The sequence below is a fragment of the Anoplopoma fimbria genome, chromosome 24, assembly GCF_027596085.1.
Source record: "Anoplopoma fimbria isolate UVic2021 breed Golden Eagle Sablefish chromosome 24, Afim_UVic_2022, whole genome shotgun sequence".
Lineage (NCBI taxonomy): Eukaryota > Metazoa > Chordata > Actinopteri > Perciformes > Anoplopomatidae > Anoplopoma > Anoplopoma fimbria.
The window spans coordinates 9,557,771-9,679,320 of record NC_072472.1 but is presented as its reverse complement, the minus strand read 5'-3'; the positions used below and the strand labels follow the sequence as shown (position 1 = coordinate 9,679,320).

At 39.2% G+C, this 121,550-nt stretch overlaps 2 protein-coding genes across 2 annotated transcripts; one reads left to right on the top strand and one right to left on the bottom strand.

Moving 5' to 3' along the window:
• Positions 1 to 2,915: 2,915 nt before the first annotated feature.
• Positions 2,916 to 85,558, bottom strand: LOC129113473 (rho GTPase-activating protein 26-like). The gene is made up of 24 exons (XM_054625789.1): positions 84,984 to 85,558; positions 48,270 to 48,365; positions 46,139 to 46,200; positions 45,630 to 45,701; positions 41,269 to 41,370; positions 41,038 to 41,148; positions 39,503 to 39,607; positions 38,693 to 38,822; positions 38,021 to 38,121; positions 36,599 to 36,693; positions 34,511 to 34,589; positions 33,495 to 33,531; positions 33,155 to 33,220; positions 32,175 to 32,249; positions 31,973 to 32,057; positions 31,011 to 31,069; positions 23,660 to 23,765; positions 22,088 to 22,247; positions 20,157 to 20,301; positions 19,260 to 19,440; positions 8,224 to 8,259; positions 7,983 to 8,093; positions 7,317 to 7,408; positions 2,916 to 4,973 (listed from the first exon to the last, which is right to left on the bottom strand). Exons 1-24 carry the CDS (start codon positions 85,135 to 85,137, stop codon positions 4,885 to 4,887), a joined length of 2,349 nt encoding a protein of 782 aa, XP_054481764.1. The 5' UTR covers positions 85,138 to 85,558; the 3' UTR covers positions 2,916 to 4,884.
• Positions 85,559 to 92,375: 6,817 nt separating this feature from the next.
• Positions 92,376 to 96,777, top strand: LOC129113674 (putative fibroblast growth factor 1). The gene is made up of 4 exons (XM_054626099.1): positions 92,376 to 92,480; positions 93,935 to 94,151; positions 94,713 to 94,816; positions 95,289 to 96,777. The coding sequence occupies exons 1-4, from the start codon at positions 92,439 to 92,441 to the stop codon at positions 95,472 to 95,474; spliced, it is 549 nt and encodes a 182-aa protein (XP_054482074.1). The 5' UTR covers positions 92,376 to 92,438; the 3' UTR covers positions 95,475 to 96,777.
• The last annotated feature ends 24,773 nt before the right edge of the window (positions 96,778 to 121,550 follow it).

Sequence of the window (121,550 nt, the reverse complement as noted above, 5' to 3'; positions counted from 1 at the left end):
CATGTAAAGGCCTTTCGAAAGGGAGACGGAGAGCCATAGAAATACACTTCAAATCAGGAAATAGATAAACTCTTAACAAATATCAATGTTTTTGGAGATTGATCTATTGTTAAAAAAAAAATAAAAAAAATGGAAAAAAAGACAATATTTTCTGCAATTTAGAATAAATCAGCTTGATCCACTTTGATATTAATAATTTTACCCAATCCTTTTTGTACATTGAGCAAGTCAAGAAAGTAAATATTTTTTTTCCGTTGGTTTGTGTTTGATAAAGGTAGACGTGTTGAATACAATAGGAAGTGTTAAACATGTTTGTCTTGTGAAGTAAATGTAAATTCTACGAGTCAATGGGAATGTCAATATGAATGCTCACTGTGTTTTAAAGTTATAAGGAAAGGAGGGAGAGGGAAGGATGGAAGGTGAGACAGACTGGAGGAGGTTTTTGAGTTATATAAGAGTGACCAAAGCAGAGGAGGAAAAAAAAGATTTACAAATAGAAAGAAGTATTCAAGCAGTTACATTTTAAGTAGCACTTATTATCCAACTTCTAGTACTTCATCTTTTTTTGAAAAGTATCTTTTGTAAATGTCCAGGCTTTGGATCCCATGTATATTGCTGTGAGGATTTACTGGTCACTTTAAAATAGAAAACTCAACAAAAAAAAAGTTGAACCTCCATGTGAAAGTAAATCTACCAGAGCCTGATGGAATTGCACTACCCTCATACTGGTTGATAAAGTCTATTTTGTATAAAATACATGCAAATATTATCTTTAAAGATTAAGGGCAGATCATGTTTCACTGGTACATATGGCTATGGCTTTCATTGAAGTCTGTTTTGTTCGTATTTCAGTTATGTAATTGTAATCCAATGTAAAAACAAACAAAAAATATAAAATGTTTGTTAAAAAAACAATAGTTTGTTTTACTTCTGTATTACACCTCTTCTGTAGTCAGTGTCGATATTTTCACCTATTTGATTAAATGTTGAATTAAGTTATCTGTGTTGTTCTTTGGCATTGGATTTGACATTGTGTTGGTAACAACTGAGATGATGTTTCTGTCATCACTGGTTGAAAGTGAAGATTCAGAAGAAATGATTTCTCTTTAGTTCAAATACCTTATACAATAAAGTTTCCCGTTTTTCAATGCTCACCTCAAGTGGTTTTATTTTTCTCTCAGATTTCAGTTGTTAAAAATAACATGGAAATGCTGAGGAGTATATGTACTGAAAATTAAGAACGGAACATCTAAAAAATTATTTTGGGAAATATGCTTTTTGACATGCTGAGCATTTTAGTATTTCATAAAAAAATGTCATTAAAGTCATTGAATAGTTTGCCATAGTATGTCATTATGTAATATTATAGATTTCCATAAATATGTCATAAAAGTCAAAATGTGCCTTCAATTTCTTACAAAAACTCCTAGTATAGTATGGCTTAAAGAATATGCTAAATAAGTCATAGCTTTGAATGTCAGAAGAATGTCATCACACACTTTGTGCGTTGTATAATTATAAAAAAAAAAAAACGACATAGGATAGCATGCTATAAAGGCAATTTCAGTTAAGTCGTGACTAAAAATGAAATAAATATGTCATAGTATAGTTGTGTCAAAAATAAACATATTAAAAGTCATACTAGAGTAAGTAGTTAAAATATGTCATTAAAAAGTATTAGTCTAGTCATATAGTATAACATGAACATTTCCAAATAAAGTCATAAAGATGTCATGTTAGAATATCTCATAAAATATTTCATAAAAAGTCAGAATAAAGTATTCCATAAAAAAATGTCATAGTATAATAGGCCATAAAAAGTTACCTTAAAAGTTCATAAAATGTCAAAGTATAGTATGTCATCAAATCTGATAAACGGGATAGTATAGTATGTCATTAAAAATGTTCTAAAAAATTATACACTAGTCTGTCATGTAAATGTAATAAAAGCTCTTATTATAGTATGTCATACAAATTCATAAAATATAAAATATTGTTTAAATAATCACAAAAAAGTCATTGTATGGTATGACATGAAAAAAAATCATAGTATAGTAAATTGTTAAAAAGATATTGTATAGAAGTACATTAAAAAGTCATAGTATAGTTTGATAGCATTGTATGTCAAATAAAGTAAAAATAAAAGTATGTCTAAAAAAGTTTTAAAGTAGTTAATAGTAGTAGTAATGGTAATAGTAGTTTAATAGTTAGGTGAGCTGAAAAAAGTCTAATTTGTTGGGGAAAGAAACAATATAGTATGTTGAAAAAAGTCATATTTTAGTATGGCTGAAAAAGTCATAGTATAGCATGTCGAAAAAGTCATAGTATAGATCGGTGAAAAAGTTGTAGTTTTGTATGTCGCAAAAACTAATACATAGCATGTCGAAAAAAAGTCATGAAAAAGTCATATTATAGTATGTCAAAAAAAGTTGTAGAATTGTTTGTCGAAAAAAAATCATACTATAGCATGTCGTAAAAAGTCATAGTATAGTATGTGGAAAAAAGTCATAGTATAGTATGTTTCTAGTGACATATTTGTGTCCTTAAAGGGCTGTGAGGGGCAAGTAAGCTTGGGGATTTTGTGATTATTTGCAGGTTATGCAAGATAGCTTATAAAGCAAAGTTCACCATTATCAAGACAGTTTACGATTTGTCAATCCCATGAATTTGTGTGCGGAACCACTTGTAAGTTGCACTGCATGGCACAAATTTACTTTGCAGCTGCTAGTTAATCCGTTTATCGCTTTGATTCCATAAAAAATGTCAGTGTTGTAGATGCTGGTTTGACTTATTCAACACTGCTGTCGCATTACAATACAAAGGAAACACTGCAATATGTGTGAATACAGCCAAAGTATAGATATTCAGGCACTTCATTCGAAAAAAAACCCATCAAAAACCCAGCTGCAGCTGTTGAACATTACTCTTTATTCTTCACAATCTTGTCAATTCACCAAAACATCTGAAAGAATATTTAAGGCTTTAGATAGACTTAAATGATACAAAAATCTGGGCAACAAAGACAAAATTAAGAAATTAATTTAGTATGCTAAAAATACAAAATATAAAATTTCATAATTAAAAACAAACATTTTACCTTATCAAATGCTGTGTATGTATTTACAATGACAACAAACACCTCAAAATGAATACAGTTCAAGATTGAGTCTTTAAGAAACTCTCATAAATAAGAAGTTCAGATATGAACAAAGTAGTCTCATTTCACATTTAAGTTTTTTTTTTTTACCCTCCCATTTTATTTTCCTGTTGAAATGCTAAAACAGTCTTTCAATTCTCTGGCCCAAATATTTGATGCAGATGTTCACCAAGTGGTTTAAGGGGAAATTTCAGCTTCAATTAATGAAATGAAAACTTGCATTGGAGCCCCAAAGCAGACCAGCGTGTATATTCATATGAGCAATTCTGAAAAAATGTTTTCTATTTTCTTTAAATGCCTGAGCTTCTCTGCAAACCACATCTGGATTTCCTTTCCTTATTCATGGGTGTTACAAATGTCAATGTCAGAGAATTACATTATAAGCATTGTCTTGCGATTCTACAAAAAAAAAAGACCCTTATGTTGGGTCATGACTTACATTTCTTTTTGTATTTTAGTTTGTTTGCTTACTCCATGCTGTTGAAGATTAAATAATCAACTGTGAAGCAACTGATTTAATCTGCATGATGGTTTAAATATGATCAATCATATGTATTTCTGAAAAAATGTTTCAAAAACAACGTCAACTGTTTGGTTCACAGGTGCTCTGTGGTGGGAATAATACAACATCCTGAAATGGTGAAAACATGACTCATCACTTTATAAGATACTGGATCCAATTATTTTCAATTTAAAAAAAATATCAAAGCTAGGGAAGAAGTGCGAGTACCTCACAGCTGGCCTTGTTCTAACCAGCAGGAATCAGTTGTTACTCCTACACTGCCTTGTAAACCACTGATCTGCTTGTGGAGCTTGTATGAAAATGTTCACATTGTTTGTTAGGGATCTGAAGGGAGAGAGGCATAATGAATAAAGATAAACACAACGCTGTCCTTTTGGCGAACTGTTTTCAGGGCAACCGCATCCTGTGATGACCTGCCCCGGGGCTCCTGCAGCTGAACTAGAGCTCTGGAACATTAGCCAGGTTGAGTCTTGTCCTAGGGGAATTACCGGACCGCCACAGCAAGCGCTCACAAACACATTTAAAGCCGTACAACCAAAACCCAGTCATTTAAATCGGCTTTTAAAAGCTCAGCCTCAATGGGATTAGCAATCATTCTAACAGCGCACAGTGAGGAGGTGAATCAGCGTAGCAAGTCCAAACTTAGAGGCCACTTGCCATTTAACCTGTTCCCTGTCATCATCTCCACATGAAGCTTTTTCTATTTCTGGCTGATAAAAAGAGGAGGTTCTGAAGCAATGGCAGTGCAGTTTGAAGTAATAAACCAAGGGCGGAAAGCCTTGCATCTCAAAAATATCAACTCATTTATACATGTGACTTTTCCCCATCATGTGATTGACCCCCACCCTTTCCTCTCACACACATTCCAGGTTTATTACCACATCATTTTCACCAGCAATTGGGAAATCTTCCACACTAACCTAATAAAATCTGGAACCATAGTGGGACTCATCATTTTCTTCTTCTTTTTTTTCCAGTGCAATTCATGGGTCTCTCCTTCGGTCCTGCATCATATCCAGTCCATATGGTTCTGCTTGATCCAGTTTCATTTTCCAGTCTAGTTAAGACACGAGAAGCCTCATCGACAACTGTCCATACTTTAATAATATACTATCTAATAGTTGGTTCAGTCTTGTGCAGTCAAATCTATAGTCCAGTTTGGTCAACTCAAGCCCGGAATCATCAAGTCTTTCTTGGCCCTGAACTATAAAAACTCCACATAGTTTTCTGGTATCAATCCCGTTCGACCGTCCAGAGTCCCTTCCAGCCAACCGGGCTCCCTGGAGGCATGAACTGGAGAAAGAAATAGCAACATTGATGTTGTTTAAACATCTCAAGAATGAAGAAATAAAAATATCCAGAAATATGTAGGAAGAAAACACATGTACACAAGCCCATGCACAGGTAGTGTGAGAGAGAAAGAGTGGAGGAATGGGGGTTAGGAGACAGACGACAATGACTGAAAACAGGGCAGTCAACAATTTCACATGTTCCTCATTATCTAAGTGATTCATATCTAAACATTTTAAGCGGACATCTCTGGCAGTAACAACCCAAGTGAGGAGAAAAAAAGTGCCTGAATGAAAGAAAGACGTCACCACCAGACATGGGTGTTTCCGACATTATCAACCATTTTCATCAACTGCAGATGAGGGTGAGAGCTAGCTACTGTAAGTACTGACATGTCATTTTGTATACCAAAAAACTAACTGATTATGTTTATGATTTATTAGAATCTGTGGTTTGCTATTGAGGAGTCTACTGAATTAATTAAATCATATTAAAATTGTTAGGTTACTGCATGTACTGCTTGTCCCCTCAAATCTCTTTTTGAATTAAGTTATAGTGCATCATTTGATGGTGTTACAGCAACACTGATTTAGATGTTTATCAGAAAACCGATGATTTATACCATTGTGTGTAGCCTATGTAATGCAGTGCCAATTAAACCCTGGACAGTCTAATCTAAATAAGCTGCTTGGGTTTAATGCTCTTTTGTTTTGAATTCAAAAGAATATATGCTATGTTATGTGTATTTATAGAACAAAAATTCTACGGTCTACGTACCGAAACGTCGTGACTAAAATACATTTATACGCAAGTGAAGAAGCCAGTGTGCGGGAGTTTTTGTTCTATATTGTCTACCTAAGGTATTCTCCTACGCACCTGTCGTCCTACTGGAGTGCAAAAGTTTTGCTCTTTTTATGTTATGTGTATTTGACATTCCTTAAACCAGTATTTACTGGGCTTTTTTGGCCACTTGGGGTAAGAGTAAGAAGCTGTAAACATCAACAGCATTGACATATTACGGCCTTATAAAGTTGATATGGCCAACATAAGCAACTGCATTTTCACACATCCACAAGGTGTTGATTCAGTTGGAGTTGTGTTTTGGCCACCTGACAAATATAAGTCTTATTTCAAACTCTTTTTGAAGTCATTTTGTGCATCAAAGTATGAATCAATACTGTGGTAATATTCTGTATTAAAGCTGAGATACACAGATTAATAAATTGTATTTAAAAAGTATTCTTATGACTGCTATAAAAGCTCTTATGACACCGGGTGCCAGATCTGTGGGGTCAGCCGTCCTTGGTTAGACATCAGCAGACTGGGGGGTTGAGATACCACTCTGGGGATTACATGTCCCCAAGGTCACATTGACCGAAAGGGCTCCGATGACATTGGTCTGCACTACAATAAAGTCTTAGCGTAGCTAACTCTATTTAGGGTCTGGGGGTACGAGAGACCACGTGTCCATTTGCATGACTAAAAGGGTGCCGCTCTACCATTCCTAAGACAGTGTTTCTGTTTCCTGCAGGACTTTAAAACGTACCACAACAATTAAGTTCCGTGTTGTTCTGCCTGATGACGAATGAAGTACAACCTAAGTGGTTTTATCCTTAAATTAATGTGAGATTAATGTGATTTATAGTTTTGAGCTTGAGGTTGGAGAGGCTGAAATTAGACTGGAGAGGACCTTGAGACTGACTGTATCGAGATTCCTATGCAGAAAGAAAGAAAAAAAAAGAGAGAGGAAGACATTGAAAAATAAAAATCGTATTTTTCAATAATTTCCTGTATCCTTTGTGCATGTAGGGTTACTTTAAAAAATAAAATAAAATGCTTTGCACATAAGTGCATTCGGTAAACTCCAGTCAGCCTTATTATCATTTGGAGCAGTGTATAATAACAGCAAGTGCACATCCAAGTGCATTTTAAAGCAAAAAAAACAAACTTACAGAAACAAACGGAAAAATATATAACACCCTATGATTCAGGCTCCAAATAGGTAACTGCAAAGTGCCAACTAAAAAGCTTGTTTGTGGAACTCCAGTTCATCTTCCTCTTTCCTTCAACACGAATACCCCACTTTACTAAAAGGAAAATTTCTGTTAATCACCTTCTTTAAAGGAACCTTTTCTTTTCATTGTAAAATGGTAGTCAAAGAAAATCCAGTTCCAGTTTTAAATTTTGGGGCAACTCATTTTCAACACCAACCAAAACACCACAGCTGAACGAGGTCTAACAAACTCCGAATCTGACTTTTTGTTTTGACAGTATAGTCTCTTTTCAAATACAAACCCACTGTCATTTCTTTTTTCTTACTGCTGTCAAGTCCAGAGCCTGACTCACCATTTTCAAAGATGGTCCCAGCGATGAACGACAGCTCAGAGTTATGCTCTGCCTTGCAGGCATACAGTGCTCGAGCCTTCCTTCCTACAATACTGGAGACAATCAAAGAGTGAGAGTGAGACAGTAGGTTCTGGGCTGATTTAGGCAGAAAAAAAGACAGTTTTCAGTTTGAAACAATGCTTAATTTAGAGACCTGACATCACACACAGGTAAATTACTTTATGCAAACTGTATTATAGGTACTAAGTAGTTGTGTATTCACAAATTATAAAAGATGGCTGTATTTGAAGCAGCATACTATTCTAGCTGTTTGTACTGATTTGGCCAGAATGTAGCATCTAGTATGCAGTATGCAAAACAAAAGCAAAATCAAATCTATCTGGCCTACTGTATCCTTACAATGCAGAGCCCCCGATCACCACAGTCTATGGCAACAGTAGTCAAATACGGCAAAAAAAAAAGTATGCTATTTCATCACAAATTCATCTCTGAGAATTTAAGAGGGGAAAAATCAACTGTGTCGATTTTGAATATTTTTTTACGAAAATTGATCACACACCTTTGCTGCTGAGAAAGAGTTTTCCGGTACAAAGACGGTCTATTATTGCTTCCCTGTGATTAGTGACAGGCTGTGATTAAATCATCACGCAAACAATGTGGACCAACCTGACAGGGGAGGAGTCACTGGAGGCGGAGGATGTAGGCTGCGGACTTGACGGTGCTGAGAACATCGGCCAGGAGGGAGAGCGTGGTGAGGTGGGGCTCGGAGACATTGCACTTCAAGACACAAAGCACAAAAGTCATGCAATATTAATATTATTGGCAGTGTTATACAGATTTTAAAAAAGGTATTATTAACAGCTGCTACCAGTGTGACATTCTCTAATTAAAGATGTATTTTTCTTACCAGGTTGATATGCTGCCACGACTCTTTGGGTTCAGCCTGGAAACACAAGATGAAATATAAACCAAGATGAAGTTTCCATCCAAATGAGTGAGCCATAAGGTTAAGTACTAAATAGTTCTAGACTTGTAAAAACAAAGGAAAGCAATTTTAACCAACCTGATATAAATTTAGACATTATGTTTCAAGAGAGATTATGTTACTTAGGAGTTTTCCCTTCTCACTGTCCTCTCACAGAGGTCTAGTTGCGTTAGCTTTCCAGCACACAAGGAAAAACTGGCAAGTCAGTAAAGAAGACCTCCCAGCATACCTGGCAAAAAAAAGGTTAAAATAAAACCCAAATAATTTAGCTGCGAGGAGAAACTGACTCCTTAATAGCACTCAATTGATGATGTTAGCCTCTTAATGGGCTCCAGTCGTGACTAAAATAACAACCTTAAATGAAGGCTAATAGCCGTGATGAAGAAAAACATTACATTCTGGTGAGCTTCCAGAGCCAAAACAAATGAAGGGTTTAGCTTTTTCTTCACTGTGGATACATATGGCCCCAACATGATTCTATATATGAACTAATTGCTGCATTGTAAAATCTGTAGACAGTGGGGATAAACATTTAACGTTGAAATCAAAAGGACGAACATGGTTAAGGACAAATTTATTATTATTAAATCTAGCTACTGTAAATTACACTTAGTTGTAGTAGGACTCTTTCCAAGCTTAGGGGATAGTGTGCATCTACAGTAACTTAATCTAATTTCCAGACGACATGATGGTGTGAATTATAATTCATGCTTCTATCTAACCAGGGTGCGTGCCTTCATCAATCCATATGTCATTGCATCCATCTAATCTCAAACTGCAAGATCTCATCCCTTCACACACTCCCACACACACACCATGTTGATCATTCAAGTCTCCAGTCTCACATCACAGGGTGCCAATAAGGATAAATGATGGTCTAGAGTGAGAGAAGGTGAAAGACACAGAAAGAGAGGCTTGTTGAAGGTTGGAGAGAGGAAACAGAGAGAGGTGTAGTAAAAGAAAGAGGGCAAAGAAGAGATAGATCAGATTCTGTAAAGGCAAGACTGGGTTTTTGCAAAAAGCTCATCGATAACTTTCCTTGTTTGAATGTTTTAAATATTATGTAGCCATTGCAGAAAAAAAAGAATTGAGCTAAATATTACTTTATTCTTGCCAGTGTCAGATCGCCCCCTATACTGTTGTTTTTGCAGCACATTTGTGAGTCAGGGCATTAGTGGGGTTTTTTTTTTCCTCTTATCAACCACTGACATAACATCAACTCATTCACAGTGGGGCCCTTTCTATAGCATAGACTTTTGCTTTTTTAATGACGTGAAATGTTGTTGCCATAGTGACACTGTTAGATCCTAAAGCCAGATAATCACGGTCAGTCTCTCTTTAGGAACAAACGCATGGTCCACTTCAATAACCACAGTTAATGCTACAACACGTTCAATAACACTAAGAGGAGAAGTGATGAATGCATATGCTGCAAGGAGCCGTCTGATGATGCCAACACTGCACTCTTGCAGATAATAAAGATCATCTCTGCAGTGGCATCACATGTCATCAAGTGACAAATATAGACCGAGTGACGGATTTGAGGTGGAAAGTTCATTCTTGACCTTGGAAATGGCATAACTGTTTCACCACACGGCCCATTCATTGACTGTTTTGGGGTTTTCCAAAGTATCACACAGATGATAGGTTACTTTGCTCCTAGAGCATTGTGTGACTCTTGGAAAGACTATCAACATTATAAACTTAATAACTGTAAAATGAAAAATTCTCAACGAGAACATTACATTCTGGTGAGCTTCCAGAGTCAAAACAAATAAAGGACTTAGCTGACTTCACTGTGGATACACGAGGAGGCAACATTGGTTGCGGTACCTGGTCAATATATGAACTTATTGCTGCAATGTAAAGTCTGAAGACAGCGGTGACACACATGTTACATCAAAGCGACAGGACTACTTCTAGGGTTACAGAAAAAATAAATATTATCTATCTACTGCGATTGCACATAATCCTAGTGAGACTCTTTCCAAACTCAGGAAATAGTGTGTATCTAAAGTTATCTTATCTATATCCAAATTGTCAGATGACATCATGATGTTAACTATAATTCATCCTTCTATCTAACCAAGCTGTGTGCCTTAATCAATGTATTGTCATCCAATCCATCTAATGTTATGCTTCAAGATGCTGAAACACGCACACACACCATGCTGACCATATTTCATAGTATCAACTTAAAGAAAAACCTCCGACTTAAAGAATAACCCAGCAAAAAGGCTGAGTTCCTTATTTATTCATTAAACTGTCAGTTTGAGTGACTGTCTCAAGGATCCACATTCGCTCTCCATTGTCACTCACTGCTTGCCTGTCAGTGTGCTTTGTCTCATCTATCTCCCTCAAACCCATTCATCTTCTCTCCCCCCTTCAAGCAGGGCCGTTAGAGGAGATGAGGAGGGATGATTTCCAGCTGACAATCATGATTTGATTGAATGTATAAATTAATAGTGTTTTCTGACCAAGTTTTCCTCTTTTTCAGATAGAACTCTGCCGATAACGTCCACAAATTATAATAACAAGAAAAATCAAGGGGTTTCAGGTAAATACACTGTCCCCATTGAACTCGCACCACATTTAACAGACCTCTTAACTCTCCACACTCCTCCCTAACAGGCCATCAATTCACTGTGCTACACCAAACACACTTACCGGCACTATCAAAGTCACACAGTTCCATTTCATTAAAAGCAAAATCATGTGAAAGCTGCCAACAACAACAGCTTGTATCTGAAACGTATGGACAATCCATGTAAGAAATAATAAACTTTTTTCAAGCCTTGATACTAAAAAAACTATGAAAAAAGGCAAACAATGTATTTGCCGACAATATGTATGTGTCTGTGATAAGTGCTGACAAAAACACATAAGAAAAAAATTTAAAGTTGCTCACAACAGCATGCAATAAGTGTGGTTCTGTTGCTCACATCTCTTTTTACAGTGACAAATGGCATGTCCTTTTAAGGTAACAAATACAGTTTGGGTTTATAACCTTGGGAAGATCCCTTCAGACGGAATGTATCATCTGCTGCTTAGAAGGCTGTTCGCAAAATAAATCTGCATGACTTGCAAATATCAAGTTTGGGCTCCAAAAAAAACACAAGGGTGCAAACAGCCCTCCAAAATATTTCAATAACGAGCATCATAAATTGTATTTTCTACAGTTGTCAAAGAGGCATCATTCAGGCCAACAGTATCTCTATGTTCTCAAAATGAAAGCAAGATGCTGTGAATTACAGCAATAGAGAGGAAAGGCAAGATGTTACACAAGTTAGGTTTGTTGATACACTGTGCTGCTTCTTTCCTCAGTGTGTACTCCTATCTATATGAATGATGAAATGAATATAATGCATCATGACTTTATGCCACTTTAAAGCGCTGACACAGTCTCAGCTTTCCACAGTTCACCAAAATCATTTCCAAAACAATTTTTGGAAATGTATTTTCTCTGACAGAAATATCCTTTCAATTAAACAATTGATTTAAGTCCAGCACCAGCTTTTTTTTTATTACTAATATCAACATTTTCAAGCCTTCCCATTACTTGTAAGTATCTAATGTGCAAAATCTTGAGTTTCATCGACGGCAGCTTAACGTTAATTGGGGAAAAAAATGAAAAGTGGAGAAACTGGAACAAACAGATGATTGAAACTGGTAGTTCTGTTTAAAACATAAATGCAGAATGGCAAAGTGGTGACACAAGCGTTTATATGAGAATTAACAGTAGTTTTATAGGGTTACTAACTTGATGATTAATTTATCATTTATCAGTTATTATTAGTTATTATGTATTTGGAGTTTTTATCTTCATCATCACCCAAACAGATGAGGTTGTAACTCATAGCCACACTTGTGACTGTGCAACTTGAGATGGTGGTCGGCATTGCAGGATCTCATGACAGATTAATTATTTTTGCAGCATTGCAGACATGAGAGCAAGCAGCTGTAGAACGTAGAACAGAAAATGTCAGAGGAAGTCTATTCAGAACCTTCTCTCATCTTGATGCCTCTGGCAAAAAATGTAAAAAATGTCCAGAGTTATTAGGGTTGCCACTTCAAAACACAAGTTAAATCCCTCATGAGAGACTACAGTAAGTGTTCAGTGTAATATCTGAAGATCATGAGAGAGAGAGAGAGAGAGAGAGAGAGAGAGAGAGAGAGAGAGAGAGAGAGAGAGAGAGAGATTATTATGTCTGTATTGTGCTGAAGGCAAAAAAGGGAACAAATAAACGAGAGAAAATATCAAGAAACAACTCAACAGTATAAGCAGCTGAGCAGAGTCATGTGACCTGGTGACCGGCACTGCATTTGTGTTTGTAAGCAGGTGTTATACTGTGGGGAGGAAATATTTATTTGAGAGGTTTTTCTTCAAACTTATTTAAGCTTCTCACCCTTGGAGTGCATGTGTGGTTGTATTCCCAGGGCTCTGCAGGCTCGCACATACCGCCTGCAGGGTGCAGACCACGGCTGGCTCATTGACTGCAGTTTTTTAGGCTGCTGGATTCAGGATATAGCCTGCTATGGATGGATTCTGGATGACATACCAACTAACATTTCATCACTTCTCTGGAGTCAATGAGCATGATCTTACAGGATTAGTGCTGTTCTGCCATTGCAACATTATAATTCATAACACTAAGATCGTTGCCACTGGCAAAATAACTCTATTAGGTATGATTTAACCAGCAGACTGTTCACACCATGGGTTCACTGAGATAAGCAAAGTGACGGCTGAGACGTTTTCGTTGCACCGAAAATTAGCGCAGCAAATTTTCAAACTGCCAGTATTTGGATAGACTGACCACACATTGGGAATCTTAACAGTTACTTTCTTGTAAACTATATTTATGTGCATATTTGAAGAACAAATATTAAATGGTGTTGTTTTGTTAAGACATATATCCTTTTAAAAACATATAAATGTGGAATACAACGCCTGGTACATTCATTCAGCAAGAAGGCCTAATTGTAATTGAAAACTTTTTGTTCTCTCTCTTTAAGATATTTTTGTCATAGCACTTGAACTGTTCTAGTTTGTGAATAATTGAAATCTGATTTTTGGGTTCATGACACATGATTTAACATTATATATAGCCTGTTACATTACAAACAATATTATCACTATTTTAAAACAGATTTTCTATAATGTCTATTCTTATATACCACTTCTCTAAAACCTGAAGACTTAATTCTTGAAACATGATATTGTAATATAAAATGTAATTATTTTGTAACAATCAAATAGATTTTGAGACATTTCCATTGTGAATAATCTATTTAAGATGCAATATAGCCTCAATATACATTTTCATATAGTATATTCCAGATTTATTAGGCTGCATACATTGATATTTTGGGTTAAAAATATAAGGTGCCTTGGAAATTTCATCTTCAAAAGGGTGTGCCTTGGGACAAAAAGTTTGAAAAGCACAATGCTTGTGCATAGTTAGTTATAGATTCAGAGGTCAGACAGTAAACTTCTACTCACTTTGGACATTTTTTTAACCTCTCTTCCTGCATTACTAGAAAGAGTCTCAAGGTTGTGAGTCGCACATGACAGAACTTAAAAAATATATTTTAGAGAGGTCTGAGTCCTCCAGGCATTTCCCACCCAAAAACAAACTACAGTGAAAGAACATGACCAGTAATTAAGGTGCGAAAACCGAAAATAGCATCCAACTCGGGAATGTTGGGATTTTGAAGGCCCAGTTGTTAACCTCTGACCTTTGTACCTCTCTCGGGCCTGTAATGAGGGTACAGGCTGGCTTTTCTTGGAAATCTATGGTGCCTGGCTCTGAGAGATTGAGAAAACATGGCTCTGGGACCGGAACTGGGTCAAGTACCCCGAACAGACTGTGTTCGCTAATTGTTATAAAATGGAATAATTTTATGCTGTAAATGAATAAACGAGATCTTGGGTATAGTTAATCGATTGAAGAGCCCTACTTGTTCAGAGGATAAGTAATGATCCTTAAGTTTGCACATGAAACAGGTTGGGTTGCAGGAATTTATTGGCTTACTCCAGCAAATTATATTTATCACTTCTATAACAGTAAATTTGGGGACTTGCAATATACACAAATAAAAGAGAAAAGTCAAATACCTATCTAATTGTTTAATTAATTCTATATTTAATTGATCAGGTGATTTATAATAAGTTTGGTACCGTTCTGCAGCTAAGATCTTTCAAATATGGAAACATTAAATAGACAATGTAAATAGCTAGTATTAATTCTGTTAAATACATTTAAATGAAATAATCAAGAAAGTTGTTGGGATGGGAGGGCTGCTGTTCACGTCAAAAACTGCCCCCCTTTTTCAAGAAATAAAGCAAGAAGACACTTTTCTTCTACAGAACTTTGACTCCGGACTATGACGCTGAAGGGTGATCTCTGAAAAGAGGGCAGTTCTGTCCGTCTGCAGGCTCGAAGGCCCACAGTGAGGATACTAGAGAAACGGAACCAACTGCCACAGAGTGAGAGATGGAAGAATGCGTTTTCAACAAACTGCTATAATCCAACTAGAACCAAGATGCAGAGATGCCCACAGATGGAAAAACAATAACATTTCCAGATGTAAATGAGTTTGATGTTTCTGGGCCAAATTAACTGAAATCAGATCATTAAATAATCTAAAATAGACATATTCGTAAAACAGATCAATAAGCTTTAGACATAAAGTAGGAACTCCCTTAAATTAGAACAAATATAAAATTGCATCACAATCATCCCTGGTGCTTCTCGAACTCTCAACTGCTAAATGGTGCATAAATGTTTTAACAAACTTGAATCTATAAATGTCAAACAACGGATTTCATTGATTGACATCACTCAAGTTATGTAGTTAGTCTGTATTTAATTTATAAAGAACTTGATCCCTTGATTTGTGTGTATATAAAACAATAGGTCCCTGTACAAGATGAGAGGCAATTTAAGTTTTCCTTATTTTTCAAAAATTGGGTGGCATCCTAAATTTAATCTTATGTTAAATGTTGTGAGCTAAACTAATAGTGTTCTATTGCACAAGCTGCTACCATCATTCTTTGTATACAAATGTATGGGCTTATGATTCATAATTGATTTATTAATTATCGTTACATATTTTGATAATAATTATTATTAATTACATCTGCTACAAGCAATCACGCTATCAGAGGGAGTTACCAAATAAGCAGCAACTAATTGACATATCATCTAAATAAAAAAGATGCAAAATGATCCTGTCCACTATCCTGCATTCATCGTTAAGTTACATGTTTCAAGGCCATTGTTCACGAACAAAACATCTGTTGGAATGACTCTTCTGATTTTCCATTTTTGTGTCCTTGCAGACGATTTTTGTTTTTCAAGCACTTCTTTTTAAATAATTGTTTGCGATGTTATTCATTTTTTTCTCCATAGATGTACTAAAGTAAATTGTCAGTTCTCTATTTATCTATAACAAACGTCATGCTCATTTTGTCATCATCATTAGCAGAGTACATTCTATATTTTCATATACAAGAGTCTGGCTAATTACATTGACCAACGTTGGAACTAAAACTGTATTTATAGCCAAGGTCAATTGGTCTGAGATGTTCTTTTCTTTGCCCTAAAGTTACATTGATTTCATTACTCTTTGGTTTCATCCCTCTTTCAGTATTTGTGATGAGATAAGCTGGAACATCTTTGCACAAAACAAACACAGATGGAAATTTATATTTTGGATTTTTGCATCCTCCAATTTTACTCTGAGTAAGTCCACGCACACCATGTAGGACTTTTGCTTTCTTTAAAAACACAATCTGGCACAATGTTGAGAAACTCACTGATTCTATCTTGGCTTTGACAGCTTGAACGAAATTCACACTTCACTGACTACTCCAGCCAGAAAGCTTTGGTCACTCATCGGATCCATCTTTAAATCTAAAATATAATCCTTTGACGTGTCTGTTTCCACTAAACTGGGTGATTTTTAACCACCCAGCTTTTTCCCTAAAGCATGAAAATAAAATGTAGCCATAATACAAGTGCAAAGAGCATACAGCTTTTCATCTGAGAAATTGCATGACGCTAATGTCTAAATTGGCTGGTGCAGAGTTAATGAAGGGAAAATGGTTCACCTCGGTCAGACTTCCGCACATTCAGTACCGTACTTATATGAAACGGCGTTTTAAACACTAGAGATTGCACCATTTCATACAAGCATCACCTGAGGGGGAGAAACCTAATCAGAAAATAAGGATAGAAGCTTGTGAACATATCCTGTCATGCATCATCGATGTGACTCATACTTCCCTTTTGTTGTCCATGCTATTGAACATCTCTTTCAGGTATAGATGACACATCTCTTCTGTCTTTGCATAACACCCTGAGGTGAACCTTGAGCTTGGTTCAAGAAATGCACAAATGTACTATTTAGTACAACAAAAAACTTTATCCTTTATCCTCATCAAGATCTGACTTCGCACATACCAGACAGCTCATTTTGAAAGGACCATAACTTTTTAATTCATGTGACATTTTTGTAACATTTAAAGGATGAAGCTGCTTGTCAAGGGCTTTATATGAATATTTCCTAATTTTGAAATTCGTGACAGGGATGCACCAATATGACTTTTTAATTTCTGATACTGATACCTGGGCTACAGATCCAATACCAGTGTTTAATTAAAAAGATGTTTGCCTCAAAATGTGAAAGTGACTGGGATCATTCTTTTATGTGAAGGGAAGATCAGGCTTGATTTAAACATTGCTTTTCTGAAAATAATGAATCATACACCAGAAAGATCATAAAAAAATCTTTGAAATTCACATGAATTCAAATTCTAGTATATAATGTATAAAGTACATAAACATAGAATTTAATTGAATAGATCAGCCCCATCCGGTTTCAATGCATCCTTAATTTGTGAGTTAGCAGCAGCTGTAATACGGCAGAAAACAGCAGTTAAATGCAGCTTTTTTTATTCCAGCTAATATCATTGCAAGATTAATAACATAACTGCAGGCACATGTACAGTTGTGGTCTGGTTCATTTTGAGATAAGATCATCTTGTCAGCCTGAATCATTCAGACACAAAATATATGATATTATGGTGTTTCCAAATCCCACTATTTGAGGACTGATGTCACAGTGATCCAAAATACTCTAAACTGTAAAGCTTGTTTGCTCGTACTGTAGAGCTTGTTTGCGCGCATATTCGTGTGAGCTATATAATGAGGGCTGATCTACAGTACATTAAAGCCCTAGGGGAACAATTATATTCAACAGACTCATCACTATGGTAGTGCAGGTTTTTCCAGCAGGTTTTACTACTCAATGTACACTCTGTTACACACATAGTTAGAGCAAACTTTGAGCAATATTTTGGTATCATCTTAAGCTTTTCATTAAGGTTTATTTTTTTCTGTTATGTTAGAATGAAGGTTATGAGGCTGGATTTCCACACTTCACTGAGCGAATGACTGGAATAGATTGCTGCGAGCATGATGGATGTTTAATCATGTTGTTAATTGATCACATTAGTCATATTACGACCTGATGTCCTCCATCAGTGAATGGGGACCGTCACTGTACAGACACACTGAGCAATTAAAAGTAATAAATAACTGTGACACAGAATTCCCATCCAGAGGTGGGTACTTAAATGAAAGCCAGCTCACATAACAACCATCCCCTAGTGAGAGATTAAAAGAATGAGGATGAAGGAGCGTGGGAGGGTAAAGGAGAGGGAGTTGAGGTGGCATCGGGGGAGACAGAGGGAGGAAAGTAATCAGTGGCGACTGGCAATCGTCTTGGTGACAGGCTGTAATTGAAGGTCTGCAAGTCTTAAGTCAGTAAATGAGTTGATCGGTAGTGTGTATGTCAACAGCAGAGGGGCTTGTAGAAACAACTTGATGGGACAGATGATTAAATGATGACAGGCCGTTTGTGTGTGTGCTCAGCCTCATGTCGGTGTAAATTTCAATTGCAGGCGTGTGTGTTTACCCCTGTTAATCACCTTAGCATGTGTTCAGTTGTTTACACGCTGGAGGTGTTTGTTCAGACCTGTGAAAATACTTTTGTTTAAGTTGGTTTTTGGTGTCAGTTGTGCAAACTGCTGGCCAGACACCGAGGAACAGAAAGTGGGTACACTGTTTATGGTACTTGATTGTGTTCAAAACTTGTTTGAATAGATTATACGCCTGCCACATGATACATGCATGTGTACATACATGTCAAAGGGATTTTTTTGTATTTGTTTTTATTTCAAATAACCCCTCATCCCAGGGAAGTAGACACAGTCTTCTTTTGTTGGTGCAGTTGGAGTTCAGATCCTTTTTGCACATTTTCCAGACGCATATGGGATTTATACTAACAACCTGACAGTCACAAGACTGCTTCTCTAAGCTCTTAGCTGCCACATATGTACGTGTGTGCCAACATGTGTGTATGTGCTCATGCATTCCTGTGAATCTTTGTATTTATGAAAACGTGGGTGTGTACATTCTTGAACCCATGTGTTAGTGACTGTATTTGAAGTTCGAGTTTGCACGTGTACATGTATGTCTCTTTGTATTTACAAATGTGTCCAAACTCCCTGCCAGTCCTTCACCCCTCACTCACAAACATACTGTTAACCTGTCTTTGCTTTTGGAGTGATTTCTCTTAATGTTCTTTCCCTGTGTTCTGTTTTTCATCTTGATCTGCATCTGTCTTGATGTTTTTGCAAAGTACGTTAAGCTGCATTCTTGTTACCCTGCCCTGAAGATAAACTCCCTATAGTACTTTAAAAATCTGAATTTCACTCTGGTTTTGTGTTATTATTATTTCCAGTAAATTATACTTTTTATTAATATAATTATTCAGTTGAGGTTTGACTCGATTTTTAAGAAAAAATAACCCTGTAATTGAAAGGTCCTACAGTATCTATGAGGAACTACACAGTTTTACCTCAAATTCATATTCTCTTAATCACTCACAGTGAGCTGGGCCGGATCTGTCGGGCGTCCTGCTCTCCGTCGTTGCTGGTCAGGCTGTGTCTGGGGGTTCGACCTTGGCTGCTGCTGCTGCTACTGCTGCTGCTATTACAGTTGGCAGTGGAGGAAACTGGCTGCTGCAGTTCAGCAACTGTGGCATTGGCAACACTGTTCTTCTTTTCACCTATAAGAATAAAAGTCAGATTTACAAACACTTTGTTATTTTCAGCCAAGAAGATGTGGTTCATTTTTATCCACTTTTATACTGACGTGCTTTTTTCTGTTCTAAAAACCGCACATCTGTCGACCACTTTGAATGACCTCTGATGATAAGCTTACGCACTCAAAGCAAAACTGACCACTGACAGCCTGTTGTTAATGCTTTAAAAGAAGAGGAGGTGGTCATTGGGCTCTCTCTGTCTAAGCTTACCATAGAGCAGCACAGTCAGTGTGAGCCAACTCAAAAGAAAATGTAATCACACCAGCTGTAATCGGGCCATGGGAGAAAAGTGAAAGGCCAATGGCCCCTTCCTCACTTTCAACCCCCCTACTTCCAGGGCCCTTGCTTGGACCACACCTATCTTCAACTGCTGCCTGCAATTACCTCAACCACACACCTGTAAAGTTGCATCCTGCATCATTGCGGTGCTATTGCCGTGACAAAATCTGTCTGTAGAAATATAAACACCTGGAAAAATACTCAAAACAGCTTCTGTGATAGTTTCTGTTACAGGTGTCTCCAGGACCATTTTTTGCCATTATGACTCACAAACAGACTCAAAAGGCACAAACAATACCAGCGTCGCTGATGCGGCTGATTACAACTAAGGGGAGGAAAACAATAATCAGTCAATCATTTCTATCACATTTATTCAGTAAAAATTGGTTGGTTCAGCTAACCTTTCTGGGAATGTGTTGGTGTGTGGAACAATGTGAGAGGCCTCTCGCTGCAGGACGGGGCTTTGATCTCAGTGCTTCTCCTCCTGGACACGTTGAGCGGCAGGTTGGTCGGGCCCCCTGCCGAAATCGGCACGTCTCTGAATATCTGCACAAACAAAATGGACAGAAATACATGTCTTAGCACAACCAGTGATACAATATATAGATTTAAACAAGTAAATACCAGTGAAGTATCACCAATTTCTTTTTCTCATTTAACAACATGTGAACAACATGTTCTTGCTGCTACAAACAATGTATCGTCTCATATGTAACTGCAGGGAAATGTGGCACATCTTATCACATTTAAGGCGGAAACATTGATCATAATGCTGTGCTTTAATATAAAAACATGTACACCCATGCTATGATACGCAAGATTGTGATATGACAAAAAAAAAGCTAATTTATATAATACAATGTTCTGCTAAACCACAATTGATCCTATGACTCACTTTATGCCTAGCTGATTATTCTCACTATATTTTCTCTGGTGAAAAGAGAGATGATCTAAAAGCTGAGCTAGACTGTATATCTAATATTAATTCCTGGATGCATGCCAATGAATCACAGCTTTTCCAGGAAAAAAGCTGCTTGCAGCTGTATATAGAACTGCATTTAACTGGGAATGATTACATTTGCAGAAACAACAGGGGGCATTGTGGGTTTCAGTCTGACTTGTGACAGCGATCATGAGATGGCTGACAATTATTTCTACTCATTAAAGCACAATTATGCAAGATGCAGAAAATCCCATGGTGAGATACAAAATTAATATATATATACAGTATATATACTGCACTGTGTTTCAAGATATTTACTTATCAATTATGTATCTATATTTTTTAAACTGAATGTTTTTATTCCACTATTGCTACTTGACTTGTATTAGTCTGATATATTAGCAAAAGTCAAATCTAATTATCCAGCATCCAGTCATCACTTTTTTTCTGCTTTTCAGCTATGTTCACACCCAATACCCCACTCAAGAAGGAAAGCAGAGGAAATATTCCCACTGGAGTGCTGAGGAGGCCATTTAAACACACTGGATTTGATGTTTTGGTTGCAGAAAAGGGCAGTAACATGTTAAACGCAGGAACACATGAGCACATCAAACGCACACATTTATTTTAAGGAAAAGAGAATACAAAATCTTAACACTTCTCACAAGCTTCCGGCTGAAATCAAAAATCACAAAATGCACTAAATGTCAGAAATAAATGACAACATCATGCATTTATATGTGGAGAGAGAGCAGACATGTGAAGTACTGAAAGTCACTATTCTACTGGTGTACAATAGAAGACAGGGACACAAGGACTGTTGTGGAGCTCCTTAAGGATTCAGAGCTGCTCTATCACAGCATGCATACACTATTTGTTTTGTTTTTGCACATTGCAGTAGTGACAGCTGTGTCTGTAAAGCATGGATGACAGGAAGGGCTGTGTTTGAGTTTGTGTCATTGACTTAACCTGCCTCTGTTTAAACTCATACATCTACACAGGTTTGGGATATGTGTCCGTTGACTGTGTGTCTATTTTTTTCATTTCCTTCACTAGCTGAACATACTATGTGTGCAAAATGTGAGGGTCTGAAACAGTCATGCTGAATTGTCTGTTGCCATGGTGACTCGTAGAAGCAGCTTGGACAGCCAATACGCTACTTGGATTTAACAAGGAAGGTGACTTTGAATGTACGTAGAGTACATGTAATGTGTTTGTGTAGCAGGTGCCCTTTCAGATATAAATAGTTATGTGCATTGTTAATGTTGTTTAAATGCAAGTAAATCTCCTTGACAAAGCCAAGGGATTCAATTAATCCTCAACCCCGTCACCAGACTCCGTTGCTTATGTTATGCATTTGTAAACATACACACTGTAATTCTCTCTTACCTTCTCATGGTGCTCTATGAGGATCTCTACCACAATGTTTTGGAACTTGATGTCCATGATGGCTGCCACCGTCTCCTCCTGGGGGCGGAGCAGAGTTGGCCCGAAGACCACACCCAGATTGGCGACAGTCATCAGGTTCTGATGGTGATGATTTGCCACACTGTTGATATAAATAAATCCCATTAAAATCAATAAATGTTGACTAAATAACAGATCAGCTCTCTATAAAAAGCAATACAGTTCAAGATGTTCACAAACATCTTCAAATATGGCCGTACAGTTTACGCAAAAACTGAACATTAGAACTTTTATGAAGGTATGATCTATTGTTGTATTAGACTGCATTAAATAGGTTTGTTCACTGTGATCTAGCAATTCAACCTACAAGCCAGGGATGATGATACACCGCAGGCAGGTGTAATGCACCAAGCATGTCTCCACAATAGCTGTATTTGCACTGGCCTAATGTTGTAAAAACATGGCTGATGTCCCATTTGACACACATTATATCATGCTGCTGTTATTGAAGAAAAGCCCTATAAAGCCAGAGGGCTTAGATGGGGGTTTGGAGTGAAAACACAATGCCAGTCAGCTGCATTAGAGGAATAATTACACATAAGCCAACTGTGCCATGCCCTGCTTTTTTAGCTTATGTGCTGCAGCAGATTGTGGTTATGTAATCCACAGACAGACAACCTTTTTTAATTCACAAATTTCCTCTTAGCCCAGTATATCGCTGCATATGTACACTAGAAAAACATGCACAATGTGGAGGTGGGAGGTGGGATTTGAAGTCCTGCGCGAAAAGAAATGAAGAGCCAATTGTCAGGCCTTCATAAACAAAAAATGAGATCTTTGCAGGATTCTTATAACTGATTTGTTAAAATGAATCATCAGGAGTGCTCATCAGCATCTGTGCTAATGAAATGTCCTTGGGCAAAACATTGAATTCCAGCTAAAAGTGTGAGTAACATCCTCTTAGTAAGGAAATATTTGGGTTATTTACAGGTCAAAAGACATCATAGATTAAAACTTGGCTAAATTAGTTTGAAAGTTTTTGAACTATAGTAAATATAGTAATTTAAATCCCATTAAAACTAAGTAGATTAAATGTATGAAAAACTTGGACATTTGTACTAAAATTCAGCTCAGTTTGAACCTTAACATGTGGACATCTTTCCACCTGCAAATCACAAAATGAATGCTTACTGGGCTGTGACCATGGTAGCTTCTACCTTTCCTTGCACCCAAAGAAAGACTTGCACTTGACCATTTACCCCTCTTTGCTTTGGAGGAATAAGTCAGCACAAGGATTTGGCCCGAAGGCTGCTGGATGGGTTTCTATTTTCAGAACCCTTAATGCATGTGGTCAAGAGCTTACACAGAGCCCTAATCCTCCTTGAGGATGGTAAACAACACTCAAGATACGGGGTATTACAGTGATTAGGATGTAGCAACAGGAGAGGGCATGAGTGAAAAAGAGAGGGGAGGGTTCCCTACTGTTGTTAACACTACATAGTAACTGCTAAAATGATTCACTGCGCTGTCCACGTGTGTGATATCTCATCTTACGTGGCCAGGTGTTTCATCATCAGCTCCAGCATCTGTCTGTTCTTCTCAGGCAGACGGTGCACAAGGGCATGGATCTCTGTCACCCTAGCCTCCTGGTTGTCCAACTCTGGAATGAGACATAGACAAATGAAAAAGAGGAAGAAAGACAGAGAGAGAGAGGTGATTGTTACATTTGATAAATGAACACTGAAGAGGTAAACTACCGTTTTTACTACAGGAATGCAACCAGTTTGTTTGTTTTTGCTACAAACTGATGCATACTGTAACAAGCGATCACAAAAAAGGACATTTGCAGGACCTTGGTGAAACACGTCAGTAAGTTATACTTTGTAAGAATGAGCTAAGAAATGAGAAGATTCACGTACAAGGATCTCAAGGGAAATATCACTCCGATTCAGTAAATGTGTTAAGCAGTGGTCTTGAGGTGAATATTAATGTAATCACTCAAGGTGTGAAGGACAAGCCTAGAAATAAATACTCAACAAATGCTTTATTTACTCCTGCGAGTAACTTTTGTTAAAAACTACAGCGCCTAGCTGATTAAGGATTTTTTCTTTTAATTGAACTATTGATTTGTGATCTTTTTGTTTTGTTTTGTTTTTCATCTTCAGAAGGAACAATGTGCTCTTTATAGGTGCCGAAGACAGAGTAATGAAGATAGACAGTATTCAGGGAGAGAATAACACAACTTTTGTTTTTAGTCTTTTCATTGGATATGTTGACAATAAGAAAACAAACTGTATAGAATAACACCAGCTTTATGCTTTAGGTTTGAATCAGAGTTGATGTGAATACCATTATAAGACAACTATAACACATTATAGCAAAACAGACTGAAAGAACATTTCTTTCCACAAGAAAGGGACACACTGAGAAAAAAAGAGACAAATGAAGAGGTAGTTGTAGTCAACGCTGTTGCAAGTGGCAAAGTTCTGTGTCCTGGTGATTAACAGAAGAAGTGCAAGGCAGACAACCAGTCTGCCAGAGAGATCTGCTGTTGATGGATGACAATAATAAGTCAAGCCTGCTGAGCTAGTCGATTGTGGGATGACAGCAGACTAACATTAGATCAACCCTCGGGCCCTGGCTGTCAGCGCTAGGCAATTTACTCGCATCTCACACAAACATTTTCCTACCACCCAACATGGCTGCTGAAACATACACACGTCAATACTTAAATATACAGTTAATAAAGACCAAATATTTACAAGTACTTGCACATTCAAACAGAGAGAATAATTTGGTAGATGCACGCAGACACACTGTAACATGTAACCAGACAGTCACACGCACACACACACTCCTCCAAACAGATGCATGCACATGAAAACAGCAGCACACATCGTTCCCTATTATGTATTCCCTGGTGTCAACCACTTCACACACACTTTATGCTGAAGCACACACTCTTCCCTTCCTTTAAACCTTATATGGAACAAGCACACACAGCAATGTATCTAAATGCATTGATGTACGTTTTTCAGAAAACACAGTTTAACACTATCGAAAATGTTTTTAATTCTATCCAGGAGTGAATTTAAAGCAGAATTTAACTGTTTATCTGTTATACCCTTGACTTGTTTTTCCAATCACACTAGGCCCTGGAATTAACTCCTACACACAAACAAAACAAAGCCTCAAGGCAAATAGCTCATTAACTGATTTTATACCTGCATCAAAAGAAAATCACAAAAAAATATTCACAAATAAATAAACAAGAACATTTGTTGTAATTTGTATAGACCATTGTACTGTAAAAATACAATCCAGCAGCTGTAATGATTCAAAAAACAAAAGGTAAGCACAAAACGTAGTCTGAATGTCGCTGGGACACTCTACTACTACTGTAGACAGTAGCTATTGTGCTGAGTCACAAGCGATTACACCAAGCAGAAGCCATTTATCATCTCAGCCTCCACCTCATCCACCACTTAACAGACGACAACCTTCTAAAGCCGCTTTTCCTCTTTCACCTTGAATTCCAGCCCTCCAGAAAAAAAAATACATAAACTATGTTCCCAGTTTTTCCCCATGCTTTGTCTTTTAACATACTGTGGAGGGGCATTCATCTGGATAAATTAACACCTGCACACAAAGACATACGAAGCCACGCACAGATGCAATATCTAATCAGAATGTTTGTATTTCCAGACACATGAATTTAACTGAAGCACTTCACAACAAGGTGACCATACAGGGCTGAGATAATCTGAGATTGTTTTCTGGCAGCCACCAAATCACAAAATAATATATTAATCAATTTGAGAAACTTTCATCCGTTGGAATATTGTTAACAGCAGAGGCAAATGTCATTTTAATAGAGCGCAGGTTCCACAGACATTGTGATTGGCAATTTGAAATGGTCTGATGAAAACGGATGTCATCAGGTATGTGCACACTAGCGCATGTGCTTTGAGAAATAATCAGAACTTCCAGTATCCATATTTATTGGGTATGATTTGCTAACACAATCGAACCCAGCTTGAAACAGATTTATGATTCTGGCCAACTATCCTGTTACGAGGTCAACCGGGCCAAGAGAGATACCAGTTTTATGGACATTTCGTTTTTTTTTACTTGGATATAAAAGCATACATTTGTGTATAATACTACTTCCCTTACACCTTCTGGCTCTGAAAAGATTGAAAAAAAAAAAAGAAAGAAGTCTGGTTCTCACCTCATCAAAACTTAATCCGTGCATCTCTTAAGCAAGAGGGGATTTTGATTATGCATGGAGTACATACTTTTACAATCAAAGTCCGGAAAGCAAACGCGAACACATCCACAAACAGCAAATGAAGCGTGCATTACTTCAAGAAGCTTGCCACATCTGCTGGCCGTTGACTGATTCTTAAAGCCCAGCACCACAACCTGTTCTACTTTTTGTCATTCATTATTCACGCTAGTCATCTCCTGGTCTGTGCAGTATGTGCAGTATATATCCAATATCTCATCTTTATCGTCCTGCCTGGAATCATACAGTGGTGGGGCCACCACGATAAAATGAATGACATTTTAACATCAAGAGACCACCTGATGTTAATTTATCTGCACCATGAGTGGTAAAAAAGAATAGCTTGAGGCTTATTTCTTTCTGACTAGTAACGGCGAGATACTGTGAATGCATGCATCTTTAAAGCTGCACTCACTCATCAATGCGTTATATATTTACAACGGGTCAAACGAATTCATGTAATGTGTCACTCGGAGTGACATCCGACAGAAAATCATCCCCAGACTCCACTCTATCACTTCATACGGTGAAAATATCTCAATGCTGTGTCTAACATTGCTCTCCATCCCCCCAAGTGGTCAATTAAAATCAATCAATACTGCTTTAAGTCTACAGTATATGCAAGACATGCTCATGCCTATCTACCACCTGTCACTTACTGGCAAATGTTCCTAGAATCATTGGCAGAAACAAACATTTAGTTTCATTCTAAACTAGCAGGTAAGAAAAGGCTACTTTAGAATTTAAATCCTGGATAAAGTTTCCATCAGCACAAGAAACAATCACTGTGAACAGCTGCAGTTGAACTAAAGGTGTTTAATGAAAGCAGCCTTTGCATGTAATGCAGGCATTTCATTTTCAATAGCAGGTGTTAAACTGTTGAACTGAATTGATTGTTAAATCTGTATGCCAAATTATTAGATTTAGGTTTCTGAATTAGGGGTAGGTGTTTTTTGTCTGCAGTGTTCTGTTTCATGTAATCTGTTTCTTGACAGGCTGAAAGGCATTTTGAGAGCTGCCTAGCCTTCATTGGCATAAATGATCAGAATCATTATGCAGGGAATGAGAAAACACAGTGTTTTACATCTGTTTTCGATGCAGGCTAAAATTACACCACCTGGCTAAGAGCAACAAAACAGCGATTACATCCATTCATGAGCACAAAGCAGTCTAAATTATTGACTACAGCGTTGGGAGTAATGGCACCGATTTGCTGTGAAGTGGATTTATATTACTACTCTTCAAGCTTTGAGCTCAGCTCAAACTTTCAGTGTGCCATTCTCTGAAGTATCATCGTATGCCCTGCTTCAAAAGACGACATCCATTGATATTTTCTCTCTGGCCATACCTGACATTCTCCTCGTTGTCACTAAAGTCATGTCAGTCTTTTTATCAGATGCAAAGAACCATCAGAAAAGGAAAATAGATGGAAAACTGAGTGTGAGATCAGCAGAAGTCACTAATGTGTGATCGGTGATGTGAAGATGGACTATCGAGGTAAAGATGGAGGTAAGTATGAAGGCAAAGCGAGCTCTCTATTTAACTGTCTATCTATACTGATCCTGGTCTAGGGTCATGAGCTTTAGACAGTGACCAAAAGGCAAAGAATGTATATAACAAAGCTGATTTATTTTATTTATACGTTTTATTCTATCCTGTTTCTAAACCAAAATGAGTGCGCTACTAACTGATATCTGAATCCAAAAGATACCATTTTTTTAACTACTTGAATGTGATTTTTACTTCCATGAAGGAAACTGCGGTGGAGAATTTCAGTGAAAATTGACAATTAAGTTATATTGTATCGTATTCAAAGCACCTCAAAGTTTATTTTAAAAGGTGTGGGAGCACAGCTCAGTTAGAGTGTGAGTTCAGAGATTTAAGAGCTCATGCTTCTTTGCTTTAAAAAAAAAAAAAAAAAAAAAAAAAAAGAGCCAGTTGAGGTGGTTCAGGCTCCTGATTTGAATGCCACCTGGATGCCTCTCTGTGGAGGTATTCCAAACACGTCCAGCTGATGGGAGTGCTGGACCAGACCCAGAACAAACTGGATTCTTTTTATTCCCATCTGGCCTTGTTGCCTTTAGTTACCCCAGGAGGACCTGGAGGAAGTAGTTAGGGAGCAGGGCGTCCAGGCTCCTTTGTTAAAGGCCAGGGTTTGCTTGAAATCAACTAATTCAGACCACGTCTAACGGCAAATGTTCTTATATTTGTTCCAGATTTCCACACTTGAAGACTGCTGTCCTAGAGAAGAGTCACAATGAATCATACAAATGCGGATACCCCTGTTAACTATCAGACAGCCGCGGAAGCAATCAGTTGTAGACACAAAAAGGGATGGAAATAGTTGTGTGAAGAAGGAAAGAAGAGAGCAGGCCAATCACCGCATGAAGTCGGTTGCTTGATTGATTGATTGATGGTTTCAGAAAGTTATAAAAAAAAAAAGACCAATGTGAAATATCTGCCATGCATGTTTTGACTCTCAATGTGAAACTGAACATTGGCTTTAAATTAAACTCACGGTCATAAACCCTTTATCATCTTGCTATATTTCATTTATTTATTTTATCTATTAAATTATAAAGCTGGACCAGCTGTTTAGTACAGTTACAAAAAATCTTCACATTTCCACAGTTAAAAATGAAGCCCAATGAAAAGTGTGCAGAAGGAGTTCAGGCAATAGACACACATACAAATGTCAGATACAGTAGGAGGTGGAGCATGAAACTAGATAGAATTAGGGTGAAATATGTGGAGAACATTTATGAAATAATGAAAAGAGATACTGCGAGCAAAACCTAATGACTGCAGACAGAATAATTACTGGATGTGTGTTTTCTTGCTGGCACATGCCTAAGGCAGGTATCTGCGAGCCAAATGGCACTCCACCCTCCTCCTTGTCGCTCCTCAAAGTCTCTATTTCATGATCTAAATAAGTTACTGCTCCCAAAACTGTATTTTGTAACCTAGGATCCACATGAGAAGAATTAAATACACACAAATTATTGCAAGGACTGTTGGAGAATGTAGGCAATCTGTCCTTAAGGGTTTTTTGAAAACAAAATAATGTATCCCCACTCAATACACCAGGTGTTGCTAAAAAAAGAAAAAAATGGAAAGCTTTGCAGCTGCTGACCAAAATATCCTCAAAACACTAAACTCTCTTTTTTACCCAGATATTTAAAACCAGATTAGCACGGGATGGGAGAGAGTAAGGCGAGACGAAACCAGAGGAGGAGGAGGAAGATCAGGTGGTGGGAGACAGGGTGGTGGGAGGAGCTAGAGAGGATAGAGAGCGGGAGAAAGGGTTCAACCGAGGACGCTGTCCTCAACACCCCCCGCTGCTTCTGCAAAAATTCTGCTTTGGAAATAATACAAAGGCATACACAAGCAGACACGCAAATGCATTCAAACACAAATTCATGTCATGCAAATGCTGACACCCACATCAACAGAAACTGATGAAAGGCAGAGGAAATCTAGACGAGATCAAAGACGAAGAGGTTAAACAGAAATAAAGATTTGGGGTGGGATGAGAGATATACTGTAAACTCATAAATAGTTGGCAAGCACATACATTATACATACATATTTTATGATAATTATAAAACCACGAATTCATGCATTAAAGCATGGGTGGTCCAAGTCAGTATCAAACGAGCTACCTTTGGCATTCCTAAATGCCACGCTCTACTGCTTTCTCCTAATACACACTTTAACACACTTTTGTAATTTTCTCTCCAGTTGGCCTCACTATGGAGCCATTTCCTGGAAGCGTTGCCAGGGACACACTCGTTTCCTGGAGTTCCTTCCCGCCAGCTCCACTTACTAAAGGAGTTAGCTACTGACAAACAAAGAAAACAAGTCTGTGACACATCCTGCAACTCTGCAGACCAGACTGGACCATACTGAACTTGAACGCACCTCGGCTTACTGGTAAAGAAATCTGTTAAAAGCAGGTATAGTAGCAACAAGGAAATGACCAGACCAATCAAAGCCAAGCTAATCAGGCCTAACCAAACTAAACTAAAGAAGAGTGCTCATGTAAAGTCTCTGTTTTATACGCTAAATAAATTAGTGCATGTAAAAATCTATTTTGCAGCCTTAAGGAGCCACATGACAATAAGTAAATACACTAAAATGATTGCAGAACTGTTTGAGAATTTACGCAATATGTCTTCAAGACTGCCAAGTGTTTTTTGAAAATTAAATTATGTATCCAGATTCAATGAAAAAAAGGGGGACACAAAAGAATTCCTATAATCCTATATACAGGTATAAGTATTGCAAAAATGTAAATCCTCTTATCAATCTTTAATCCATTCATAAACCGTACATTTCAACATGATGTGACTCAATGCAAATTCATCTTGAATCAAGAACAAACAAAGGGTTACTTAAGGCTTCTGCTGCTTAGCAGTAAGCACTGTAAGTAAATCATGTGGCCCATTATTAAGTACAGCCTGTGTTTTCTTAGAATAGCTGCTTGCAGGGTTTTATATGGTCAGTGGGAATCAAACAAGGTCAAACTGCAGGAGAATCAGTTTTATATCCTGTCGACTGAACTCACATTTGAGAGGCAAGAAGGACATAAAGGTAAAAAAAAAAAAAAAAACTCACTGGCAGCTTTGATGAAGCTCCTCTGGTACTGGTACGTCATCAGAGGTCCTGGAAGCACTCTGGAAACACAGTTACGGAGACGTCAGGTGAAGAATGTCCGCTTGGAAAAATGGAGCTTTGCAAAAATCATTAAATCCAGGCAGTTCTGGATGAGCGCTCATCAGTTTATGTTCTCCTTCTCCTCCTTTATCCTCCAGCATGCTAGCTTGAACAGCTGGACACCAATGTATCACCTCTGCCTGAGGAGTGTAATGAGTCCCACTGGTTCTCAATGAAGCCCTACCTGAGGTCCTAATGCTGTTAATGTGTATATGTGTGGTGTAAGTGTGTGGTTAGTCAGCTTTTCTGTGAAGCTGTCCATTTATGTGCGAGTGAAGTGTGTAATTGTGTTGTGTGCAGTGTAGATGAATTCAGGTTCAGTATATTAAGCACAGCTGGAACTCCACCTCTCCTTCCCTCATTACCAATTGTGTAGGGAAAAGGGCGTGATTTAATCATCAACAGCTATACAGTGACCAACTGTGTGAATACAAAGTGGGAATTGGTTATTTATGCAACAAACAAACCCTACAGCAAAATAAAAGTTTATATCATAAAATTAAAAAAGCAAATACAGCAAATGCTGCATGAAAAAAAAAACACAGAAAAATGAACTATGTAATGAGGTGGATCCAAGCCAGACATCTGTTTTATACAGGAGGCAGAGACTAAAAGCAGCAATAGGAATATATTCAAGTACTGAGTGAAAAGACCAAAAAAAAACCTGCTGCAATATCCAGCAATAATAATAGTCATGACAAGAGCAGTCAATCCATTTAATATCGTTTTTTGTATAATACACCAAATCTTTGATAACTGAAACACAACAGTAAGGACATTTTGATAAATACAGATCTTTGTGCAGCGGTTTCAAAGTATTTCTATACCTAGTTTAAGCATTCTGAAAGCCTTTTATCACAAACCTGAGATAGTGCTTGATAGCACTCGTGATAGTTTTGATCTCCCACTCTGAGTTTTCCAGCTCCACGTCAGCAGTTGTCTTAGGATCTAATGGATAAAAATATGAATATAAAAGAAAGTTTTGATTGTTAGTTAAAGATATTCATTATTTTAAAGAAGAGAAGATTTTCATTTTTGACTAAATATGTGTATTTATGTAATTACCCATAGCGAGACTTAGTAGTTTTTGTACTCTGGAGCTGACGCCAACAATTCTGTACAAGCCCTGATCGTCGATACCTGGAGAGGAAAAGAGAGGTTACCTCCTGTTCTTATGCCATGGACCAACTGACGCATTTTATTTATCTCAGTGCTTCCTCAGCAGAGCATTTTACACTTACTGCATTTGAAATTACTGAGGATAAAGGTAACCTCCATCAGCAAGGGAATTTTACCACTGAAAACGTTAATTACTCCATTTACAAAGAATCCTAAATAGATTGTATAGGGGGGGAAAAAAAATCTGACTACTTCCTGGTTTAACATCAGGAACCATAACTGAAGAAAGGCATTAATGGTAATAAGATGCCCTTTCTCTATGCAAATAGCTTTTTTAAAACCTGGCAGCACTTAAAGACTGCCATTCAGTTAATCTGTCTCTGAATACCTTATTGCTGAGACTAAAAGGAGTATGAAGACTGTTACTCAGCATCCATTTCATGAGGTGTAAGAGCAGGGCAGCGAGCAAGGGTCATCGTAATGACAAACAAATTCAGGGCAATTTTTTTTCGTTCCATTTTTTTCTTTTTCATACACACAGCCGTCATGTGAAGAATAATGCTGGCAGCTGGGAAACACAACGGCCGTTATTATATACCATATAAATGTAAATGCATCTGCCGAGCAATGAAAAAAGCCAAGGAGTGTTCCTGGTAGACGCTCTTTAAGCAGCCGATGAAAGGGAAACATATTGATGTAGCACCTGTAGACCTTTACTCCAACATTTCAGAAGAAAGTCTGTAGAGTGCGACCTTCAGGTGCATCAGAAGTCAACATACTCAGAGAGTGGAGGGTATAAAACCCGCTGATGACCTCTGACACCTGTCATTTCAAAAACATGACTGAAACGTAGAGGGAATCATACTAAAGAAGCAAGAAATCCACAGAGAAAAAGAATGAAACAAGAATCTGACTTGACATTGTACCTCGAGTCTCCACTGCATGAATAAACTTTTTCATCACGTTGAACCCAATCACATCCAGCTGGGCCACTGATGGAGAGCAAGACAGAGTGATTACAGTTTGAATTTACATTTGCTTTGATTCCCAAAATGAGATACACATTTGAAAAACAAAACAGTGTGCAAATCTTATATTTTAGAGACACTGAAAACAAAAGTATTTGGAATATTCGTAGATAAACGCAGCTTCCATGCTATTTGCTGCCAACCTAGCCTTCTGCCAAAACAGAAAGTCAGATGACAATCATGAATAATACTGTACCCTTGAAAAAACAGTTAATTGACATCAATTAAAGCAACTTACTGCCTTCAGCCTGGTTGTCTCTGTTCAGATTGTATACCTGCAAATAACAAACACATTTACAACTAAGCTTATTGAGTGCAAGATACATTTGAGGTCAACATTTCACACACACAAAAAAAACACACCTGATACATTCTGTTGAGATCTTTTTCAACGTGTCCCTATTAAGTTTTGAAAGTTTGTAAGCAAATGCTGCTTATTCTTTGTATGAGAAAACATGAATAATACAGATACGTTCGTGATGTATCCCTTGGATACATGCGGATATTGAGGAACGTACACAAATGTTACATTTATTTTTGGCTTTTTTGCAAACTGCATAACTTCAGTTCCCATGGTAATGGTGGAAATATTGTGTTTAAGTTGGGTCTCTGTGTACGCCTTCATGTGTGAGCCTGACAGCATATCCACATGAGGTTAAATGTAGAATTATGCATGCTTTATATCTAGTTAACAATAAATCTAACGAAGGAAATACGGTAAATACAAAGGCTTAAGACTGTGTGTGTTTATGTTCCAATTTGTCTGGGCTTGTTCAGAATGAACTGGACTTGGCGTGGTCGCATCATGTAGCTGTGGTCAGTGTTGAGTTCCTTTTGACTACCAAGCTGAAGGCAGACAAAGAAGAGGGAGGTCTTAGCGAAAACAACAAAGGTAGGATGAGCTTAAGTGAAACATGAACATTTCTTGTTTTACTACCGATCGTCTGAGCTCAGCATCTGCCTGTTCAAGCTTGCGGTGGCTTTATTGACAGTGATTACCTTTGCACGTTTGAATGTAGACACAAGGATGAGGGAGGTGTTGAGACAGGAACGTGAATAAATAAGAGTGTAGAAAGAAGCACCAACACAGTTGGGAAAACTGGCTGTCAGTCAACTTTCCTATTATTTATATGAACACCGCAAACAGCATGTACAGATGGAGGGCTGCTGAAGCTCCTGTTGGAGCTCTTGTTCTCCCTCTCTCTCTTCACTTATGTGTCACATAAGTACAAACGGGTTACCGTGGTAACCTACCGGTTCTCTCCCATCCATGGCCTCCATCCATAACCTGCGGTCTTCTTCTGACAGAGCCTGCATGGTGATCACTCCAGCCCTTCGCACACACAAAAGGTACATTAGCTTTTTCTAATATTCAGCCCAGCGGCAAACAATTGTCAGTTAAATGTTGTCAATAGGCTGCACGGTGGTGTAGTGGTTAGCACTGTCGCCTCACAGCAAGAGGGGCCCGGGTTCAACTCCCGGGCCAGACAACCTTCTGTGTGGAGTTTGCATGTTCTCCCTGTGTCAGCGTGGGTTCTCTCCGGGTTCTCCGGCTTCCTCCCACAGTCCAAAGACATGCAGCTTAGGTGCATTGAAGACTCTAAATTGCCCGTAGGTGTGAATGTGAGTGTGAATGGTTGTTTGTCTCTATATGTCAGCCCTGTGATAGGCTGGCGACCTGTCCAGGGTGTACCCTGCCCTTGACAGCTGAGATCGGCTCCAGCACCCCTGCGACCCTTAACTGGATAAGCAGGTTACGGAAAATGAATGAATGAATGAATGTTGTCAATAAAGCTTGTGAATACTGGCTGAACACACACAAAGATAAACAGTCACACACATGCTTGCCTGAATAAAGACTTATGGATTGTTTAAGGGAACTACTATCAACAGTAAGAGCAAACTTCATTAAATATACTTCATTTAAAATTTGTATTGATTCAGGTTGTGTAGAAGAATTGTATTCAAATATCATAGTACTTCAAGAGCAAAGCATATTCATTTGTGTGTGCCAAAGGTATGGCTATGGTATCGCCTTCCAGGAAAAACAGATGATCACCTTAAAAGGAATAAAAAATGAATTTAACCTGAATACAGGATATTCATTCAACGTATAAATTTGGTTAAATCACCCTGATACAGGCAACCGTCACTGTGAACACACACACAGTATCATTAACAGCCTCATTGGTCCATCCAAGTCTCATAAAGGTTTCCACTTGGTCGTATACAGTCTGTCACCCTTTCAATGGCAGCACCCACACAGTCAGAGTACACTCACACTCCGATGCATGTGCACAGCCTCATTCTGCACATGGTTGCACGCACACACAAATACGTGGAAAGCAAAACCAATGTTCGCAAAATGGACAGTATGACTGTCTATGCAAGAGCAGCACACACCTCTTGAGGAACTACCACTTTCTATCACATTGAAAATAAACAAACACACATCAACAGACGCACACAACACAAACCCCTAATATGAATAAAGGCTCAAGGGGAAAAAGGGAAATAAGTGGATGAGATAATGACAAGGCGAGTTGATATGATGGAGGTTGGTTGAAGTGGAGGAGGGGCAAGGTGGGAGAAGGAGGAGGAGGAGGAGGAGGGTGGGAAAAGAAGCACCATGGGGCCGAGCACGAGAGGCCAAACGCCCTCCACATTCTCTTCTCAGGCCTAAATCATCTGAGTGACCCCATGTGTCTGTTAGCTGTAATTACACCACGTATAAAGACCACATGCCAACCACTGAACGGGTGGCTGATCGGAGCAATGTAGCTGTAATTAGTAACATGAAGACAGCATTCACTGGTGTCAAATTCCATGAGGCATCCATGACTTCCTATAACAAACCCTGAAGCCATAACTATTTAACTATTTCCTGGCTTGCTTGGGTCTTTTTCATAAAGTTTTTTTTCTACTACAGTTATTGTGATGCTGGGGGGGGAAAAAAAATCACCTGAAAACCATTATTTAATTTACTGTATGTGTGAAACAAGTTGTGAAATATAATATGGTGTGTTTATGCTTCAATGTTCTCCAGAGAATTCATAAAACTCCCTCATTCCTCCTGCTGCATTTTTCTACAATATTCTGGATATGGAAAAGCTGTAAATAAAAGCCTCAAAGCTAGACACAGGAAAGCATGTCTGACGATTGCTATGGTTGCGGCCAATAAACACACAGTTTGCACCCTGAACAGAAATACAACATGCTCTATTGATAAGAGAGAAAGAAACACTGCATAGAAAGGAACCAGTTGGAGTTGGGCCAAAAAAAGATTGTGTAGGAAGTCCAAGTGTTGAACATGAGGCAGTCAAGTCACACACACTCACTGACCTGTCCACAGCCTCCACATCAAAACAGAACCGCTTTTCTATTGAGTCTGTCTTCCTCCTGGTGCAAGACCTGAGGGTGAAGCTCTCCTCCTCTCCCTGACACAAAAGAAAAAGGCATCAGTATCACTTTAGTACGCATCCAAACTGTGGATTTCTTGAACAAGACAGAAACTGAATAAGTGAAAACCTGGGTTTATTATAAGCGTTCAGTACAATTCTAATAAGCATTCACTCTCCTTCCTGTAATGTTGGTGAACAACTGAAGCAGCAGACAGTTTTCAAACTTGCTTAACTTCCAATGTGAAGCACGTTGAGATGATTTTGGACAAATAGAAGCACTGTCTCAGCACAGAGATTGAACCCCATCACGTACTGTTCATGAAACACTCAATTCCTTAGCTTTGACACACATGCAAAGCATTTCAGGCATGTTTCATATTCTAACTATGTAACCCTACCGGGCCCAGGTCTGATGATGTCATCCTGACTCTATGATCCTTTCTTGCTGTCTTACTGTGTGGGAGCTGAAAGTCTTTTTTTGATCAAATGTTTCTACATTTCCTTCCGTTGGCAACTCAAAATGCTCCATGAGAACCATCAGAAAACAGGCCTGAATCTGCATCAGCTTTGTGTGTAGGTGGAGAGAGTGATAACAGATAGCACTTTGAGAAAATAGTTGGAGTCATGCTGCTTACTAAAAACATATTTGGCAATGCTGCACTCATTTGTGGCTGCTGTTGTGGGAGAAATTGTTGTCGCACTCTTCTCAAACTGATATTTCCCTGTATGACTGTACGCTGGTGTAAAATGGCACCGTGCATGAGAAAAGCTTTCTTTGATGGCGAAGGACTGACGCACACGCTGACCTCAAAAGCATTGTTTTTTTCGTGCATAGTACATTTTTAGATTTCGGGCAAGTGTACTTCCATAACATTTATTCTTTCTGGCTAGTGGAAAGAAAAATATCCAAAATACATTTATGTGTTTATTCTGCTACAAGCAGTCTATTTGCGTATATGTAGATTTCTCCTAAATTCAACAAAAACTAGCATTAGATAATGCTCCATTTGCATATTCAAACATAACATTTTAAAAAACCTGTAAAAACCTTTGGCCCTAATATGTCAACATAATAAAATAAGAACCTCGAAGCTGGCATTATACAATGTTCAGATTTGTTCTGGATATTTATTATAATTAGCACATATTTTTTATATTTGAACATACATTTTGAGAGAACTGCGACCCAACTTAAAATCAGACAACATGATGATAGGCTGAAGTGACACGTATATGGGGGGTGTCTAAGCATGTGGATAATTTGCGTGCATATAGATATAGATAAATAGAGAGCTAGACGGATGGATAGCCTGGATGTTTAGCGACACTGTGACCTTGTATATTTAATACCAAAGCTACTCACCGTTTTCCCTCCTGATTTAGGGTCAAACAGGACCATGGTGACCCTCTTGGGCTCACGATGGTAGGTACAGTAGTACTTCACCCAGGTAGACACAAATGAGCCTGAGGAAGAGAGAGAAGGAAATGGAGACAGGTGAAGAGAGGGAGGGTTAAAAATACAACCATAGAAGAAGAGAAGAATAAAGAAATACAGGTGATGTCAAACGTCAGAAAATTATCAGAAACAGAGGCAGTAGGGGGAGAAGGGGTTAAATCAAAAAAGAGGATGGAAAAAGAAGGAGTCTTAGTCATGCCTGCGTTAGTGCTAGATAGGTTACCATGGTAACCGCATGTGGTCAGAGCTGCTGTCATGTCTCCAACAGATCAGACTTGACTTCGTCAGCAGTAGGTTCATTATGGTTTATTTGTCCTACTGCTCAGACAGAGTGTGGGAGTGTGTGTGTGGGTGTGTGTTTGTGTGTGAATGTGTGTGTGTGTGTGTGTGTGTGTGTGTGTGCCAAACAACACAGCCACAACATGCACGTACTGTGCCTACACACCAATCCACTCACACACTCATTCATGTCTTCAACAGTACCGCAACAGTGTAAATCGCTGCTGAATTGTTCCCTCATTGTAAGGTGCGACATGTACACACACACATAAACACAAAGAGAAATGTGCCGATACGTACGCTTCTCCTGCACAAACAGGTATCCCTCCATGATGTGCTGGCTGACACTCTTGTGTTCATGTGGATTCTCCTTCATCTTCCTCATCAGAATCTCCACCTCCGACCGCGTGCTTTCAAAACGGTTCCTCGTCTGTGAACACAAGCACAGAGGAACACACGCCTTTTTATTGTATGGCCTGATCCTGAGTCAGCTTAACTTGGCAACAAAAGTGTCACTACATAAACTTTTTATTCAGCAGAAAAACATAATGACTGCTCATTGCTGCAATCCCTGAATATCATATATTTCTTTCTTAGCTCCCTTTTTTGCAGTGAGGTTTTTGAATGTTATTTAGGCATTTTCAGATTGCTGAGTAACTGTTTGATGTTTGAACTCCTTTTAGCCTGCAGCCTTTTCACATTTGGAGGATTTTTTTAGTTTTTTCTATCTTTCTAAAATGTTTCCTTGGTGCCTGTGAAGCTGTCCTTAATAACATAATTCATTTTGAATGGCTTTTCATTTCTAACATAATGGCTTCAATGTAGCATTGTGGGTGAAGTGAAGTAGCCTTTTCAGTTGAAGATTACTGCTAAGAAAGTAAAGCCCTTCCAAATGTAAAACTTGTAAAAACAAACATTGATGGACCAACACAACAGTAAGCCAGCAACTTCTGTATGCTTTTAGTTTCATTATTTTGTACTTAGTTTAAATTTCCACAGACAGATTTGTTTTTTAATTGCATAAATGTATATTTGTGTGCAGTGCTCAAGGTAATAGTATGACCCTGTGCTCTGTTTGTATATGTGATGTTTGTGTTTGTGTGACCTTACATTCTGTATGCTGATGGTGAGATCAGTCTTGAAGTGGTTGAAGTCCTTTGCCAGCTCATAGCCGTGGTGATAGTAGGTGAATAGGCCTTGAAGGAACGCCAACAGCTGAGGGAAACAAAAAGGAAAATTAAGTAGATGAAGGAAGAAGAAGAAAGGACAAAGACAGCTAAAAGGAGATAAAATAAGTAAGGGCAAGAAGGTAGATGAGGACAGTGGGGAATAAATGCAGATGCAAATGCCGATGCAGTATGGAGCCATGTAGGAGGAGGACAAATGGAAAGTGGAAATATGAGAATGTAGAGGAAGAAAAGGTTGAGGATTTGGAGGAAGAGAGAGCAAAAAGTGCAGAAGGAGAAAAAAGTGGAGTAAACACAGGTGGGTTAGTGAAGAGGGTGAAGATGGAGTGGAGGAGGTGGAAGAGGAAGAAAAAAGAAGAGACCGATTGAAGATGAGAAAAGGTGGACAGACATGTTTTATCGTGCAGAGATAGAGGTAGAAGAGGTTCACTGAATTTATAATGTACCAAAAAAAAAAAAAAAAAAAAAAAAAAAAAAAAAAAAAAAAAAAATCTAAGTGTGACAAAGAGTTAATGATAATACTCTAAAAAGACAGAACATGAAACAGAAGCAGTGAGATAGACCTACGTTGTAAAGAGTTAAAGTCTGTGTGGTATGTGTGCATCAAATTGTCATTACTCTCCTTAGCAACTACCACTGATGTACCGCTTTGATTCTCTGCCAGAATCCGGGCTGGAATTTCTCAAAATCCCCTCGGGCTTGAATAGAGTCAGATTTGTGGTATTGACTTAACAACCACAACCCTGTCCCAACTCCCAATAAATTATTGGCAAAAATGTACACCATGATCTGGATTGGCCCTATGTTTTTTTTTATTATTAGCCATTTGTTATCATTTTATTTTGATCTTACATTCTTTACTTTGTGCTTTGCGTTCCCTGACCTTCTTTTTCAGTTTTGCAGGAATGCTTTTTGCTATAATCAATAACCTACTGTTATGCATAATTCAAATATTGACCTTGTTGCAGTTAATTAGGAAAAATGTAATACAATCTCTATCATATCTATATCTATAACTATATATGGCAGTGGCATATGACAGATTTTAGGTTGTGCTGAACATTAGGTAGGAGAGGGAGCATGTCAGAGATCGTGTCACAAAGGTCTGTTACTACACTGACAGGACCTGTTATTTCAATTGTTTATTTTTCATTTTCAGACCCAAATTGCTGCCATGGCTTGGGCTTGGACTGAAACTAAGAGGGTTCATGTAGGGTCAGGCACGATTATTATTTTTTTGCCCGATCATAGCTCTATACTCAAATGTCCTAGAGCAAGGGCTGTTTGTTAACAACAGAGCACGGTGGTTGTAGTGAGCAGCTGCTGGGTGTGGATAGGTCAAAGTGATTACATTTAAATCATACCACTGCTGAAAAAGAACATGGGTGTGCAACAACTTAAAAGAATAAAACAAAAACAGGCATATTACATAAAAAGACAAAAAAACAAATGTCTTACGGGCTCCACAAAGTCAAACATCTTCCTCTCTTGGACCTCCTGCACCTTGAAGACGTACTCCAGAGAGACCTCGTAGAAATGCTGCCGTACATTATCGACCTGGTTGTCGGCCTACATAGAGGAAGGACATTAAGACAAGTTACAGACTGACATTCATATGAAAAATATGAGAAATATCACAGATCAAGCGCGAGAAAGAAGAACAGATGTAAACGACAGACACCATCTTACCTCCTGTAGATGGGACTCCTTCTTTCTTGCTGAGAGGCTGAGGTGTTTCTCCAGCACTGCGCAATACTTCTCTGTCTCTTTGTCATACTTTTTTCGGGCTTCCTAGAACAGATACAACAAAAAACTTTTTTTATTTGGGTGACAGACAACTCAAAAGACATGGTCACTACAAATAATTTAATCGGTGACTATTATCTTCAATCAGCAATAGCCCTTGTGCAGATGGGGGAAAAAATGTCCAAGCTGCAAAGGTAAACTTCATTTAATTTGAATTTCTTTTAGCTTTCACATAATATCTTCCATTTTCTGGGGAGTCCAATATGGGACTGTTCCTCCAAGGAGCACAGCTGCTTCTTAAACAAGAGAGCTTTCATCAGAGCTGAAATCACTGACAGCGGAGACGGACAGTTAGATGGACGACAAACCAGGGACGGATAGAGTAGGGTGTGTATTCCTAAAACTGCTGAGGAAAAAGTGAAAAAAAAATGTCCAAGAAGATCAAGAAAACTATGAAGGAAAAAACACGTGCCAGTTATTTCTTTTCTGACAATGTTCTTCTGGTCATGTCAGGATCATTAAACTTTAATCTAATTCAAGTTAGTTGAAGGGGGGAGATCCCTTTGTCAGAGACGCCCTGGGGCATTGTAACTGTACATCTGTTGCATTTATTTATCCAAAACTCATACCATGACCCATCTGGGGCTTCAGAAAAAAATCTAAAACATAGGACATACTAATTAATTCAGAATAATTGGTTCTTCTGTTGCCCACAATCAACTTTAATAATAACTTTCATAATAATAATTCATCAATAAGTCAATTTAGCATTAAAATAATGTATCAGGCAAAAGTTAATATGTGAGGCAATGCTGCTTCTCCGTTTTACAATCACTGTATACTTAAAATGTGGGTTTTTCTGGTCTGTTGGTGAACAAAACAAGCTGTGAAAAGACCAGAAATTGTGGTTAAAGGCTTTTAGCTGTTATCCATTACACAATCTGTTTTGGGAACCAGTGAGCCAAACTTCTGTAAATAATTTAAATTGTATTTTCATCGTAATTTTACTGATGCCAGAAAGTAGGGTTGAGGAATATGATAACATACCGTAGTGCATAAAGGGATAATTTAAATCAAAATGTCTGCGATGGAAAAGACATCGGTCATGTACGTAATTTTCGCGACTTGCAAGTCTTCCAGTCTTGTTATTTGTGTTGCTCTAAATTCATTTTTTACAACTCCTCTTGTAATTAAAACTCCCAGAACAATGACAATAATGAAATGATGTCATAATCAATAATGCTGTCAACTCCTGTTGCAGTCGCATGACACAGGTTTTATTGCCAAGCCAGCTTCAACAACAAGAAGAGACTTCAGTGCCAGAGGAGGAGCAGACAGCAGCAGCTGCAGAACACATCAGAGATGATGAGCTCCTCTAAACAACAAGGCCTCTGTTTCAAGTCTGCTTCTCTGACTTTTTCATATTCACTGTGGAAATCACGTCTGACAAGACTGCTGCTGTCGCCCTCTCCTGACTGTCCCTCATTATGTGTTTGATGACAACATTTCCACTTTAAATACATTCAAATACAACCGGAAGATTGATTGTCTGACTTCCTTTGTGAAAGTAATGTCACAAATTAAATTAAAACACAAATTACACAACCAGTTTAAATATCATGTTTTCAATAAATCCTTTTTTTAACAAAACCTCTAAAAAAGTTGCAGGCATTTACGTTGTTCTACTTTAAGTTACTTCTCTTCTCGGCCAGCAGATGGCAATCTCCTCCCAGTGTGAAGCTAACTGATGACATTCTTTCCTTTTTCCAGAAGAGTACAGTAAATTCACTTTTTTGCTGCCTTACCACCAGATAAACTCCTCACAGCTACAATAAAGGTTTACTCCACATTTCCCTGCTCCTTCATGTCAACAACTACTAGGAGGTCCAACTGATATCAAACCAACAATACATCTTCCCTCAGTGTCTGTTTCGTGGTACAATGCATGGCATGAAACTTCTGTGAACATTCAATATATTGGTATTTTTTTCTTTATAGTTTACCATAGTACCAAAGTTCCCAAACGGAAAAATAAATGTATTGTTCTGTATTATTAATCATAGCCATGCATGGGGCTTAAAGTGACTGAAATAGTCTGATAGCATCCATTTTTAAACTGTGAATGTGTCAACCTAAACAAGTTGTTGTTAAAACTTACATTCACAGAAGGTTTGTAGACCTTCTGATATTCAGATTTTATCACCAAAATGGACAAATCAGAATATTCTTCTATACTCTAACTTCGCTTAATCAGTGGAAAGCAAAAATGATAATAACATAAATCATAAAGTTTGCTTCTACATGTGTGTTTACCTCAGCTACTCTTTACGATCTGACCCAATTCATGACACCTAGCAACCCACTCAAAAATCATTGTAGCTATAGCAAAAATAATATCTATTGTTGTTGCAGCACTCATTTTTAGTTTTTACACAAACAAGGGCCTAACATTACCGGCTCTATGTCCTTCATGAGGGTGCCAGCCTCATTTAAGCTTAAAAAACAGTGTTGTGCTAATTATGCTTGCACTGACTTATTTGTGCAAGGCGTTTTCTTAAGACTTTGTTTCCACCACAATTTCATTTTTTGTGAATACACCAGTGAATCAGAGTAGGACCTCTGATGGGATTCCTCCAAACAAACAGTTCAAAACATGTTTCTATTCTTTATCCACCCACTGTCATTCTGCAACAACTCTTCTTGTGTCAGCACAAGGTGAAACGGTGCCAGGCGAAGATGCTGTCAGCTCTTTTAGGGCTAAACTGGGATTAGTACATCACTCATGGTGTCCTTACTGTACAGATTATGCGTTCACTACTTAATCTGGCCACCATGTACAATCAAACAATGAGTATTCACTGATAACTTGATAAATACTGCATGAATCAGGGGAACCCCCGCGGCTACCCATCTAGGTCTCATGGCTAATGCTAAGGGTGAGTTAAACATAACCGGCTGTAAGCAGATTTGAACATTGAAACATGGCATATTTAAAACATGGGGCAAGGGATTACCCAAACAAGTACAGTATGGTACTTATCCTTTAACATGAGAAAGTTGTAGAAAAGTCTGAGGTGTAATAAATTGTAATTAAAAAGTCAAATGAATGTCATATTTATACAGTAGATATTAAGTTAACATGCTGCTGTTTACCCACTGGCTTACTTTATTTCATGGTCAGTGTTTCCATACCCTCCTGCACATTCAGTCAAGGTAGAAAACGATTTACACCCGCTGTAAGTCTAAGTCAACACCGTCCACGCCATGAGGGAGCCCTGCTGGCCTATGAGACCCCCAGTGATTTATGGCAGGATTATGTATTCCTCTAATCTCCTATCCAGGTCATGCAGAGATGGTTCAGTCCTTGATTCGTGCAAAATCAAGGAGAGGAGGGAGACCCTGAGACATGCAGTAAAAATGATAAATAATGTACTTTCTCATATTCTTGGTACAAGGCCAATGTGTGGCTGTACATCTGACTGAGATGGTGAACTTCCCAATTAAGACTAAGTCTTGTAAAGTGTAATTTACACTTATAAGTATGTGTTAAAGGCAACAAGTATCCTGGCACTGTTTACAATCTCCAATATATGCTATAGTTGTATCCGAGAGCATTTGTCTAGTTATTATTTATTATTTAATTCAGTTTGTATACATTCATAATAACTCAATTAATCCCTAAATCACTGAATGAACTGAATGATCATTAAAAAAAGACATTATCAGCAATATTCTCAATATCAGAGTATATTGAACATTCCTACTGACACTCATGAGAGGAAATACTTTACGTATCCTGCATTAAAGATGATCCCACTGGAACTTTAGCATGTTCCAATAGTTTTAAAAAGGCCAGCAGGTGCAGTAGAAGTGCAATTTTTCTCGAGCTGCTGTGACCAAATAGTTTCAAGGAAAGTTAAGGAATAATGTGTCTACAAAATGTAATAGTAATTTATCCATATACATAGATAAAAAAAAAATAAAAAAGATAAACTGTAGTAGTAACTGCAGTCCTTCATCAAAGTGTCAAAATGACCTCCTCCAGTGTGTTGAGATCTTTACAGTCATCAATATAAAAGAGAGTTCCAAAATCTACTACTGTGTATTATTATCATCTTTATATTTTAAAGTGTTGGTTGTGTCTGCTGCTGCCCCTCTAAGAGCAGCAGAAGCACTGAAAGGATTTTATTGATTTACTGATTTATGTTTCGCTGCCAGCTTATCAATACTGATGTGCATTACATGTGTAGCCCAACTCCTTTTCCTGTCACCAGTCCTGTGGCGGTGCACTATCGCCTCCTCACCTTGGCTGCGCTGATCTGTTCTTTCCTGAACCTCTCCAGAGGCATTATCAGCACATCGCTGGCATTCTCGATCTGGACATACACACCCACACACACATATAAAATCACAGACAAGCAATTATACATCAATGCATTACAGACATCTCTAAGATTACACTGGTTATTAATCATTTTCAGTTAAATAAGATAAAATGGCAGACTGAAACCATCATAGACCTCTGAATTTAGAGGTTCAATACACAAACCAAAGCCAAAGCCTATTTGTGAATATGATATGATACCACATATAAGATCATTTTCTAGGAATGACAAAGGATTAAAAATAAACTAAACTTATGATGAATTTCTTAGTTTAGTTTTTTAGGATTCTAAAAAAAAAATCAATTAACTGTCCTGAGTAGATTTGATTCATATTTGCTGAGTAATGATATCTATTATATGCAAATTCCAGTTCCTGTTCCCTCTCATCAACCACTACAATATTTCAGACAATTTGTTGGGTCACTCACCATACGTGTCCGCTCATCCTCCAGGTTCTGTAGGACTGTTGAAAACTCCTGAAGAGACTTGGCTAATGGCGGTCATGTTGGTAGGAAGAGAGAGACATGAAAAAATAAGAGAGAAAACCATCATGAGAGACATACAAGTACAGGCAAAACTGAAAAAGGGAGAGTGTTTGAAGAGAGTTGGCACAAGGTGGCAGGGATAAAGCTCTTGGACCTTTTACAAATGTTCCTAAACTCATGACACAGCAGAGTGTTTAACTGGAAATAAAACAGACATTCTGATGGTTAGTTTCACAGCTAACAGATCTCAGTGCTTGCACGCTGGCAAACGAGGACTGGCTACATTGTTTTTGGTCAGAGTTTCCACTTCAATTGCCTCCGTCCCTGTCCAACACTTAACACACACACACACTAAGTTCCTCTGACGAAGTGAGAACACATTCGGAGCATGTACAGCATGTGCACTGGCATGAACAAATCACATGCCTATACAGGGAAGCCTAAATTGAATCATCCCAACACGCGCTTTCACTCACTCTGCTCTTAAATATTAGACTTTAAGTTAAAGGATTTGGTTCTTGGAAGTTGGATCCAACAAAAAGGGAGCAGAACCGCAGGAGTATCCAAGGAATGCTTCGGAAAAACAGTGCAATCCTTTAATAAAGCTCATAGAAATGCAGTCAACCTTTCGTTAAGCTCAATCAGACAGTCTTAATCAATCACATGGAATAGCAAAAAATGTGATGCTAGGAGAATAACAATAACATCTAGACCCAGTAAAACTAACAAAGTCTATTTGTAGGGTATTTTTCCTTTTTTTTAAAAAAAACCAAAATCAACGTTTTTAAATTGATATGCTGCAGATGAATTTGGAGTGAAATCATTGCTGAATCAGAGAAAGGAAACAAGTTTTGACATGAGTGCGACTATGAATATTCTTAAAACAACAGAGCAGTGGTGCAGCCCAGTTGAGCAGCAAGCTGTTCAGGAAAGATAGCTAGGTTTAGTTAAACAACGGCAGAGGGAGGGTCAGGCCAGCGAGGAGCTGCACCCTGCACAGATCCAGAGCCAAGCAACATGGGAGGGTGTGGCGACTGCTGCATGTTTCTAAGCTGGCTGCTTTTTCTGACAGTGACAGTTAGAGAGCACTGCAAGGCCTGGGCGAGTTCATGGAATGAAGAATCAGACTTGCATGTACTGTAAACCATTAGTACATCCATTTTACACAATATTTTCATGTTTGTATGGGTCAGCGTGAAGTTTATAACACTGGGTTGGAGGGGGGGGGGGGTTATCATCAGATAAGAGAAAAAAAAACAAAAAGGAAATGTGCAACAAGCAAGAGCTCTGAAATATGCCACTTCAAGAAGAGAACTTTATCATGTTTTATCATAGAGGTTAAGGCAACCTCGGCATTGTAATCATGACTGTATGTCTTATGTAAATAAAGCTTTTGTTGTGGAGAATGAGGAGAGGTCAACACTATAAGCCTGACTGTTATCTGCACAACATACGTGCCTGATGCCAGTGGAAAAATCAACTTATTGATTGTTCATTGTGAGATACTACATCACATAATGAGAACAGACAGCTCAAAGCGAAGGTAAGGGGTTATGTTTTTGCACAATTGAAATGGCTTCAACTTTCTGCATTTTGCCAAATGCAAAAAAAAGGTAATTTCCAGGTAATGAAATATGTTACAATATATTATAATTATGCTTTTAAAAAATCCAACATATAACCACTTAATATATATATAAAAACATAATTTTATTTAGTTTGTTTGACTTTCTTAGCCTTTCTTTCTTAATGTGAAGTTTTTATCCTTTTTTTTATTACCTTTTTTAGGCACCCAAGTCAAGACATGGCCTGCCACTTAAAATGATATTACTTTTCGTAAGATTTTCACAATTTGCTGATGAAATCTGCTTGAAGCTCAGATAGTAAAAAAACAATGAACTCATTCAGGACAGGGGCATAATCTGAGACCGATTGTTAGGGCTTCCTTAAATAGCATTGAAACCCAAGCTTACCTTTAAGTCAGTGCTGATGCGACTGCTCTATTTCAACGACTACAAATGACAAAGCACTGTCTACTGTGGGAATATATTGGATTTCATATCAGCAAGCTCACCTATGCATATCTCATCATCTGTCTCGGCGTCTCCAATACACTGGAATTTGAACTCGTTGAGAGAATCAGCAAACTTCCTCTTGGCTGTTGACAGACCTGAGAGAATGGAGAGAAGAGAATAAGGGGCAGTTAGGTTTACTGAAGTTTTATTTGCACCAATGAGGTCATTTAACCTGATAAAGCATTGCATTCTTACTTTGGTTACCTGGCCTAAAAACATGCAATACGCCCATAGAAGAGAAAACCACTCATTTTTTTGTATTATTATTATTATGCGGTTACTGAAAGTGAGAGAGAGCAGAAAGAGGCTAAATGAAGACAGGTGGATACACTGAGTGGATACACTGAGTGGATCCCCAGCGGTGTTAGTGATAAAGGTTGACAGCTCCTACATTTGTGTGAAGGTTATGTGTGTATGTGCATGTGTGTGTGTGTGTGTGTGTGTGTATGTGCTGAGAAGTGCAAAAAGTTAAAGTAAAGTCACATTAGCCAAGTGTGGCACTGAAAAGCCTCGTACAGATGGAACCTTTCAAATAATTCATGAGGCGCTAAGAGCTCCTAGGAGACGGACGCTCAAAGCCAGTTTCCTTTCCCATCCATTTGAACTCAGGGCAGGGTCATCTTCACAACAATATTTCCTGTTGCACATGACTTTCTTAGAAACTGCATTAATTGAGGAACAAACTGCAACCAACTCTTTTTCAACGATGACCAACTCCATTAATGCTTCGGCCAAGTTTTCCTTTACTTTCGCTGTCATAGAAGAATGGAAAAAACAGTATGATGAAGTCGACCGCAGTCCCCAGCAGGGATCTGCCTCTTTTCCCGAGAAAGGAGAAGAGAAACTATACAAAATGTGCGCAAGTAAATGTGTATTTGCAAAGGAGTGTTGTAAACTACTGATAGGAGTTAAAATGAAGACAAGGATGCAGATAAATAAAGAGGGCAAGAAGAAAGGATAGATCAAGAGTCTCATGTAGAGACAGATGGGAGTCAGGGAAAGGACAGTGAGTGTAGAGAGAGAAGACAGACGGGGTGTAATAGACCAAGTTCATGTGAATACCACACCATGCCAATATCTGTGTGTGTGTGTGTGTGTGTGTGTGTGTGTGTGTGTGTGTGTGTGTGTGTGTGTGTGTGTGTGTGTGTGTGTGTGTGTGTGTGTGTGTGTGTGTGTGTGAGCTTTTAGAAAGATCTGCTGCAGCTTGCCAGTCGCTGAAATGAAACACAGACCAGGGGAGCTTCTACACGTGCTGCCAGAAACACACAAAAACACACACACACACACTGCGCACACAAACACACACACACACACACACACACACACACACACACACACACACACACACACACACACACACACACACACACACACACACACACCACCGTCTCTCTTGGGATAGGCTCAGTAAAACACACAGTCACAGTGGCTCCGTAGCGTCAAAATAACTAAAGTATGACCAAACTGAGACCATATTTGACCTTGCGGGATAGACTGTGGTTTTACAATGCCAGTGTGCAGTAAACAAAAAGAAATACTTTAGTTCTGCCAGAAGTACCCCGACACACTGTTGCACTGTCGCAACAATTCATGCAGCATAGTAGTCTTGGGCTGTGATACACACAATAAAATGAAAACTATAACATTGGAGAAAAAAAAAAAACACAAGTGAGATACAAACAATAAAGGGCTAGAAAAAAGTTTTATATTTTGGATTGAATAAAGGCCTTCTTGGCAGTTAAAAAAGAGGTTTTATTAATGAAAATTGGTTTAATTGTAAAAAGGTAAGTGTTATTGTGTCACAACTCAGTGTCATATTTAATAAAACAATGAAACAAACTGAAAAAAAAAGCACCTGTTTATTGAGTATCTTTAATTTAAACCTTTAATCTCAAACAGTGGCCCGTAGTGGTCATGTATATTGAATTATATAAATCAGTTTTTGCTCCCTTGTGGTGTTGTTCCCCAAATGCTGAGCATATGAAATTGTGTTTAGGTATAAGACAGCATGGAGTTTCTGTTTTTACTCTTTGAAGCTACAAACGGGTTAGCACATGGTAAAGTCATCTGTGAGATACTAGCAGTGACTCAACAACACAGTGGAAGCCCTGCAGACATATCAGGATGTTATTGTACCATACTTGTAAATAATTCATTGGGATTGTTTTTTTCATGCAGTCAACAGTACAGTGATAATCAACCCCAAATCTTTTGAGTATTAAACACACGCCTTTTAGGCTTGAAAAATGCAGTTAGTAGTTATGTACTGATTTTGGTCGAACAACCCTTTTGTTATCAAAATCAGCCACCTTCCATAGTTATATTAGCAAATGAGGTTGCACTGACAATAAGTATGAAACAGTATAACAATACATTACTAACAGTATCAGACCTTTTAGATGTGATGCTATTGAAACGCCTGTTTTGCTATCACACATTTGTATGCTATTTGTCCACTGAGCAAAACAAAACGATATCTCTTTCTACACCGTCCTCCTCCTCCTCCTCCGCCTCCTCCTCCTCTGTGCTCTGTTTATTTTTGGGCCTCCTCCTCCCTTCCCTCTCCTGTCTGCCCCTGACAGTTCCTCTCGGCACCTTGTGAGAGAAACGTGCCCGTCGTTGTTCATTTCTCCACTCCGGCTGCTGCCACACTCCACGTGCTCTCCTTCATAAACATCAAAACCAGCCGCAGACCAAAGAGTGGGAAAACAGAAGGGGCATTTCAAAAAATAAAAATTAAAAAAACTGCCTCAGAAACACTTACACTTATACCATTTCATACATTTTGTTCTGCCAACAGCAGCAGGTTTCAGTTAAACATTCTGTTTCTAGGAGCAACAACTACTGGCGGAGTGTTTTATAGCCGTTACTCCTCATAGGCACTAGTTAGGGCATTATCAGGACTGTTTTTATTACAGCTGTTTTGTGATTTTGTTTTTTATGATAAGGCTACTGCTAATCAAGCTAGCCACTCTGGGCTACTGTATTAGCTATCTGTATTGCCAAAGCAACATTCTAAGCGACTGTTGAATTATAGCTACAGTTGAGACAGCTGATGTGTAGCTTATCTTATCTTAACGTTTCACTTTTGATATTTTGTTTCTCCTCGACATGAAGCCCAATCTATACTTTTGTGAAACCAGTTACCTTGTTATTGAACAATATATTGTTCAAACTCTGGTTTATGGAATCGTAACATTTTCAGATGTGTAATCACTGTCAATACATTTGATGTCCAAATCTGTTTTTGCAGTTTTACAACTGCTTCCAGTAGAAATCTAAAAGGTAATCTGCTGTCATCAACATTTATTGGAACTGTGTTTAACTCTCAGCATAGCTGTACACTTATACACATATGAGGGCAGTGAATGTTTCCCAAAATGCCTTTTATTAAACCATAAAGAGTCAATATGAACTTTTGGAATTGGTCTGTGATGAATTTCTTCCTGTATGACTTTTGAAGATGTGGAGAGAAGCTCCTTCTCTGATTCTGAAATTAAACAGCCAGAATTAATGCCCAGCAAAACATTGATTGATGCTCTGATTGGTTTTATATTCCATGCTTTGTTGTCTCTGCTGAATGAAACTGCTTCTATTAAATGAAAAACAGAAGCTAAAACCTGTCCTTCTTGTCTGGAAACCACCTCTCAAAACAGGAATTGTATGTTAACAGTTAATTGGGGAGAACAAAAAAGGTCTTTAATTAAGCATCAAGCTCAAACCTATGTTGTTGTTTAAACTATCATAAATTTAAATAAACCTTAAGCAGAGCATTACAATTTTATGAAAACATTTTAATAGATTTTGCCTGGTGGGGTATCCCCTAACCTCTAATACAATATGTTGGCAAAGGCACACTTGTTGAGTACATTATATTTTCATGGCCCTTAAAAAGTACAGCACTGACCACAGTTAATACAACAGTAAAATACGCAACCAAAAGGTTAACATTGGTTAATAAAATAAAGTTAAGAGTTACAGCTGATTTCTATTTTGATGAAAAGGCATGCTTGTGGGAGATGTGAGTTCCCCTCTGTATTGTGTATTGTGTAACACATTCTGCACAGTGGGAAATATTAAATAAGAGGCCGATTGTCCTTCCTTACCTTAAATCACTGCAATAATTAAGCAATAGTACCCACCATGCATTGCATTGGGTGTGGAAGCTATTGAGAATGCATTGGTTGCAAAAGAAACAATATGTTTTCAAATTTTACAGGCTCAAAGTTGTGTTCACACACTACAAGTACCTTCACTGTTTATCTCTATTTGTGCTGGCGCACAAAGTAAATACCATAATGACTGCGAAATATGACTTTCTTTTGCTTTGGAAACAATGAATTCAGGTTGCATTACTCAAAAATGTGATGAAAAACAAACTCGCAAGCATGGATTTGTGTTTAGCTTACTTGCCCGTAAAGGATGTTTCACTGTACATATTGGCAAACGACGTGATAGTGAGGTAGTGTGAGAGTTTTTTCTGGCTCATATATTCAGATACATCATGCATTCCATATTGTTCCCCGTAGCTATGCTCTCGATAGATTCTGGCAACAGCAGCACAAGCAGACACACATGCAAATACGCATAAGTTCATACATCTGCACACACACACACACACACACACACACACACACACACACACACACACACACACACACACACACACACACACACACACACACACACACACACACACACACACACACACACACACACACACACACACACAGCCACTCAAAACAGGGTTTCAGCTCACTCAGAATAGGTTTCTAAATCAAAAGCACATTGTTGGCCGATTGATTCTGTAAGATCTTGCCAAAATAAATGAATTACTGCAAGACAAAGAAAGAATTACATGCCACAGCAAGTACATTATCCAGAGAAGCCTTTTGATAACGTCTTCTTGCAGTTAGGCCTTACCTTTTATGGTACTGTAGCTATTTTCATTGCAGTGATTCACAAGTTCAAGCCCCAGGTTAAAAGATAGTCAACGAACGAGTAGATAGAAATCACATCAAAAGTATATCGAGGACTGGGTAGACCGCCATATTATATCTGATGCATTCATTTGAATGACACCAACTACAGGTGCCATTTGTGTTTAAGTGGTAAAGGGTCAGTTTGTCCAAATTACTAAAGATAAATAAACCTTTATACAGCATGTGGTGATACTTATTGCTAGATACCATAAGGGAGTTCTTTTTTTAGAGTGAATTTTGATGAGGAGACCCGGTTATACAGTACCAAACTAGTACCTATTAGGGGCATTTTAAGCCTATGTTAAGAGAGTGGTAGAAAGATGACAGGAAATGAGGACACAGAAGGTCAAGGTGGATATCTTAACCTATTGGTGGCTGTCCTGACATTAGTTTTTTTTGTCTAATTCTGCACCATATAAACTATTCATAGACATTAAATCATGTGCAAAGTCCATGTGCATAAAACACTAAACTGAGCCTGCTGCTACAGCAGTTTGCCATCGTTGGTATTTCTGCGTAGGTCTGTTGTCAAAGTGATAAAAATCAACCATTGGATGGAAAATATTTGAAATGTCTTGAATATGCAATATCACATTTGCAGCTGAAGGGATAAAAAAAGCCACATTGTTGGGGTTTCCCAGATACAAGATGCATGGATGATGCTATGCTGTCACAGCTCTTTAGTGTGTGTGTGTGTGTGTGTGTGTGTGTGTGTGTGTGTGTGTGTGTGTGTGTGTGTGTGTGTGTGTGTGTGTGTGTGTGTGTGTGTGTGTGTGTGTGTCAATGTATTTGTGTTTGTATGTGTTGTGTGTGTGCGTGTCCAGGTCCATGTCCTGGCAGGAAGGGCAACTGAGGACATTGAGTTCTAAAAATAAGTGGTCCTGTTGACACTCGCCTCTCTGTCCTCTTCCCCTCTTTTTTCACACTTGTGCTGCAGAATTCCCCCCATTCTTCTTCTTCTCCCCTTTCACTCCCTCCTGAGCCCATGACAAAGGCCAGTGGAGACGCATACAATTAAACAAACAAACTGAATGAAAACAGGACAACAGAAAACAACAGTTAAACAAACAAACTGAATGAAAACATGACAACAGAAAACAAACTCTCGTGACGGTCATACTTATTTGGCAGAGAAAATGAAGGCGAACAGTAAAATTGTTATCCAAAACCATCAGTTGTAAAATTCCAATCAAAGTTTGCAGACAGACTTACTGGTATAACTTTGATCGACCACACTTGCCAAAGGGATAAAATTAGTCACATTTTGGATGCATTCACCTTTTACGTCTAAAGAAAGCAGATTCAATAATTAAACTTCCATGTGGTAATGTCACTGTGTTTCCAGATCTTAGCAACTACTTTGATCAACACTTTACTTTGCTCAACTTTTATGGCAGCACGATCTAAGTTATTTTTGTCTCTGCATGGTAAAAAAAAACAGATGTACGGCAGATATGCAGCGTTAACAACATTGACAGAAGTGTTTGCCACGGTTGCAACAATAAGATCAAAGTTGTGTCATAAAGTGGTTTGAAGAAAGAAAAAAAAGCAGGCACCACAATCATCTAAAACCCAATGAACAGTGAAGTCTGCATGGTCAGCTGTAACATTGAGATACAGGTGATTTTGATACTGACATGATATGTTCCAGTTTAGAGCAAAAGGGCCTAAGGATTTCAGCATGGGGCAAAATAGTGATTTAACTTCCGGTCACTCTTTCCTCTACATGTCATGTGCATCAATACTGGTGAACGGAATCCTGTCAGCCATCACATGCTCAGTCTGCAACAATGACATTTGAAGGACAGTGGTTAGAATACTATACTGGAATGAGGCATCCTGCTCACAGGGGAGAAAAAAAAACACACACACAGCACTGTAAGCTGCACAAAAGGCATCTGTAATTAACCACAACCATGCAGCAGCACTGCACAACGGCTGCTATGTGTATTAACTCACAAACACACACACACATACACAGCCGAAAGAATGGGCCTGTGTGATATCAACAGGATATCCAGCAGGAGCCTGAACTCTGCAGTAGCTTTGTTCCACAAGCATGTGAAACCCTATTCATGAAGTTTGACACACACACACACACACACACACACACACACACACACACACACACACACACACACACACACACACACACACACACACACACACACACACACACATGCACACACATCAGTCTGTGGAGACAAAGACAGATTTCAGTCTCCCCATCCAGTTCTTTACATGACCCAGCACCCGAGCAAGTAGAGGAATTTGTGAAAAACCAGTATATTCAGACTACACAGTGTACTGGTACAAGTTATGCCATCTCATAAAATCTTTGGATTTAACAGGATGATGCTTCCTAGACTGGCTATATCATATTCAAGTGTCCAGATAAAATGAATAGAGTTTCACTTGAGACACTTTTGTTTTGATCTTAAAGGAATAAACTGCACAGTCCATGTGTTTCTTTGTGGTTGCCATCATTCCAGGACCAGCAGAAATATATGCTGTTTGAATTGAATTTACATCCACATGTGGCTGCAGAGTAGACTAGCACAATATTTCACTCAGTTGATATAGATGTTACATTTCTTAGCATGGTTCCAGCTGCAGTGTGTTTCATGTTCGTTGAGTTCCAGCCCTGTGCGTGAGAAGAATGTATGATTATTTATTTTTTTTACTGCCTAAAAATGCACATCATGTTTTATTATATGCAAAACAACTATGTCTTTTGTGCTGATACTGAATGTTTAATGGACTACTTGAAGCTGCACTACATTTAAAAAAAGTGAACCCTTGTGTTTCCCAATTAAGAACAAAGCAAAAAGGCATTACATTCTTAATGCCATGTTTATTACATTTTGTAAGTTGGATTTTCATCTCAATTTAACAGTCATATAAAAAACTGATACTTGGCACTCATACTGTTGGTACTCATACTATAGAAGATACTTGGATCTACAGTTGGGGCTATCATGATATCAGATTTTAACGCAGCTAAAATAATTAATGCTTATGATAATAATGCCCTCAGTCAAATTCATCTTTAACTTTGTTTATTGTGCTTTTCTCCTTTTTTGGCAAATGTATTACACTAAAAATATGATTGTAGGAAGGTGGAGAGAGAGAGAGTCTGTAACCATAACTTTATACACAACATGTTTTAAGAGGCACTGGATGATTTACACTAAATTTAATAGCAGTATTATCTACGAGAATTATTCAAAAATCTGGTAACGATTAGCCATTGTTCATATTCACAGACTCTAACTGCTAGTCTCTTACGCAGTAAAAGGAAGAGAAGGAGAGCACGGCTGCAATATTAGCAGGCTGAGATGGACACATTGCAGGACAGTCCCATAAAGGAAAGTTGGATTTTATTGGATTCCACTCCCTAGTAAAATCCTGTGAAACTGACCCAAATATTTGACAGCCAACGACCTCACCCTTGGCCAAACACTCTTGTTTTCTGTATCTGTGCATCTTGTAATTGTATGTGTATGAGAGAAAGGCAGAAAGACCGTCAAGAAGAGGGAGGAACATACTCAGAAAGAGAGGAGCTGATTACGGAAAGGTCAATACTGTCAACTCAAATATCATCACCGTGGCATCCTGATAGCTTTAAGCTGAAACAAAGGCATTCTAATTGAAACTTTGTCAGTTTGAATCTCATCCTTGTTCTGACTCTTTCCTTCCTCAACACTAAAGCAGGAGTTGCAGGAGACCAGCTTTTTTAAAAGGAAGAAGAAGAAAAAAAAGCAAACACTGCCCAATGTAAGTGAACATTGTCAAACATCGTGCATGAACCTTTCAGTACATGTCCGGGCCTTCCTGTTTCCACAAGGTCAGTTTGTCATTGAGTTGGCAGGAAACACTTCTATCACGGCAACAACAAACGTCATAAAACAGGGAGAGTGTGAGAGAGACAGAGAAAAAGGCTAGGAAGTGGAGATGGCTTCTTTCAGGCGTTGCCATGGTGAGTGCAGTTTGAGGGGGAAAGCAGAAGTCAAAGGTCACCCATCGTATGTCCATTCTGCCTCAGTCAGGTTTATGGGAAGCAGACTGGGCCGGTCCACACTGACGCACAACATACCGTCTCATCGCTCAGCTTGTGCCCACAGTGGAGAATATACGGGTGATTAAGGTCAAATCTGGCCATGAGTGTAGATCCTGTTACAGATCCACATTTCAGGTCCATCATCCGCCTGTAATACGATCCAACAACACAGCTGGAGAACAGTAGAAAAAAAAAAGCTGACCGCTGTCCAATAACATGATGTCTATACCATCTAATACCGTGTCATGCAGTGGCTGCAGGCTGTGTAAAGTGGGTTAATGCTTGGATGTTAAAGGTGGATTACTAGAATCAAACTGAGCCTCTTCAGTCATTGGAATATTGCGGCATGATTGGTGTTAGATTTATGGTTGATTCAAAAAGTGTTTTTCCAACAGCACACAAACAAGAAAGTCAAATTTCAAATGTTTTGTTATAGCAAGAAGATAAATCATATCCAAGACTCTGTGTTAGTTTGAGTTGGATGCAACAGCAATAACGTCACTTTGGTGATTGAAAGAGAGAGTGCGAGATTGGCAGAGAAATAGGGAGAATGAGAGGAGAAACAGCGCAGTGTTATATTTTATATCATCACCCTCCAAAGGCGAAGCTGGCTGCCTGTACAGTGGATATGTCAACCTGCTGCCAAGATGCAGGAGACAACCTCCAGGCTGCGGCTAACTCTTTACACAAACAACCCTATGCAGGAGACACATGCATTCATGTATGATTGTGAGCTCACACACATATATCCACACCACCTAGGGTTAAATTAGATGTGTTATTTTTTAATACTGTATGTCATATTACTAATATATTAGCAAGTTGTATCGAAAACGTCTACGGCATCATATGCGTGGGTATACTTGTGCGCAGCCATGCTTTAAGATAAATGCTAACGACAGCATGCTAACATGCCCACAATGACAAACTTAGTAGGTATAATTTGTCGACCAGATCACCAGAGTCACTAGGCTTCATCCTCTGGGAACCATGAACGTCTGTACAAAATTTCATCAACTGACCGTCTGACTAACACTGCCATTCATACAGTCACAAGCATGGCTAAATGTGATAAGTAGTGGTGAATGCTTGTTAAAAGGAATGCACTACATGGCAGCACTGCTTGAAACATGATGAAGGAATGTTTGCCAATAAAACTGCTTAAAGCCATACTGAAACATTAGTCACTTATTATCAATCAACATACATCTGTTTCAATTTAAATTGCTGATTAAAGTTTTATTTTATTTTTTATCAAAGACACATATTGGGCATTTGATATCTTTGGCCAAAACTTCACATATATTGTAATGACAATGTGCCAAAATAAAATCAATAGTTCTTCTAGTTCTAGTGTCACAAAAGCAAATGTAATGCACTGGTGATCATTTCCATATTCCTAATTTGTACAATATGTAAATCTATTGGAAGGTTCAAGGTGATTTCAGATACAGAACAGCCTTTTTTCGGCCACATAGCTCCACTTCCTATTACCAGCATGGTGCCCATGAATGTGTGCTCCAGGAAAATCCGAAACATACTCAAACTCTTCCACTAAAGCTGTTTCAGAAGACAAAACGTTAAAAGACACACGCACATCTGTGCGCACACATTCACGCTCGGTTTCTACATACCTCTCAATCACGCACTAATTGCCGCCACTTGTATAAATATTCCCGTCGGTGGTTTAACTTCAGGCTGACACACAGACCCCCCACAGACCAAATGCCAGCCATTCACTGTCAGATTTATTTCTAACACACGTTTAATCACAGAAGGCAATAAAAGAAAGAAATGAAGAAATATTAGTATTATTTATTTAGTACTTAAATCTGACACGGGTTTAAAAATATTATCCACATTTTAAAACGGTGAACAAGTTGAGTGAGTTTTCCAGTACATTAAGTAACATATATGTCATTTGTTTAAGTAAACTGGATCAAACCAAATTCATTGATTTGTATTTTTCAGCTTAGATCTTTAATTTGTATAAACCTTCAATTTCATAAATCCTTAAACATGTTCAACGTGGTGCCAAAAATGTTTCGTTTGTATTTCCATGAACATGAACAGATTACGGACATTTGTTTTTATATTTACTAGGATAATGTTGTGAAAACCTTTGTGTGTTTGCCAGCACTGCTCCGTGGACCATAAACATTGCTTAGCTGTGATGGAACTCCCTCGCATGTGGGAGTCATGACAGTAAACACAAACACACGCTCACACAAACACATGCACACACACATATACACACACGCATATACAGAGGCTGTAACAGGGGCACTCACTGGCCCGCATTTGGAACCACTTATAAAAGCAAACATGGGCCAACACATGACACAGCACTGGGGTTGACAAAGCAGACCCCGCGCACAAACACACACTGGAAACACTCCCTTTGTCTCAGCAGATGGCTTTCATCACATCTGAATGTGTCAGTGCAGCAACAGAAGGGGACAAGTGTTTGTGTGTACAAGAGTGTGTGTGTACTGTAAAAGTTCACTGTAATTAGCCGAGAACAGTCAGGGACCTTTTCATTTTCCCCCTAATACAGTAGGTCTGACCTTTCATGGAGCTAAATAATCTAAAAACAACACACACACACACACACACACACACTAACAGTACGTACACACCCCACTCTCATCTTCATTCCTGTTTAATGAGTGTCAAACTGCCCATCCCATGGAGGAATCCCATGGAAGAAAAGCCCAGAAGAAAACAAGATAAAACCAAGCTTTGTTCTAGTTTATGATGGCTTTTCTTTGCCTCGTACTAGTTCTTTGCTCATCAGAAACTGGCTGAATGGTGGTCGGAGTCCAACAAAGTGATTAACAATGGCTAAATGAAGCCTGGCAACAAAAAGAGCCTAACAATGAAACACGGAGTCCCGGCTGGAATGAACCCAGAATTCAGTGGTGGAGAGGGGGTTAGGAAGAGCTGGTGGAAACTGGGAAAAGCAAGAGGAAGAAAGTCATATAGTTTAAGTGAGGGACGGAGGGAACTGAGCTGAGAAACAGCTGGAGAAGAAAAGAAGATGTGAGCCGTTTCTGGCTGTATTCAAAGAATCAGACAGGAAGAGGAGTAAAGATATATTAAGGGGCGAGAGCATTCTAAGAAAGGAGAAGCATCAATTTTTTTTGCAGATATTTTCAGATGTTGATGATACTTCCTCTAACTGGTTGGTTTGTCCCAAAAACTGTCTAAAATTAAAATACATACATTTCTTTTACATTATTTACAATTATATAAAACGAGAAAAGTAGCATATTCTCATATTTAAAAACCAACAAATGCCATTTTTGTAATTGATTATATACCTGAGTTGTGTCAAAGCGTTCAAATAACTAATTGTTTCAGCACTACGCCCAAATGTTGAAATCATATCTGCCTTTAAAATCCAGTATTGGTTGTGCTCTGAAAGAATCATAAAAAATGGCAGATCTTTGTATCTTCACCAAGACAGTAAAACATTGAACATCCAAACACTCTCCAGTGTCTGTGGGTCAAATTATATTACTGACTATATAATTGTATAATTGACTTTTAATGGTTGGAAATGTTCTGTGAACTCTGGGACTAAAAGAGAAAAACACTGTACATCATTGAGGCTTTCACGTTCTCCCTCCTCTTGTCCTGGGCCACATAGCTATCGTATCCTAGCAACAGGCACAAAGAAGCCAGGCCATGACAAGGAGCAGGAAGTTCGGTTTCTCTTTCTGATATTTGAGCCTCTCGTACAGTGTTTCTCTCTTTTATGTTTTGCATCTGTTATCTTTATTTCTTTCGATCTTTTCCTCTTTTTTAAAAAAAATTATTGTTTGTCACTTTTATGCTCTGTCACATTCATCCCCCTCTCCCTCCCTCCCTCCCTCACTTGCTCTCTGTAAACCTCTTTCAACTCTGCTTCTGGCACTGCCACGCCTGTTGCTGACACAGCGAACAGAGACAACCGGGGAGGTTTTCCTCTCCCTCTTTTTTTTTTGAAAAAGAGCTTCTGTGGGGTGAACTCATCCTGTGAAACGCCGGCTGCTGCTGGAAAAATCCACAGCAGGAATGTGGGACAATCTGACTTTGAATCCAAGCTGAGGACACAGGCCCAGAAATGCCCTGCTCTGGCTAAAACTGACCTCATAATTTAAAGGAAAACACAGAGTTTTTGGCCTGTTTTATAACATTTTTGTAAAGTGAGGAGAACACAGACACCACAAGCATCCATGTGCACCCAGTAGCATTTCCTCTAGAGCTTCATTTGTAATGTTGAGATAGTCTGCAACGGGCATTGGAAGAAAAAGAAAAGTGAAAATTTAATGAAGAGTAAATTAAGCTCATTCATACATTATCAGGTTATTTTCTATATTAAATCTATAAAATACTGTATGTAAAGTATTATTATCACATTACAGATAAACTTACTTGAACTGAAAGTCAGTGAATAGATTTCATCCAATCAACAGAAAATAAATCAGCAACTATTGTGATATTCATACATTAGCAAAACATTAGTTTAAGCTTCTTATTTTAAGTGTCCACCGCTTGTCTCTCTTATTTGTGATAGTCAACCAAATATTTTTTAAAAATTGGGTCATTTTTTCCTATCTATAGAACATTAGAATACCAAATAATCAAGAAAATAAGTGGTTGCATGATTGCTAAGGAAAATAGTATTTCATGCAGTGCTAAAAATGACCAGTGGTCAAATACTTCCCAAAACCACTCATCTAATAGCATTTCCCGACATGATGACCATGACTGAGCCCAGTACTCTGCTTCAAAACAGGAAATTTAGGAGAATATAGGAGCTTCCCTTTACCCAGAGCTGACGGCAAGGGAGAGAACATGGGCTGTTAAAAGAATCACAACAAGATACAGACAGATACTGTTCATACTCTATCATAGACAAGGTGTTAGACACGGAGAAGGAAACAAGAGCCAGAGGAAGACAGATTAGATTTCCTTCTGTTGTGGCATGTTGTAGTTGTTCGGTGCTTCCTGGGAGACTCTGTTGTCCCACTTGAGGTCATTGCTGGTACAAGACAAACTGAATGCCATTCCAACACAAACAGTGGAAAAAGAACATTTAGTCTTTATGACAAGAGGTTGTGAATAAATCATAAGCAACAATGCTGAGGCAACTTTGTTCACGCATTTTTTCCGTCAGCTTTGCCCAAAAAAACTCTCTCCTCAGAATACAGTGATCTCAAATAATGCATCTCATGCAAACAAATCAACGCAACGTTCAAGCAGCAGTTGACAGTATAAAAGGACTGTTGAGCTCATAATAGATCCAACCAGTATGGCAAGAGTGATGATAGGAGAAGGAAGAGAGGGTGGAAACCACACTAACCAGATTAGCGCCAGTCTCCTAATAGCCTTCGTCCAATTCCTCCCCTATGCCCGACACAAACCTGACCTCTGTTCCAGACGGCAACCCAAACATACAGCGAAACACTGCCTACAACCTTCGCTGAGAGCTTAACTGTGACCTTGTAAGCTCACTTACAAGGCATCGTTGACTGCTGGTTACTAAGCTGAAACATACCCTGCGTCCCTGGTGAATACTGTTTAATAAAACAAGGTAAGGTTTTGAGTACGTAGTGCAAGTAATGATATATGGACTTAAAAATGGCAACATACGAACTAAAACTGTTTGATTTTTGAGTTTGGTGGCGACATTTTCTTTATAGGGGGTTTTCCATTGGATTTATCTTTGAATAAATCCAAGACTTTATCTTGGATTTATCGTCTGTATATCAACCATTCACCAGTCGTCTCGATAACTCAACAATTTAGTAATTCAGTAACTAAAACTAGGGTAGGGTATGAGGAATGAACAACCAGACAATCTGACTGTTCTGTTCAAGCATTGGTAAACAAAAAGTACAGTAAGACTTCAAGTTTCAACGAAGGCCTCAAAAAAACGCTGTAATCTGATGACCTACTCAGGAAATGTCGTTGGCATCATGTTGCTGCATCATTGACCTCCATAAGTGGAATGTATTGCAACTATAATAGCCAATATGTCTGCCATGCAAGTCTTAAACACGTTACATTGTTAATGGAGGAGGCTATCCTTTAGATGCCAGCTCTTCAGCGTGGCAACTTGCCTTCTATGGATGCCAACTTCACTTACAACTGAATGCTTGGATGAAATGCCCAGTGAAGATGCCAGACTTCTCCATCTAAGATTAAACAGGACAGCAGCTCTGAACACGGTTTCTGTGCGACATTAACCAGGAAATAAACCAGCAGTCTCTAACAGGATTGGCTGAAATCCTCCCTGACCTCATTCCTTCAGCTTTTCGAGGCACAGAGAGAGGAGAGGATTGGGAGAGCCGCCCAAAAAAAAGAGTGAAAGTAACAGCTGAATGAAAAAAATGGAAAACAGTGGTTATCAACCTTTAATTTGTGATTAAAAATGTTGTATTTTGGTTATTGCCAAGTTTGTCTAATCTAACCACTGTGACAGTTAAATCATTAGAAATCCTGACCTACTTTATTCTTCATTTAAACTTCAAAATATAATGGCTTAAGAAAACTGGCAATGAACTATGGAATTTACAATGTGGCTAAAGTGGTCATAAAACCGCTGCCCTGAATCAGTAAGCCTTCATACAGAAACAATGTGGCAAGTAGGAAAAAAATGAATAGGAATGAGGAAGTGTGTCGAGCTGAGAACCAATAATCTTAACTCAAGGTCTTTCTAGTCATCCCCTTTCAACCATATCTGACAATCTTCATCAGTGAGAGAAGTTCCATACTTAGGTCACATGATTGAACCATTTTAAAGTTTACAACTGAGCAAACTCCATTCACAGAGGAAGACCGTGATATGCAGTTGAAAGCTTCGGAGAAAACTAGTTAGTAGACCTGGAGCTAAGATTATTTTTAAATCTGAAACAATTTGTCAATTAATCGCAGTTACTTTTTCTTCAACTTATTCTTTCAATCATTTATCAAGCAAAACTGCATTATTCACTGGTGCTAGCTGCTCAAATATAAGTACCTGTCCTGTTGTTCTTGGTATTTTACAGAATATTTTAAGGTTTTAAATAAATACTTCTGACACTTTATGGACAAATAACAGTTGATTGAGAAAAAAGTATTCTGATTAATTAAAAAAAATTAAACAATAATAAAAGATAAAAATATATATTCAAACACACAGTGCAGTTTGTTATGTCAAGGTGCTACATCTGTGCATGTTGCTCCTGAAAAAAAATTCCCAGGCTTACAGTGGTCACCGTCTGTACTTTTTTTGTCGTAACTCTGGGAAGTTTGAAACAGGAAGTGCCAAACAAGAACAGGAAGAGGAAGTTGGTTTTCCAGCCAGAAAAACTCAACCCAAACGCTGACATGGGAACATGCTGTTATATTATAGGGCAGGAAATATCACAAGTACTGTGTTTTCAAACGTTTATTTAAAATAAATACTGAATGGGTTGTCTCGTTCTCAGCTTATAAATAACAAATCTGGCTGTTATCTATTTCACCAAAAGACAAAACCGATTACTTATTATGATTGATCATTTCCATTAGATTACTTTCCAACAATATGTACAAATTATCTTAACAACTGCAGTAGTTTTAAATAAATATTTCATGTCAAATGATTATTGGTAAAACCACAGATTTTTTTTTTACAAAATTAAAAAACAAGTAGAGGAGGAAATTCTCTAATTTTGGAGGAGCAAGGAACAGCAATTATTTGATTTCTAAAATAATTAATCAATTATCAGTACTGCTGACAATACATTTTCAGCTAATATCAATTGACTATTTGTTTCATCTCTAACTGATATACGCCTTCAATTAAGAGGTTGTATAAATATAATGGCTATGGATATAACTTTTAAAGTTTATTCAATTGCAGAATGCATTACTTTAAAAGAAACAAAATAACAAAAACTGATCACCTTTACTATGATATTATTTTCTAATATTTACAGTGCACATCGACATAGAACACAAACTCAAACCCACAACCAAATGAAAAGACACAGCCTGGATCTGCTGTAGGGAAACATGGGCAGCAAATATAACCAAAGCTGTTTGCATAAAATAAAAAACTAACTGCGATCCCATTTATTTTTCTGAGTCAGTGAACACCTGCATAGAGTCTGAATGGCCACCACACGGCAACCTTTAACTTGGCCAAGCATCAGTTATGCACTGAGCAGATACAGAGAAGTCATCTTGTTGTGTATCCAATGCCATCTAACTAGCATTTGCCAGCCGGCCTAGCAACAATGCCCCCCCTCCCCACATTTCGCTGCCTTTAATGTGTTGTGGCAGCAGAGATTTTGCTGGAGGTGTTGGAGGTTTTTGGAGAAATCTAGCTTCAAACAGAATGCATAATACGGAGTAAAAAAAAAAATCGCACTTTGATCTAGCCTGCTAGTCTGCGTTTTTTAAACCTCTCTTGCTGCTGGTTAATTCCCCCAGCCTCTTTCTCCCCCTCCCTAGAGGTAGCCAAATATGCCTTTAAATTAATATTCTTTTAGTACCACAAATGAGCCTCGAAGTCATTCCCACCAACACCCAACCCCCAACATCACCAGCGCTGAAACCTCAACCTTTAGCGAGCCAAACCCCGTGCAGACCAAGCACCTCCCAGCTGTAATCTCCCTTTCCTCCCTTCTCCCATCGCTAATCCTTCATTCTCCCGTTGGCTACTTTCCTGTCAAGATGCTGCCAGGTTATCAGGGCAATCCTATTAATTCACCAAGCTTTAGGTGTTGAATTTGACCCCTCGAGCAATCATTTCCTAACATGCCTCTGTGCTTGAGCAAGAATTAGACACTTGAAAATGTTGTGTGGCCATAGCTACAAGGCAAACTAACGGGACAAGTGTGTGTCTCAGCGCTCATCGGTTCATGTTGCTATGCGTACGCATGCATGTGTGAGCAAGCTGTCTGTGACACCTGCTGCAGCCTTGGGCAAGCTGCTGTGAGGTTAGGAAAGGCCCGGAGCCAAGTGTTTCCATAATGGCAGAGTAATGTTGCAACAACATTATGATATTATGTTACTTATATGTTCAAATTGTAATCGTTCAAAAATGTTCACACAATCTCTTCTGGCAGTCATTCGTGTTGTGAAAAAGAGAGCTAGAGAGAGAAGATAAAACCTGGTTTCATCATCTTCACACAGCTGGCCAATCACGGCATGAAGTGGGTGTGAATGTACAATACATAATCACATCCCATGTATAGCCCGTAATAGCCTATTAACAAATGAAAATGTTCTCCACAATTTTACACTTGTGAAATGCATGCAAGGTGTTTTGACACTTTGTCTCTATTTCTGTCTCTCTTGTCTATTTGTTTTATCACACCATCTCTCCTCCAGATAAGTTGGCCAAATGGTACAAAGCCTACTCTGAATACAGTTCAACAATTTAAATGAAGAAATGACATTTAAAAAAAGGACCAATGCACGACATTCAGAGCATTAATATAGCAAGAAAAAACGATTTGCTATGTTAAGATATAGTAGAGTAATGTCTGCCTGAGCAGAGAGTGAAGTAACTCTCCCTCTGTTGTTGTCTGTGCTTCTCAACTCTAATGAACTTGTAGAAACAGCACCTACTGAGCAGTTTTAAAAGGTCCCAATCAATTTAAATTAAGCAAAACATAAATTAAGACAGAAGTGATAGGTGAAAAATCATTGGACGACTATGTGGAAGATGAGCATGATTGACTGATCAGAGAAAATACAGAAACTGCAGTACAGAAGATTACAGCTCTTCACAGTAATGCTAATAAAAGCAAAGATGATTAGCTTGTCTCATATAAACATCTGATTTATTACAGAAAATACAGAAGCTGAGCACTCAACCCCGCCTTCCCCTCATTCTCTCTTCCAGTAGAAAACTAAAAGCAGCCCTGAAGGCACCATCATACGCTTTATTAGTATCCAACCACACACACACACACACACACACACACACACACACACACACACACACACACAAAGAGCCTAATTTTCTGTTCATTGGCTATTACAATGTGCACAGATAAAGGGAGAGTACATGTTCTGTCCTCTGAGTCTGTTACAGTCCTTTGTTGGTGTAGCCATCTCTCTCTCTCTCTCTCCTCTCTCCTCCCCCCCCTCTCTGTGTCTCTCTCTCTGTCAGGACGGATCACGGCAGCCTGGGGGATTTGCGGCCGAGTGGCTGCTGCTCGGTGGCTTGTCAGTTTAAGTCCTTCCTCTGAGGCCAGCGTGCCACAGAGAGACATAGAGATAAGAGAGACACAAAAAGATGATAGGGTTGTTGGTTCAAAATAGAGCGAAACAAGGAATGAAATGCCACCCCGATAATGCACTCGCACTGAATTTTGGAGGGACAAGCTGAAAGTTCAACTCTGAAGACATGATATATGCTTTTTGCCTTGAGGCTGCAAAGTAGTATATTGCAAATTCCATCCTCCTTTCTGTCATTTGGGCAGGTTCATGCAGCCAGCAAATGTCTATCTTCACCTCATGAGTTGACAGCAAAATGGCTGGTATTCTAACACTCTAGCCTTTTAGGGCACAACTTCCTCATACTGATTGCCACAAAACATGCTATATCTCAAAATACTGTACACTGAAACCAACACACTGTATGTAAGGAGAGATTAAACATCATAACATCATTTTTTGACCATCATAAGATGTAAATGGATATTTCTTAACAGAATCAAAACACCTGTATAGACTATAAACCAACAACCCAGGTTTTATATTCGGTCAGGCACTTCCCTTTTGCACAAACCCTTACAGACATTTGTCACTGTGGTCTGTGCACGGAAGTACACCGGTACACAATGTGGCAGCAACTTTATATGAGAACATTTGTTCATTTTTTAGTGGAGCTGAATTTCGGCGTAAATTTGTATTTTTGAGTAAAGACCACAAACTATTGGGAAAAACTACAACTTAGCTAATTTTATATTTCAGGTAGATTGGGGGGGCTGAGGCATGTGCACAGGCTCCAAAACTAACAATACTCGTAAACTACATGCTATTCCAGATCCGGTAAATTATCGAAAGTTGAATGGTGCAATTTAAATAGACTAAAGCACAAACTCTGAAGTTGTTGGCGCAAATAAAGCAATCGCTCTGCCCTTATCTTATTTATACAATTACAGGTAGCCCATCATAAAGGCATCACAAAGAACTACCCCAAAACAAATTTAGCAGAAAAGGAAGTCATAGTGGTTTTCTAAATGAGGGCTGAGAGGGGGATACATCTTAGTGTAAGTCTTCGGTGTCGATCTGTGAAATTATACTGGACAACCTACGAGTAAGACAGAGGACTGGTTTACAGAGAAGCTAAAGAGGAATTCCACTCAATTTACCATTTCAACATCTTATTCCCTGGTTTAGAACAGACTAATCAATAGACACTTAATAAAGCTTGAATGTGATGGTCTGTTGACAGTGAATGCTAAAACTGACATTGTGGGACCTGCAGCGTACAGTGAGACAAATGAGCTTTACATTATTGTGGTTTGGGTGTTTTCAGTAGTGGGCAAAGAAATTTTCTTTCATCACCATATGATCCTGTGCAGTTCCTGCGGTGAGCTTTTGTTTTCCATTGGACCTCTCATTGTGTAATTTTCCATTTGAAAGATGATTCTGTTCAATTGTTTGGCCAGCTCTGTGAAGCAGGAGTGATGGCAAAGTTGATGGTTGACTATATTATTACATTACATTACCCTGTAAAATGAAAAAGAGCCCCAGTGTCATAATATTACAAACTGCAGCATCTCAAAATCATTTAAAGAGAATGTTTAAATGATGTAATTGTTTAGTGACAGCTAGAATTAAAACAACACAACGTTAAATGTGAGATAGAAAGAAATCTGCACTATTGGAGTCCTGACAGCTCCCATTCATTTGTATTGTTTTAATACTCCTTACTCCTTCTATTCTATTTGTTAACATTCTGTCAGAGCACTGTCTGGCTTTTGTCCTCATTTTCCTCTTAAAAAGGAAGCCACAACAAAACAATTCAATTCTGGAAATATTCTCTCAGTTTATATAAAGGCCTAAATTTAGAGTGGAGAAGAATTGTGCAAACTCCCCATGTAATTTGAAGTTTGTTTCTTTCTTGATGAAAAAAGATCATCTATCATGACACTGAAAGAGTCAACCTGGCTTTCTGTGTCAGTGCAATAGATAGGATGCCACATTATCTAGAGTGATGAAATTAAATTAAACTTTAACCAAGACATTTTAACACTTTTAAACATTCTAACAATTTGAAGAAAAAAAAAAAAGAAAGAAAGTTGAAAAATATGTTCTGTCCCACATGCCAGCAGAATATATACTTCAATATCTTAGTGCAGGCAGCAAAAGCACAATAGCACCTATGCTTAATAAGACATAGCTTATTCAGATATCCAGTGTGTTTGCCTTAATGCATAATGAACCAACATCTCTGACATTCAGCCGTCCCTGACTAAAACCTGCATGAAGTTTAACCGACAATAAATACACAAATTTGACCTCACACCAAGTCAGGTTAAGATTTAAGTGTATTGTTCAAATGCCACTTTCCATACAAGGGATATGCTGAGGTAGTCAAGACCAGTCAACTTTATTTATGTAATCAAAAATCACAAACAAAATATGCATCCAATAATCTTAGATCCTTCAGATAAGGAAATACACAACAGAAACACACTTGACCTCTTCAGACGTAGATCAAAAACAATATATGTTTAAAGATTAAAGAACATTGAATTATTTAATATAAAATAAGATGGTTTCAAACTTCACATTCATTTAATTTGAACTAATCCATCCATTAAATTATATATACACACACTGTTAATACTACAAACTTCTTTTTTGGTTCCAGAAATTGTGACATGCCTGACTTCCTGATTCAAGTGGGCAGAGTTAACAGTGCAGGGAGTTTTAATTAAAATTTAAATCTAGATTTCTATTGATCCCAGCTTCAACATGCAGGTGAGACAACCTTGACTCCTGCAGAAGCAGACCAACACATCACCCTCCTGAAGTCTGGCCTTGAATGGAGCGGTGCTAAGAATCATCCGACCCAACCGCACCAACTCACCATAACTCTTTTTCAGAATAGCAGCCCACCCAAAGTAATCCTTGATCCCTTACTGGCCCATGAAGTGGCCTTCCATAAATCCCCTTAAACAGGGAGGGAAGATATTTAGTGTGAAAGCTTTTGAAAGAAGTGTTCGCACAAGGTTCAATGTGACCTACAAAGGAGGCCCACTGCACATCCCTTCATCACTTTGTCATTTCTATATTTTACAAACCACATCCTGAAATTAACCCGACAGTTAAAACCTCTACAAATATGAAATATTGTGACTATAAAACAGAAAAACAGGGCCCCGCCCTCAACCACAAGCCTCCCCATAAACGGTCTGTGTCTTCTATAATTTCCCCCGCAGAGATGGACATAAATCCCTCCCCCCTGACTCACTCTACTCCCACCTCCACCACCCTTACCCCCCGCTCTATAGCATTAATCTTGGCTTGCCCTCCTGACCCCGAAGTCCCATCAGCGTCCATTGCAAGATGTGATCAGGACCAAATGGCAGAGTAGAAACATCTGAAATATAGTTCTCAAATCCTGAGGAAGACGAAAAAAAAACTAAGGAATAAATAATAAAGAGATTTCCTCACCCTCTAGGCTAAAGCCACACCCAGACATTAGGCCAAGCCAACCAAATTATCCCCAAACAATGACACCAGACGCATGAGAACTGAGGATAAAGCGAGCACACACACACACACCTACCAGATTACTACCCCCACTAAGCCTGAGTTTTGGCTGGCTTTGCACCAGGACACCCGCCCCCCCAACACCGACCCTGCATATGTGTGTGAGTGTGTGTACAGTAGTCACCTCAAATGTGTGAGGGTGTGATAAAGAGAAAGGCATAAGAAGCGAGAGAGAGCGGCAACCTGGGGATTAAATATTCTTAGCAGGGGGTTATTTTTAGAGCAGGATGGGAGTCTAACGCAGACACGCACACTGTTAAATACACACACACACACACACACACACACACACACACACACACACACTTCCTCGCTCTCCATGCCAGTGGACTGTGGTTTGTTTGGGTTGGCTCTGGGCAGCAATGGAGTCGAGTCTTCCCCTCAGCCCACCCCTGCACTCATACACACAGATACAGAGTGAGTTGAAAATTGCATGTTTCTATCTTACTATGACAATATACTGCAGACCTACCAACATCAATAAGGGGAAAATGTATTGGGGCAGTGATATATTAAATCAGTTCATATATATATATAAATATATATATATATATATATATATATATATATATATATATATATATATATAATATATATATATATATATATATATATATATATATAGAGGCACAGCTCAGCTTGGGTCACTGCATTGTGTTCAATTATTCAGTGCATCCATTCCTATTTCAGACCATTTTGCATTCATCTAGACAGCACAAACAGAACATATAGCATATTACCATAACATGTATATTTATTTTATTTATGGTTTATTTGTTAGGGGTTGATACAATATTCATTGACAAACTGAAAAGAGCGATCCGATTCAATTATCATAGTATTTATATTGGATGCTAAATTGTAACACCCTTCCCTAGAAAGGCTTTTATACATATTAGGAGATTCAAACAGTGAGGTATAAAGATTGTTGCACAGAAAACAGGGAGATAAGGTAAAAGCACATATCAAAAAATGTGAAAATGAAAATGTCTGGCTGGGTCAGGGTGAGCGTTCACATATGGAAATAAACTTTTCAATATGTGTGTCTCAGAATCAGAAATGCTATGAACAACAGTCTGCCAATGTCACTGCTGGTAGTTTTGTGAATCACATCGATACACTAGCGGTGTGTGTTTGCTTGGGACTGATGCCTGGTATGATTACTTCACCACAGTTGGGGTTTGCTTATGTCCCGTTGTTATAAAAATAACACAACCTCTGGCGAAACGCATCACAAGGCCAGCAAACGGTCGTGTCTGCCATGGTACAAAATGAAACAAGGGGAGTGATGGAGAGTCGGAGGCTCCTGCACTTTGTTTAAAGGGGACACATGATGCTCATTTTCAGGTTGTAGTGTTTCTCTCTTTAAGCCCTCCTCCCACAAAAATATCTCAATCTGCTCTGACTGGCTTGCGAGAAAAATATGGGGCACCTTTACAAAAGTGGTTCTCAATCACATGGTTCCTGAGCAAGGCGGCTCACAAAAAACTGACCTTATTTCACGGTTTGTGGGTTTGTTGACACACAGGATAAACCCAATTGTATGTACGCAAGCACTGGAAAAAGTTTCATATTCCTCCTTTAATACACCTTCACTCATCCGCTACGACATTTCCAATAACAACCAACCAAGGTTCCTCTGCAAGCACTTATCCTATTTTTTTTATAACAAGAAACAGAGGTGCATCAGGAAGAGGAACAGGATGAGTGGGCTGGAGGAAAGAACAAGGCTAACAGGCATTTCCATGTCAGACTGACAAAAGGAAATGAGGAGGGACACAAGGATGAGAAAAAGAAAGGGGAATGAGGAGGAGGTAAAAATGTGGAAACGTGTGTGTATGAGGAAAAAGGAAGGGAAAGGCAGGAGGAAGAGGAAGAGGAGGAGAAGGGGAAAGAAGAATCATTGTTTTGGAAGGTCAACCGTCTCCTTCAGTGCCAGTCAGGCCGAACACACTGAGGGCCTTAAAGACTTGTTTGCCTTTCATTCATGACTTGTTTAAAGTAACCTGATAGCAGATCAAGCTGTGATAAAGAGCCTTCTCAAGGTGAAGAGTGGGAACGTTGACATTACACTTTACATGGCAATGTTACCCGCTTCAACAGTGGGCTTCAATTTTCTTTATCAAAAACATTTCTGGACGGCTGGTGAAGGTAATCAGAGTCAGACTTTTCTATAATAAAACCAGATCTCATGCTGGTAAAGAGCGAAGAGAAGGATGTGATGCATTTTTCGGTAAGGAGCGTAAAAGATCTCGAGGATATGAAGTTGCGGTTTAAATTCTGCAACCTGAAAAAAACCTGTTCCCTGAAAATAACATAGAGCTGAACATCAAACCTCCTGATAAGTACAGTCATGGATCATTTTCACACGTATCATTTCACATCTAAAAATAAAAATAAACTCATGACTGTCCTTGATAACCATGGAAAGGAAGGCTGCGGGTTCACCTTTCCCCTTTTAAAGAACATCAAAAACGTACCACGTTGTTATTTGTTTTCTGAAACACAACAATGAATCAGCTTGTTACTAAACCAGATGGTGATCTTTATCATCGATCTTCTTTTTCATGCTAGACACACAAAAAAAAGGGTTTAAACTCAAAAAACACCAGAAATTCAATAACAGAGGACAGTGTTAAAGGGTTTCCTGGGAGCCCTGCAGGCTGAAGGCGCACACTGCATTCCTACAAGTCATTCAGAGACCAAATACAACTCTTCTTTTTATTTTATGAATATCTTAGAAGCTATCTCTGTTGGTGGATTTGTGGCCCATCTTTTTTTGTTATAGCCCTGAAGCTGCTATGTATTCTTCTGCATCACTTTCCCACGGGCCACACTGCCTGTGTGAGAAACGTGTCACTGCTGCTTCAATGAACTGCTGCGCCTCCCACATGAGTAAAACTATATACAAAATTAATAACTAATCACTATGCAGGGAATGTGCCTGAGAGTGTTATTCTATATGACATATTTGTTAAGTAGCATTTTAATGTTGGAGTTGGTCATGGTGGATCTAATGTCAAAGTTTAAGTTCTAACAAAGCATCTTTTATGAGCTCATTTTAAGTTTTCTACATAAAATCAGAAAGTTTAAAGGATTTCTTAACTGTCAAATAGGTGAAGTGAAGTAAAAAGTACAATATTTCTGTCTCAATTGTAGAAGAATTAACTGACATGAAAGTAAGGCACAAGTACCTTAAAATTGATACTTAAGTACATTACTTAATGATAGTACTTGAATAAATTAAATCAGGATAATGTAAAGTGCCCAAATGCTTTTACTCCTTCATGCTGACAAGAAAGTAAGCTTTCAAAACACCAAAACCCTAGTGATTGGAATCTGAGTCACTTCTTAAACCCAACAGAGTGGAGTTGTCCTCCTCTCCTCTATGAAAGACAGTATCGTCCCTCTTGGACAAAAAAAAAAAAAAAAAAAAACCTGCTTTAACCTGCCGTCTAACCTCCAGACTCACAGTGCCCTGAAAAGAGGCTGGATACCAAACACCACGCCGGCCTCTGACTTGTATCACTGGCTCTTCTCCCTTTGCTCTGAGTCACTTTAAGAGCTTTGATGTGGGAGGAACATAGCTATTTTATCAACAGCATGTGTCAGCATGTGTGGATATAAGTGTGAGAGTAGGCAGAAGTAGGTGTCTTTGTGTATTTCAGGCCTGACTTGAGCCACACCTGTCAGGCTAGTTCGCCTACTGTAAGTGTTCCTGGTAGCATTCGAGTTCTATAGAAGTCAAACGTTTCTTGTTGAAGTGGTTCAACAAGACTCCTCGACTCCACCGCGGGCTGAGAGTTTCTAGTTCATTATCATCCACGTCTTGAATTTGGGACTGACAGCTCAGCACTGCAGGCTAAGGAGGTAAAGGTAACCTTGAGCTTAAGGGTCATATTAATCTCCCTGTCTTCCTCTGACATTTATTTCCCCTCAAGGATAGAAAAGAAAACTGCATTTCATTCCCATTGTATTCAATAATTAACCTTAGTCAGGAGCTTCTTGTTTTGGAAAAGCTGGGCATTATTACAGTAAAGCATGTTTCCTCTTCAAGCATCATAAAATTCAGCAAAAAAAGTCATTCAGATCTTGTGACACTTTATGATTTAACATTATCCAGCTGGCAGGTGTGACACTGAAATAAGGCTCATTGCTATTAAAGTAAACCAATTAAAAAAGAAAAAGGACCTATGATTATAGTTCAGATCTACAGAGACAGCACACACGCTCAAGCACATGGATGTACTCACATGAACAGAGTATGAACCTTTGACTCTTCCTGGTGGCCTACAGGCAGTGAAATTAAAACACATCTCAAAGCATTTCCCTTAAGCTCTATTTCATTCAAATTATCAATAAAATGAGTTCAGACTTGTAGCCAGAAAGCCAGCTTTTGTTTCCATTACCACGCCCATTAGGGTGCAGTTCAACCGTAGATTTCAGCTTCTTGAACAAGATTAAAACCATTCTCTGTCTTTAAGTTATCATTTATTTTCAAGTGACAGAAACTTGAAATTAAAGCTCCATCATGCTGCTGTTCTTTTGTTTTGCAGGAGGACCAGGGTGGGGGTGATAATTCACCACCCTCCAACTGCTGTTAAAACAGCTCCACTTAAACAATTTGTGTCCATAACCTCGTGCAATAGAAGCAGGTTGTTAAGCAGCTGTGAAATGCACAGCCGTCTCTTTTATGACCGAACAGCAGCAATCAGGTTCTTCAGAGTTCCCTTTTCTCTTCCTGCTTCATTCATAGTGCTTTATGATCTTAAGAGTACAGTAATGTGATCAAATTCATGCGTAGCCAGCAAAACTGTGCTTGTCCCTAAACGTCAGCTTTACCCTTTGAGTAATATTTTTCTAAGATCAATCACATTTTGCCATTTTTCTGGTTTTACAGAAACATCTCCCAGTGTTGTAGTCGCCAAGACAACCTAAACCAAGATCATAGACTTTAGGGGTTAAGACCAAATCAAGACCAAGACCAGACCGGTGTGAGTCCCACACTGCATGACACACTTAGGATATAATGTGGAACATGAAAACCAAAGGCACTCCTCAAATTGATCTCACAGATCCACATTCAAGATTCCTCTTCAAATCTTATTGCCATATACTGTAAATGTGTTTATGTATGTGTACCGTGAGAAATGTCTTGATAAAATACTTAAAAGGCATTTCAGAGGGGTATTTTATGTATGGGGCTTATTTATTTGTTTTCTAGTAATGCTGTCAACAAATAAATCACACAATGCATTTTTAATTAAATCCCTGCAGTTGTGGTCTTGAAATAAAATCCAGAGTCCTCTTTATCCGATACCAAATAAAAATGCAGATGATTCCGAGAAGAGACTTGAGACCGATCCAGAGTACTACAACACTGCCTTTTCCAACATTAAGGGAGAACAAGGCGGATAGCTGTAGCAGTAAGAAGAAACTGAAATTCAAGTCGAGAACATTCTTGAATCAAGTTGTTTTTTTATTAGATTACAAGAGGCATTATCTCAGCTCAATGGAAGACTGCTTCATTTAATTCAATGAAAGGAAAGTGCCTGGACTGAACTACACCATAACTTGTTAAGATGGGCATTTATTCTGTGCAGCTGCAGAGGCACAAAGTACACACAGTCAGGTGGAACAAGGTGTCGCCCGGATAAAGTTACAAATGACCTTAAGTTACACACACACACACACACACACACACACACACACACACACACACACACACACACACACACACACACACACACACACACACACACACACACACACACACACACACACTTAATTCCCCCATGATTAGTCCTCCAAGGAAGTTCTTTTTTCTTTTGCCGTTTTTCTTTCTTTATACTAAATGTACTCATTAACAGATTTAAACAATTCATTTAGTGAACCAGATAAAACATTTTTCCACACACTCAACCATGGCTGTTCCTTAAAGTCCCCCTCCAGTGTTTTGCTCATTGTTACGTCACTACAATATTTGACCTTCACTGTGATGTACAAACAGAGTTCGACACGTTTGTTTTGTTTGTTTTCAACTTTATCTGCCGAAATGGGAACGTTTTTTTATGTGCTCACATTTAATCTCAATTTAATATGTGTACATGTGAAAAATGTGATAAAAAATGATCAGTCAAATAGGATGCCACTTGTTTGGTCATTTTCTATTTCACTAACGATGATCAGCATTAGAGATCCTGATATTGTCACAGCGTTCTCCTCAAAGAGAACTGTGACTTTGTGGCCGAGCGAGGTGAGGTTGAGGCTTCTGTATGTACTTATGTTTAGAGTCACACCACAGATGTTCGCTGACAGTTCCGCAATTAGCTTACTTGTAAGCGTCAGAGGAGCATCTCCACCACTGAAGGTGATGTGGTACTTGTGCTGAAGCGCAAGAGATTCAAATTAAAAAATACTGCTATTAATGTGTAAATCCTACTTCCTTCTATACAGTTTCATTTACTCTTAAATGTTGAATTATAATAAATGCGTCGCTGTAGGGTAATACCCATAGTTAGGGTAATAACTATACCATGAGAAAACAAACGTTTATTTTGCAGTTCCTCTTTCAGTTCCTCTGATGACACGTTTTTCTATCTAACCCAGTAAATCTCTAAAATATATTTCTATATCTCCACATTCCTCTTTCTGACCTCTGTAAATTAATATGCAAGGAAGTTAAACCGTTGGTAAAGGTTGCATGTGTGAACATTAACATTTAGTAGCAGCAACATCTGCCTTGAAAGGAAGGAAATATGTCATCTTGTTAAATCCGCAGGTGTGACTCTTCGTGGCCGATATTGTATGTGGCTTACCAGGAAATGAAGTCCTATGTTGTAGTGAGAGAATTCATACAAGTAAGTAATACGAAGCTGAGTCAAAGTATCATTGCCGGGCAGTGTTACTAAATAATCCCTCTACCTAAAATATTTACCAGCTTCAGTCCAGATGGAGTCCAGGGACAACACTCCACATCAAAGATCCAGCTAATGAGATGAAACGGCACACTTTGTTATGGCCCATACATGTTTTCAATCTATATATATACACTTTAGGCTACACATGCCATTTATGCAACAAAGTGCATTTTAAATACACTCCAAGACCCGATTCATGATCTTATTCGGGTTTTACAAGCTTATTCATTATAGATGTACCAGGCAAATAGCTGTTCTCAATGAATGCAACCTGTTGTGCAAGAGCAAAAAGACCATTGCAACCCATGCATGAGGAGTTAAAGTGTGTGGCTGCCAATGTCTAAATGTGTTCAGGCAAATGTGTCTTTTATTCTTATAAAAACATCCAGTGTTTTGCAACATATGATCATAAACTGTTGCAAAATTCTGAATGTGGGTCTTGGTGCTATTTAAGTTTATTTTAGGACAAATATGTCATTTTCATCCAGTTTGATGTTTAAAGTCAGTGACTGTGCGTGTATGCGTGCGTGCGTGCGTGCGTGCGTGTGTGTGTGTGAGTGTGTGAGTGTGTGTGTGTGTGTGTGTGTGCGTGTGTGTGTGTGTGTGTGTGTGTGTGTGTGTGTGTGTGTGTGTGTGTGTGTGTGTGTGTGTGTGTGTGTGTGTGTGTGTCAGACAGTCTGCCCTGACAAAAGCGAAGCAACAATGGCACCAGAGCCGGGCTAAGTCGTGCCCTAATTTCCTTCTCCTCCACGCTACGTCACAGCTCGAGGAAGACCCCCCCCCACCCCCCACCCCCAACCCCCACTGTGCTGCACTGCAGTGGCAACATGCGCACACACACTTGCGTACATATATGTTCACAGAGCACACACACACACATTCTCACGAGCAGAAATGTACTGGTATAATGGGAAACACACATGCAGATGCAGAATATTAATAACTGTAGATAAAATGCTCCATGCATAACACACACACACACACACACACACACACACACACACACACACACACACACACACACACACACACACACACACACACACACACACACACACACACCCTTCCCTCCTCTTTGTTCCTTCGTGACGTCTGCAGAGGAATGCCTACAGACAGTGGCACCCCGTCTCGCTTTTCTCTCCCCGCTCCTTGCCTCTCTCCTCCTCCATCCTCTCCCCCCTTCCCCTCCTCTTCCCCTCCTCTTCGCAACCTAGATTGCTGTGCTCCTCTATAGTAGAAAATAAGGCCATGTCGGTCTTTTAAACACCATTGTGAAAGACAACAACACCCCCACCTCCTCTTTTGCCCCTGGCACATACTCGTCCTTTGCGCTGGACCTCTTTAAAAGAGGGTTCCCTCCCTCCATCAGCCAGGAGAGAATTAGCCATGGTGTGGTGTGCGTTTGTGTGTGTGCGTGACCCTCATCTATCAGCACAGATGACAGCCGAGCCACTGAATGACTGCTATTACCCTTCGTATTACTCACCAACAGCACAGTAGGTGGCTGCGGGAAAAAAACCAAAAGACAGTAAGGTAAAGAGAGAAGGAGATTGAGAGAGATATGGATCGTAACGGTGCTCGTGGTCCGTTGCAGGGAGTTCCCACTTCTCCTTCTCTGGGACCATTTAGAAAAACGCTCTCATCGCTTGCGGCTTGTTTGTGAGGTTACAAGAGGGGCAGTTAATGGTTCAGTTTGAAAAGCTAGAGTAAAGGCGTGAAAACAAAGCCATTATCAAGACGGTGCTAATGGGTGGAGGGCTGTTTTTAACCGGTAACAGGCCGCACACAACGGAGCATACGTGGGGGTCAAGTCTGTGATACATTTACTGTACTTTAAAGTTCAGGACAACCAGTTTACTATGTCATTTAGCATACAGCAGTGGCTCTTGGGGGGTAATTTTAGTTTTGGGCTCCGTTTATAAAAGTTTAGGCATCAAGTATTTCTCCAAAGGGCTACAGGCATTGTTTAATTGGCTAAATCTGGACAATTACAAAGGGCCAAAATAGTCCCTGAAAATGTTACGGTTCAGCTTTCACCCATTTCTGTCCAAATTAAACCAGAGACAGACTTCCTCGTCAAGCCGTATATTTATTGATTTACTACAACGTTTGTTTTAATCACTATTTTGGAGACATCCTCTCAAGCTTAAACCAAATCTAGACCTTATATATGAGTAGTCCTGTAGTTTCATCATGATATTCTGGCTTTAGTGCAAAGTTGAGATGGTATGTTTCAAAAGATTTTGACAAAATATTCGTTATAGCACACATTTGTTTCTTTGGCAATGAACCATTTACTTCTTTGTCACTGCACAGTGACTCTGTCCTCCAACCCTCCATCAATTAGCATCACGTCAGCCCGTTGAAGGTCAGGAGACACACACACACACACACACACACACACACACACACATACATACAAAGACACACACATAGTAGGCTATATACACAGTGCACAAAGAGGTCTATATGACAGAATGATAAGTCACTCTTTAACTCTACATGTGCGTGTGTGTGTGTGTGTGTGTGTGTGTGTGTGTGTGTGTGTGTGTGTGTGTGTGTGTGTGTGTGTGTGTGTGTGTGTGTGTGTGTGTGTGTGTGTGCGCACAACTGTGCCTGACAGTTTGAATGTTACGTGTCTTAATCCGGGAAGCAGCGCTGTCAGTGCAGCTGACGATGACCTCATTGTGAGGAACTAGTCCATGACGTCTGAGCCCTGGGACTCAACGCCAATAGGCATAAGATTTGTACAGTTCCATGTTCTGACATTGTTTTATTACTGCATACTTGGATTGTTCAATAAACTTCACAGATTACTACTCGCCTGCTTGACTTTTGGTTGAACTGTTAAGGTTTGCCTGCTGATTCTGATGCAAATAATCACAGTCAAAAGTTGCAGATATTAAAATAATTCTGTCTTCAAACTAAATTTATACTAATTAAACATAGACTAAAAAAGATTTTTTTAAATAACAGAACTGAACATTTGATAGTGTACGTGATGGCTAACTGGTGGATTTGATGGCAATAATATATAATAAAACATGTTTATCATTTTACACCATCTATGGGAAGCTTTGGGCGTGTTTGAATGAGTGCAACACCAAACTAGATCTGGTTGGCCATTCTACACATTGCTTCCTGCAGCATTACATAGTGAAGATAGTGAGATATAGTGAAGAAACAGAAGGGATGCATTGTGAAAAGTAAAGAGCACCACTCAGACGCCCCGCAACCAACTCTCCACCCAAGTGACCTTGAACTTCAAAAATAACTCTATAGCTCTTTACACTTTGAGCCGACAACATGGCAACATCGTGTGTCTGGGTCACATAAACTGTCTAAACACCGTGTCTCGTTTCCCCTCACAGCACCAGTGAATGCCAAGCTGCCAATTAGGGTTTGTTTGTCTGATTGAGCCGAGTCATGTTAGAGGTGGAGCAGAGAAGCAAACATTTCTACAGGCTCGGTAATAACAAGCTAGATGTGCCCTTAAATGACATCTGGCGAACACACACATTTGTGTCTCTAAGTATATATATATATAGATAGATATATATATATGTGTGTTTGTATCTGTGTGTGTGCGCCACTGCATGTGCCATCTCCAAAAGTACTTAATTCAAGGGAGACTTTGGTTTCCAAAGTCTATACTGAAGGCTTCACATGAGCTAAAACTAATGCAGTAGAATACAACAGTCTTGAAATCAATTCTAACTTCAGAAAGGTTTGAATGTAGAGAGGTGTTGATTCAACTTTATGGTCATTTTTTGAGTCTGCAGTTTGTGTTGAACTGTATTGCGTTATAAAAGGTGTTTCTATTATTTTGTCCCCATCCATATAATTGAGGGGTACGCTAAATAACTAAAACACATCTAATCTGTTTCTGTACCTGATAAACTGGCGGCCTAATGTTTGTGTTAATATAAAGTGACATACACTATATGTATGCAATTTCATTTTGATATACAACATTATACAGTAAATTCAATCAATTCAAAATACTGATTGGAACGTTTGTTGTGGCAAAATATATATAAATCTAAATGTGAAATAAATAAAAACTAACTAGTCAACACACCTCATCACATTGATAATAAACCTGTATTACAGTATTTCTATAAAGCAGTTATTTTAAAACCAGTTACATTAAGAGACAGAAAACTTGGTATAAACTGTATATAACAATCCCTGACTACAGTCATATTTATATTCATATTATTTATATTTATTATAGGAAAATATTTGTATTTATTTTTTATATTTATATATTGTCTCTCCGGTCTATATCATCATATTGTCTAACCCTATACAGATCATTAAACTGTTCTGAGAAACCCAGAGAATGAAGTGACTGCTCCATTAAATCCACAGTAGCACTGCATTAGTCCTGAGAAGCATACTGTAAATGTTTCACTTTCTCCTTAACATGAATGCAGTCATTACAACAAAAAAATCATGTGAAAGCTGTCAGGAAACTTTGGGTCTTCTCCTCCAGCAGCAATTAGTCACTAACAAAACATTAGGGGCTTCCCAGGACAGTCTCACATCCTCTCAGTGCCTCAAGAAGAGCAGAGGAGGTCAAGGTGTGTAGAAAAGATGCAGCAGGGAAGATTTACTGCTGCATTGTGAACTTCAAAGTGCTGTTAGAAAAGACCTTTTGGAACGGATTCATCTCGTGTGCCAGCAAAGGGCAAAAGAAAACGCTGTGTAGTGCAGGTATAAAAAGATTCACCTGAAAAAAATCTGCTAACTTGCTCTTTGTTAGGCAGCGCCCTGCTGCAATGGTAAACCAGGCCATGCTGAATGATTTCTAGATCTCACCTATGGACAAAGGAAGAATTGTGTTCATAGTCACACATCAGCTGACAGAGCTTTGTAGTGAGGACTGAGCTAGTTTGTTTTAAAAAAAAAAAATGTAGAGCTGATAACACAGGGGGTGGAAAATTCAGGTGAACTGGCCGGCTGGACTATCAATGATTTGTCTATCTCTATAAGAGCAGTGTGAAAAATACTCTATGTACCTAAAGACAATAGTATATCTGCAGTATCAGTGGTGTGCATGAGGAGCTTTGCAACATGCAAACTAGCATGCAAACTTTTTTAACACATATAGTTTAAACTGTTGAAACAAGTGAAAGACTGAAGAGTACTTGGATAACAACACAAACTCAATATCTATTCATCTGTCCATTTTCCATTTGACTCAACAAAATCCATTAAAAACATTTTGACAGGTTAGTGACATTTGATCCATTATTTAGACCACATGACAGCAAAGATCTACCACCAAACATTCCTTCATTGATACAGAAATCAGAAATGAAACTCTTTAACAGTCCAACACACAAATCACCTTCATCTCCTGGAGGATATCGATTAGCTGATATAAAATATCAAGCTGATAATAATGTTAGATCTTAACCCGGATCAATATGATTTACTGAGGTCCACTTGGAAGCGTTTTTTCCTTTTTTTCTAAGCACTTTTAAGGACTTTAATCTCTACTTTATGCAACTCTATTCGCCAAGACAGATTTGGAATGTATGGTATAGGAGCATAGCAATGTACTGCTGTGGATGGGGACAGAAGCAAAATGTATTTTAGCCACATTAAAGTGCACATAACTATATTTAGAATATTTCAACTGCTGTACCTTGCTATCAGAAAGCCTTTATCGATGGAGAACTGCAGCCTAATCAATGCTCTCCTCAAAAGGTTCAAGACTACATTGACAAAAACAGTAATTTTACCTAGCAGGAAACAGAAGTGTCTGGTCTATCATTGCCTCTATCAATCAGTTTGTTTGTGTTATTTTGAGACTTCTGTGTTTTAAACGGGTGAGTTCAGATTCACCAAACTTACAAAACAACAGAAACAAACATACTTATCACAGCAGCAGAAGACCAGTGACTTCTGTGTCCTGCAAGGTCAAATGACTGTTTTTGTCAGTGGAGTCTAGTGGCTATGAAGAGAGCATGGAGGATATTTCTTTATGCTTTCTGTTTCTCCAGACTGGGAGCATGCCGACCATCATCTACTGAAGGTCATACACTGACTATGGATACCTACGGACAACCACACTTCCCAACTATCACCATTTATACGTGTTTTCATACGAATGCAAATTTTCCATGAGAATAGATTCTGAAATTCAACTTCAGAGAAACAAGTTAGAAGTTACATGTATTATACTGAACATCTTGCTCAAAGATACAGTCCTGTGTTTGTATGGATCCAGTCAGAAACATTCCATAACCATAACAAAACCCAGAACCTAACATAACTCCTAGACTACCTAAACATAATCCTATCTAGTGTTATTATACTTAAAAATAACCATTTGGATTTTTTTTATACTGGAACATTTTCTTCCATTTAGCATCTCTGCCCATAGCCCTGGTACCCACCTGTCCAGGTTTCCATTTACACCATTAATTAACCCCCCCCAAAAAAAGAAGCAAACTTTGATTCACCCCCTTGTGTCAAAGCTATTTCATGCCATGGACGTTCTGGTAGTTCATTCCTTTATCAACATTAAACAACATGAAGTCATTTAGCACAGTATCTATCAGTGTGAGTACATACAACATACACTACACACCCCACCTCCCCCTCCAAATGCCTCATAATGAAAGCTGGTGGGAACAAATGTGCTGACAGCTTCAGGGGTCACTCACATTCACCCGCCTTGTCTCTTAACTTCTGAAATGTGCTTTATCAGTAACACACACACACACACACACACACACACACACACACACACACACACACACACACACAGAGAAGGTTGGCTTTTCCATTTGATGCCAATGTAACTGAGATAAGACCTCCACAGAAGCCTCCAACACCTTGAAGGCATCTCAACTTTTTCAAAGCCTTTTTGTGACTCATTCCCACAAAACCACCATGCACCAAAATACTGATCTGGGTTAATTATATAACACACACACACACACACACACACACACACTCTTTTCCACCTCCACTTACTTTTTAAAGCCTGGATCAGAGCCTTGCCGTCTTTGATCAGCTCCTTGATGAACTTGTTGGTCTTGTCCAGCTCCAGCTCGTGTGACTTGAGCCTCTCCCTGAACTGCGGGCTGTCAAAGTAGCAGTCACTGAACTCCAGAGCAGGTAGTCCCATCTTCTTTACCCAGACGACCCGGCCACAAACACAGGAGGAGGAGGAAGAAGAAGAAGAAGAAGGAGTTGGAGGAGGAGGAGGGAGGAAACCCCTGATCTACTGCTGCTGCTGCTGCTGCTGCTGCTGGAAATGATGGAAATGATGGAAAATCCAATTACAGCATGTAAACAACGGGGTGGAGATGGATCCCACTGCAACACCTGGCTGCATAACCTTGGTTTTCTCTGCTTAAAGCCAAACACTCAAATGGACACAAGCAGGAGTCCTCCCAATTAAAATGCAATAAAAAAAATAAAAAGTCCCTGCAGAGAGAGGAGTAAAAAGAAGCACTTGCTCAGGTAAACCGGTGCTGCAGTCCTCTCGACCAACTCATTCTGGACCAGAGAGGAGGGAGGGAGGGAGGGAGGGAGGCAGCACCCAAAGAACTAGAGCCTAGCCTGGTCAAATGTGCTGTCTTCCCTGGGAGGTTTCTTTTTTTTTTTTTTTTTAATGCAATGCTTTCTCCACGCAAGCCCCGCTCAGCTCAGCGCTGCAGCCCGTACTCAAGCTACCCGGACACGGATAATCCCCCCACCCACCCCCTTTGATTGACGTCGCTCTCGGCCAATGAGAAGGCCGGATTTGGAGAGCTGACCCCTTTTTGGGAGGGTGGGGGCGGGCGTTGCGTTGAAATACTGGAGAACAGAGACAAAGAGGAGGGGAAAAAAAGCGAAGAGGGCTCACTTTGATCTTGTTTCTAGAAACTTTTTTTTTTTTCCCTGGGGGAGAGTTAGTTAATAAAGTAATCCTTTATTAGTCCCGCAGCGGGGAAATTTGCAGGCTTACAGCAGCATAGAGTAAAGTGCACACAAGAGACATGGTAGAAGAAAGACAAGATAAAAATAAAAAATGAAAATAAAAAATAAATAAATAAATAAATAAAAAAAATTAAAAGTATTATAAATAATTTGGGCTGCTGCATCCCCTCACAGTTTGCTCATTTATTTAATAATTCCAAATGTTCCTCCAAATGAGGAATATAGATTAACCTTCTTTTGCCCAATATTAAGTGATTGTGTGTGAGCATTTTTTTTTTTTATTCAGCCTAGTATGCTACACAAGAAACTAGAAAAGTTTGGAGTCACACTACTTTGAAAAAAATAGAGAGATAAAATAAGATAAGATAATCCTTTATTAGTCCCGCAGCGGGGAAATTTACAGGATTACAGCAGCATAGAGGATAGTGCAAACAAGAGACATAGTAAAATAAAAAACAAGATCAAAATAAGTATTATAAATAAGCAAATGAGCAATAAAAAAAACAGTAAAAAACAGTAAAGAATCCACAGTAACTATTATATATACTATATGTAAATATTATATAAACAGACAGAAACTATTATAACTATTGTATTACACAGTGTATTAGTGTCATGTGGTCTACTGGACATTAAACATTACAACAGTGACAATGCAAAGTGCTGATGTTAAGTATGTGATATTAGCCTGTCGCATAATAATATTCCACTTCTTAGCACTAAACACAAAGCTCAAATGTGGCTTAATTTCATTCATTTGGGGTGTTGGTCATAAAAGATTAGGCAAGTTTTGACCAGAACATGGTGTTTGATTAAAAGTTGGGAGATCAACAAAGTCATTAGAATGTATCCTGTAGGAAACGTGATAAAAAATGTTATTCTTATGACACTAGAGGTAAATAAAGAGGTCAACCAAAGTCAGAGGGATTCATCCTCTGGGGACCATGAATGTCTGCACAGGGATATTTTAAAGACATTCAGGTTGGACAGAAGTGATGGACTGACCGACAGACCAACATTGACATCCTTAAATCCCTGTTGGTAGCATGTCTTAAAAAAAAAAAGGTGGAATGGATGACATTTAAAAAACAGTCCACAATCAGATTTGAACAACATGACTGTTGTATTATGTGGTATGTTGCAATTATGTGCAGAATAGACCACTAGGCCACCAGGGGGCCAAATTGAATAAAGAATTTATTTAAGACAATTAATCTTTTGCAGTTCTCATTATCCCAGAATCTAAATTGTGTACAAGTCTGGCGCATTCAGGTAATCCTTATCAATTTGTGAATACAATAAATAATATTAACATTACCAAGCGTTTGCATTCAGGAGGTCACTTAATCCAGACAAGAATCAGCATCCTATCTGCCTTAACAACCCCTTTGCTTCTAACAGAGAGAGTAATAGCTTAATGTCAGTTCCAAATAAATACTTTAGATACATACAGGCAGGTCATTGTTGTGCAGATTTGACTGCAATCTGGGGGGAGTAAGAGTGGAACAATCAAGATAATTGGACTGCAGATGTCAAGTTTATATACCCAGTTTAAGCATTTAATGTTATTTTATTATTTGGGGAAAATAATGATTTAACATTTAAAAATGGGGATCCCAATCAGAAGCACTCACAAAAAGGTATAGAGGTAGAGGGCATGCGGTGTCATCTTCGCTTGCATACACGATCTTTGCATGCAGCGGGCCGGGAGCCTGGTTGGTGGGAGGAGACGCTGACGTCATTTCAGCCGGAGCGGGGAATTTCTGTGCAGTGAAACGAACTGATTAAAGCAGCCTTCACTCTCTGGCGCCCCCTGTAGGCGCAACACTGTACTGCAGCACATTTTGTCTTATCACTTTAAACTTTATTATGTTCTTTCACTATAAACTTATTGTGGTTCCTATTGTAATTATGAAAAAAAATGGTATTTCGGATAGTGATGGGAAAAGAAAGCCCTAAACAACTTTTAAACCCTCTATTTGTCAAATTATCCAAGAACACTAACTAAATGAGACAGTAATTGCCTGCTCTACTCTAATTTGCACATTTCGTGCATGTCATTTATGCACAGTCTGTTTGTGGTTACTGTGTGAAAACAGCCTACATTTCGACACTATACTTCCTCTGCCAAAGCACAGCACTGCGTCTGGTCGCCTGCTCTGTCCTCCATCTGTGACAGTGTGGTGTACAGACACAGACATTTACAGGAAGTCATGGCCTGTTGTTGTTTGTGTATGAAGTCTCGGATGCTGGAGGCTAGAGGTTCAGGAACCAGAAATAACCAGTTTATAGTCGGGCAACGTAAATGGAAACATTACATCAACTATTACTATTAAAAAGAGAGACAAAATAACTGATAACATTACTAAAACATAACAATATGAAGCACTTCAAAGAATAGCATCCTAAATTCAATTTGAATCAAAGTTTCATAGTGTTATCGTTCATGTGAAACAGAACACAGGTTGACCTTTGACATGCTTAAAAACACAATTTGTTGTAACTCGTGTAAAAAACATTTTTTTCATAAGCCATCCTTTCTCAAAATGCAAATCTGTGTTATTTCAAAAAACCAAAACCCACACTCTAGTAGTCCCTCTATGAGCTCATGTACTGTAATTGAAAGCAAATAAATTGTCTCCATTCCTACAACCTAAACCGAGTCTGCAGTGTGGCAAGTGTTTAGGTACAGTGAGTACAATGACTGGAGTATCATTTTAGCTGTTTCTTAAATGATTCTGACCTCTGGCATCTCTCTGAAGAGGGATGAAGAAAAGAAAGAATGTCCATTCACATTAGAATCACTGAATTATTCTGAAGGCGGTGGCGTTGACCAATATCACTGCTAAGATGCTTTACGATCGTCAAGATGCTGTTAATTACATTTTACTCAACCCTCTCTAATTTCATCCGCTGCATCATCCTCTCCTTCCTCAGAAAGCTTCCTGTTGAGAGAACAGTAACATAATTATCAACAGCTAAAAATATGTATCCATATGTCCATTTCCTCTTTCGAAACACAAATCAAATGACAGCTGGCAAGCAGGGTTCGTCAGCCCTTCACAACTCTAATATTGTCTTTAAGTTTCACCTTAGGTCACCTGACTGTTAGAAGAAATCTTTCACATTGTTGAACAATCTCACATTTACTGTAACAAGATATACTCTGTCGGTTCCAGTGCACTTTTTAAGGTAATTATCTATCATTATATGAAATGGGGGGAAAAAAATATGCCTGCATTTTCCACCGTTTTATACACATTTGCTTGGAATTTGGACTGATATTAAGGAAACCTCTGGATCTAAAATATAGATCTGCAGCTTTAACACAACTGTGCTGGTAGGTCTCCTGTGGTTCAAGAGGTTACCTTTTACTCTGACAAGGTGCCAGACACCAATCTCAAACTCTCACTCTCATAGTCTCGTTTCATTTTTTTCTAAAGTTCTTCGTCACCCACAGCCAGTATTTCATTACTTTATCTCGCTTTTTCTTCCCACAGGAGGACGGTGATTCCAGAGACAGCCACTAATGTTAAATTCTCAGCCAGAAGTGTTTCCTCTCTGGTGAGTGAGAGGATGTCCTTCTGCCCAAAGCATAAAGACGGCCAGAGTCAAGGGGTTGATAAAAACAGGACACTGGTATTGTCTAGTTGACACTAATTTCTGAACACAATACACGGCCACTGAAATAAGTACAAGCAGTGTCAGAGTAACGTGTCTCTGGATATGCAGAGTGCATTCCTGTGCATTTGTGTGTAAGTGAGAGCCCGAGTCAAATTTATTTTGTGTCCGCACATCAAAAAATAAAACTGTATTTTGATAACCATTGACTGTATTATTATGACAAGCTTCACATTTCGATGATGATATATATTAATAGTTATTACTACTTTTTGGGTTTGTTTGTCCCATTATGGTGACAATGAAGCCTAAAAATACCCAGACTGATACATGCATATATACTGTAAACTTAACATTTTTTCTGCCTCAATGTATCATTATTGTGAAGAATTAGGTCAAATGTCTCCAACAAAAGGATGCTGGCAGAGGTGTACATGTCAGTAAAATAAATAGCACCATCTGTCCAAGGCTTCTTTTCTCAGACATCTGGCTTTAGTGAAGATGTTTTGGGGAAGAAATTCTTACCAAAAGACATACAAATTTACTTACAAAACACTTTAAACCTTGTCAGCAAAATGAAGTCCACCTCAAACATTTCTACATATATGCACCTGCCACTGTATTTTTCAACAGAGGTGATGCACATGAATAGTCTACAGAGTATTTAACACTTTACAATATTTACTACAAATCAACTATATTGATGATATACAACTAAAGCTGAAAATAGAACAATCTTAAACAACAATAAGCAATAAAGTAAACCCATCACAATACAGTACATCTCTGCTCTTCAGTTCAACTTGATTTAGTCACATTGAGATGACTAAATGAGCTGGAGAGTCCTCACATGTGAGCTTTGTTTATCATTCAAATATTCACTAAACAGAAATTATTATCGGTTGACTATTCATTTTTACAAGGCTGCAATCATTAAAGCTGCTATAATTAATATTTCAATAACTCCAATGGCCGTTCTAAAAGGAGATCGGAGGGACTTGAAGATCAGGTGGAATGAATCCTTATGTTACACATGGTAGCTGATTAAATTGCCAACTTTTTGCTATCACTTTTATTGTTGTTATAGGGTGATTCTAAGTAAACACTGTGACATTTTTTTTTAGAATTTAATCATGACCAGAACTTATAGGAAACTGTCTGTGTGCCTGTGTAAACGGCAAACTCTTATTGTGTTTTTTCACCTTAATAGTGAGGGAATGTCTCACAGCTCTCTAACAGATGTGAATTTCAGATATTGTGCAAAGGGAACTTTAGCCAACTACAGTTTTTATGATAGTTTGTGGTAAGGTTTTATGTTGTGTTGTATCACAAAAGGTAGCCAAACAGATTTTTATTTTATTGTGATAGTTGACCTATTCTGCCATCTCCTGGTCCATAGAGGTATAGCAGCTCTTTCCAAAAGGCCTCAGAAGCTCAGTGCTGAACAGGTGAGAGAAAAGTAGGTCAGCCTAGCTCACTTTCTTTGCAGTATACTCCCTCGTTTTTTCCTTCACATTCTCTACATAATCTTACGTCTCTTACAATGAGAAAGAGACTTGAGTGGTTTTAAAATGCAGATGATCTGAAGGGAATGAATTATACAGAGAAGAGCTCGAAGTATATTTTGGAAGAAGACAGAGGAGAGGCCACCACTGTGAATAATTCACCAAGCCTGCATACCAGAAAGCATGTGCGAGACAGACAGTGAAAGTGTGGAAAAGTAGAAAGTCAGATTGATGCGTCCTAAGAAGCCATTTACACCGTTTTGAGAAATGTCAACACCCCATAGTACATATCTATATATACAAATATGTTTCAACTGAGTGGATTTATTTTGAAAGTTATCACAGTCTAGATGACTATAAGATAAAAAACACTTCCATCATTTGTCTTGTGTAAGAGGTAAATTGGTTCTCTGGTCATAATAATATGTTTGTATTCTCTTTCTTCTTACACTAATACTATTTCTCTGTTTTTTTCTTATCAGGACCTTCTTGGCTATGAGTGAAAGTCTAAAGGCAGTCCACTATCTTTGTTTACAGACAGAAACTATCTAGAAAAAAAGTTAAAGTTACCATTTTGCTCACTCCTTTTGGGTCCCCGGTTACAAAACTGGAATCTGAATGGCAGAGTGACACTTAAAACATCATAAAAACATAGAAAACTGATTTTGCCTTTAGTTTATGGAGTATTTCATCAGATATCAAACACAATCATCTCCTACCGCATCATGAATCCTAAGAATGTACCTGTAATTTATGTATGAAGGACATTCTGTCTTATTTATTGTCATTGTACTTTTATTTTAAGGAGGACATATTTGAATTTTCCAGGAATGTGAAGCAAGTCCAGTTATCCTGTAATGTGACCTAACTGTCCTTTGCGCTGTCACCACTGGGCTGAGCATCTAAGCAGAGACCGGGCTCCGTCAGCAAAGGTACTGGCATTACCTAAGATTAATTATGGAAACTGAAGTCACCGTCTCTGTGTCTTTTATAAATGTTTATATTGCGTTGCTCACCCGTGTCTCCAGGAGGACACCGCTATAAGAATGTATCAGCGCTCAGTCAGACATGCAGCCCTGCTCATTTCCAGTCTCTGGCTGGATCCCATGGCCTGGACACTTGCGTCACTCTGTCTCAGTGTCTCTCTATTCTAGTGCGGTAATTTTAGTCCTGACGTTTGCTTGTTAAAATGAGAGCCTCTGACGCTGTCAGAAGGGTGGTAAAGTGAGGAGAGGGTGGGAGATAGGGTACAAATACAGGCATACACTCTTACAGTACCTCTCTAAAGTCCAGTCCCTTCCCTGGTGGAGTAAAGAGGAGGAACGTTTGGGACGGTTTCACTCAAACTTCAGTAAAAAAAAGAGGACAAGAGGAGGACATGCCGGCTCATCGGGAACACTGTCACATGACTTTCTCACAGGTAGGTGCGTGACTATTGAGATGAGATAAGCCTTTTTGTTTGTGTGGGAATGTAGTTGGCTTGTAATCACATCTGCTGAATCACAAATAACAGATGTTTGATGACAGTACAGCAAGTTGACACTGTTTGTGCATGTTAAGTTTCAATGGCAGCCAAGCCGGTGCACCGTTCAAAATCCATCATGACTTTTAATGACACATCCTTGAATCAACAAAGCTTTTTCAGTTGAGCAATCTTCCCCCAACCCCAAACATACACACATGTTCGATTCTCGCACTCTGACTCGGTCATGGTTGGACGTTTGACGTCATCCCCGCCAGCGGCTCCGTCCGAAAGTCCCTGTGGACACAGACTAACCTCTCATATCCGTAACATAACATTTCTTAGGAGAAAACCACCTGGGAGTGGGTAGGCCTTGCATACCTCTTGTGGCTTCGCACTGCTGTGTCTTTCACTTTCCCGCTCCCTCTCTCATTCCAATATGTTTCTTATGCAAGACGTTCCAGATGTGGGCTATTGCAGTTATTCTCTTCCTCTGGCTACAAATGATAACATCGACCACAGTTGTACAGTACCATTGCTCGCTGGGTCCTTCATTCACCGCTTTCCTACTTCTTTTCCACTTGACGAGACAGACTTTATGACAGCCACTGCTGCTCTGGCATCTCTACCCTTCAAGATATAGAGATTCAATTGACAGAATGTGGCTTTAAAATGGGGCTGATTGTTTTTTGGATAGGCTTTTGAGGAAGCAGATAGTTCAAGGGTTAGACAGACAGAGCTGGCTGGATTCTTGTTCCTGTAGCGGAAATATTTAAAGTGTTTGGCTGCTGGAGATTTGTTTGACTGTTTAAATGTAGTCCACTGAAGCCAGCTGAATACAGGGTGTTAATACATAAGTGTCAGCCTCAAACTGTGTGAGGAAAATGGTTCTTGTGTTTCACTCGTGGATTACAGCGTCATGTTGCATATCCCTGATAGACTATTGCTGGCACTTGCAACATTTCCAGCAGGGAGTAACACCATTACTGCAAATTCACTCTGCCCTTCGCTGTGTCCACATGTTGTTTATTTTGTTGTCTGGCCTTGCACTGATTTCAGGTGAAAGTTGCATCACCGTCCATCTGGAAATGATTTTCACAAAAGAATGAACCTAAGTGATGCTCAGGCAGAAAAAAAAGTTTTATCATGTACCTGGCCTCCATCCAGATCTGATTCCCTGGCTTGTTTCATTGCTTTGTGAGGAAAAAAAGAGTTCCTTAAAAGGTTGACAGAGAGAAACAGACACACAGTGAGAGGGAGAGAGTGGTCGAGGGAGGGTGGTGGAGGCGAGCATTTCCTGTAATCATATCACGAAGGCGGCGTTTTCCTCCTCTTCCTGTTTTCCCTTGTGTCTCGGAGACAGTCCAGGTGACATGAGCAGTGAACACGGTGGATCTCCTCTGTCGTTGCAGACACAGGGACCTCACTCTGCTTCATCCAAGCCTCAAACGCTCTGTAGGATGTCTGAGGGGGACATCACGGTGCTGCCATTTGGACCTGCGTCTCTGGACCTGTCCAGGCAGGAGCACCGGACACTAACCAGACTCTACAGCCAGAACGGAGGATATCACCTGAGGATTTTAGCAGATGGAACAGTGAGTGGTGGCAGGCAGGAAAATGACCCCTATGGTGAGGAAGGAATTATTTTTTTTTCTGTTCTTTTTGGTGTGTGAGTGGTTGTTGTTTCTCTGAATCAGCAGCAAACTACAAGATATGTAGAAGAGTATGTTGTACAATATTATAGAAAATGAAGCTACGCAGATTCTGTATATGTAACTCATACCTCATTTGAAAAGTTTTAACTTAACTGATGATTAAAAGTTGTCTTAGTTAAAAGAATGATAAACGAAAAAGAAAAAGTAAACTTAAAATGTTTTGGTTAGAAGTTATCTTGGCAACCTGATAACTGTATCTTGACAAACTGGTAACGGCCTCTTGAACAAGGGTATTTAATCGCAGCACTTCTGGTAAAGTTGCTCAGATCTGTAAACAGAAGTACCAAACACATAAACCCTGTGTACACATTCAGACGTCAGGGCCTCCGCTCCCTGAAAAATGCTGAGCAAATATTTATTTCAGGAGGAAAACTATGGTTACATTGTGTCTTAATAATTTTACATTCCACTTTGTCCTCGGAAAAGGCAACAAAAAAAGCGTTATGGTGAACAATGTCATAATTCTGTGTTGCAGACGTCTTGAGGCTGAAGGCTGTGAGTGTAGGAGTGGTGGTCATCAAGGGCGAGATAACAGGAAGGTACCTGGCCATGAACAAAAATGGACGCCTCCACGGATCAGTGAGTTTTTGAAAAATAAAGTCTGCTGCTATGAAGTGAAACTCGTTTTTAATGGAAACATTCAATATTATCTAATGGTATCAGGAGCCTTTTCATTGGGATAACTTTTTGTTAAATCACATAACACTTATGAACTTTTCCATATCAGTTTCATTTCAAAATGATCTTCTGTTTTGTCATAGTCTGGGTTATTTTCCACAACTGCAGAACTCTGGAAAACCACAGTGCCAAAGGTTGACCAGATGTAAACTTTAAATCATTGTGAGCAATCATTTGTCATTGGGACTATAAAACAACAGATGAATAACATAATTATCATGAATTCTATTATTCAGCAGTTTAAACTATTATTCACTCTATACTACTCCGTTGCTGTGTGTGGATGTCCACGTAACTTTTAAAATGACTTCACAGGGAAAATCAAAAGACTTGCAATAAAATCAACTCCCCCTCTTTAATGTTCTTATCTCAGCAAACACTGAATGATGAGTGTTACTTCCTGGAGAAGTATGAAGAAAACCACTACAACACATATCGCTCCCAGAAGTACAACTGGTATGTTGGGCTGAAGAGGAACGGCCAACCCAAAGCAGGACCAGACACCCACCAGGGTCAGAAGGCCATCTTTTTCCTGCCAAGGCCTGCGGGCAACATGTAAACAAGACGGTACCAGGAACCGTGGATACGCTCACTGAAGTCTTGTTATGCTGGGCAAAGTATCGCATTTAAAGGGTCACGTAAAATCAGAACAACAGGGCGGTGAAGCCTGAGGCAAACACATAATGCTGTTTTTACAGTTAGAATGAGCTCTATTTCAATGTAAATAAAATGTTTGTTCATTCCTCTTGTTTATGCAGGAAATATGTGATTCCAGCTCATCTAAGCAGCCGATTATACTCTATATGATCATCACAGATATATGAGTTTATACCCAGAATACTTTCTGCCTACAAGCACAAAAACACCCTCTGACTGCAGACAGAAAATGTGTGCGGTGTCAGTACGTGTCCGGCTTGATAAATGAGTGTTCGCATGAAATACCATTGCTGGAAAACAGCAATGGGCCGCTTTTTTACACAGAAATAGTCTTACAATTGATCACGTCTGGCACAAAGGAAACCAACAAGGCAGTAAACATGAAAGAGCCGACCATCTGGCGTTAAAATCAAACTCAGACTTCACAGTGAAGTGAATAATTTTAGTAATGTAAGTATTTCAGTGCTTTGACGGTACATCAGGGTGGATGTTTGAATGACTGACAATCTCATTAGTAACTATTTTTAACCTTAAGCCTGTTTGATGTCTGTCTTAAGAGGTCATTTTATAAGAGCAGAAAAATCTGCAAAAAGATGAAAACAGTCTAAACTTTGAAACAGCACCTTTGTTAATGAAAGGGTTAACCAAGGCAACATAAAACACTTGATGATTATATTATCATATTGTTATTATGTGCCTAAGGCTGACAATGTTGCCAAGGAAGATGTGAAAACTGTGTTTCAGTAATCAGTGAGGTTATTATTGAGTTGTATGTTTATGAAAAGATGGATTGAAGAAGAATTCAACATCTTGGTGACACCAAATGCTCAAATGTTGATTGTTTGAGGCAGAGACGGACGATATAATATTGACCATTCTGTCCTGGACCACATTAAGTTTTCCTTAAATAAGCAAAACATCACTTTTTATTTCTGTAAACATATTTCTCTTTCATTTATAACACGTGTTGCTGTAACTGTATTCTAGGTCAAACTACTATTGTGAATATTTATTTGTAAAGTTTTATTGCTGATACACTTAAATTTTGCTGAACGTTGTAATGGACATTTGCAAAATAATAATTTATACATACATAATGAAGGAAGAAAGTGGTAATATGATCACCTTTTCATATAAGTAATACATATTGTATTAAGTGTTCTTAAATGTAAGAAATAAAGTCTGCATTATTATCAATTAAAAGATAAAAAAGTATGTTTGATTTTCTGTAACAATGATTGTTGTTCTACCTTAAATGTAAGTTTATCATACACATCTTTAAAGGAAACTGGTTATGTCCAGCTCATAACATGTGCTGCTAATGAGCTTGCTGTTTCTGTGCCTGTGTGTCTGTTAACATCTGTGTTTTTACCAACAAATACTCTCACCAGACACATTCCTCCTCAACTCAAACATTAGAACTGAGAGCAATTGGCCACAAGATGGAAGCATTGCTTTTCGTTTCAGTGGTGTTCTCGCTCAGGCTGGCAGTGAGGGCGTCAAACGTTTATTATCATGACACATATGGGTCTCGCTGAATCCCAGTAAAAATAAATCATGAGTGTAAAAGGTAAATCTAAGAAACCACACTGTTGCTGCCACTAGCAAGTGTTTATCCAGCTGTGCCGTGTTTGGGTTATGACAGTTAACGGAGTACACTGTTCCAGCAAGTCCTTTACTTGTAAATAAAGAATATGTTTTGGAAATGAAAATAACAATGAATTACCAAGACATTGCACATTATTTGAGAAGGGGAGAAAATCTGCATGTGGAGTTAATCTTTCAGTAAAAAACTTTATCTCAATTCTGATCCCTGGATTTTTTTTTGATTCCTTACTTTGATGAGCGTAAGCAGTGTAAGATTTCTACAATAATCCTTTTTTTTTTTTTTTATTAAACAAAACTTTAAGTTAACAATTACAGTGTCTTAACCCAGCAGCCTTGCTGAGTAAAATACAGTATAACATCTAAAAAATTGTGATTTACATCAGATCAAATAAACTAGACCAAGAATCTAACTAAACATCCAGATCTAACTTCCTGTACATGACAGATTCTTATACAATTTATGAATTACTTCAGCGCTTTCAAAATATTGATGCAACCTCAAGGACTCATTCTTTTAAGATGTCAGTCAAGTTTATGTATCTAATGTCCTTTAAAACAAAATATATGCACTGGTTTCAGTGAAGACTTGCTGCTCCCCAGATAAAATGATCGTATACAGTTGTGATGGATGATAACAGCCCAACGCTGAGAGAAAGACCTCCATTCACCCCGATCAAGTATCTAACCACATTTTTGGAAGCAATTGCATTCTTCATCTAATCCACACTTAATGTGTAACGGCTGAAACAGAACATGGCCTGAAACGCTGTCACAGAGGCCACTGTGCCAGAAAAATGATCCTGGAGGAAACACTGGAACTTAGTTAAAGATGTTTGGGAGGGCTAGAGCTGATTCATGGCTCCAACGGGTCCCTAATATTACAATATGATTCATACCTGTGACAAATTCACATTTTGAATTGAGCAATAGTTTTACATTTTCCAGTTGAAGAAATTACTTTCTGATGACCCTTTGTAAACGTCAGATCAGAGCTTGATTATCCTCCTTTCCGTCATATCGTTTGATTTTCTGATAATAATTCATTGACTTCTCTGCTGAAGTTCTACATTTGACTTTCTCAGATGTCTGTGAAGTATGAGCACCACATGACTACTTGCAATTGTGTCGGCTTAAGTATTATAGTATAACAATTTTGTATATTTTGTCTATTATGTCGAACTAGTTTCTGAGGAAGATATATAACATTTAACATTATGTTTATTTGGAAGATATAGTTACTTATGTAAAATATGATGTAATCCAATGATAATTTATTGTACTAACACAAAGAGAGGGGCCATTCTGCATAATGACTACTTTTTCTTTTTATATTTTTAATTTGTCTTTAATGTACTCAGGTGTTGCATGCATGCCATGTGCGTATTTTTACAGTGTAATATTGATACTTATACTTACATCTGGTAAAAGGTCTATTCTCCCACAACTGGCAGCTTTTAATACCATTATTCTATACTATATTTTTATTTTTCCACTCCAGTGGTTACAAACCAACGATGCTAACCCATTGGAAGATACAAAAGAGTGACAAAATTCAACTTTGAGAACCAACCAATGAGTGATAAAATAAAAAACTTATCCTGAACTTTTTATCTTAATTGGTCAGTGAATTAGGTTTGTAATTAATATCTGTCTTCTTTCCCAAAAGCATTTGGTCTGCAAAAAAACAAACAAAAAGTGGTAGGTCTGAGCAGACACTGAGCGGACACATGGCTGTTGGTGGACAAACTGATTATTACGCAACCTCTGACCTCTCATCTACAGGACAGTCTCTCTCCTTCTTTCCACCAAGCTATTCAATGAAGCAGCACAGCGCGCACACACACACACACACACACACACACACACACACACACACACACACACACACACACACACACACACACACACACACACACACACACACACACACACACACACACACACACACACACACACAAACCTGGTTGGCCATTGGCCTGCAGGGCTGTGCAGGGCAGGAAGGGAATCATTCACTGTAAACTGAACAAGGACTGGCTTCCTCTGGGAGTCCCCTAGCCTGACAGCAGCCAAGATCCCTGCAACACAAACCACTCTAGCAAACACACACGCACATGCACGCACGTGCACGCACGCACGCACACACGCAGCGTACACACCCTGGATCTGGGACACATTCTCTCATCTGTTACTCCTCTCTCTTTCCTCAATTCCGTCTTTCTTTACACTCCCTTCCTGCCCGTCTCTCAATTTCCAGCCTATTTTAACCTCTGTCTCTGTCCTCTTGCTTTCTCCTCATCATTTTCTACCCTTATTCTTTTTCCACCTGTATAAAGACATATATTCAGTGTCATCTATTTTTCTAACCTATTTTATTTCCTTTTCTCTATTTCTGTTTAGAGGACCAAAAGAGGACCAAAATGGAAACAAGTTATTCTTGAACTTTTTCAGTGAAAATGTATTTGTATAGGATCTGGTATATATATTTATATATTTTTGATATGTAAAAAAAATCCAATCAAATCCTCTCATATGAAAAAATGTCTAACTCGAGGTCTCCAAAAGATCCTTCCCTTGTCGGGGAACTCCTCCTTCCTAAAGATTTTAAAAAATGCAGTAGTCGCCATTATCTTTCCCAACAAAAAATGATTTAGGATAAACAGTGCAATGCTTCTTTAAAGCATACCAAGGCATTCCCAATAGGAGATCTACTGGGAAAAATATTTCCCAAATACTGACCCCATACTTACAATGAAAAAAAGTCACTGAACCCCTTTGGTTGCTCTGCCCCGGCCCTTTGCGTTCCTATTCTGCTCCCATGCTGTTCTGGTGGCTTCATCATGAAAACAGAGATGCTTTGTCAACGTTACTGTATGCATGCTATTCCCTTCACCTTTCTCCTTCACACAAGCAACCACACACACACACACACACGCACAAACACACACATAAATAGACAAGAAAGGAAACAGGGGATGCATATCCGTCAGCTGATCCAACTGGAAATGCTGACACTGGTTTCCCCATCTGCTACTGCTCTCTAAGACACAAGGTGGAGGACAGGAGAGAGAGAGGGTGGGGGGGGGGGGCTGCATTTTGACAAGCCAGAGAATTGCCCGGATGCTTGTGGTTGGCCCTAAAGCAACTGTTTTTCTGATAGAGGATTTGTGCTGGATAGACACATTCTGCGGGGGCTCCAAACACGCAGCTTCCCATCAGAGTGGGAGCAAATGGCATTTGTACCAATAGCCCCCTTTAGGATTTAGCCACAGAATACAACAAAGGGAAACCGACACGGTCGTTCCTGGGATGAAGAAGAAGAGGAACTATTACTGTAAAAAAAACAAAAAGAGTCCTGAGAGATTCATGCGTGGCTCTTCGGTGTGCTACACATTTGACCTTCTTCACATGGCACTCATTTGGGTCGTCTCTCTGCTATTTCACGGTGGCGTATGACCGGCTTGCCAGTATGTAAGATGAGAGTTGCTCCACTGTTTTGGCGAAACAAAGCAAAACAAAACAATTAGCCCAAAAGCAGCCGTGCGTAGATTGTTCAGTGCAGCTTTAGTTCTCCAATGTGCTTAAGGGGTTGAGTTCATCAAAGCTGCCACATCAGATGCTTTATCCGACCACTGACAGGCAGCGGTGCGCTTGTAACTGGAGGAGTGGATATGCCACTGGCGTTGTAAGGGTAATTTTGTTTCAGTGTTTAAGCCCTGAATGTTTTGATTAGAGCATGTGTAGACCGGGGCTCCAGAGCTTGGTGGATGATCTCAAGGAGCCAACACAATAAAAGGTTTATTGACTTTCACTACTACTACTTAAAATTAGTGTAGGAATAGGCTCAACATAGTTTGACATTTAAACAAACATGATATTATGTGTTAATTAGTGAGCTCAAGAAAGATTATTGTTTTTAACCTTTGGTCAGAGCCGTGCAGGGTGCTTCCTAAAAGGCATACAAAAATATTGTAGAAAGCGATAATAAAAAAAAAAAGACTGTGACAGAGAGGAAAATGCCCACAGATGGACCTTCATCGTCAGACTCTACGCTTCACAACATTTCGAAATAATCCTACAAATGTCCTCAAACTGTGACAGATGGAGGATAATAAATGAGTGATTGTTTCCAAGTCGCACCTTCACTTACACACACTATCACACATGCAGTTTTCACCCCAGTGTCTCACACATTTGGTGTGATTCTAAGTCACTGCTTGTGCTTCCTCAAATATGGGAGAACTGTTGTCCATTGTTTTAGTGAGTAGGCACATTCACACACACACACACACACACTCACATAGAAACACACAAACACACCTTGTTGAGACCGGAAGCTGGCCTGTCTTCTCAGCTGTGATGTCTCACGTACAGAAATACCCTCTCACACACAGACCAACTGTGGCGATGACGCCTGTGATGGTCAAAAATATCCTGAATGGAATATTTAGCTGTGAAGTCATACCTCTAACTGCTCCTTTTATCCTGTTAACATTCCGGGGAATTTACTCTACCGAAATTTACGCTTTAGCTTGACGCCAAAGACTATTTCAACGCACTCTCATTCATGTACAGAGACACTTTAGGATTAAAGTCAGGATATCAGTTTCAGTGGCACCTGATGTCTTGACATATTACTCATCATCCTATGGGAAACTGAGCTTTTGTTCCTTCTGCTGAAAATACCTTTTAATAGAGCGTCTTTCGACACATCATGACGTTTTGGACTTCCTGATGACGTTCAGAACCGAGGAAAAGGCCTACTGTTCAATTGTACTGTATTGTTCAAAAGTATTGCACTTCTTTCCGAATATAACAACAGAATAGAAACCAAAACGGCACAACATCATGACGTCCAACGAAAGGAAGCGAGAGATTTTCCTGTCAATGAAGTAAACAATGTTGATGATTATGATGATGATGATGATGATTATTGATTATTACTACATTCAATTAAAATCTAAGCATCATGGGACCAGGATTACAGAAAAAAATGGGAAAATGAAATTGAGGTTTTGGTGTGTGGACTAACACGATACTAATATGGATCCCATTTCTATTCCTTTTGCTTTCATTCTTGTTAACTTTGATATTTAATATCTTTATATGTCTTCATGGCCTGATTAGAGTTGCAACTGCAATTATGTCAATAGAGGTAAAGCCAATAAACCTCTCTTGAATCTCATTATGATTTATTCTCACATTCTCGTCTTACACTCCTACTTCTTTGAGGAAATCAATCTTAAAACAAGTGGTGTAAAACCAAAAAAAACATCCATGTACAAACAGAAGCTAAAAGTTCACAGCAACAAAGAAAAACAATTGAGGCATGACTGCACTTTTGTCAAGGACATGATGAAAACAATATCCTCTTTTCATTTCCCTGGAAGTCGTCATGGAATGATTCTTATTTTGGCAGTGAATACGTAAGCACAGCTATTACACCCACTGCGCTCTGCGTCGCTGCCTGGTCTCCTTTCTGGGAAAGAAAGGTTCAAGTTTAACCTCTTATCTCTTCCCTTTCCCTTTCCTGTCATTCAGAATGTGAAAATAAAAATAAGTCCAACTGGAGGAAAAATAGATCCCTGAACAAACTTTGAGGCCTATTTATGGCAAATGCTTCACATTCCACATATCCCAGATAGCTCATACTGTTTGGTTGAGGCTGCGGCCATGTCATTGCAGGATACTGTGGCTTCCTCTCTCTTTCTTTCTGTCTTACTCGCTCAGCCGTTTTGTTCTGTCCCCCGCTTCCTTTCTTTTCTGTTTTTAGGCAACATCCTTTTTTCTTGTGTGTGTGCCCAGACAAGAGGAGTAGCTATAATTGTTCACTCCTTCTCCAGGAAGAATGTCTAAAGCAAACCGGCCTTTTGAAGTGGCCCATTGTCTGCTGACCTCAGAAGGTGAGTAGGCGGGTGGAGGGGGGAGAGAGGGAGGGGTGGAAAAGCAGGGACTAATGGAAAGGTGAGCAAATAGGACAGAAGAGGGAGGGAAGGAGAGAGAAATGACGATAGACGAGAACAAATTATTGAAAAAAGAAAGCCTACTGCCACACAAGGGTCGTGTCTGCTCTGATGACGATTCAAAAGTTGTCTTTCTACTCCAACATTTTCAAACAGACATCCAGTTCTGTGCCCACATGTTTTTGCCAAAACAATCGCCGGTCCAACCTAAAAATTCCGTTTATAACCTATTAAATGGATTAGCCTCATTTTTTGTGGAGGAAACCTAATTGACGCATGTATTGCGTTCACTGGCGACTGTTTTACCGATCCAGGAAGTTCTATTTTCCCTTGGAAAACTCACAGGGCGGTGGCGGGAATGGATGATGGGTGTATAAAGCCCAACATTTGGCCTCATGAGGCCGGGCGTCATGTCCTGCGGTCCAGTTTGTCGTTTAGGCTACAAGAACAACTTGTTCAGGAAAAGACTGTGGTGTTAAACAAATTATGAAGTCCTTCGATCTCTATTTTGTTGCTATATGCCGCAAACAAATAATATATGTTGAAATTGAACCTTTTGAAACTTTGCTGATATGTTAAGTCAAGTGTTTTCTTTTGATGTTGCCAAAACCAAATCTGGCAATTCTTTTTTGAAAATATTTGCTGTTGCAAATTTTTAGTAGATTTTTTTTTTTTAAAGTGACTGAGTTAGATACTGAGTTAGCCATATACAGCACCTTTATGCTCTCTAGTTAGCAGCATTCAGTGGCATGACATCACATGACTATCATATGTCCATACATTAGCGATTTCAAAAGGCCCCTTTAGCAAAGACTAATTTTATAGAACGATCTGCATTACTGAGGACTTTATCTTGTTTTTTGAATCTGAAGACAAAAAAAGGAGGAAATTTGCCAAAAAAGTTAAAAATCTATCAAACATAATTAAGGGCAATTTTCAAATTAACGGAAGCTGGTGATAAATAGTTCCCTCAACTCTGCTGAACATCTTAGAGCAATACAGATGATTGGGTAGAAGCTTAAAACAACACCATCGCAGCTGAACGCAACTCTGCTCTTGTTTGAGATGAAAGCTCCACGTGACCATGGTTTACAGTGCTGCTCCTGGGCCCAGATGGACTGCAGCGCCAGCACGGTTTTATGTTTGATTTATAAGGGAACTGCTTCAAGCACACCCTCAATGTTGTTTTACAGCTTCATGCTGCCGTCCAGCGTACCTGCCCCCGGGCTCAGGGCACAGTCAGGTCTTAAAGGGACAACAGGAGGTGGGAATCTCTCTTTTTCCAGTCTTTTAGTTATTTTCAGACTACCTCGGTTCTCTCCGCTCCCCTCCCAGAGATTTTGTCTGTATAATTTAGCTAAAAATGAATGCCAAGAGCTTCTTGCTCAAAATAGCGTGTCTGTTAGTGTAACACAACAGGGGTGGGTTAGTCAGCTGTCGAACAACAAGGAGTGAATAGGACTGAGCTGTAATTCATTTGAGGCAGTCAAGCATGCACACTGCTTACATATTATAAGTGACTATTCATTGCATTCTTTATTTCCTGACTGCATTTTAGTGCTGCCGGTCCAGGTTACTCAGAGTATGCTTCGGAAAACTATCGCAGTTTGATTTGCGACATCTGTGAAAGCATATTGATAATAAGAAAAGTTCAGTAATACAACTTAATATTAATTTACCACACTTGTTAATTAACTTGTCCAACCATTTTTCAAAACATACCATATGTTTAATAAATTGATTTCCTATCGCCCAACTTATTTAATAAATCTTTGATATCACAGTCTACTCAAGTGCATCAAGCTCATCTTCATAAGTTAGATTATAAACATTTGCAATCTTTGACTGTGAACAAGAAAGCTTCAAGTCTCATTGATTTGTTAAAAAGTAGTGAATAATTCTTAATTAAAGACATATAAACATATAGCACCTTTAGAAAATGTTGGTGAGTAACACAAGGTTCATGCAATGCAATGTGGAACCACTGGGAACTACATTTGTTATAGTCATTATCACAATTGACTATAAAAGTTTGGAAACAGGAAAACTACAAAAAAAAGAAACAAAGAACCATTTTTAACACATGGTGGCAAGCATTTTAAATTATTGTGTGGAAATAGCCAAATGGATCTCAATTTGCTTACGTAAACTATGAAATATAAAAATGAAACAGACTCCAACTTCACAAATGGTCAAAGTACATTGTAATGACTTTGGGATGTGTTTAGCGTTTACTTCGTTCTGAGATCGATAGGTAATCTGTGTTTATTCTCATTGTCTGAATTCACCTTTCACAAATGAGAGTACTCTGAGCTCACACATAAAAACACAAGAACATAGATAACAAACAGCATTTAAATGTTTAATCTAGTTTACACAGATTTCCGTTTAAGGGAAACACCACTCAGTTCAGGAGTATTTAAAATTGTTTTTGGCAGTGGTCTCCAAATGTCCTGGCAAAACTTTTGGTTTGAAAACATCTGCCAGACCGTGTCTGAAAATAATACTGATAAGACTGAACCAAAACAGTAAAGTGGCGGACCTAGAAACCAAAACTGTGAGCTAAAAGAAGCTAAAAGGCCTCATGATAAGAAGGAACTGTAGATTCAAATGACAAATATCTGTAGGTTCATCACTACAAGTGACCCCTACTCAAATACACAGATTAATTTGATCCATTGTTAAAATAAAGGTATAAATATTGTGATTGTGTAAATAGATTAGTACTAGTATGACTACTGTGTGTGTGTGTGTGTGTGTGTGTGTGTGTGTGTGTGTGTGTGTGTGTGTGTGTGTGTGTGTGTGTGTGTGTGTGTGTGTGTGTGTGTGTGTGTGTGTGTGTGTGTGTGTGTGTAGAGACATGGAAAAGAAGCCTTTAAGCAATCATTTAAAAACATTTTGTCCAAGCAGCTTTTGCAGTCGTTCCACCACTGACTCTCTCCTCCTCCTCCTCCTCCTCCTCCTCCTCCTCTCCTCCTCTCCTCCTCTCCTCCTCTCCATTTGTGTCTCTCTCATTCAAAATCACAAACTACTTGCTGCTCACACACTTACACAAACACACTCCCTGCCATGGCCCAAGGCACACAGTGTACAGTTACTCACATCCCCAGGAAGCGGAGGTATGACATCACCTTATCATCTCCTGTAGGGCCCATGGGAAAACCGGAGGGGGGATAGACTGAGAGAGAGGGAGGGAGGAAGGGAGATAAAGAGACAACAGAACAGAGTCCGAGAAAAAAAGAGATAGAGGGAGATAAAAGGAAAGAAGGAGATAGAAAGGTAGAGGAAGGCAAAAGGAGGCGCTGGAGAATGTGTCAAATGTGATTCTGACGTCAGAGCGTAAATACGATGAATGGACTGTTTTCCTCTTACACAATTGCTGCATTAAAGCAGTTACTGTCAATCACACACAAACACGACAGTACAAAACACTTACGTTATATCGCATGCATTAAAAACAGAGACCTCTGAAACCATTACTGCGGTCAGTGCAATGATCCTAGTTATGCCGGCTCTGAAAAGAGGTCAGGTTGAGGAAATAAACAGTGTGCTGGGTTTTATTACTCACACATGACCAAGAATCACTCATTATCAGGACTGACTTGCCTTTTGGATCGGAAATGTTACCCATTTTGGGATATATTACCTTGAGTATTTTGCTATTGTACTGCAGAAAATGTTGTTAATCCATCAGCTTGTTGGTATTGTTTTGAACCACAAACATGAGTTTTTCCTTACATTTCCACTCGTAGAAAAAGCTTAAAGACATTTCATGAAATTAATATATCAACATCAGACGTCAAAGCATTCAGTATAATTTCACTTGGCAACATATTGTGCAGAAAGGCCTACTTTGTTTGTGTGTTTTACCCCCCCTTTTCTCTTCCTAGATTGGAGTAGCCAATTCCTTAATACTGCAGTCCGTTTCAGTCCAGCGGTAGGAAAGTTAACCAGACAGGTATTTGCCAAACCAACCAGTTACTCTTCATTCTTGAAGTCTTTTATCTTGTAAAACTGAACAATACGTCTTGAAAACACTGATCATAAATCTCAGTTTTTTTGTCGATTTTCCAAGTACGTTTTTGAGTGTGCTGTCTATTTTGCCTCATTGTGGTGCACCAAGCCGTAATGGGCTTATAACTCCTGAGGCCATAGGTCCAAAAACACCCACTGGTACTTGATGGTTGGTGAGAACTGCAGTTGTTGTGGATGTTTTCTCCCTAACAGCCTCAATGGTATGTTTATAAAATAAAAAAACTTTGCTGCCTGTAATAATTAAAACAAATACAGCAACAACAGTATCAGCTGGACATGAGGTGTTGATTAATCTCCACACCAACTGCTCAGCTATTTCAATGTTTCAGGTTATGATCTAATATTCAAAATGAAAATGATGAATATCCCTGAGCAGTCTTTGTGAGGTTGGGATAAAGCACATTACATCATAGGACTGTTCCATTAGATGTAGAATATCAGATACCTTTACATGAAAATGTGTTTTGTTTCATTGAAAATAACTTTCTTTGAGCATTTTCTCATTGCAAGTTGATCTTTAAAACAGATTTGGTGATATATATCTAAACAGCTTCACTACTGTTACACACAACTTATATCTATACTTAACCCTCAGCTGACAAAACATTAACAGTATAAAAGTATCTTTGATTAATGTAATTTTGGTGGAAATAGACACAACAACATAAGTTCACTGGAAAATGTGTCAATTACAGTCAATTGTTTGAGTGTTTGAATTAGATACAATGAGAGGAAATAACTGTCAGCTTTGAGTCAGCCCAGCTCTCTTATCAAACTGGTTGAGCTAAAGATCAGTTCAGACAAACAGCCACAGACAATAAATGGTGTTTGTCAACTACAGACTGAAATCTTCTCCGTAAATGATAATGAAACTGCTTTACATGTGGGTGCAAAATAAATTAAACGGAAAGAAAACACACTCTGTAGCTTTAGATGCCACCCATGTTTTTGATATACTACTGATTATGTAACTCTGCAGGAAATGAATGACAGAGAATCAACTGCGAGAACCTTATCTACTGGGTGAAAGTCCTGTGTTTGTTTGACCAGTCCACCCACTTTATACTACTTCATTCGACTTCCGGAGTAGTCTAAACATCTTGTCAACAACTACTGATGACTTGCCCACGTAGAAAACTATGGGTGCAGGTGTTATGACGTGTTATAAGTCAATATTTTCCTTTACGTGTGTCTTGACTTGGCTTTGACAGTGCAGATTTTCCCCCAGCAATGGCACAAGTTAGAAGATTAAATAAAAAAAATGTACTCCTCTTTGAAAATGCACCCTGGGATCAGGGTGACCTTTGTCATTCAGAGGCAGAACTATTAAAGGGTCCTATTAGTGCCACTAAAGGTCACAGGTTTGATTTTGTGGCAGCCTGCATGGACAAGAATGTGGCCTTTTAGAGTGACAGGATGTGGTCAGTCTGAGTAAGAGCATCAGCAAGATATACAACTGTTAACATTCCAAAAAAATGCAACCAAAGTCAACATTTTAACTACATTTTTAAACTATTATATCTGGTATATGTAAATTAAAAAAAAGACAGAAACCACTATCAAGTTTCAATACTATGAGGTGAGCCATCACTGAGACATTATCCTATGTCATCCACTTAGTACGAAGCTGCACTCAGGCGTCACAGCGTGGCATTGGTCTAAAAATGGCTCCAGGTCTATTTATAGATTAATGGATGGCTGTAACTCCCCTCAATGTCACCCAATGACACAACAAGAGCCAATGTGCCACTGTCATTGTGAAATGTTAGCAATCAATGATAACATCTTTGAACACGTTAAGGCTGGCTGTTTGCAAAAGGATAGTAACATGTTTTGAGGATTTGCCCATAAATCACACAGTCTGCACATTTCTCTGATCATAATGTAACTAAGCAAGCCAGGCAGTACTGCATCTCACTCAGAAGGATGAGGTTCTTTTGTCATGTTTGTGTGGGAGTTTGTGACCGAACTCGTGCATGCATTTATGTGTGTGTGTGTGTGTGTGTGTGTGTGTGTGTGTGTGTGTGTGTGTGTGTGTGTGTGTGTGTGTGTGTGTGTGTGTGTGTGTGTGTGTGTGTGTGTGTGTTTTACTAAATATAGCTTTGTTTCCTTGGTAACACCTGAGGATCACACTACCTTTAGCACATCAACTCCCATGAACATTTTTGTCAATGAAAATGAGCCATTCATCAAATGCTGAACTGCATTTGCAAAGGTGAAAAAATAAAATTACAGTTATTCTTTCTCTTAGTCTTTCATAAGGCACATAAACACACACACAACGACACTCACTCCACTCCACCTCCCAACATGCATCTGTGATCACATAAAGTCAGTTACGCTCTGGAGGGGGTGTGTGGAAAGGAGATCCATTATTTTAGCTTCTGCCTGACGCTTTTGTGTGCAGCTCAGCAGCTGAAAGGGAGCGATCAGCCAACCATAACAATCCATAATGGCTTTTCTGCCTCATCCACAAGTCTAGAAGCGTGCCTCCGGTCGGGGCTATCCCCGTGCGCCGCCACAAACCCCCCTTCTGGCTCCAACCTCCACCACCCTTGATGTGCGGCTGGATGTGTAGGGACTGTGAATGTGTGTGTGTGTGTGTGTGTGTGTGTGTGTGTGTGTGTGTGTGTGTGTGTGTGTGTGTGTGTGTGTGTGTGTGTGTGTGTGTGTGTGTGTGTGTGTGTGTGTGTGTGTGTGTGTGTGTATGGGAATTTAGGGCCATGGCTGTGACTGTGACAGCGGAAGACCCCATTGAAAAGAAGTGGAGTCAGCCAGTGAACCGGGGGCCCCTGAGCCTGTCTGATCACGCAACAACAGGGGCACCAGGCCCCAGGATCCGTGCAGAGCTGACTGGTTGGATGTCCTGAGAATCAGCATGGAGTTTTGGGGCAAAAAGTCTCTTTGTAGCTTCATCAAGAAACAAAGAAAAGCAGAATCAAAGTGCAAGAGCTTCATTATAGACTCATAACTTAATACTAACTGGCACATTGAAAGCAGAACGCAGTGGCACATAATTTCTCCACCAACAGAGGCCTGAACAGACCAGAATGTAATGCAACCAGACATGTCGTGCTTAGAGTAACAGGCGGTTGCTCTCTGTTTTTTCTCAAATGGAATGTGTGGATAGTGATTCGATTTCAGCTTTATTAATTTTCTTCATCCACTCTGGAGAGGAAAATGTGCAAGAAAAACATACATTTTCAGATTTATGGTGCTTAAACTGAAATTATACTTCCAACATAGCTGCAGGTGTCTATATGACTAAAATGTCATCATCTAATCATGTCTGCATGTGTCTGCGTGCAGACTAAAATTGATCTATGGACATTTTTGGGTATGCAGACACCCAATGTAGTAGAAATGACTGGATATACTCCAAAACATGTGTTACAGTTTTGTTTATTCTACAGCGGGTATCTGCTACACCTTGTTCACACATTATTATCATCAGATGCAGAACAGAGTTGAGTGCACATCCACAAGCCAACACACACACACACACACACACACACACACACACACACACACACACACACACACACACACACACACACACACACACACACACACACACACACACACACACACACACACACACACACAAAATTTACAACATTAAAAAAAGTTTATACTGAACATCCTATCCCAACAGAGGTAGATTTCTGTTTAAATCAAAAAGCGTGAGCATTGGAAACACACTTTTATAGTTAGTTTAGAACATAAATTATAGAAGGTGCACTTCCTTCCATAAACCGCTGCCTGAGTGCTGGCAAAAACCACAAACAAGCTTCCATAAAAGATTTACCTGATCAGAGCAAATGCCTAAATTCCTGCACTCTTTACAACTGGACCAAACTCAGACACAGGCCTGTGGCTTTTTCAGGTATCACTGGGTAGTTTTGTTAGGCACTCAGGTATGCTGGATATGTTCCAGCTCCGATGACCCAGCACGCGATGGATGGTAGTGGTTTTAGGACTTTAATGAAGTGCCCCTCTGTCAAGCACTGATATGGAAATATGAACTGTAAATGGTCAAATGTCATAGCCACCTTGGTTGACAATAAATAGTAAGTGACCTATAAATACTCTATCATGTGTATTATAAACTTATTTTATAATACACATAAATAAGACATAAACAGGAAAGTCAAAGTGATACAAAATTAATAATTAGAGTTATAATAATGACAAAATGGTAGAAGGTGAGTATTTCAAAGGACATAGAGATAAATAAATATGTATTATGACTCAGATGTAATCCAGTTGATTACAACACTGTGTTAATCAGTTTTAATTAAGAGACAGGAAATTGTTTCAGAGCCTCTCTCATCAGCCCTTAACTGCCAACACTTAATACCATCATGAATTAACAGCCTTCTTTTACAGGAGCATCGGTGTTTAGGCACCAGCGCTGGCTCTACAGTGAGTGCCTCCTCCTTCCCCTGCTCTCTGCTGACCACTCCCAGGGGAGCAGCATCCATTTTAGGGGAGGAAAAGAGCAACGGAAGAAAAGGCAAAATGATGGAGGAGAAAAGGAGAGGGAGGACTAAGAGAATTAAGGTTATATGTCAGGGTGGGTGAGCTGGAGAGCAGTAAAGGAGTCGAGAATAGTGAAAATAAGAGGAGATGAGAGGAAGGGAGGAAAGGAGAGTAGACAGGGAAAAAGAGAGGGAAATCAAGTAGCCATCCGGTGATCATTTTACAGGCTGAGGGGAAGTGTTCCCGGAGAGGGGATGGAGCCAGACAAATGACTGAATGAGAGCTAAGTGGGTGGCAACACTGGCCTATAACAGAGCTATACTGGCCTTCATCAGTCCTACAGGTAGACAACAGGGATCTACAGAGGCAGATTGTGACTTACAGGCAAAGACACAATAGTTTTACTTTTCAGCTTTCTTTAAAGTTGAAGGGAGGATTTACACACAGAGAGCCTTTGAAAGAGAGGAAATAAGGGAGTGCAGTTACATGTCAGGTCAAACAAGCACACATTTTCAACAGGGTATTATGTCATAGCTCGTTTTTTTATCAAGTTTTGCAAACTATTTTGAGATGTTTTAAGAAAGCATTCAGGCGAAGAGTGGGAGATGAATGTCCTTAAAAAAGGTTGTTGAGATTTTTCAGGCTTGAACAAAGTGCTGGGCCGAAGGACCAACCGACATTGACTTAAAGCCATGTTGCATGGTTAAAACCTTTTTTTATATTACTATTTGTTGTCACGGAGGTATTGTTTCTGCTGCATCCCTGCACCCGACCGTAAGTCCTGTTGTGTGTTGTTAAAATTATGCTTTTATTGCGGTTTCTTCTTTTAAGTTTATTGTTAAGTAATTTGTAAGTTATTTGTCTGAAGACACCAAACCTCCACTCTCACCCTCTTTCACCTAATTCTCTGTTTCTCCATTACCTCAGAGACTTTCCCCTTCAGTCTCTGTAATAACCAGGCCACTCTGCATTACACATTATAAATTAATAGCCCCGTGTGTTGACATGAGGTATCGAGTGTGTGGTGCACTTTGAGCACAAGACAAATCTCGGGGTTTGTTGGAGAATTGAATGTTGTAAAACAAAACCGGCCATGCAGAGGTTTCCGTAAGCAAAACGGCAGATGGCGGGGCAAAGGAGGTGAGTTTAAATATGCAGAGCGAGAAGAATATGAGACAGATGGTCATTTGTTGACTAATCTCTCACCGAGCACCTTCTGCACATTTACACTCTGGCCAGACACGGCTGGTTTAGGACCCAACTCATTTGTCTTTCTCTTTTTGCTTAAATGTTGTTCGCCACATCCTTTCTTATACTTTCTTTTTCTTGTCTTCCATGTCACCATTCATGACCATACTTCTTTACGGCATCAACAGGTTTCAAGCCCCCGAGGGCATTTTAAATGTCAGTTTCCTTTGAATTTAGTCGATATCTCATACGGCTCTCCCCAAAGTTCAAAATCAGATGAAACCAAATGAGGTGTGATGATGATGAGAAAACTGAGCACCAGGTGTCCCTGTCTCTCCTCTGTCTGCCTCTATTCACCCCCCTCTCCTCTCTGTCTCTCTCTCTGTCCCCCCACCTGGTCTGCTTGGCAGCCTCATAGTCCTGGAAAGTGAGTGAGAGATGCTGGAGAGCATTTGGTTTCAATGCTAACAGATACCATAAACTTCTGGTGAGAATCTAATAAGGAAAAGTGCTCTCTTCCTGTAGCGCAGGAAGACAGAATTACTCTGGAACATATCAGATATTGTCAGTGCCCGTGTACCTGTCTGTGTTTGTGGAAACTTTTGGGGTTACGACTGAAGTAAAGAGGGTTTGGCGAAACTCGGCAATGAAGATCTTTGAATAAAAAATAAAAACAAATGTGTAACAAGTGTAACCATTTGTGTCTCTGCCTGTGTGTGCCAATAAGTGTGCCAATTCTTGTTTGTATCTGTGGCTTTGTGCATGCATGTGTGTGTGCGTGTGTGTGTGTGTGTGTGTGTGTGTGTGTGTGTGTGTGTGTGTGTGTGTGTGTGTGTGTGTGTGTGTGTGTGTGTGTGTGTGTGTGTGTGTGTGTGTGTGTGTGTTCAGGAGGAGTCCTGTAAGGCCCCTGGTATCCAGCAGAGGAATGCAGCAGTCTCTTGAAAAGTAGTTATCAGCTAATGAGAATTCCACTCGGAGCAGGAAGGAAGGGCTTAGAATGCGTGTCCCTCAGCGAATTGGGGCGAATGTTAATCACGATGCCTTTAAGTGCACGTGCACGCACACACATGCTTGCATGCATGCACACACAGGAGTCTAGACCGAGCGGAGAGCTGCAGAGCCTGACACACGAATGGATGGGAGGGGGAGGGGGGGGGGGGGGGATGGGGAGAGAAAAGAGAGGATGTTTTTAAAAACTAGGCTTGGTGTTGTCTTCGTGGTTCGGAACTAATTGGTTTCAGATGAAAATCAGCGCGCACAAACTCGAGAAGGCCTTAATGTTCCTTGCCTTGCACTCCATCACCCTTTCACTCCACCTCTCTGTCTTTCCTTCACTTTCTCTTCCTCCTGGCTTGTTGTCTTCCTGCCGCCCCTGACCGGGCAATTCATCAAACTTCATCTTGTTCTAATGCAACGACCGCAGTGTCATGAGGGCCATAGCTCAAGACAGATGTATTTAAGTAAAAAGCCACAAAAATGAAAAATGATAAGTGGAAGTCACTCTGTTTCTCCACCAAACACACTGACCACTTCCCTCTCTAGGAGTCTGTATTTCCTACACCCTCTCTCTCCTCCAATCTCTCCTTCAATCCATCTCCCTCTTTCTCTCTCTCCGTCTCGCCTTCTCCTCGTTTTGCCGTGAAGGACACCGGGCCTCTGGAGATCCCTTCCCTCAGGAAAAAAAGCAAGCGTACCCCTCCCTCCTACTGTTTTTTCATAACCTATTATTTATGTCTGACAGACCTCCTCCAGACAAATGGCTGCCATATGGAGAAAGAGAGGCAGAGGAGAAAGAAGGAAGGAAAAACTCTCTCTGCGTCCTCTTTCTCCCTCTGGCCTCGCAAGTTTCTCTTCAGGGGTTTTTGAAATTTCGATCAACTTTTGACGACTCTTCGTGGGCTGTGTAAATATTTCCTGTTGGATAGCTTCAAGTCTCGTGCCACACGAATGGCGGAACGTACGTCTGAGCTGTCTGCTGTCTCATCGAGCTGATGGCCATATCAATCCTGTCTCATTGTAAAAAGATGTACAGCTTCTGTGGGCTGTAAACCACCACCACACTCACACTGTCTCCGTGGTCCATGGAGACACATTTCTCTGCCATATACATGTGAAGCCTTCAGCACGACTAAATGATTTGTGCAAACACAGTTCAAAAGGGCTGTTCGGGATTTATTTAGATATGGTAGTGTCATAGTTAGTCAGAAAGCGAGAGTTTTAAAAGTCCTGCAAATCTCCACTCGGCAAAAATGAACAGCAGCCAAAAGGGATGAGCTCAATCTTTATCATTTTTGTGTGAAAATAAACAAAAAAACATATTTTGGAATACACTTTGACATAGTAGTACTTGCAGCTTGAAAAAAAATCGAGAATAAAAAGAGGAAGGGTGTCTGGGGAGTAAGTAAACCTTCATTCGGAGCATCTCGTCCGAGTCTAAATGAAGGCCTATAGTTGCTGAAAAATCATGACAGGATTGGAAACAAAAACGCAAATGTAGCACTGATATGCTATAATGTCTCAAAGCCAGTGATGCTTGATTCATTAATCACATCATGAGGAACATAAGAGAATACAATATAGTTGTATCTGCGAACACAATTTATATGATATGCTGAAAATTCAGAAATTCGTGTCAAACTTGTGCAACATTTTAATGGAATCATAACTTTGGTGGTTCATTGCGCTTGCTAAGAGAATATTCAACTTAAATGACCTCCCCATTTTTTACTGTAGTTCCTTTATTTCTCTGTGTCTTCTTTTTTTTGCATTTGTCCTTCTGTAATTCCTCGTCTGCTTTTTTTATTTAAGTTTGTCCTTCTGCGGTTAGTCTTCCTGTCTCATCTTCACTGCTCTTTGGAGACCCTCTTCCTGTCAGAATAAAAATGCCTCTTATGTCTGGTCCCTGAGGGAGCAGCTGGCTGGCTAATCCCCAATGGGACCCTCTCCTCTTCTTTCTCCTCCTCCTCCTCCTCCTCCTCCTCCTCTTCCACCCTTCCCCCCCTTCCCTGAATCTCTCTTCCTTCCTTCCTTCCTTCCTTCCTTCCTTCCTTCCTCCATCTCTAGTGTAATAGCTCCCTTGTCCATGTCGGACAAAACAGCACCTTTGTGGCCTCTCTGCCTTTCCCTCCATCTCTCTAACCCCCCACCCCACCCTTTTTTGTTCTCTTGGAGCGAAGCAACATTTAAAGCAGGAATAGGGAAATTGTAAACAGCAGGTTTTTGGGCCTGGAGGCCGAGGCAGAGTCCGACAGGGCTCAGAGTCCAGCAGAGCAGAGAAGCAGGCCTTTGTTACTGGGGGATTAGTGAGGGAGGTTAGGGTATGGTTGCCACCTCCAACAGCATACCCCCACACCTCCACCTCTAATCACCACCACCAGTGCAACACACCCTGTTACACACACATACCTGCAAAGAAATTAAGATTTGACTTGCTTTCCAAGTCTTACAAACATGATCTATGTAAGGAACACTTTCACTTTACATCTGCTTTACATACACAGATGTTGACTTGGCTGTGTCTGACCTAATATGTGCAAATCAGTATTAGTTGTTTCATTATAGCACTGTAGTCACTGTTACTCTTACAATCATCTGGGGAAAGTGACCATCTGTGTGACATTGTGATTCAATAAGGAAGGCAACATTTTTTCTCCATGATGAATAATGAATGAGCCAGGGTTTTTTCAGAATCCACTTATCTCTTCAAAGCTTTTCAGCTTACCTGCCGTCTGTCTCCAATCGCTCTCTCTTTCTTTGTTTCATTGTGTTGATCAGTTCTCTATACTGCAGTTTATTCTACATGTCTTTTACCAGCACACAAGTGACTACATGTTAAACGACAGCACAGACTGAATTCAAGGTACAAAATGTTTCAAAGAGAAGTGAAACAAACACGGCAACTGTAGTTGAAGGTGGCCATGATAGCAGCCAGCCAGAGGGTAAGACTGAAAGACAAATGAACAAATGAAAGAAGCTAATAGTTACGTGCTGAAATTAAATCAGGGGTACTACTTGTCGTGAAACAACACATGACTGAACTCATATTGTATGAGAGGCCTAAAATCAACATTTAAAAGTGGTATATGTTTAATTTGTTACGTGCATATCTTATATACTATCAGATAACATATGCACTGCCATGTGTTTTGCTTTTAATATGTATGTTGTATGTTAGGTAATTCGAAGTGGGATGAGCATCTTTGCATAAAAGTATAAACATTGCCTGAACAAGGGTTTAAAGAAATTACTTATTATGGTAATGCAATAGAGTGTTTAGGCTGCCTGCATTTAGTATAGTACAGTGTTTACTCAGATATGGAAAAAAATTCAAATCAATGGACTAATCTTGAACCATTTCAATGTTGGATCTTATATATCAAATCAGTTGAGTTGCAGCAAAAACAATATATACCCACTACTTTGAAGCAAATTTAGAGTGCATGACGGTAAGTAGTAGTGGTGCAAAGGTTCTACAAAGCCCACAGTTCAGTTTGCTTTGTGGTTTTTGGGTCACGGTTTGAGTTAAGTTTTGTTTTGCACATAAGAGAAGAAAAACAACCATTTTTAATGCATTTAAGCTACATATATTGATTGATAGTAATGATTGATATTTATATATCATAAGAAGCCAAAGCACTGATTTATATTCATTAAATTAGGCAGCCTACTTAATGGTCAAGCAGACCTAAGCTCAGATAATTACCTCTTCTTTGTCTCTTGCTCCTCATCAAATAATTTGCAGGACTGTATCTTATAGCGATGCCACGGTTCATTGAAAGGTAAATCTTTTTACAATTCCGTTTTGCAGGTATCATTACTGCAAAATGACTTGGCTTAACAAACACCCACAACTTCGGATTCAAACTACAAACCGCCTGTAGGCACAAAAAGCAAACAAATAGAGAAGTAGACACACAAACACAAACAAGAATATGAAGACTGAAGTTCCAAAATGAGATAATGACATAACTGCTCCTGCATTAGCTACTGCCATGAAAATAAACATTCAAGATAATTGACGAAATGCTTAATGTCTTGATGATTACAAAAGAATCACATTGTCGTTAAAATATATCTGCGCATGAACCATATTCAGGAATTTTGGTGGATTCAAAGAATTTTTGAGAGAAAACGCAGCTGGAGAGCTTTGATTTGCAGCCATTAATTAGAAACACTGAAGGTGTCTGCCTTCGTGACAGACCAGCCAGCTGAGGCTTTTAAATCTTTGAACTACAGCGGAAAGGTGTACTAAAGGGCAGTCCATCAGCATTGACCATTGTTCCTATTTTAACAATCCATCAATACCTCACTGTAAATCACAAAATGACATTTCCTGTCTTCTGAAGAAAATCCCCAGCATGTGGCTGGAAGGTGTGTGCCCTAAAAAACACACGTGCAAACTGGTATCGATCAAACACCACGGCTGGGCTTGATGTGTGTCTGCCGTGGAGAGAACGACAACCTCATGTTCAAGATTTAGCGTCGAGCTGGAAATGCAAAGTGAGGCAGGTTAGTATCGCTCTTTGATGAGAGATATCAAATGGCTTTTGAGGGTTTTCCTCTCTTTGCCTTTTATGTTCTCTCTCTCTCTGTCTCTCTGTCTCTCTTCCATCCTTTCTGTCTCACTTGGTTTTGCGCTGAACTTTCCATCCACAGTCTGACTCTCCCTGTGTGTGTGCTTTGAACTCCTCAAACTGTTCTTTTGAAGGGCAGAGTCATAAAACGTCCTTTTATGCGGGCCCGGTCTCTTTGATGGGGTTGTCACTTTGTACAATGCGCCGCTCTAAGCCCCAGAAACTTCAGACAGGCATGGCCACACCCACGCAGACCGACAGACAGACAGACAGATAAACCTCATGGATGACAGGGAGACAGTCCAATTTGGTACATTTACATGAATTTTTTGCAATAATGGTTGAAGCCAGGAAATTGAGATTCTGGCTAATGATATTCAGGCATTAGGAAATGTGCGCTGGCAAGCATGGCGTTATCCACCATTGAGGTCCGGACAAAGTACAGAGATACTGGACAAGCCTAGCTTCTTACCCGAAACCAGGGAGTAGGGGCAACCAGTAGGCCCCAAACAACCCCACATGTTTACCATTGGAGCCTCTGTTGTGGTGTCACACTCTGTGAATACTGTTTTTCGCCACCTGTTTTCTTTCACCCATGGTTCCTGTTCACTCTTACTGTACCATCTGTTTTCTCTCGATTTTCTTGATCTTTGATATGGAAGGGTTTCTGTTAAAAGAATAGAAAGGTTTGACACTGTGGCTTTCTTGCAATATGTTCTTCAAGTCTGGTAGACTCGGCTTATTCTCTACTTCTCTCTTGGCTTTGGACCGATAGTTAAGTAAAAGAACTCTATATATTATGGTATGGTACGGCACATATACACTATGGTATACTAGTATCAGGCTGTAGTCAAGACCTACTTAATCAAGTCCAAGTCAGGTCCATCACCAGTTCCAGTCAAGTCAGAGAAATGACTAAGTCAAAAGGCAGTCCAGACCAAGTCAAGACCGAGTCCAGAGAAATAGACAATAGTGTCTATCTAAGGTTTATCCTCTGCTCTCGTGTATAACCGAGAGCACACAGTTTAACAGCTCATTTCAGTTTATGCAGGCAAAATGCAGTGTAGATAACAGACAGGTTTAACAATGGTACAAACAGCACATGTAGCACATGGAAAAGTAGATTACTGGCCCTTAGAATTTAATTATTCGCCTTGTGTGTTAAATAGATATGCTTGGTGTTTACAAGCTATCAGCTAGATGTGAAAAATTGAAGGCCAATGTTGGAACTTAAGGGGAACTTCAAAATCAGAGGCAAAACAAACCAAATATTTAAAAATGTTCCAACCTGCCACTGTCAACAGGCAACAACCAGGAAGTGCAGAGATTCGCACAGCTGTATGTGGCACTAGTTTAAGCTGGAAGATGTTTTCGAGTGGTGGAGCATCATAAAACACACTGAACAAGAACAAGACAAGAGCAAGACTTTCACCATACTCTAGTCCTACAGCCCTTTTAAGTCTGTTTCTGCTACCTACATCCGATTCACAATAAAGCCTCCATTGGTGGAAAGCAGCACAAAAGGATCAAATGGCATCATCAGTAACTAGACATAGCTCATACGTGTCTGAAAGGAATCAGTACCTGAAATTAAGCTGATAGCTAAAAGTGCGAACAGGAACGTGGGACTGAAAACCAATTCAAACCCACAGAGATTCCGGTATATGCTACAAAAATTACCCAGAGCTTAGCACAGCGAGACTTTAAAAAACAGAGCTTTCTCTCCATTACATGCTCAGTCAAACATATTTGTACTCATATGGTACATATGTTATATCGAGCTAAATTCAGCACTCTTGCAAATTTCCTGAAGTGTCCTTTAGCAAGACTTAGAATCCCCACCAGTACAGTAGGTATGCTGTTGCAGCTCACCCTGATCCTCAATGTCCTTGAGGAAGAAGGCAAGACAAAACCACTCCCTAGGCAGAACAGGAGTAACCTGCCCACCACTGCACGGACTAATTTTGAATTGTAGTGGCTCCTACTGACTGGTCAATAAGTTACTGTAGAGGTATATTTGATCAGCCGGAGACACCCCTTAACCCTAACTTACTTTACCATGATCAACAGATTATCATGTGTAAGTGTACCAGACTCAAACCAAAGATTTAAAAATCTACCAGGCATTTAAGGCAGATGTATCCTTTCCTCTCTTCTCCTGTTGGTTCCCAGTTGTCAAACACACAGTGTGGGTTGGGTTTCCCATAAGCATCCCAACACTGAGACAATCTTTGTTCCATTGTGAGCCGCGAGCACTGAGAGAGGCTTTTGGGAAGCTGGAACCTGGCTGTTCCCAGGATCCCTTTCACCTGAGCAGGAGAACAACAGGGGGAGAAAGTGGGTAAAACAGAGATCGGTTGTTGGAGAGCAGGAGTAATGTGAATAGAAACAAGTATGCAGAGGCACACTTTCACACAAGAATAAAGAGACACATACACTCACACACATATACATGCAATGGACCTTCTTTCTTTGACACACACTTCTAACGGACAGTGTTACACTACAGGTCCAAATGCTGGTCATTGCCATTCATACAGTCGGTGGTGTGCACAGAGGGCCCTTTGGACATGTCTATGCATTAACAGGACACGTCCATGCATTATATTTGGCCTAAAGTCAGAGGCTTGCGAAGGAGGTAACGTGAGGATCTTCCAAATTGCAACCAATAAGCCACATTTCCTGTATATCCCTGCATGACAATGTGCTGATCGTTTGCTCCAAACAAATACCCAAAAGAGAAGCATGGTCCGGACGCCAAAGTCTGTGTGCGTAACTGCTACAGTAGGTGAGTGCCTTGATGGATGGCCCCAAATTAACTACTTATTGTAAAATCTCGAGTAAACTTAAAACAAACAAGTTGTTTGACGCGTCATTTGAAGCCAAAATTGTTCAAATTGGCCTAATGGCGCAAACTTTCAGTTTCTCCTTGAAGGCATTCACAGTGTTGCATCCATTAAAAGTGCCAGAAATATTTGTGTGGAGCATGAAAAAAGAGAGCTTGAGAAAAAATAAACACGTTGCATCTCATGGACAAAAGGTTCAATTCTGTGATGCTGAGTTTCTCAACTTGCTAGTGCATTGCTATTCTTTTGGATACAGAAAATTGTATTGACAGGGTTCCAAAAACGA

Bases quoted from the DNA above. Each gene is read 5' to 3' on its own strand.
- LOC129113473 (XM_054625789.1), bottom strand. From the start codon at position 85,137: ATGGGACTACCTGCTCTGGAGTTCAGTGACTGCTACTTTGACAGCCCG. The intron at 45,702-46,138 runs GTGAGTGACCCA...GTGTATGTCCAG, and splicing joins AGGATGAGCGGACACGTATG to ATCGAGAATGCCAGCGATGT. The intron at 41,371-45,629 runs GTGAGGAGGCGA...TATCTGTTCTAG, and splicing joins AACAGATCAGCGCAGCCAAG to GAAGCCCGAAAAAAGTATGA.
- LOC129113674 (XM_054626099.1), top strand. From the start codon at position 92,439: ATGCCGGCTCATCGGGAACACTGTCACATGACTTTCTCACAG. The intron at 92,481-93,934 runs GTAGGTGCGTGA...CTGTCGTTGCAG, and splicing joins GTCACATGACTTTCTCACAG to ACACAGGGACCTCACTCTGC. The intron at 94,817-95,288 runs GTGAGTTTTTGA...TTCTTATCTCAG, and splicing joins ATGGACGCCTCCACGGATCA to CAAACACTGAATGATGAGTG.